The sequence below is a fragment of the Peromyscus maniculatus genome, chromosome 9 (assembly GCF_049852395.1).
Source record: "Peromyscus maniculatus bairdii isolate BWxNUB_F1_BW_parent chromosome 9, HU_Pman_BW_mat_3.1, whole genome shotgun sequence".
NCBI classification, from domain to species: Eukaryota; Metazoa; Chordata; class Mammalia; order Rodentia; family Cricetidae; genus Peromyscus; species Peromyscus maniculatus.
The window spans coordinates 31,017,646-31,160,911 of NC_134860.1; the positions used below are offsets into that span (position 1 = coordinate 31,017,646).

The window sequence follows — 143,266 nt, forward strand, 5'->3', positions numbered from 1 at the left end:
TTACCCCCACATAGACACAGACACATCCACTTAATTACAGTAAATATAAAATAATAGAAGTACATTTTAGGGTCCAGAGAGATGGCTCATTTGGTAAAAGGCTCAGCACACAAGCCTGAGCACCCGAGTTTGGATCCCCAGCACCCATGTGAAGAATGGCACAGCAACATGTGCCTGCAATCCCGTGATGCGAGGTGATGAGAGGAGGGTACCTGCAGCTTTGCTAGCTCCAAGTGCACTGAGAGATCCTGTCTTAAAAAATGAGGTGGAGACTAAGGACGATACCTGCCGTCAACCATCAACCTCTGGCCTCTTCACTTGTCCCCGGAAATAAATACACTTTTAAGTGAACAGAAAATCTATCAATATTGCACCCCATTAGGGGCTGAGAAATAGAAAGCGCCAGTGTGTTGCCAGCCCAGGCTTCTTAAGTTTATTTCACGTCATTGTAGTCACTTTTACAGCTGTTTGGACTTACTTTTTCAATCACATCATTGTTCACAGAATTCACAGAATTCATTAACAAACTAGTATTTTACATCCAAGGGTTATCAGTAGAACAGCAGAATAGAAAAGATGCCCATGAGCTGCTTGGTGTGGAACTCCAGTCTGATTAGATAGAAGCCTAGAACATTATTGCTTTATTAGTCCTATTTTTAAAAATTATAAATTATTTCTAGGAAACCCACCCTATCAGATGTTCTTCATTCTGGTTAGGTATGGTTTGTAGGTACCCAAACCCATCAGCCCATGTTCTGCTGCTTCAGCAGTTCTGAGGGCTGGCTAAGGCAGAACAATGCCCCTCCATGTATGTTTCTATATGTTTAAAAAAAAAAATAGAAACATTTTTTCTTTTCTTTGTAAATTTTTTTTTTGTCTTAGTGAGTAGCTCAGGCTGACCTTGAACTCACTCTGTACTTCAGGCAAGTCTTGAACTTGGATCCTCCTGCCTCAGCCTCCCAGGTGGCTGAGATTCCAGGTCTGTACAACAGGGCCTAGGGCAGAAACCTCTTCCACAGTTTACTGTTTCTTCCCTAGTCTTGTGGCTAATGGGCTACATTCACACATGGACCTCTATGCAAAACTTGACTTAGATCTAAACAAGAGTTCAATAAATGACTAAAGCTCCTCTATAGGAGCCACTGACCATGCAAGGGATATATCTGAAGCAACAAAAATTATCTCAAGTTTAATGTGTGAGGAATGTCCTAAAGAAAATGTCACTCATGATCATGGTAGAAGGTGGCTGCTTAGCATTAGCTTGTCAGTGACATGAACTTGAAGACTTCTAGTAGGCTTCATGGCTGGGTTTTTTTTTTTTTTTTTTTTTTTTATTTAGTTCCATTTAGGTTTCTATTTTGAAAAAAGATCTTGGAGATTTCCTTGTGGCCCCTGATGCTCTGTGGAACCAAGAATACTGGGGTAGGAGACCGACTTCCTCAGGGACATTGGTGCTCCAACTGCATTTGGGGCAGGATCCCTGAGAGTGGTGACTGTATCAAGTTTGCGGGATGGGAGTAGATGCTGTGTGAACAATGCAGGCTGTGGCAAGGACCTCAGTTCAGCTTCTTGTTGTTGTCTGTGTTATGCACAGAAGCTAAAAAATCAACAATGAGCTTGGCTGTCTTCCTGGGTCTCTCCATCACCACTGAGTGGCCACAATTTTCCAGAAGCTCTACCTGGCAGTTAGCGATGGACTTGGCCAATATATCTGCTCCAGACACATCAAGCACCTGCAGAAGAAGAGGAGGGAAGAAATAGTACACAAAGATTTAGATGTGCCACTGTGTTGTCGTGGACAATTTCTACCACTGAGGCCTGGCAGGGGTCAGGAAGATGGGGTAAATGGAAGCCATCAGCATGCCTCCTGCTTGACTCTGAAATATGGTACTAGAAGTACAACACTGCCAATGATAACCAGGTAGAAAAGACAGAGTTCCTGTCTGCAAGGAATTAAGCTGGAGGGGGAGCCAGAACTATCAAGAGATGAATGTATCATGATGTGAACAGGTGCTCCAGATAGGGGCTGAGAGGGCAGATAAGACAGAGAAAGGGAAGACACCACTCCTGAGTTCTCTTTCCCTTTCTGTAAAGATCCTCTACTTCCTCAGCTGTATCAGAACTCAGGTGTGCCGAGCTTGAAGGTGTCCTTTATAAGTTCATGCACTGGAAGCTTTATCCTTCTGCCCTCCTAAATGGATTAATAGATCATTGAGATCTCTGCCCTCAGGAATGGACTAATGTCACTATCATGCTGTCCTCAACCAAATATGAAACAGAAAGCTCCTCACTACATGCTGGCAGATGCTGGCACTCTACACATGGACTTCCCAGCCAACCAAACATTAATCTTTACATGTCTAGTCCTTTTAAATTACTTGGTCTCAGACATTTTGTTATAGCACCAGAAAACAATCAGAAAAAAGCATTTTTAATAGCTTTTTCTTACAATATTTCTTAATGAAAGATTCTTGTGTACCCTTTATAATACACTGTCATTCGTTTGCATTATACATTTCTTACTGTCTCCTCTTGCTTTAAACATTATGAAAAATCTTTGGTAGGCATGATTTCTCAGAGGCAATTACAAAGGTACTTCTGGGAAAAAACTTGGTGCGTCTTTGGAGAGCTGGTTATGAGCTGAATGGAATTCCCATATTCTTATGCTGAAGTCCTAATTCCAGTACTCAGTATTGGCCTGTTTTGGAATAGTGCATTGCAGGTGTAACTGGTTAAGATGATGTCATAAAAGAGCAGAGAAGCCCTAAGCCAATATGACGGGTGTGCTTTAAAAAGTGGATTGTGAATACAGTTAGATACACACACACACACACACACACACACACACACACACACACACACACACACACACAGAATGTCATGTGAAGATAAAAATAAAACCCAGGGAATACATCTATAAGACAAGGGATACCAAAGATGGTTGCAAGCAACAGAAGCTGGGGGAAAATGGGGAGAGTCTCCCTCAGAGTTTCCAGAGCAATCAGCCCTGTTGACTCCCAGATTCGAAGCCAGGAAGATTCAATGTACAAGGTCAGCTTGGGCTACCTATCTCAATAAAGAAACAAATACATTTCCTTTCATGTTAAAAGTCAAATGTCATTGTTCCCAGCTTAAAGAACTGTGGCAGCAGACATTGGCACCTGACACAATAAACCCAACAGGGAGGCCCACTTTAAAGATCACCACTTGCTTTTTTCCCACAGGGCCCTATGACATACCTGGTCCTGTTTTCCCCAAATGATCTGTGTTGGGACCTTGATCTTGTCCATGTTCTGATGCAGAGAGTATCTGGATTTCTCACTGACAATTTCCAAAAACACTTGTCAGAAAAGAAAAACACAGTGAGTATATGCAGGGTCTGCACATAGGTACCACAACAGTCAGCGCTTCAAGTCCAGGCCATTACTTCTTCTCTTCAGGGGACCAGAAAACATGACATGTACAGAGGTTTACAAACTATAAGGCAGCTGGCCCCTAAGCCACAAGCTAGAGCAGGGCTACTTACGTTTCCGGTAGAAGCTGTTATGAGGGATGCGAACATCAACAAGGCCTTGAAGGATCTGAGGATGAATAATCCAAAGTTAGAAAACAAGAGAAGTCCCACTTCCTCCAGCGTCTTATAGCTCTGGGGCAGCACTGCCTAGGGTTGGGCTTGTGAATCCCCAGAATGTAGAATATAATTGGGAGGCTTTAAAAAACAAAATGAGCTGGAGAAATAGCTCAGTAATAATACTTGCTGCTCTTACATAAGACCTGGTTTGATTCTCAGCATATACAAGGAAGCTCACAACCATCTGTAACTCTAGTTCCAAGGGCTCTGATGCCCTCCTCTAACCTCTGTAGGCACTTCATGAATGTGGTGCACAAAAATACAGGCAAAACACTTTTCACATTAAAAAATAATAATAATAAAAAATTAGGGAGGAACTTGGGAAATGCTGTGAAGCCAGAGGTCTGCATATTATGTTAAAGACATTATAAAGACATTAGCATGGCATCTTGAGAAACTCTTGGTTTAATTCAAGACAAAAATTTGGATAAACAAAATATCAGGCCATTATTCAATGATATCTAAATGCAGAACAAGATTGAACCATCAGGATTGATGATCCTATAAACAATGAAGGAGTTGGGGACACAGCTCAGTTGACAGAGCACTGGCTTAGCATACACCAAGCCTTGAGCACCACATAAACCTGGTGTGAACAGCATGCCTACACTCCTAATATTCTAGAGATAAAGGCAGAAAAATTGAGGGTTTAAATTTATTTTCAGTTATTCGGTGAGTTCCAGGCTAGTCTGTAATACATAAAAAGACCCTCTTGAAAGAGGAAGAGGAAAGAGGGAGGAAGAGGAGAAGAAATAAACTATTAAGAAAACTCTGGTGAGAACCCCATAGTTTCAGAGAGCCCAGATTACTGTCTGACATTGCCTTTGCTTTCCTTGCTGAGGGCTGTAGCAAATATAGATAGGCCAGATCTCCAAGCCCTGGCTACTAATCTAGATAGGTGGCTATGGCCATGTAAGGCAGTTCCTTGCCTCAGGACTCTAAGTCAAAGTAGAGGGTTCATGAAGATAGCTGTCACTCCTCTCATTCACCAGGGAACAGGTCTAGCCCCCTTCAACATACCTTCCTAGGAGTCTTATGCAGACCAAAGTTGGGAAGACTAGTGTTATGTTCCTCAAAAGGTCATGTACTGAATGCTTGGTCTTCAGCCTGTGGGGTGGGCTTTAGGAGGTGGGACCCACTTGGAGAGGTCATTGAGTGATATATTGGGACCCTGGCTCCATCCCTGTCTGCTTCCTGTCCACCATGAGATGAGCAGTTCTGCTCTACGGCATGCTTCCTGCCATGATGTTCTGCCTCACCATATGCTCAAAATGAAGGGGCCAAGTAACAATGGCCTGAAACCTCTGAACCCATGGCACTGTCAGGTATTTTCCCACACTGATAGAAAGCTCACTAATATATTGAATCATGGCTGCTTTTGACTAAACCAGCTCTCTAAAGCATGACTAGAATCCCAGAGGTTCTGAAAGTAGCAGCACAGAGGTGAGGGAAATGACTGTTTATTTAATAAACACTGTGCTCCATGACAGATGTTTTCTTCTTTCTACTATCCACCCAGTATCCATGCATCCATCTACCCTTTTCCAACTCTGCTTAATTCAGTGGTTCTCATACTTCCTAATGCTATAACCCTTTAGTACAGTTCTTCATATTGTAGTGACCTCCAACCATAAAATTATTTTCATTGCTACATCATAACTATAATTTTGCTACTGTTATGAATTGTAATGTAAATATCTGATTATTTCCTATGGTTTGAGGTGACCCCTGTGAAAGGGTTGTTCAACCCCCAAAAGGGTTGTGACCCACAGGTTGAGAACCACTGGCTTAATTGATTAATGGCTTAATCAGTTCATCCATTTATCTTATTTCCCTGAATCATTTTATTATGTCTGTATTTGCTAATCTATCCTTTCCCCACCCCTATATTATCCAGTCATCATCCCATCCCTCCAACCAACCAACCATCCACCCATGGTTCCATCTCATGGTGGACAGGAAGCAGACAGGGATGGAGCCAGGGTCCCAATATATCACTCAATGACCTCTCCAAGTGGGTCCCACCTCCTAAAGCTCACCCCACAGGCTGAAGACCAAGCATTCAGTACATGACCTTTTGAGGAACATAACACTAGTCTTCCCAACTTTGGTCTGCATAAGACTCCTGGGAAGGTATGTTGAAGGGGGCTAGACCTGTTCCCTGGTGAATGAGAGGAGTGACAGCTATCTTCGTGAACCCTCTACTTTTTTAATGTACAAGTCTAAGAGTCTTAATTTTTTTAAACTGAGAATGGATTTAGCCCCTGACTCCCTTTCCAGCTCCTTAATCCTTCACTCTCTAGGCTCCAGCCACTTGCTTTTTTCCATTGCCATCAATCTGTTGTATGTTTTTCCCACTCTACACATGACCCTTCAAATTACCTTATCAGAGCTATCCCTCCCTCCCCATTTTAAATATTTATACCATCTTCATTTTACCTCTAAAATTCATCTCAACTTGTAAATTTTTGTCTATTAGTTGTCTGCTTCCTGCATTGGATTGCATCTGCTCAGGGAAATTCCCTGTGTTATATATTTACCACAGTGTTCAGCACAGTGTCTAACATAATCACAGGCAACTGGTAAGCGACATGTTAAATAATGGAGCAGACAGAATGGAGTCAGAGAGTAGATACAAGAGGCCCTGCTGGGGGAGGCTGCATGGAGGGCAAGGGTGTGGCACTGAAACACTGTACCTGCTGGGGCACTTTGAATCGGACATAGGAGCAGAGCTGGAGCATCTCACTCATCTCCTCCGGGGTGGATGGGATCAAGGGAATTTTCTGAATGGCAGCTGAGTCCTGCAGCTCTTTGAGCCGTTGTACAAATTGATTGTCAGTTGAATACTGCAGGCCTGGGATGCAAAACAAAAGAGCCCAATGATATACCTATCAGGTGTATTGTGCCCCTATGTGCAGGAAATGTTCAATGAAAACCCAGGGACTCAGGTTAACATGTCAGGTTTCTTTCACCAGGAGACGATCCTTTTTTTTTTCCTCTTTGAGACAGGGTTTCTCTGTGTAGCTCCAGCCATCTTTGGAACTCACTCTGTAGACCAGGCTGGCCTCAAACTCAAAGATCTGCCTGCCTCTGCCTCCTGGGTGCTGGGATTAAAGTTGTGTACCACCACCACCTGGCTAAGAGATCACTTTTTAATTGGTACTGGAACCCTTGCTCAAAGTAAACATCGTATTCTGAGAATTACAGAAAAAAAATATATCATCTAAGATATTTTAGGGTTGGAGTTAAGCATGGTGGTACATACACGCCTCAAGAGGTGGAGACAAGAGAATCACAAGTTCAAGGCCAGCATGGGCTTACATAATAAATTCTAAACTAGTCCAGATTAAAACAACAGCATTATGTTTTAGGGCTGATTGCACATACCCTGGCCACAGACTAGCAAGATACGCAGAAACTGAGGCTGTCCCCAAGCCTCTTAAACCAGAATCTGCATTTCCACAAGCTGCAAGGGGGTGAGAATGGCGGAGTATGGGGAGTGCCAGATGGTGCCTCACTCGCACTGTTTTCATGCCTGTGTTATTTTGAGGAGATTGAAGAAGTGAGAGATAGAAAGAAAGCACAGAGCTGCCATGGCTGCAGCTCCCTCCCTTGATCTGGATGCCCTCCCCTCGGTGACCAATGCATAAGACACAAGAGAGTGTAAGTGCAGCACAAAGGCTCTCTTCCTCCAGAAGAAAATTAGGTGAGGGCTGAGACTCCTTTTGAGAATGCCCACTGTCTCACAACACAAGAGCCTCTGATAGCTAACACTATGCTAGGCATGGCCTATGATCCCAGAATTTGGGAGGTAGACGTGGAAAGATTATGAATTTAAGGCCAGTCTTGACTACATGAGACCTTGTCTTAAAAACAAACAGGCAGTTGCATCTTTAATACTGGCCATCCTATAGAAAACAACATGTTAGGGCCAGGGAAATGGCTCACTGGTAAAGCTCTTGCTGCATAGTATGAGGATGGAAGTTCAGAAGCCCAGAACCCATGCAGAAGCTGTAACAGCCACCTGTAATCTCAACCCTTGGAGACAAACAGGAAGCTCTGTGGCCAGCTTGCTAGCTAGACCAGCCATAACTGGCAAGTTCCGGGTTCAGCTAGAAACTCCACATCAACAAATAAAGTGGACAGTGACCAAGAAGACACCCAGCTTCAACTTTGTCTCTCACCCACAAAGAAAACCACATTATATATCTATGCCCTAAAAAGCCTGCTGAGATAGTATGCTCCTATAATCCTAGCCACACAAGAATCTGAAGCAAGAGGATTGCAAGTTCAAAGCCAGCCTAGGCTACATACACAGGGAATTAAAGCCAGCCATAGCAAGAACCTAACCTGTGGGATGGGGGGATTCATAGAACCTGCCCAGAATTGTCCATACCCAATACTGTTTCACAGTGACTTCTCTTTAATTTTAATCATAGACTATGTCCTTTTAGAGTACAGACAATTTCATGAGGTGGTCCTAAAAGCTTTCAAAAATGGCCTCATAACTTTCTGTAATAGCCTTTAGAAGTTGTGCTAAGATAACATCTATGTTATAAACAAACTAACTTAAGATGTGGGCGTGCAGCTCAGTAGCAGAGCCCTTGCTTAGCCTGTATGAGGTCCTGGTTTGACATTCAGCACCATAGAACAGGAAAAAAAAAGTCATTGTTTTTGCATTCACATGAAAGTTTTGATTAAAAAGTCACATCCTGACAGATGATCAAATAATGAAACTCATTTTTTTTTTAAAAAGATTTATTTATTTATTTTGTATACAGCATGTATGACTACAGGTCAGAAGAAGGCACCAGATCTCATTACAGATGGTTGTGAGCCACCATGTGGTTGCTGGGAATTGAACTCAGGACCTCTGGAAGAGCAGTCAGTGCTCTTAACCTCTGAGCCACCTCTCCAGCCCAAACTCGTTTTTTATCAGTTAGCCTTTACATCTTTTCTCTTTTAATTTATATTGTCACTGCCCCCCCCCAGTCATATATTTTTTTTAAGAAAAAAATTAATCTTAGGTTTAATATCTTGTGGTATCCTACACTGGATTCTGATACTCAAAAGCAACACGGGTGGAAAAATGAAATCAAATTCAAATGAAGCTTGGGATTCAGTTGATAGTAAGGCACCAAGCTCAACTCCTTAGTTGTGACAGGGTCATTGTGGGGATGTGATCTGTTCACACAGACAAAACTGGGTAAAGGTAATATGGGGATCTGCACTACCTTGGCAATGTTCCTATAAATTTAAAATTATTTCAAAGTTAAGACAAAGCTTATGTAGAAAAATGTAGGTAGGATGTGGTCCTAACTTGTTTCCACCTTTTCACATGCAAACAATCAATCTTAAATTTCCACTGCCTCCCTCCTTCTCTGTGGAGAAGGGCAGGTTCCACAGTTAAGTACAGGGCCACACAGCACCATGCACATGGCCACTGCCTCCCTCCTTCTCTGTGAACCAGGTCTGGCTCCAATTAAGTCAGTCTGGCTATGGTTCTCATCACACAATTGTTACCTGGTCAGAGTTATCACAAAGCATTGTCTATATCTGGGGTCTATATCAGAAGGATAACTTTTTAAAGGAGTCACAGCAGAAGCTGTGTGGATGCTTCTTGAAATTCAAGTTACTTGTGAGGTTGTTCTGGTAACGTAACTCACCAGCAGGGCACACAAGACACAGGCTGCCAACATCAGACGGGTAGTAAGCAGCGTATACTCCAGCCACGTGGCCACCCATGGAGGTGCCTATAAGGTGAAAGGGCTTTTTGTTCAGCTTAAGGCATTCTACAAACTAGGAAGAGAAATGAAAAGGAGGCATGATTACAGCTGAGATGTCAGCAATGACTGCAGAGCAGACCCCTCCCCTCAGTAAAACTGAACACTCGACTGGGTCTGACACTGATTATTACACCCAATATTTAGTTGAGCCCTGTGACATATGTGTACTTTACTTTATAAGGCACATGTGGCTGTAGGGTCATTTATAAATATAAATCAAACAACAATGATCCCCTTAAGTCAAAAACTGTTCTATAAAGGACCAAGGCATTGATGTTTTTTTTTCCCCCTCTCTCTATGGGTCGGCTGGTCTCTGTGGTAACTATTCAGCTAGGCTACTGCGTCACAAAAGCTGCCAGAGGCAATACATACCTAAGTAAGCTAAGTAAGCATGGATGTGTTCCAGTAAAATTGAGTTTACAAAAGTAGGTTGACAGCTCTGGGGCGATAGTTTGATGACTCCTGCTTCATTTGAAGCCCTATCTGGTTAGACATCTGTCCAATCAACCATCTACATATTTATCCCTCACTGGAAAAATATTAAATATTTATTAGGTACAAATAACTATGGTTAGCCCTTGAGGACACAGCAAAGAGCCAGACAATAAGCCCTCGTTCAAATATATAGTTTAATGATGGAGACAGAAATTATCAACTAAATATTCTTTTTTTTTTTTTTTGAAACAGGATTTCTCTGTGTAGCTTTGTGCCTTTCCTGAATCTCGCTCTGTAGCCCAGGCTGGCCTTGAACTCGCAAAGATCTGCCTGCCTCTGCCTCCCGAGTGCTGGGATTAAAGGCGTGCGTTGCCACCACTGCCCGGCTCCTAAATATTCTTATTTAGAAAAAACATCAATGTGAATGTGAAACTTACAAACTATCCTGTTAAGAAAAGGCTTTATCATAACCTTAGGAGAGAGCCAGAGATGGATACTAAAACACAACAACATGCAAAGAGTTCGCCCTAACCACACGGAGAAAAACAGACCTCCACAGGGGAACAATTTTGTAGCCTTTTTAAAGGGCTAAGAAACTGCCCAGATTACATTTCTTCATGTACAAATTGGCAGGGGATGTAACTCAGTGGGCAGAGTGCTTGGTTAGCATACACAAATTCCTTGATTTGTTCTTGATTCCCAGCATCACATAAAATAGTAGTACATTACTGTAATCATTGCACTTTGGAGGTAGAGACAGGAGGATCAGAAGTTTAAGGCAACTTCCACTACATGATACCCTATTTCAAAAAATAAAATAAAAAATACAATAGGCTTAAAGGAAAACTGACCAAAGATATCCCTAGGCTGCCATTCTGTTTGTAATCACTTAAAGACAGATGTCCTACGGACTGGCCATTAGCTAGTGTGCAACTCTTGCCTGCTTTCCATGTGCTGAGAAGATACAATCTGGGCAGTTTGGGTAAAGCCTCCTGCTTACCTGATGTACCCTCTTAACTTGCCCATCTATAGATAGGTCATCCAGGGACGAGCGGGTGGTGCCTTCATGACCAGGCATGTCCACGCAGACCAAGTGCAGGTTCTTCGGAAGGAACTGAAGACCCAGAGCCAAACAGTCAGTATGTGATCTAGAAAAACATGTCTACCCATTTCTCTGGGGAGGAAGCTGCCACCTACTCAATGATCCAGACAGCCACTGAGATTATGTTTCTGAGCCTCCATGTGCCTTATACATGTGAATAAGTATCAACAGAGCCTTATATGGAGGAGAGGACTCCAAGACTGATGCACAGATGAAAAGAGGCTCAGTGGGTGACAGGAGAGAGGATACAAAACTCAGGGTATCAGGCTTACATCTTGCACTTAATTTTTTAAAATATTTAACATTATGTTTTTAGGTATGCATTCTCTCTTTCCACTTTTATGTGGGTTCCAGGGATCAAACTCAGCTTATCAGGCTTGCATTGCAAATGCTTTTCCCTCCAAGGTAACATCGGAAAACTTCTTAATACTGTTTGCTCAGTACTACTTCCTTCCCTTCCACGCCACACTTCCTCCAGCCATGTGGCTGTTGTCTTGGAACTAGAAGAGATGGTTCCCACAGCCCTGGCTAGGTCCAGAGCCAAAAGGAGAAATGCCTTTCCCCAAAGCCATAAGGCTGGTTTCAACTTTCTTTTTTTCTTCATCAGGGTCTAATTATTGAGATGATGATTCTCCCAAATCACTATGTTTAAAAGATGCACCAACTTTAGCCATGAGTCTGAGAAACATTAGTTATCAAAGATGTTTACTGAAGAGGAGACAAAAAGGATTAAGGCTTGAAGATGGCTGTCCTCATGGTGGCATTTGGTAAGAACACAAATAACCCAATGACATATGCACTTTCTCTCCTAGTGACACTTATGATCTTTCAGATATTGTCCCATTTGAAGTACGAACCTGGGATGCTGTTCTCTCAAGACAAACACCAGCCTCAGTCCCACCCCCTATCCCTCATTAGCTGGCCACTCTCCCAAAGTACAGTGAGAGGCCACACAAGTCAACAGTACAAAAAGTGACTCGGAAAAGGATTCTAAAAAGCTGCCAAATCAAGACCATTTCTCTAAATGATTAAGGAAAAGAAAAAAAACAAATAGCAGAAGGAAGAGGATTTTGGGGGTAGGCAGGGAAAGGAAAAGAATGTTTAAGAACAAACACTTTTGGAAAAGACCCAGCCTTGACCACCATCATGGCAGTTCTGAGGTAGAGCTGTGTTGAAACACCCCAACCCTCCTCGTGCCTAAAAATATCTCCATGGTGAGAAGATTCCAGAGACACAGTTTTTAAAATACTACTCAATCAATTCTGTAATGCAAAAAAAAGAGTCTGAATAATATATTATATATTTCATTAATTTAAAGATGAATTTGAACTGTGTTCCCACCCTTTAAGACAGAAGAGTCTGGAAGTGTACCTTGACTACACTGAGCCACATATCCTTGTGTGCAGAGAATCCATGGAGCATGAGGATGGACGGTTTGTGTCCTGGCCTGCCCCGGAAGGAGTAGCAGAACTGATAGTCCTCATGGTGAACATAGCGGACTTGCATACCCAGTGTCCTCCGCCAGTACCTAGGGTGAAGAAAGGCAAGACACAAGCAGCATGTTCAGGGTACGTGGCTTTGGGAAGGGCACAGGTTCTCTCTAGAGACCCTACTTGGTGGCAATATGACTCCAAGTCATATCTCCCAGCTCTTGTCCTTTACTTCCCCCTCAAGGAGCACTAAGAAGAGAAGTATGTTACACATGTTTGGAAAACGGAAGGGGACCAGCACAGTGTGTATGTGTGTGTGTTGGGGGTGATGATGAGTGGATAGCAGAGAGTAACAAGATCAATATACATTACATACATGCGTGGAAATGTCATCATAAAACTCAATAAGCTGTGCAATTAATATATGGTAATAAAGAAATGAAAAAATTAAAAGTGATAAAGAACTAGCACCTGAATGAAAAACAAAACAACAGGACACCACACACAACACCTTTTATGAGACAGCTCTCAAGGCTCCAGAACTAACTCAGTGCTCAAGACCTACATGCACTGACTGTTCTCTGGCTTCGTTCCTCACAGCATATGGCAACGGTTGAAGGCTCAGCTTCTGTTAGTTATATAAGCCTTGGCAAGGCTGTGGTTTGGCCTCAAGTCCATTTCAATACAAAATTACCATTGATTCAAATTGAATTCTCAGTCTGCAAAAAAATCTCTTCAAAGATGAAATGTAATTAAATCATCCCAGTATCTTCTCTCTAATAGACTTTATACCACAGCAACAGCCAAGTCTTGCAAAATCAAGTGACCAAAACAGTGTTTGTTTTGTATGACCTAAAGGAGAAAAGAAGTCAAGCTATATAATCATGTTTACCTGTATCTACAAGGCACCGTCAAGGATCTGGAGTGGAAGCAGAGAATGAGGTGAAGAATAGGAAAGGGAAAAGAGGGGCCAGTGAGGGCTAGAACTACATTCCTTTTGATCCTTTTGCAATGACTGCATTGCCTACTCAAAACATTAAAGCAATAATAAAATTGGCCAGCCTAAGGCTCTTTATAGGAAAAAAGCAGGCAGGCCTATTTCAGTACTCTAAGTAATGGTTCCATACCATTAATTTGTAGCTATTGGCTATATGACCTTGAATGTATGTTTCTTCGTGGACAACAATGGGGAAACACTGTATTCCATCAAGGCTACGGCCAAGATTAAATGTGATAGTCCACATGTAAAGTTTTTTTTTTTTGAAAATTATTTTTAATCTGTGTGTGTGTGTGTGTGTGTGTGTGTGTGTGTGTGTGTGTGTGTGTGTAGTGCTCTCAATAGCCAGAAGAGGGCACTAGATCCCCAGAGCTGCAATAACAGGCCATTGTGAGCCACCCAAGATGGGTGCTGGGAACTGAGCTCCAGTCTTCTGGAAGAACGGAAAGCAGACTTAACCACTGAGCAATCTCTCCAGCCCCAATACACACAAAAACTTTTGTTCAAGACACAGCACATAGTAATATTTGACAAACAGTGGTTAGCATTATATTGAAAATATCTCTTTCCAAGTATGTCATTTGCTAAAATTCAAGGGAAAAATTAGAGGTAATATTTGCAACAAAATTGATAACCACAGATTGTCAGATTGTTTTCATCCCCATCTTAAGACAAACCTGGGGTCTAAAACATGCTAAGCAAGCATTCTACCACTGAGCTACACATACCCTCAGCCCAGGACTGATATCGTTAACATATAAAAGGCTTACAAACTGATATGAACCATGCCAAAAACTTAATTCAACACTGGGCAAAATAAATAAAAGGATAACTTCAAGTAGAAGAGATATTAATGTTGAATAAACAACATTTGAAGTTCACTAATAAAGATATAAACATGCAATAAAATACATCCTTTTACATTATTGGACTCTTAGGTCCCTTGTTAGCCATTCTAAAAAACTCAGGAAGCAGGAGCTGGTAAAAGAAAAGTGATTTATTTAGTTTGGGCCAGAACTGGGGAAAGGAAAAAGTCCCAGCCTCTCTCTATCTGCACATATACAATTTACAGGAATGATGAAGCAAAAGCCAGGAATAGCACACAGATTTAGCTATGAATTAAGATATCCAAACTGTGAGATAAGTCTTTCCTAGGAGTCAGTTCTTCCTTTGGTACCAGGATGTGGTCTACCCTCACTGGCAGCATGGTATTTCCTGATAAAATTCTAATTTTTTAAATTATTTATTTATTTATTTAGAGACAAGGTCTCTCTATGTAGTCCTGGCTGTCCCAGAACTCACTCTGTAGATGAGGCTGGCCTTGAACTCACAGAGCTCTTCCTGCCTCTGCCTCCCAAGTGCTGGAATTAAAGATGTGTATCACCATACCTAGACAAAATTCTAATTAAAAAAATTATGTGTATGGGTATTTTGCCTGCATGTATGTATGTCTGTGTACCACATGCATGACTGGTACCCACTGAGGCCAACAGAGGGCACTGAATCCCTTGGGAACTGGAGTTACATAAGGTTGTGAGCAATCATTTAGGTGTTAGTAATTAAACCTGGGTCCTCTGCCAGAGAAGCCAGTGCTCTTATCCATTGAGTCACTGTTCCAGCCCTGAAATTCTGGTTCCTTTTTAGTTTCTTTGAATGTAGACTTTCAAATTAGAAAAGAAGGATCTTTCCTTTTCTCTTTTAGACAGTTCTAATGTCCCACCTTTCTAGGAAGCAATCTGGCATTAGCTATCAGGATTTTTTTAATTTGTCCTATTATACTTTCAAGAATAATTTGTCCCAGGGAGATAAGAAGAAGCCTTAATGAAAAAGAAAACTTAAAAAAAAATTATGTTACAGAAACACAAACAGAAGAGCTGGGGATATGACGCGGCAGTAAGATACCATGACCGATGTGAACCTAGGCTTCTTCCCCAGCATTGGAAAACACATAAGGGAAGGATGTGTAAAAACAGAGGTTGAGATCAGCATAATGCAATCATATCTCAAGGAACAGCAGCCTTTACCAGAAACTCAGAAGAGGCAAAAAATGATTCTTCCTTAACCACTAAAGAGAACTAACCCCAATTCCATGTTTCTAGCCTCTAGAACCCTGCGACAGTTTAAGTTCTGTTCTTTTAGACATCCAGTTCACAGTCACTCATCGAAGGCCCCGCTGTGCTTCTGCCAACACTTAGAATTGCTCATCAAGTTTTTTTTCCGTTTTTGAAGAATATTTATTTTTGTGGATATGGATGTTTTGTATGCATCGATGTCTGTGCAACACATGCATGCCTGGTGCTCTCAGAGGCTAGAGAAGGGAGTGAGGAGTTACAGATGGTGTGAGCCACTATGTGGGGGCTGGAAAGTGAACTCTAGGTCTCTGGCTGAACAACCAGTACTCTTATTACTGTGCCATCTCTCTTGCCCCTTGTTTATAACTTTAGCCTTTCTGATAAGCAGGTAATAGTATTTCAATGTGTTTTGTTTTCAGTTCAGATTTGAACATTTAAGCTTAAGTACCTTCTTGCTCAGCCTCTCAAGTGTTTAGATTCATTGTGGTTTTGAGTGTCTCTTATAACCAATAGAACAGCAAATTGTTTCATTTCATGTTAATTGGCTACCAGATACCATCTGTGTCAAGTATCTGAATTTCTGTCCATTTTCTAGGTTATATGCTCTTTTTTTTAGATTTACAGGGGGACTTCTTTATATATGCTGGATGCAAGTTCTTTATGAACAGAATTACTGCAAATACACACTGCTACCTTTGATATGCATTTTGATTCCCTAAATAGTCTTCCTTTGGGGAGAAGCTGTGCTAAGGATTGAACATAGTACCTGGTGCATGCTGGGCATACATGTTGAGCCACACACCATCTTGGTCTTTTTGGTTAACACTATTTCTTCATTTAAGATGATACAATGAGACTAAACAATTTGTTGTTTTGTTTCTCGAGACAGGTTTTCTCTGTGTAGTCCTGGCTGTCCTAAATCTCCATCTGTAGACCAGGCTGGCCTTGAACTCACAGAGATCCACCTGCCTCTGCCTCCAAAATGCTGGGATTAAAGGCGTGTGCCACCACTGTTCAGCCTAAACTGAACAATTTTTATGGCTAGAAATTTTTATGTTATGATTCTGCCTATCTCCAATGTCAAGAAAAATACATGTCTATTTTTTCTTAAGAAAGATTTGCTGAATCTACAATCTACCAGGCTTTTATTTTTAGGCAGAGTATGAACTTGCAGATGGGTTGTGTTCATTTTTCTATAGCTGCAAAAAAACTCACCACCACCACCACAACAACAATAAAACAAACAAACAAACAAAAACTTCAGACTTGGAGGAGTTTAAAACCACCCTTCATTAGGTTACCTGTGCAGGTCTTAGCTAAGCACATTGCTCAGGGTTTCACAGTGTTGACATAAAGGCATCAGCCAAGCTGCCTTTCATTCAACTCTAAGCCCATTCAGCTTGTTGGCAAAACTCAGTTCTTTGTGGGTACAGGACTGAAGTTCTTGTGTCCTTGCTGACTGTCTGTTGAGAACTCTCTGCCTCCTCCAGCCCACCTGTGTTCCTTCCTGGATGGTCCTCTCAGATTCAAATAACTACAGCACCAATTCATGATGGATTTTCATCTCTTTTATGGGCTGAGGTGATTAGATTAGACCCCTGTGGATAATGTCCCTGTCCCAAAATCAGCTGCATATAACATATACCATGACTGTAATTTAGCATGACCATGACATAAATACACTGTCATAGTCACAGGACTCTGAGAAGAGGGAGGGCATCTTTGAGAAGCAGAATTTAATAATTCTGTCTACTAAGAGTCAAACTTACATTTCCCCAGCTAGATTTTTTTTGTTAACACAGTGCACTTTCCATATCTTCGCACATCTATTTCTGGACACCTCCAGCCCATTGTTCTATTTGTCCTCTGTGCCAGTTTCATACCGACTTGACTTTCATAATTTCATAATTAGTCTTGATAGCTGGAAATATAAATCACCTCGATTCATTCAAGACTGTCTTGATTAGTCAGACCTATCCTTTTCTTTATTAAGAATCCACTTAATTGGACTAGAGAGAAGATATAGCAGCTAAGTGCACATACTGCACTCACAAAGGACACAGGCTCAGTTTCCAGCACCGACATGGCAGATCATAACCATCTATAATTCGAGTTCCAGGGCATCTGATTCCTTCTTCTGCCCTCCATGGGCACCAGACAGACATATATAATATACATACATGCAGATAAATACTCAGACACATAAACGTAAGGGGCAGCAGCAGTGAGAGGAGATGAGAGAGGGTAGCAAGGAGTGAGCACAATCAAATCCATTATAAATATGTACGAAAATGTCAGAATGAAACTCACCCTAACTCTTATAGCTGATACATGCTAATAGAAACTTGGAAAAAAAAGAAATTAAAATTCTAGACAAAATATATTAATTGTAGCTCACTCTGCCCTTATGGAAAGGAGGTCGTTCTAATCGAGAGCTTCATTAGTCTTATCTGTAAAATAACACCAATACTATTTCCTGCCGACTTGAAGGATCATATAAAAATTAAACATCTCTAAACTAGTAAAAGAATCTACTTTTTCTAATTTGCTTTCTATTACTATGATAGAGATCCATGACCAAAAGGAACATGGGGAGGAAAGAGTTTATCTGGGTCACATGGCCTGGGTCAGTCCATAGAGAGAAGCCAAGGCAGGAACTCAAGGCAAGAGTCTGGATGTAGGAACTGATGCAGCAGCCATATGGCTTGTTCAGCCTGCTTTTTATACACCTGGGACCACTTGCCCAGGGGTGGCACCACCTACAGTGTGCTGAGCCTTCACGCATCAGTCATTAATCAAGAAAATGCCAACCTAATGGAAGCATTTTTTTTAGTTGAGGTTCCCTCTTCCCATATGATTCTAGCTTGTGTCAAGCTGACCAAAATATATGTAGCACATTGCTTATCAAATGCCATCAGAAAAACTTAATTTAGGGCCATTGTACAAAAATATGACATCTCTACAAGAAGAAAATCTTTCAACCCACAAATACAGTACATCCTTCCATGAATTTAGGTATATTATCAACGGTCTCTCATGGATACTTTTTTTTTTTTTTTATGTAGAGCCCTTTCATGTTTAAATTATTGTTGTTATTTGTGTACATGTGTGTGCACTACAAATGAGAACATGGAGGTCAGAGGATAACTTTTGGGAGGCGGTTCACTCCTTCCACCATGCGCGCGTGTGTGTGTGTGTGTGTGTGTGTGTGTGTGTGTGTGTGTGTGTGTGTGTGTGTGTGTGTTGTGATGCTTGTGTGAGTGCTACAACGTGTGTGTGAGTGCAGACACACCCGTGGAAGTTAGAAGATAACTTTTGGAGTCAGTTCTCTCCTTCCATCCTTGTTTCCAGGGGTCCAACTCAGTTCATCAGGTGCTACAAGCCACAGGAATGAAGTAGGAATTCAGCTGTATATTATAAAGTTATACCTGGAAGAATTAAGAAATTCTTCCAGAGGAAAAGCCAAATCTCAAGGAGTATTTGGTGTTAGTTGGCTTTTACTATATCAGCTGTTTCCGGCTATGAATTCCATGTGTGCTCTCATAGCTTCCCCAAGAACTCCTAAGGTGTTTGGATACAGTCACATAGGCAAGGTTTCCTGCCTCCAGGCCTTCTGCTCTTCTTTTTAACATTAAAACCAGATATCTCCTTTAGCTAACATCCAAGGACAAAGCATTTCAGACCAACTGCTGGTCTCCTGAAGGCCAGGTGGGCATTAGGTACGTAGCTTTGCTTCTTGTGCAAATTAAGCTCAGACCCCACTTCCTCTCACAGTGCCAAGTGGCAGCCTCAAGCAACTTACTTAGAACAAAAGGGCTCTTTGCATACCTGGTGCAGTGAAGCTGTGGGGCAGGTTTCCTAGCTCCAAGCAGAGCTACCCTGCCCAACCAGAAAGCAGCAAGGCAGAGTTTGCAGATTGTAGGTGTATAGAGTCTGGTTGGGGGAAGAACGAGGAGGAACGAAGATGGAGGGGACCAAAGATGAAGATGAGGATGAGACATGAAGAACCTAGTTAGAGCTATGAGGGGCAGGAGGAGAAGGGACAGAGAGGAGCTAAGTACGAGGGCAGAGTTGAAGCTATGTAAATAGAATTTTGTCTCAGAAAAATAAAGTAAATGGACTGTAGAGCTCGGTGTATTTAGATTCATTCCCTCAGATTACCCTGTTGCTGAGTCTTCCCCAGGACTCTGAGAGAATTGTCTTCAGGGCAGGCCCCCGGGGGGAAATTTTGATAATCAGGCTTGTGTGGCAAGCACCTTTACCCATGAGCCACTGCCTGAGCTCCCATGTTACTTACTCTTCAGAGTTATTACTAGGCCACTGCCTGAGCTCCCATGTTACTCTTCAGAGTTATTACTAGGTATTTGAGAGTTACTGGCACTAGAGTAAGTAGCAACATATAACTTTTCATTTTCTTTCTTTCTTTCTTTCTTTTTTTTTTTTTTGCTTACAAACTGTATGGCCGTGGCAGGCTTCTTGCTAACTGTTCTTATAGCTTAAATTAATCCATTCCCATAAATCTATACCTTGCCACGTGGCTCGTGACTTGCCAGTGTCTTCACATGCTTCTTATCATGGTGGTGGTTGGCAGTGACTCCTTCCGCCTTCCTGTTCTTTCTTTTTTCCTCTCTGTTAGTCCCGCCTATACTTCCTGCCTAGCCACTGGCCAATCAGTGTTTTATTTATTGACCGATCAGAGCAACAGATTTGACATACAGACCATCCTACAGCACTTCCTCTATTTTTTTTTTTTCCAAAAAGGAAGGTTTTAACTTTTACACATCTCCAAAGCCAGCTTGGTATATTTGGGAATTTGGGCGTAGCTTCTCTTACTACTTCCTGCTTAACTTTTCATCTTCATTTGTTTGTTTCTGGTATACAGGGATGCTACTGATTTCTGGTTATTGATTTTTTAAAGACTTATTTACTTTGTGTATATAAATATTTGCAAGAGCAACAAGTGCTCTTAACTGCTAAGCCATCTTTCCAATGCCAGCAATTTATCCAAATTCACTTCTGGTGTGTGTGTGTGCATGTGTACATGTATGTGGGTGCATGTCAAGGTCAGAATTGACACTCGGTTGTCTTCCTCAATTGTTTTTCCTCCTTATTTTTCAAAAGACAGGGTCTCTCATTGAATACGAAGCTCACTGATGTCCTAGAATGATACCAACACACCCCAGGATCCTCCCATCTCTGCTTCCCCAGAGCTGGGATTACGGATGTTGGATGCTTCACCCCGTTTGTTTTGTTTTGTTGTGGATGCTGGAGATCCAAACTTGGGTGTTTATTCAGTTGTGTGGTTTTATTGTATATATAGTACTATACTGTACTATATTTATTGTATTTATAGTGTGGTAAGAACTATATCAACTGAACCATCTCCCTAACCAGACCCCAAATTCACCTATAAATTCTAATTATCTATAGATTCAGATATTTACATTACGATTCATAACAGTAGTAAAATTACAGTTAGGAAGTAGCAATGAAATAATTTTATGGTTGGGGTCACTACAACATGAGGAACTGTCGCAGGGTTAGGAAGGTTGAGAACCACTGTTCTAGAGGCTGGGAAGTCAGAGTGACTTCTGGTTGGCTTTGAGTCAAGGCTTTCTGCTGCTTCAACTCATGGCAGAAAGCCAAAGGGCAAATGGCCATGCACCAAAAAAATGAAATACAAGGTGCTGCCTTGACTTACAGAGACGATTTCCCATGTAGTAATGCATCCAATCTCAGCAGAATAGCATTAACCTCTCGAAGATTCGTTAACACCATTCCATTGGGAATGAGTTCTCAACAAGGGTTTGGGAGGTACAGACCCTATTAAAACCTAGTAGGTATGATGAAATACCATTCCACTATAATAAAAAAGTACTGACACCCAGGACAGTGCACATGGAACTTGGAATCATGCTCAATGTTGGTGCCATGATGGCATAAGCCTGTAATCCCAGCACTGGGAAGGCTAAGGCAGGAGGATCACAAGTTTACATAGTGTGAACTTTGGGGAGATGGAAAAGATCTAGAATTATGGAGTGGTCATGACAGTACAGTACTATAAATACAATAAAACCACTCAACTGTACACTTTCATATAGTGAATTTTATGTCAACTAGAACTTGGTAAACAGTAAAATATTTGCTAAGAATGTCTTTATCCTCTTCGAAAAAGAAGAAAAAAAAATTAAAACTACTCTGATACTCTGACTCTGAAAATGTGCTCTTTCAGAGTCCAGGGAACTTGGGGGTCGGGAAACCGACATGGCACTGAGGCTGGTCCTGACCCACAGTGGGTGGAACCACACATCCGCCTGCAGCCATATCCATGGTTACAGTCCACATCTAAAAAACTGCACTCTCTGTTTCAACTTCATTTGTGTTTTGTTTTTTTGTGGATGCTGGAGATCTAAACTCGGGCTTTTATTCTTGTGTGGTAAGAACTTTATCAACTGAACCATCTCCCTACCCAGACCCCAAATTCACCTATAAATTCTAATTAACTATAGATTCAAGTATTTACATTAAGATTCATTAACAGTAGTAAAATTACAGTTAGGAAGTAGCAATGAAATAATTTTATGGTTGGGGTCACCACAACATGAGGAACACAAGGTCTTTGGCAGGGTCATGAGGTGGAGACACGGCTCTGACCTCTCCATGTCCAGGACTACCTAGGAGTCTTGGCGATGCAGCACTGACAGTGACATTTAGGTAGCTAGAGGTCTGATTTGTCAATACTGAGGTGGGCCCTGGGTGGCCCTCTGGAGGGGAGAGCCCCACCCACACAGAACAGGCAGGGAGAATGAAAGATTATAAACTGCTTTGTTTTATTTGCTGCTTTTCAAGGCTTGGAGCCTGAGCAGCCGGTGGAAAATTCCATGCACCAGTGAAACAAAAGGGAGCCAGAAGGGAGGGCAGAGAGAGGGCATCAGTCTCCCGGTGCTCTTCTCCACATGTAGAAGTTTTTTCTTACTACGAGAGACCCAGATAAACCTCTCGGGGCTTACCTACAGTAGTATGTTGAGGACCAAGTGTTCATTTCACCATGAAGGAAGTAGAAGGGGAAGGAAGCTACTTTATTTCCTAAGTGGGCAGTGGCACGAAAAAAATAAATCAATGAAGCATAACACTGTTCAAGTGCTAACCTTTTAAGAGTTAGGAATACAAGTCAGTGCTGGGTTCAATCATTTAATTTGCAACAACAGCTAGAGTAGAATTTACTAAGACTATTTAAGGTAATTTATTTTTACTTTTTCACATTAGTTACTTTTCATGGCAAATTTTCCTTGTAGTCCCAGCACTTGGGCAGGAGAAATAGGAGAATTCTGAGTTCAAGAACTGGCTCAGCCATGCAGGGAGTTCTAGACCAGCTGGGGCTACAATGAGACACTATTTCAAAACAATAACAACAGAACTCACAGTTCCACAAATTGTCCTCTGACCTCCACACATGAGCTGTGGCATAAAAGTCTTAATAATAATAAATAAAAAATAGAAAACAACAGCCAAAACATAGATTTAAGGTCTTAATTCTAAGGAAAATACAGATGATACCAAGACAGGGCAGGAATGAAGGTGTTAAGAATGACAGATATTTGGAAGTTTCATTTGTCTCTCTAGCCTCACTAATTAACAGTTCTAGAGTAAGGCTGGTGTGCTGGCACACTCTTATAATCCCAGGATTTGAGAGGTGGAGGAGGGAGGATCAGGAATCATCTTCATAAGTTTGAAGCAAGCCTTTGCTGCAGGGTCTCATCTCAAAACACCAAAACCAAATAGCTGTGGTGGTGCATGCCTTCAATCCTAGCTCTCCTAAAGCAGAGGCAGGAAGAGCTCTGTGAGTTCAAGGCCAGCCTGATCTACATAGAATTCTAGGCTAGCCACAGTTACTTAATGAGATTCTGTCTTTTTTTTTTTTTAATGTATAGTGTTCTGCCCGCATGTATGCTTGCATGCCAGAAGAGGGCGCCAGATCTTATTACAGATGGTGGTGAGCCACCATGTGGTTGCTTGGAATTGAACTCAGAAACTTTGGAAGAGCAGCCAATGCTAACTGCTGAGCCATCTCTCCAGCCCCAAGATCTTGTCTTAAAACCCAAACAAAATGGTAAAACTCCAAATAGTTCTAGGGCAAATCTTAAAAACATTCAGTGCCACATGCATCCTTGGCACTGAGTGTTCCTGACCTTCTGATTCACTCTCAGCGATATCACTGCCCCTGGTGGCTAGGAAATCACAGCCTTGGGAGACTGACTGGCCCCAAGAGCAAACATGCTGTCAGACACTTGAAACCAGCTACCTGCTTTGAAGTAGCTGCCAGTTCAAGAACACATCCAAAATTCAAAAGAGGAGCTTGAGAAATGGCTCAGTAGTTAAGAGCACTCACTGTTGTTTCAGAGGATCATGAACATGGCAACTTACAACTGTCTATAACTTTTATCTCAGGGCACCCAACACCCTTTTCTGGCCTCTGTGGGTACCAGGCATGCACATGGTGCATAGACATGCACACAGGCAAAACACCCATACACATAAAAATAATTTTTTTAAAAAACTTAAAAGATTTCTAAACAAGATGTATGTCCTTCAACTTTTCTTTGTTTAAAATATTTCATGACACAATAACAAGTAACAACGACCAGGACAAAGTGGGGATGACAACACTGTGATACTTTAAAAAACTCAATTAGCCAGGCATGGTAATGCCAGCACTCGGGAGGCAGAGGCAGGTAGATCTATAAAAGGAGTTCCAGGACAGCCAGGGCGGTTATACAGAGAAACCCTGTCTAAAAGAAACAAAACAAAAAACCCAAACCTCAATCATATAGCTGACTTACCAATAATAGATTCTTATCAGCGCTGAAGGCCACAGGAGAAAAGAGGCGACGAATGCCAGGATTGGAATGGCCAGAGTTCCACCCGCAATCACAAACATGTTAACTACATCTAGATCCATCCTGCTCTTCAAGACTGGTAGACACCTGCAGAGGCTGAAAACAGAGAACAGTACTGAAAAAATCTCAGGGGAAATAAGAAAGACTCAGAAAGGAAAAGGATCCCAGAGGGATCAGAAGACATACGCCAGAAGAAAAAAAACGTAGCAACTAGATATGATGAGATAGACTTGGGAGGACCATGGGCCTCAAAAAGTGAAAATCAAAACTACAAGGTACATTGTCAGGATGACTGGGAAAAAATCTGAGTACCCAATGGGTATCAGACAGTAGTAGAGTGCACAGTGCTATCATCTTAGAACATCCAACAAAACTGTGGCTGTGGACAATGTAGGATATCATGCCTAGGAGAAGCTTGTTCAAGCTTTGAGGGGGGCATGTATAGACTGGTATCCATTATTCAGTTTTAAAAGTTTAGGAAAGAAAAAGTAATGTATGTGAAATGTTAATTATGATGTATTATTCCCTCAAGTTTTGTGTAGATTTACAACATTTTATTTCCATTGATTGGTTGAGACAGGTCTCACTGTGTAACCTAGGCTGGCTTGAAACTCACTACATAGCCCAGGTTGGCCTGGATCTCACAATCCTCCTGCCTCAGTTGCTTGAATGCTGAAATTACAGGCAAGCATCTTACAATAACCAAATGAGGGGCTGGAGAGATGGCTCAGTAGTTAAGAGCAGGACCTGGGTTGGGTTCTCAGTACCCAATCTAGAGGGTCTGATGCTCTCTGCTGCCTTCCTCAGGCACCAGGCATGGACTTGATACACATACATACATGCATGCAAAACACTCATACACATAAAATTAAAAAAAAATATATAACCAAACGAGAGAGGAATTGCATTCATTTCATAGATAAGGGCACTGAGGCAGAGAGAGCTTAAACCTGTTCTGTTCATCCAACTGTCCTCTCAACTGCTTAGTCACTCGAAGCAGTTGTCTCAGCATGCTTCAATCACTGGCCTGTCTCTCTTCCAGAAGAAGTACACTTTGTTCAGGGCAAGAATAGTCACTTATGCTTTTTCTTAGTGCCTAGAATAGTACGTGGCACACACAAAGTACAAACGGATCAAAGAAAAGCAAAGCTACAAGATGGGATTAATCCTGTGTAACATGTTTTAGGGAAGGAAAATCATCACCTATAATGCTAAGAGAGACTGACATTTCCCCCTGAAAGTTAAGAAATTAAGAACCTCCCTGGAGAAGTTGCCTATTAAATTTAAGGTATAAAGGCTGGGGAAAGATGTGTGACTCAGTGATAGAACATGTGCCTAACATGCACAGGGCCCTGGGTTCCAGTCCAACACTGGGGGTAAAAAAAAAAAGAATTGCTGGCACAATCTACAATGCACAAAGAATAGATATGTATAAATCTGCAGGCTAGGGCTGTGGGTATCACATGAGCTGATGGATGCAAGAATTCAGTTTCAAGACAGGCGGTGGTGGCTCACGCCTTTAATCCCAGCACTCGGGAGGCAGAGGCAGGTGGATCTCTGTGAGTTCAAGGCCAGCCTGGGCTACAGAGTGAGTTCCAGGAAAGGCGCAAAGCTACACAGAGAAACCCTGTCTCGAAAAAACCAAAAGTAACAAAAAAAAAAAAAAAAAAGAGAGAGAGAGAGAGAGAGAGAGAGAGAAAATTCAGTTTCAGATGACAGATGACTCTTCTTTACCTCAGGATGTCCTTAAGAAGTGCAGAGAGCCAGTGATTCAGACTCCGGAACTGGGAAGTTAATTACCCAATGTCCCATCAGTCTAGGACTTAGAACACTTTGTGCCCAAGGTCATGTACATCACGAGTTCCAGCACTGGAGACAGTAGGCAAACATAAGAGAAAAAAACCTTTATTCTGCCTGTGTCTGCTGGGTATATCACACTTTGGAGGAAAGTTCTACCAGAATCTGTCTTCTGAGCAGAAGAAACTCTTGTGCAGTAGGACTATTTAACAAGGCTCAGCCTTCCCAGAGAACTGAGAAAGCTATGCTTTCTGACTGTCACGTTTTAGGCCAGTGGTCCTCAACCTGTGGGTCATGACCCCTTTAGTGGTCAAACAACCCTTCCACTGGGGTCAGTTATCAGATATCCTGCATATCAGATATTTATATTACAATTCATAACAGCAGCAAAATTACAGATATGAAGTGGCAATGGAATAATTTCATGGTTGGGGGTCATCACAACATGAACTATATTAAAGGGCTGACACATTAGGAAGGTGAGAACCACTGATTTAGACAAAGAGAGGACAATTGTTTACATCTCTGCAATATCCTTAACTACAGAGGACTCGCCTCACTTTCCTCTGGAAGGTGGTTTCCCTACCCTGCTGATGCACATTTGTTGTGCCTGAGGGTAGGCTAGAGACAGAAAAAACAAAACTTTGAGAATAAGGAACTACTAATTACCAAAAATCAGAAAACCACATAAAGGTGTTGCCTGGAATTTCCCAGACTATGGACCCATACAAAGGATAGTGCTTGGTGGCTTAGGAATGGGAGAACATTAAGTCAGGCTTCAGGGGCACAGGGCTTTGGTTAATGCCAACACTTACTAAGAAACTTATCTCTGCCATTCAAGTCCTGTCAAGGCTAAAGAGCATCTCCGAGGAAAGCCTATCTGCTCCTAGGAACTCCTGGAAGTATTTAGCGAGTCAGTAACACTGTTCTCATCATTTATTCTAACAGGTTGTATGTGTAAGTGCATGTGAGCGTGTCATGAGGCAGGGATATGCCACAACATACATGTGGAGGTGGAGGTCATCAGGTGTGGCAGTAAGTACCTTTACCCAATGAACCATTCAATGATACTTTTAATTGTTCTAGGGATGTATCTTAATTTTAAGAATAAATTTAAGTAAAAAGATACTAATTTAAGGAAACACACTAGAGTCAGGGATGTAGCCCAGTGGCAGTGTGGTAGTCTATCATGCATTGAGTCCTGGGGCTTGATCTTGGTGCCACAGGAAAACAAAAGGAAATGCTAAGTGGGTGATGTGTGACTGAGAATGTGGCATGTGAGGTGCTGTGTGGAAGGGCATAGTCACAGATTAAGGGGCACTTGACTTAGGAACATTCCATCCACTGGCTCCTCTACACATTTTGCTGTGAGACCCTACTCTCCTCATCTCTTCTGCCTTTTCCTAATGTGGCGACTTAACATTTCTAAAATTATGACAGGCAATCAACGAAAAGGATCTAGTTAGCCCTTCCATAAATCTCATCTCCTATTACAGTTCCCCAGAAGCTAAAATGGCACCTTGAGAAGCTCTTGATACCAAGTAATGCTTATTGTTTGACTTACTCTTTTTACTGATCTATGGTATAAAGTAGAGGCCCCAGGAGCCCTGCAACATACGGTGAAGGAGGTAACATCAGGACAGGAGCTGGTTGTGGCTCTGCCTCAATATATGCCTTTTTGTTTTTGTTTGACATTCAATATAATCAGCTAATCAGGAATTTATTCTCTGTATAAAACAAACAAAAAAACAACAAAATAGAGGAAGAGGTGGCCATTCTGTCAGCAAGGAGAGTCACTCAGTGTCACACCCCTAAATAAGGCCCATTATTCAGCCTCCGCTGCTGCATTAACTATATAGCCACTGAAGCTATATCAGTCAGGGTCTTTATCATTATAAACAAGAATGGAGAGGATTTGGACAGAGATAGGTCAGTAGATCCAGATAAACCCTGCATGAGGGAAATCAAGTGTAGTCTGGTGTTAGAAATCAGGCATGACATTTCAGAACTCTTTAATGCCCCTGATTTTGAATGCTGAGGATCACGAGTGATGATATATTACTCCTCAGGGTACAAAGCAAAATATAAGAGCAAACAGGATATAGAAACACTCTGACTCCTGCCTTCTAGGCATTTCCAACCTGTCCAGTGAATCCCAGGATATTTACTGCTACAGTCCACATATTTGTAGTAACAGTATCATCACAACGTCAAAAGTCCATCAAATTTGACAAACTAAAGTTTTGGTATGTCCAAAACAATAATGCCTTTTACAACAAAAAACAGTAACTGTGGCCACCACCAGCACAGTCAGATGTAAAACAGTATTCATGCACCAGTAACTCCCCTGTGCCAGCCTTGTACAGTGATTAACACCCATCTTCCCATTTTTCTCTCTCATAACATGATGAGAAACATGCCTCCCATAGAAACTTAAGGAAGCCAATAAAAACACCTCCCAAGGTCACCTGGTTGGTAAGTAGCATGACCTGAACTCTAACTCAACCCTGTAGGTCTCCCTACTTCCTATCTCTGCCTCTCCCATGTAGTGCTTTCTACAGCATGCAAGCACTGGGCATCAATTATGATAAAACTCCCAGTTCAGTGATTCCATAGATAATCCACTATATTTCTATAGAACTGCATCAACACATGCTAATACATTAACAACTTTTACAAGTTGCCAGTCTTGTTCAATCCTTATTTCTACTGGTATGTTTTTAAAATTATTCAGTGTTGCTTATGTTTCTTTGGTTATACAACATAAAAATTCTCCCCATAAAGTTTACCACTAAAAAAAAACTGTTATTTTTTATTTTGTGTGTATGGGTATTTTGCCTGCATGTATACTTGTATACTACATGGATATAGTGTTCACTGGAACTTGAGCTATAGATGGTTTTGAGTTACCATGTGGGTGCTGGGAACTGAACCTGAGTCTTCTGCAAGAGCAATAAGTGCTCTTAAGTGCTGAGCCATCTCTCTAGGCCTGAAAAACATTGATTCTGTCTAGGCCTCATGATACAGGCCTGTAATCCCAGCTCCTTGGGAAGCAAGACAAGAGGATCATTAGGTGAAGCCTTCCTGTGCTAAGTAGCAAGTTCCAGGCCAGCCTGGGCAACTTAACAAGATCTTTTCTCAAAATAAATTTGGTGGGTTTTGTTTTGTTGGACATGGGGACATGGCTCAGTGATAGAGTAGGTTTAATTCCAAGGGCTGAGTGCTGGTGGTTAAAACACTATAAAAGAAAGAAATATAGAAAAAGAAAAATGCTATGTTCTTGAAATTTGAGTGCAGTGTTCCCACTGGTCAACAGTGCTGCATCCAACAGACTTTGGAACTAGTTCCCAAAAAGAAACTGATTCTTCAAAACTATCAATGAAGATCAACAGCTAAAACAGCTGGTTGCACTCCTCTCCTCCTCAACTCTAGTTGAGCTCTGTAACTTGAGGCTCCAACAGCCTTGCTGTTGAAGTGAGCTACGGCTGAGCATGCCTGGCTGGGGTATCCCAGTGCTCTCTTCATTTTCTCCCTGGATAATCACAGAGGCTTTTTACCACCCCCACCCCCCATAACTCTTATAATGACTCTTCCTTCACCTCCATTCTTGGCCATTCTCTTCTACAGGGAATTATAAATATCAATGTACTTGACAGGATTTCCTTCTAGATTTTTCTAATGCCTGTTTGACCACCCATGACACTAAGGTTCTACAATGCCTCAGACATATTTCTTCCTGTTTCTTCTGAGTCACTGATTTTTGCTGACAGTTCCCCATCCATGTAGCCTCCTCAGTGCCAGTGTACCTTCCACTCTTCTCACTTGTTAATACACCAGGTATATAATGGATAGTATAAGATATGAGCACTCAGGTCAACTGTCTAAGTCTATGAAAACTGCTGTTTAAGTTTAAATAACTTCTGGAGATACATTTCCATGACAGAGTGTTTGCCTGGTCTGTATGAATTTCTAAGTTCAATGTTCAGTACCATAAATTTAAATAAGTTACTAATTTAGTAAAATTCAAAGTTCACTTCTTAATTACAACAGCTGCCTTTCAAGCACTCAATAGTCACACGTAGATAGGAGTACTGATACAGGACCATAGAGCATTGGGAGTCACACCCAGCAAGACCACACAGCACTGGGAATCACACCCATACAGGACCACACAGCATTGGGAGTCACACCCATACAGGACCACACAGCATTGGGAGTTATGTTGGAACGGCCCCTTGCAAGCAATCAATTAGGTCAGTTTGGTTCAGTATTTAGTGGGAATACTGAGTAGGAGGAGCAATCCATATCAGATATAGAACTGTCAATCAGTCAGACTCGCTCCCTTGGCTGTACACTGGAACCAGGCCCTTGTTTCTCCTGTTCACTTTCTGTAAATGCTATTCCAACACATCAACCATCCTTCTAACACCAGCTCCTGGAGGACTCATCTCAGTTCAAGGCAAGGATTGGGTTGAGCTGGTCAAACACCCACCAGACGAAATCAGAGCCACCCCACATGGTCCCAACTCTACTTCTCAGTGCTGACTCACCCTATGTCTTCTTACACCCCAACAAGCAAGCTTCCTGCCCCACCTGCCTACAATGCCTCCTGCTCTGTCCCCTTCTGGTCCTGCTATCCTATAACTAGCTGATAAATTCACTCATCCCTGCCTCTAATGGCTAGTTCCAGTGACATATTCCCCAGCAGAACACTGTCATTCCTCTGTGGCCTTGCCTTCTAGACACCCTTTATACGACAGCCCTGCTCCTAGATGGTCTTTGGAAAGGCTTTTAGACTGTATACTGGAGTTTTGAAGACCCTTGCCCCAAGTACCAATCCTTTCCCACCACACACAGTGACCTAGAGACTCACTCAGCATGGGTGGCCTGGGACAGGAACTCAGAATGGCCCAGTCTCAGGAAAGCCTGCTCCTGTTTTAGATAATCTAATATATTAAAAACTCACACTTACTCTTCAAGGAGCAGACTCTTTCCCAAAGTTACTGGCTTTGGCAGGAGCTGAAAATGAGATTCTGTAATCACAAGAAATAAAATGACAAAGCATTAAATCATATAAGGAATGTGTTGGCAGCCAACCAGATCTGGTTGTGGTGGAGCAGAGGATTCTCTCAGCACACGGAAAATGCGCATTTCCTGCGGATTTATAGTCCACCTCTAGCTCAGGCCACTTCCCCAACTAGGCTAAAGTGCACAGAGGGCAGGGCATCTAGATAATTAGTCAGGCCCTGGGAAGGCTAAAAGGTCTAAGGTGAACTGACTGCCATCAGTAGGAGAGGTCAAACAGAAGGAAGCAGACATGCTTGGGGCACAAAGCTGAACAGAGAACTTCAAATAAAGATCTAGATTCTTCTTCTTTATCTCTACTAGGGCTTACTTAAATGCTACATTTGGGAAGAAATAAAAAAAAGAAAAATAATTAATGGGTAAAGGCGGGCAATCCTGCTGCAGGAGTGGTCAGTGAACAGGGGCTAAATGTTCAAGAACAGGGCTAGAAGAACAGAAGGGGCTGGCAAAAACCCCATAGCAAAGTGTGAGGCGACCAGAGGGGAAAGTTAGGCTACTAGACCCAGAGGTATTCCAGGCAAGTTAGCGTTAAACATGAAAAAGAATCAGGAAAGGGCTAGAAGAAATCAAAACTCTGAAAATGTCTCCATGGGGAATGCCATTCTAAGGCACATAAACTACAGAGGCCATAACAAAACACTATGCTAGAGAAACCCTGTCTCGAAAAACCAAAAAAAAAAAAAAAACACTATGCTAAAAAACAATTTTATATCAGTATTACAAGAGTAATAAGTTGACTGCATAAAACTGCTTTTGAAGTCCACTTGGAAAGAGATCTCATAAACAAAATCAAAATTTGCCAACAGATACCACACAACAGACAGCTTCCTAATGAAAGACCCTAGGCCTTCAGGCTTACACCCCCAAGCCTCAGGAAAAGAGAAACTTCAAGCACCAGGAAATGAGAAACTAAAAATCTAGTTCCAAGGGCAACCTGACTTAGCCATTGTTCAATCTGCCCTGCAACCATATAACAACGTAAAAAGATTTCTGTTAAGAGATGTGCTCCACTGGGATAGTTGCGGGTGTTCCAGGAAGGACCACTGTGACCTTTGTGTAAACTCCACTCCTGCCCTGATACCCCCCTTGAGGTTTCAGGAAAAATGTACCTGTTGACGTAACTGTACCCCCTGTGATCACTCTGTACCCAGACCATGATCTTGTGAAACGAAATTGTATGGGAATTGTAATCTCATGGCTTTTGTGGGTTTTTCCTTTAAAAACCCCCATGTGGCTGCAGTAAGATGCGACTCTTGCTCTTAGGAGCAGAGTTTGCCCTTCTATATAGAAGCTTAAATAAAAAACTCTTGCTATTGCATCAACTGGACTGGAGTCTGGGTTCTTGGGGCGCCCACTTGAGACCCTAAACTTTGGGGTCCAACACTTAGAGCATTAAAAAGCCCCCACAGACCAAGAACAACAACTAGAAAAGTGAGTAAATTACCTGGATAACTTCCCAGGAAGAAAACAGAAACAGCCCTTAAACCCATGAAAAGATGCTCAATCTCATTTACAATAAGACACAGGTAAACTAAATCCATGAGTTGAGGCTCTCACTCATCATCAGCAAAAACAGTAAAAACCCAAGGATCCATAGACTATGTGATGAGGATGTGCTTTCACATCCTGGACCAGTTTACACACCCATCAACAAACTTCATGGACTTGTCAAAACCTGTGGCAATGTAAGCTGTGCCTTCCCTTGACATAATAATGTGCTTTCTCTTTTAGGAGTTCATCCTTGTTTTCTTTTCTTTTGTTGTTTTTTTCTTTTGTTTTGTTTTGTTTTGTTTTTCGAGACAGGGTTTCTCTGTGGTGTTTTGGTGCCTGTCCTGGATCTTGCTTTGTTGACCAGGCTGGCCTTGAACTCATAAGAGATCCCCTGGCTCTGCCTCTTGAGTGCTGGGATTAAAGGCGTGTGCCACTATCACCCGGCTCATCCTTATTTTCTATCAAATAATATATAAAATCTTGATACTAGGTTACTTATTACAACATACTATAATGAAAGACTGGAAGCAAATAATATGCCCACTTTCATGGGCTCTGGTGAATAAATGGCATAGCTTTTAAAAAGATTATAGCTGGGCGGTGGTGGTGCATGAATTTAATCTCAGCACTTGGGAGGTAGAGGCAGGTGGATCTCCAAGTTCAAGGCCAGCCTGGTCTACAGATGGAGTTTCAGGACAGCCAGGCCTACACAGAGAAACTCTGTCTTGAAGAACAAAACAAAACAACAACAAAAAAGGATTATATAAAGCCATTAAAATTAAAATAATAGGACATATAACCAAGCAAGATGGTGCATGCCTTTAATTCCAGCATTTGGGAAACAGAGGTAGGTGGATCTCTGTTAGTCAGAAGCCACCCTGATCTACACAGTGATTTCCAAACCAGCAGTGGTACTTAGATCTTATCTTTAAAAAATTACATTTATTTGGGACTGGAGAGATAGTTTGGTACTTAAGAGCACTTGCTGCTTTGCAGAGGACCAGGGTTCAGTTCCCAGAACCCACATGGGGGCTCACAACTGTAGCTCAAGTTCCACCAGATCAGATACCCTCTGCTGTCCTCCATGGGTACCATGCACACACATTGTTCATACACATACATGCAAGCAAAAGTCTCAAACACATAAAAATAAATACATTTTAAAATAATGAGGTAGTCCCATTTGTCCCAGTGGGTAATGAATAATAAGGTATATTGTTAATTTCTAAAAAAAAAAAGGAAATAGACAGTAGAGCAGCCAGGCATGGTATTACACATTTATAATTCCATCACTCCAAAGGCTGAAACAGATCCTGGCCATAGGATGACAAACGCCTTTAATCCCAGCACTCAGGAGGCAGAGGCTGGTAGACCTCTGAGTTCAAGGCCAACCTTGAACAAGGCTGCAAGTTCCAGGACAGTCAGGGCTACACAGAGAAACCCTATCTTGAAAAAAATAAAACTGAATTAAACTGAAAAAAGAAAGGAAGGAAGGAAGGAAGGAAGCTGAAGTGGAAGGGTTGGGAGTTCAAGGGTAGGATGAGCTATACAGCAACTCAGTCTGGGAAAAAAAAAAAAGTAAACAAGCAAAACCAAAACAGATGGCAGATAAAATAGACTTCTGAATTGAAAAGAGAATGGGAGAGAAAACATATATGATATGCTTGCATGTGTATAAAATGGCTCTGGAAATAAGGGTTGGCTCTGGGAAGGGAAACTGGGGGTTGGAAGCAGAGAAGAGAGTGAAAGAAAGCTTTCTTTCTTTCTTTCTTTCTTTCCTTCCTCCCTCCCTCCCTCCCTCCCTCCCTCCCTCCCTCCCTCCCTCCCTTCCTTCCTTCCTTCTTTCTTTCGTATATTTTTACTTCATGTGTATTGGTGTTTTGCCTGCAAGTAGTATGTAAGGGTGTCTGAATCCCTGTAGTTACAAACAGTTATGAGCTGCCATGTATGTGCTGGGAATTGAACCCGGGTCCTATGGAAGAGCAGTCAGTATTCATAACTGCTGAGCCATCTCTCCAGCCCCTAAAAGGAAGATTTCTAATGGATACTCTCTTGTGCCGTTTGAACTGCTACCATGTACCTGAATGAAGTCTTTCTCTCCGTTTCAGTACAAATACAATATAAACTCCTCAAATGAAAGGAGCTACCCTGTACTGCCTGCTCCCTAGCTACTAGTTATGTGTGGCTCTTTAAACAAGGAGCTATCCTGTACCACCGGTTCAATAGCTACTAGTTAGTTATGTGTAGCTCCTTAAACACAAATATGAACACCTGAATTTAGATCTCTAGCCCCTATGTGGAAAGCCAGGAGTAGGAGCAAACTCTTGCAAGCCTAGTGCTAGGTAGGCAGGTAGAAAGGATAGAGAAAGACGCCTGACATTGATCTACACACACACACACACACACACACACACACACACACACACACACATACACACACGGGGGTGGGGGGGTTGGGGGGAGTATTAAAATTTGGTTCCTTGATTGCACTAGCCATATACAATGGCCACATGCACATGTAGCTTGTGGCTACCATACTGACTGGATGGTGAAATACAGACTATTTACATTATCATTAAAAGTTCTATTGGCTTAATGACCAATGAGAGAGAGCAATCAAACCTTATGAGTGAAGAAATATAAATTTAATTCTATCTCCATATATTAGGCACATAAGCTGAATGCCTACATTAAGATAATATTCAGAGCGCGGGGGGGGGGGGGGGGGGGGGGGGCACACCTCCTGACCTATGTGACAGTACAGAGGTTAGGTACACACCAGCAAGAACTTCAGTCTTTAAGGTTCAAGATCCAGTACTCTAAGATAGACACTGATAAGGACTTTCCACCCTGAAACAATATATCCATGGTTAAGCTATGACTTCCTGTCTCCTTTATGGTTCAGAAGAAGCTGATGAGAAAGTTCATAAAGCACCACTGACTGATTTCCCTGGGGGTTCTTGTTCAAGAACCAGTCAAGACACAGCTGCTCCCCAATTCTGCCACTCTAGTGACACTGTGCACAAGGCAGCTCAGCCTGCTGGGCTGTGCCCATGAACAGAGGATCAGAGAGAAACAGAAAGTCTTGCCACCCAGCCCTGGAGATTCAACCAGCAGAGGCAGGAGCAATTAGACAGATCAACCAGGAACTTAGCTAAAAGAAGAGGGCTTGTGTATCTGTGGCAAAACTTTCAAAACTCTTACTAAGAAACAAGGCCACAAGACACACAGCTCATGTCCTGGCAAAGGCAAGCATGTGAAAAATATCTGACTCTTGAGCCAAATATGAGCTGTGATAGTCTAAGATAACCACCTTCTGGAAATCATGTTTGAAATAAGACAACACCACTGAAATCCAAACCAGTCTCTCCATCTGTTTAAAACAGAAACCCAAAGCCACTTGACCAGCTCCTCATGTGGTCCCTTAGCTCCAGGGTCTGGGGATCACACTATAAGCTTTCATCTTCCCTCAAGGTAAAATGCCAGAGAAAGCATCATATTGGCAAGTATTTTCCACTGGACTAAAAGGAAATCAAAATACCCCCATGTGTGCTATGGTAGAGGCCTAGAATGGAAACTGGGCACCCCAAAACATTCTCCAGTTGCCCAAACTTGCTCTCAAGGAGCTAGGAGTTTAAAGAGGTTTGTCTTCAGCAAAGGAGATACGGCTAGTCAAAAGTCTTTCTGATTATAGGAAGAAAGCCAGCTTCACACAGAAAAAGAGCCCTGTCAAAATAAACAGTGGTAAGGTTTGGAGGGCACAAAGTCTACCTGGACCTCGGTGAGCTGGTCCCTTCCCTCTTTCTAGGCAAAAGCTCCTCTCCAGAAGTCCCAGTAACCTAAAAACTATGAACACAAGAAAAGGGACATGAAAGCTAGACCTAGTGGTGCTTGCCTGGAACCCCACAGCATTCAAGAGGCTGAGGCAGGAGGATCATGTTTAAGGACAGTCTGAGCTACAAAAAGAGATCCTTGTCAGAGAGAGAGAGAGAAAGGAGAGAAAAATGGAGAGAGGAGAGAGAGAGGAGAGGAGAAAGAAAGGAGAGAAAAAGGGAGAGAGGAGAGAGGAGATACAGAGGAGAGAGAGAGGGGAGAGGAGAAAGAAAGGAGAGAAGAGGAGAGGAGAGAAAAGAGGGTAGGGGAGGTGGAGGGGAGAGATAGAACCACACTTAAAATTTCATAGTTGATAGATAGCACTGGAAAACACTACATTAAGAACTAGGTTCAGAAAGACAGATATCAAAGACCATAGTCTTCCTCATATGCAGATCCCAGTTTCTAGTTCTTACATATGTGTGTCTATTAGGGAATGAGTGTGGGGACAGGTTATGAAACTACAAAGGTGACCATGAGGGAGGAAAAAGAGGTATGAAGGAAAGGCATTAGGCAGAGTAACAGGACACATACAATACTGGAGGCAAAGAGTACAAGCCAGGAGGGAGAGAGGTGAGAGAGAAAGGGGAATCAACCAAAACAAAGGATGCTTGAAAATGCCAAAGAACCCTGTTACTTTGTATGCTAATTAAAAAAATTAAGATGCCATGAACAGGAGTTTGCCACTGGGAACCCATACACTCTTTCACTGTAAACTTAAATTTTTTGTATAAGTAAGGGGCGAGGTTGTAGCTCAGCATGCACAAAGCTCTGGGTTCCATCCCCAGCACTATATAAAGTGGGTAACATAGTAGCCACCTGTAATCACAGCCTGGAGGGTAGGAAAGGCAAGGTCATCTTCAGCTCCATTAGTGAGTTTGAGGCCAGCCTGGGATACCTGAGACCCTGTTTCAAACAAACAAACAAATGGAATAACAAACACTAAACAAAATTTGTGTTTTAATTACAACCCTGTGCTAATTCTTAGAACAAAGAATAAAGCATCATAGACTGTTAGTACCATGAAGAGTCCACCCAGTTAACTTCTGGTTACCATGGTGCTAATCAAGAGGCTATTTTTTTGCAAAGTATCTCAGTTTCATTTCTCAAGGGTCCCTCAAGCCTCTAATTTTCTAGTCTCTGTCCCCTGAAGGGGTGCTTATCCCCTGTCTTTAACTGTTGAAAAATCTAAAAATATCAGGTCCTATCAGTGCCTCAACATATCAGCCAGGAGTCTCTCAAACATCATTTGCTTTGATTTATGAATTCTTGCCTGTCCATTAAGAGTGGTGACTGTCCAACACTTACAAAAATCTGTGGCAAGGAAGACACAGAACAAACTATGGGTGCTCCTGGAGCTTGCCTGTCTACCAGAGTGGGAAACAGCAGAAGCTATGATAAAATGGGACATAGTATTACATGTCCATGAATCCATTAATGAGGATTTTCTCCCAGCTCCAAGCTGGATCCTTTGGCTGATTGAGATATGAGATCAATTAATGGCCTGGCCCTCTAGAGACTGCACAGCAGTGGCTTTCTCTTCTTCGCCACTGGTCCCTCTCTCCTATAGGACAGCTGTTACACATCTCATCTTCTTTGTGGTTCTTTCTGGTAGAACATGGAAGTTAGATCGATCCTCAGCTAGGGTTTCCTCTGCACCCTCAGTTCATCTCACTCATTCTTCCTCCCCCAAGACTTTTGAATGAACTAGATCATGACTTTGACTTGTCATAAACTCTTAAGATCCCTTGGTGGACACTTGGTGAATTCCAAACAGTATACCAGAAAGTCAAAATACAAGCAACTCTCTGAACGAGAAGAAAGAAGCCCCTGCAGCCACCATACCATCTCTCGTGGAGGAGTCATGAATCCATAGGGTCGCCTAGCCAGTATCAACACAGGCGATATTCTCACTCCATTCCTGTGACTACCAACACAATGAACATTCCTGTCAGAATAGTCTGCTAGAGGCTGCAGGTCACACTGCTTTATTTTCCTCTGCTCCTTGGTTCACAAGGGCCTTCAGCATCAGGTGCAAGGCTAACTAGGAGCTTGTGCCTGCCCAGCTCTCAGGAGTCATTTTCTTCTGTTACTCACCACCTGTTCAGGAACACTTTCACAGACTACTCCACAAGCCTTGAACACATCAGATCCTTTCACGCCTCCAGGACTTTGGCACACACGGTCCTTTTAAGCCCTGTACTCCCTGTCTGCATGTGCCCCGCCCCCCAGGGTTCCAGTTTACACTTCAGTAACGTGGGTTCAGATCTCTGCTCTGCTCCTGACCAGCCACTGAGCTTTGAACTTAACCTCTCAGAACCTTAGTGTGGGGATGACATGATGCAAGAGAAGGTTCACAGGAGTGACTGGCAGATACTGGAAGACCCAGCAAGGAAGACTAGCCTGCTGGCCCAGCAGTCAGGCAGTTCCCTACACACCACAACTTTACTCTACCATCCCCTACCCTGCTCAGGGACTATCCAACTGCTTAAGCTATATGAAGAGGGTCTGTGCTGCTGTCCTCATACTCAGGGTTAACTTACTGTTCAGTCCTCAAGTGTATAGCTCTTGACTGCTAAACTGTGTACATGACAAAGCAAACCTCTTTGGCCAACAGCCAAAGATTCTGAAAAACTCTGAGACAAAGGCTGCTGTTATTCTAGCTAATTACTTAACAAGAGGAGGATCCCAACCTGCAACAGTTAGGTACCTCAGCTCACCCCTTCCAGCACTGGCTGCTCCCTTTCGGTACCACAGAGGCCCAGCCAACCCCACCCAAGCAGCCACAGGAACAACTACCTGACACACAGGTACCTGCTCTTCTAGGAAGAGACAGCTATATCCAATGTCAAGAGGCACTTTCATGTCATGAAAAGCATGAACATGTCAGGATTCGTAGTAAGTGGCAATGGGTGCCACATGAGCAATGTTGACTGTTCTGCCTTCAGCATCCCTGGCCTTCACCTACTCAAGCTGCTCACAAACTATGACAAGCAGAAAAGTCTCAAAACAGAACAAAACAAAATTGACAACTGCTGGGGGACAAAGTTACTCTGGCTGAGACTTCTACTACTGTCTCATCACCATGGAAACTCAGTGAGAAAAATGCACAAAAGTTACCCAGAAATAATGTCTTCCATTGTCAAGGGTTCCAAACTCACAGTTTTCAGACTCTTAAAGCCTGATTCCACATCAGAATCTCTCTGATTCAGCTGGTTCAGGAGTAGAGCCTTCCAACAGTACTGTTTTTTTTTTTTAAAATCCTTGCTGCTTGGCTGTCATACAACTCAAAATGGTCTCAAGCTTGCTCTGTAGTCAAGGATGACCTTAATTGCTCATCCGCCTGCCTTCACCTCAGTACTGGGATTACAGGCATGCACCACCATGCCTAGTTTATGTGGTGCTGGGGATGGAGCCCAGGGTTTCATGCATGCCAAGCAAATGGAACGGAACCACACTTCCTGTCCCAAAAGGATATATGTGTCCCAGAGCCTTCCCCGCCAGGGTAGGTAGTCTAAATACTCAGGACTTTACAAGAGCTAAGCAAGAACTTCACCACTGAGCTACAGGGGAGCCTTCCCCACCAACAGCTCTAAGTGTGCATAGAATGCAGCAAAAAACTTCGGGAATTCCCACCCCCATAGCAGTGGACAAACCAGTGGTGCAGTCAAAACAAGTGTAAAAAAGATTTCTGATGCTCCTTCCACACAATGACACATCCTTTATGTACTCCATTTCTTGGCCTGTAGAGAATTTAGTAGAAAGAAAAATTATTTTGTGGTGGCGGTGGCGGTGGTGGCGGCGCATGCCTTTAATCCCAGCACTCGGGAGGCAGAGCCAGGCGGATCTCTGTGAGTTCAAGGCCAGCCTGGGCTACCAAGTGAGTTCCAGGAAAGGCGCAAAGCTACACAGAGAAACCCTGTCTCGAAAAACCAAAAAAAAAAAAAAAAAAAAAAAAAGGAAAAAATATTGCCACCAATAGGCAGCTTTCTTGAGGTTTCATTGAGTTATACATGGTGTTCATGAAGTCCTGCCTCACACAGTTGTTGACCATATTTAAAACATGAGGAACTGAATTTTAAATTTAATTTAAACCAATTTTTAAAATGGCAATATGTGACTAATTGTTACTATACTAGAAACCCAGAAAGTGTTTCTGTCCCTCCAGGGTCACAAAAATAAAGTTCTACAGTCTTCTTACATTTCCTAGAACATCAAAATTTACAAAGATTTACATCTTAAAATATCTAAACTCAACATCTTTGTCAATTTTGATTTCAACTAAATGCAATTTCAAAGAAATTAAAAAGTAACATTTTCCACTGGCCAGGTAGTACAAGCCTATAATTCTAGTTGCAAGAGAGACTGAGGCAGGAGAACACCAAGACCAAGCCTGCCAGCACTACAGGAATGTTCAAGGCCAGCCTCAGTCAGTCTGAGACCCTGTTTCAAAATTAAAAAGAAAAATTGATGGTGGTGGTGGTGTGTGTATGTGTGTGTGTGCTGGTGAGATGGTTCAGTATTGAAGCGCCTGATACCAAACTTTGACAACCTGAGCTCAATCCCTGGGACCTACAAGGTGGAAGAGAGCCAACTCTTCAAAGTTTTTTCTGATCTCACATGTGTGCTGTGGTATGCATGTACAGATATGCACAAATAAACATGCAATTAATTTTTAACATTTTTTAACAGGTGAACATGTAGCTCAGTGGTAGAGCACCTGCCTAACATGTATAAGGCCTTAGGTTCAGCACCCATACCAGTAAGTACCCCACCCCCTTTAAAAAAAAAAAAACAACTTGCAGACCTTGCTTGCTTCTTGGTATACTGCAAATTTAATTCTTTTGTTTGTTTTGTGTTTGTTCTTGTTTTTCGAGACAAGGTTTCTCTGTGTAACCCTAACTGTCCTGGAACTCACTCTGTAGACCAGGCTGGCCTCGAATTCAGAGATCTTCCTGCCTCTGCCTCTCCAGTGCTGGGATTAAAGGTATGTGCTGCCACACCCAGCTTACAAAGGATTTTAAAGGAGTCTCTGCCCTTCTTTTTGAAGACACAGCACAATAACTGATCTAGTCACCAAAATAACCAGGAACTGGTAAAGAATATTCTCTCAGCTGTTCATCAGTCTACTAGGATAAAACACTCACCATTTTTTTCCTCCCAAACCCAAAAATGATCCTTGGTTCTAACATATCCCCACAGGACAGGCTTGTATCAGCAACACAGTCTAGGAACCAAGACCATCTCTAAGACAGGTTTTTCTCCTTGCATGAAATTGAGTAAATACTTCCAGCTGCACAAACTGTGTGGCCACATTCACTCTCCCTATACAGATCCCTCACATAGCTCACAGCTCATCAGTTTTAAAAGCTCAAGAAAGGGAAGACCAATTTGCACTTTTAGTGCAAAGGCAGAAGATGGGTTAAACCTAACAAAAGCTTTAGAGGCCTTTCTGAGTTTAAAAAAAAAAAATGTTTATTCTGCTTGGCCCGAACTCACTTTCAAGTAGAGGGTGTAAACTGCTTATTTGTGATTAAATATAGCTTCTGTAATTCAAAGTAGTGGTCAACAATCACGGCTCTTCCTAATACTGGTGGCTCACACAATGGGCTCTGCATATTACTTTATCAATCAATACTTTCCTCTAAGGTAGGAACAGTCCCTAAAAGCTGAAGCTCAGAGAGTAGGTAACCTGTCCAGGGCTACACAGCAAGTGGAGTAGAGATGTAGGCCCAATCCTGCCACTGTGGGGAAAACCTTTTACATATGAATAAAAGCAAATATGCCACCCTGTAATGTGAGCCTTTCTCCCTGTGATCCAGCTGTGCCACAGTGAGGGAGTTTAGTGTTATATGGTTCAGAACCATGGGCCCACTACACAGAGAAGGGAGAGACAGAGAGAGAGAGAGAGAGAGAGAGAGACTGACTATCCTGTAGATCACTAAAGACTCCCTGATGATCAGAGCAACTTAATTTACATCCTATCACTTTCCTGACAAGTGCTCTAATACTCCATCTCCCCCACCCCTAGTCCACAAAGCCTAATTTTAGAAAAATAAATCAGTACCCAAAACCCAGGTACCACATTTCTATTCGCTATATTAAAAAACTGTCCTGCCTCCATGACTAACTATAAGAAGTTAGTCATGGAGGCAGGACAGACGGCTCAGCAGTTGAGAGCACTGCTGCTCTGGCAGAAGACCCAGGTTCAGTTCTCAGCACCCACATGGCAACTCACAAAGATCTGTAACTCCAGTCCCAGGAGATCTTACATCCTCTTCTGACCTCCACAGGTACGAGGCATGCACATAGTACACAGACATACATGCAGACGTAACATCCATATGCATAAATAAAAAAAAAATTTTTTTTAAAGTCATTAAAACTGGGTTAGAAAAAAAATCAGTGGCTCAGAGAACCTGAGGTCATACTTGGTGTATCTCAGGAAGAGCCCATTTCTGGACATCTCACATCACTCCCCTAAGAACTGCATCAACAGGACACCCACCTTATGGGGCTATCAAGGCAGTACTGCCAGTTATGTTCTTTAAGTGGCTTAGGACAGAATCAGGCACTCAGTACTTGCTTACTTTGGTTAGTTAGTATAATTACATTCAACATTTAACTACCAGCTGGGGGCAGCCAGCCATGAGGGATTTCTGAGCAGGGAGTGAAGTAAAGGTTGTCTCCTCTATTTCCTTTTCAGGACTCTCCTCTATTTCCTTTTCTTAACCACTAGAGCCTTAAAAACAAAACAAAACAAAAAAACCCTCAGCCAGTTTGATCACCACCCCACCCCCACCCCGGGCCCACTAGGTTGATCTGGCCTCCCCACAGGTCTGTGGGTGTGGGAGTAACTCACCCGTGCTCAGCCCAGCAGCTAGCATTATACAATCTGCATCTCTAAGGAGACCAGAAAGCCCATGTGAGCAGGGATGCTAAAGCCTGTTTTGGCTGTCAGAGTGGTTAGACCAGCTTCCTGACTCTGCCAAAGGGAAAGACAGTTGGGACATGCTAAGGTACCAGAAGCCCAAAAGGGGTTTGATGTCAGTGGAAGGAGAGAAGTCTGCTTGCTTATGGTAAGGGAGGTGACATGGGACTAGGATTGTTAGGTAGCCAGACAGGCTTAGAGAATGGACTCATGAGCTTTGGGCTCCACCTCTTGTCTCCCTGGCAAGGCATTCTTTTTTTTTTTTTTTTTTTTTTTTTTTAAAGAGGCAGGTAGATCTCTTGAGTTTGAGGCCAGGCTGATCACAGAGTTCTAGGACAGCCAGGGATACACGGAGAAACCCTATCTCGAAAAACAGAACAAAAAATTAAAATGAAAAGAAAAAGACAAAAAGAAAAGGAAGCATCATAATTTCCCTTCTTTAAGAGTTCAAGTACCATATGCAAGAGAGGAAACTAGAGGCTGATGGTCTTTCTTGAGGCCCCCCCAAAAGAAAGCATTTCCTCCTGGTAAAGCATGGTCTTTAAGAGTTGATCCAACTGGGCCTATCAATCACCTAGCCAGGAGACCACCTTTTAGCAAGGCTGATATACCTGAAGATGTGTTAAGGTAATGGTAAGAATAATTATCACTTAATGAGATAAGTACATATAGACCCCAGAAGCCCCTCCCCGGAGGCAGCTGCTTACATATCTTCACTGCTAAGACTGCCCACTCTTTTGAGCTCTCTTTCAAAAAGCTAATCATGCTTGCCACCGACATTCTGAACATTGTCACTCCCTGATACTCAAAGCCCTTCCACACAGTTGCTTGCAGAGTTTCCATTGCTGAGCCTGTGCTGACCCTAACTCAAAGGGCACGACTTTCCTCTCCATCTCCCTCCTTACAGCTCAGTTTTCTGCTCCAACTCCAACAGCATGGTTCCCGAGATTTAAAATGTTTCTATCAATAAGACTACGAATCCATAAAACAGTGCCGCAATTCCCTGGTACCAGGAAAGCGAGTTGTAGCCCTGCTTTTAGAGCGGTGAAGGCAGCAGGGTTGGAGTCGGGAGTGGGGGACCAAGTCCACCCTGGCACTAGGAGAAAGGCACCTCGGCTGGTGCAAGCGAGGTGGATCCGGAGGAGGAAGAGAAATAGGATGCATATTCCACTCAGTCCTCACTCCATCCCCGGGCTTAAGGAAGCTGGCAGTTAGCCAGCCAGTGGAGAGACCCGGCTTGGGAACACCAGGCCTCCCCTCCACCACCACCACCCCACCTCCTCACCCCACCCCCACCCCTCGCCCCCCGCCCCTTAAGAGAGAGAGCGGGAAAATAGAACAGGAAGGGAGGTTTGTATCTCGGACCCAGCTGCATTCACCCTTGCGATGCTGGGGTGGAGGGCTTGGCCTCGGAAAGTGGGGGCAAGTAGCCAGGTCGTGGGAGGCTGCCATCCCTCTCCTAAGAGCTCAGCTACCGTTGCCTTCCTTCCCGCCTCGCTCACCTGACCGACCACAGAAGCCGGGGTCCAGTTGCAGGATCACCGCCCTCCGTCCCCAGGTCCCCGCACCTGCGCACTCTCAGCTCTCGGCGAAAGGCTTGGCTTGAACTCCTTAAAGGCGCAACGCGCCCCTGCTCGCGTCCTCCGACAGAAAAACCAGCCCAGCTCGCAGCCGGCGTTGTGTCTCACTCAGCAACCGGGTTTTGTTTGGGGGGCGCTGGACCGCTACCCTGATCTAATTCGCGTTACTAGCTCAAAACATTAAGCCGGCAGTTCAGTCCCTCCCCAGCAGCCCGCCTCCAACAACCGGGAACCTAAGGCAGAAGCATCTAATGGGTTCCCAGAGGCCGAACCGAATCATCCCTCCCATAAAGAGTGTGCAGTGGCAGGCATTAGGGAGCAAATATTGTCACCTTGCCAGGCGAAGCCGCAGTTCACGGAGCCACTGTTTCGTTTACTGAGCATCTACTGTGTGCCTGGCACTACTGAGCCTTTCACCCACCAAAAAGATTCAAGTAGGATCTTAACTTTGAGAGTTTAGGGGCTCTTGGGAGAAGTAAGACTTGACTACTGAGATGGTAGGGATGGAGGGGTGAGATCCTAGTGTTTAGCATCTAGAAAGACTTTCCGAAAAGTATATTGTCGTTTTTTCCTTCCTAGGACCCAGTAAAGGACAGTGTGGCCTGGCTGCTCTTCCTGTTCCAAAGTTTCAGTTAAGATGTCATTCCAGGAAGCCCTCCCTAAATCCCTTTAGGCTCACACTGTGCTGCAAGCTTAAGTCCAGTCAAAACACCCAGTTGCTCTTTTAACAAATGTGTATTGAGCACCGAATGGCTGCACAGAGATGAGCAAAGGACCCGGCCCTATACTCACAGCACAGAATACTAGACCCTTTGTCTGCCTCTACCTCCAAACATGAGTGGAACCAGTGTCCCACAGGACTCTGGACCACTTACATCCTCTGTAAGTAAGGGCAGCCCCCAGCACGTCCCACCAGGTTCTGCAGCAAGTAGATCTGGACTAAGCTGAGCGTGTCTTAGTTTCTAAGAATGGACAAGAAGCCTCAGAGGTTCCAAGCAGAGGACTCTGAAACCACCGGTGCACACTCCTGTCTGAAAAAAGTTTTTCTGGATCAAGTTTCTGGAACTTATTCCAAAGTCTGGGAAAGGATTCCTGGCTCAGGCTGGGTCATCGTCATGCCAGATGTTGGCTACCTCATCACTCAGGACTCAAGGGCTGCATCTGACTCACTACAGGGAATTGTTTCCACAGCTTCCATGACAAATCACCCATCAAAAGCGGGTGGCCTTCTTTCTCCTCATTGAGTCACATTTGTGCTTTTCCAACCCACCTGCCCACAAGGGCCTCACAACAGACCCAGAATAGTAAAGAACACAAATGAGCTACACTGGCTTCCCCACGGGCCCCTTATTGTAGGACCTGCAACCTTGGAGTCTGGGAGCATTTACCAAACAGATGCTGAGGGGTGATTTCAGGATTTAATTAGTGAAGCAATGAGATCAATGAACAAAGAACATCCTAGAAGGTCTAGCCTGGAAGCCATCTGTAATCTCTACTGTGTGTATTTGAAAGCAATTGTTTTTTAACTATCTTAAATTTCCCTCCTCAGTAGTTTAAAAATGGGGTTGGGATACAGGTCAGTGATAGAGTATCCTGAGGCCTGACAAGTTTGATGGCACATTTCTCTAGTCTCAGCACTAGAAAGCCAGGGGCATGTGGATCTCTATGAGTTCTAGGCCATAGGGATACATAGTGAGTCTCAGTAGGGAGAAGAAAAAAAAAAAGCATGAGGCCTTGAGCTTGACCCCTAGCATGTCAAAAACTTAAAAATAGGTACATAATCCTCCTTTTTACTCCTTTAATTCATGCCCCATGGTCCCAGGCCTCCAAGGGCCTGAAGTGTCTGTAGCCAACGTCTCTTCCCCTCACAGTTTCATTATGTGGACATACTTAGTTAAACCTCAGGGGCAAGTCACATTCTTGGTGACTCTTCACAGGATGACTGACAAGAGAGAAGTCTTAAACCCCAGTCTTACATTGAAGCCAAGAATGTAGGAATAAATGAAAAAATCCCCCAACACCTTGCCTCCCCCACCACCAATCCCAATGAGTATGTGACACTCTCAGCGCTACCACTGAGGAGTCAGAAGCAGAATTACTAGAGCAGTCTTGGGAGTTTCCTTTTCTCCTGACTGAACAGAAACTTCCTATCAGCTGCCAGGTCTCACCCCAGCTTTATCAAAGAGTTTTGAAAGCTCCTGGCAGAGTGCCCCAGACTCTGTCCCATCACAAGTCTGTAGAGGTGTCCTAGACTCCACAGAACATCAGTCAGAGATGAATAGTACCTACAGTGGCTTCTGCTTAATGTGTGCTTGTTCTGCAGTCACTGGGCATCAAATAATGCAGTCCTCATGACCACACCATGCACCACGTTGCAGAGAGATTACAGAATAGATCTCAGAGCCAACTCACAGAAGAGCTAGGAGTCAAAGCATTCACTAACTTACTAATTCATCAAACATTTGCTGTGGGATGGTCTATATGTCAAATGCTCTGATTGGTCAATAAATAAAACACTGATTGGCCAGTGGCCAGGCAGGAAGTATAGGCGAGACTAACAGAGAGGAGAATTGAGAGAACAGGAAGGTGGGAGGAGTCACTGCCAGCGGCCGCCATGACAAGCACCATGTGAAGATTCCAGTAAGCCACAAGCCACATGGCAAGGTATAGATTTATAGAAATGAATTAATTTAAGCTATAAGAACAGTTAGCAAGAAGCCTGCCATGGCCATACAGTTTGTAAGCAATATAATTCTCTGTGTTTACTTGGTTGGGTCTGAGTGGCTGTGGGACTGGCAAGTGACAAAGATTTGTCCTGACTGTGGGCAAGGCAGGAAAACTCTAGCTACAAACATTACTTCAGATTTACCACATGCTAGGTACTTGATGAAAAGTCATGCTGTTTGTTTGGTTTAAGTTTTTAAAAGACACTAATTGAGTGTGTGTGTGTGTGTGTGTGTGTGTGTGTGTGTGTGTGTGTGTGTGTGTGTGTTTGTTTGTTTGTAAGCATGCACCACTATGGCATGTGTGTGGAAATCAGAGGACAACTTATAGGAGTTGGCTCTTTTGTTTTTCATTATATGAATCCTGAGATTAGAACTCAGATCATCAGACTTGGCAGCCAGCACTGTGAGTACTGAGCCATCTTATGGGCCCAAGATGCACTAGCTGTCCTCAAGGACTTAATGTCTATAAAGATTAATATTGTTCTCAATTTGACTGGATCTATAATCACATAGGAAACAAACCTCTGGGCATGTCTTTGAGGAATTTTCCAGATAAGATGGTGAAGTGGATATGGGTGACACCATTCCATGGTCTGGAGCTCCAGACAGAATATAAAGGAGAAAGTGAGCTGAACACTAGCATTCATCTCTGTGCTTCGTGGCTGCAGATGCAAGGTGACCAGCTGCGTCCATGCTTTCCCCTCTATGCAATCCCCTGTATCCTCTGTCATCCTCTGTAGCCCCTCTAATTGTAAGCCCAACGAAACTCTACGTCCCTTGAGTTGCCCCTGGTCATGTATTTGATCCCAGCAACAAGAAACTAACTAATACAGAGTGTGTTTATAAGAAGAAAATAATGGAGATTGCTTAATCAGAGAATCATACAAAGGCCATGTTCAACATGGAAGTGTTGCAAAAGAGAAACAAAACACAAAAGATTCCACATGTAACCAGATGCCAGCTGGATGAATTCCTAGTCTTATAAATCATTTGCATGATCCAGTCCCCAGTACATCTGCATCGCACCTCTAAGCCAGGCACCAAACTCTTCTCAATTGCAGTTCAGATGACACTGCAGTACCTTTCCTGTTCCTTCATTCACATGTGCATATGTTTCTCTCTCTCTCTCTCTCTCTCTCTCTCTCTCTCTCTCTCTCTCTCTCTCTCACACACACACACACACACACACACGAATTCACTATCGTATATGTATTCATTTAGGTGGCTCTCAACTCTCCCAGGCTGTGGGCTCCTTCATGTCTTCATGTCTCCAGGGATGAGTGGTACAGAACAGGCAAATTTTAATTAGATTTTTCTGCATGCCTCATCTTGTTCTCATGGCTTTGTCATGAGTTACCTCATTGAAGTTTCCAACAAGTCTATTAGGTGGGTACTATTACTAGCCCCACTGTTGTTGAAAGTTATTTTAAGGTGTGTTACTTTTGCTTATGCTTTGGAACATTTGTTTAATGATGCAAAGATGTGTTTGGTTGAATAAAATTCACCTGCAGTCAGGAGGCTGAGTCAGCAACTAGCTGACAGGAAGTGGTAGGGAGGAGCCAGGTGGAGAAGGGTCTTTAAGGAGGGGCAAGGAGAAGCAGGAGGGCCTTTTGGAGGACACAGCAAGGAGAGGAGGTGAGTTACTTGCTTCAGTCTCTCTGAGGAGCAGAGTTCCACCTTACCCTTTGAATCTTGAGTTCTTTAGAGGGAGAGAGTTAAGTTCCCTTCATAGCTTTGTAAGAGAGGGAGCCTAAGGGAACAGAATTCCCTCCGGCTGCAGCCCTTGCGACCTACCTGCTGCTTGTAGTGGCCGAGTTGCAGTTGCTGACGTGGACATCTGTGGTTTAAAAGGCCAGCAACAATTTAAAAAAAAAAAAGACAACCCCACTTCACAGATGAGGAAAATTTTGAAGTTCCAAGAGACTAAATAACCCACTGAAGTCACAAGGGCAGCCAGTAATATTGTCATAATGCACAGCTGTGCATGTCTGAGCACAAAGTTTGTGTGGAAACTACTAAGCTACCTACTTCTGAAACCAGTTACAGAATTAAATATAAAGGATGTGGAATATTCTCCCTAAATACTGAGCAATCTATGACACACTAGCATTTTTAAGACAAAAATAAATAAATAAATAAATAAAATAAATCCCACAAACAAAACAAAACAAAAACAAAACCTTCCCAATTGACCCAAAATATCAGTTATTCATTTATTTGTAAATCAAATATTACTAACTTTCCAATTCTATATAGAAGTCCAAGTATGAGAAATTTACTCTGATTCCTTCCTTCAAGGAGAATGTTCCTCTGAGTCTAAATTGCAGGGTTTGTGGAGGTATATAGCAAGACCCTTTCTCAAACAGAAAGAAAAAATTTAAAAAGCCCAAACCAGACAAGTTACTGTGCCAATCTGTAGCATATGAACCCAGAGAGACTAAATCAAGAAGTCCTAAATGTGTGCATGTCCATAGTCATGAGTGTGTGTACATGTGTGTTCCTGTGGGCACATGTGATGTGTGCCAAGTTGGCCATGTGGAGGCCAGAGGACTATTCACCTTGTTCTGACACACAGTCTCCTGCTGTTCCCTGCTGTGCAGACCAGTCTACTTGGCCCATGAGCTTCTGGGAAATTCTCCTGTCTTCCCCTCCCATTGTCACAGGAGCAATGGGATTATAGATTATATACCTGTTTTGGTTTCTTTCTTTCTTTCTTTTTTTTTTTTTGGTTTTTCGAGACAGGGTTTCTCTGTGTAGCTTTGCACCTTTCCTGGAACTCACTCTGTAGACCAGGCTGGCCTTGAACTCACAGAGATCCGCCTGGCTCTGCCTCCCGAGTGCTGGGATAAAAGGTGTGCGCCACCACCGCCCGGCCTTGGTTTGTTTCTTTTTAATGTGGGTCCTAGGGATCCAAACCCTGGTCCTTATGAGTGAACGGAGATTGCTTTATCCCCTGAGCATTTGCTCAGCACCCCTAAACTCATCATTCTTACTTTATTGAGTTCACTTGTGCAAAGTGCCAGTGGAGCCCAGCACTAGTCACGGAGTTTGACTTTGGGGAACCACAGAGAGAGCCCTCCCCAAAGCTTAAACTCTCCAAGCACTTTAGTGGGAGTTGGAAAGTGATGGAAGTTTTCCACAATATTAGTCTGGATCTTTAAGGAGTAGCAAACGAGACTAAACTCGCAAATTGCTGGGATTCAAATGCTAACAGTAAAAGATTGATTAAGCCCAGATTTGAATTAAATGGTGAATTTAAAAAAGGAAGTGAGCAGATGGGATGCCAGCAGATGGAGAGGGAAGACAAGAGGGCCAGTTTCCTAATTTATGTCTTTACCATGAAAAAGAGCTCTGGTTAAAACAGTCCCAGTAAGAACTGAGCTCGGTAGAGAATGAAATGTACCCAATAATACAACTTAATTCAAGTGACCAGATCAATAGAAATGACCACCCAGTTTACCAAACAGAAACATTTCCGTGGTCTTCAATAATCTATGCTAGCAGCCCTTCATGACTGAGGGTCCCACTTCAAATAGGGCAGAGAGAGACATAGATCTAGGAACCCCAAGATGTGTCACTAATTTCTAACAAAGGGCTGCACCTGGTTACTAAATGCAGCCAGGAGGAGCAGTGCTCAGGAAAGCTTTAAAATCAGACACGGGGTAAGATAATTGAAGTCACAGTTTCAACAGCACTTTTCAAGGGAGATAAGGAGATTGTTCTAAGATCCATAGGAATGAGCAGAGTCAAGAAAAGCCAAAACACTCCCACTTTAAAAAAGGCTTTAGGACTTAAACAGAAAAGCACAGTTGTTCACATAGTGTGGTATTACACAGAGGTGGATTAAAAACACTGATGGGCCAGGCGTTGGTGGCGCACGCCTTTTATCCCAGCACTGGGGAGGCAGAGCCAGGTGGATCTCTGTGAGTTCGAGGCCAGCCTGGGCTACCAAGTGAGTCCCAGGAAAGGCGCAAAGCTACACAGAGAAACCCTGTCTCAAAAAACAAAAAAACAAAAAAAAAAAAAAAAAAAAAAAAAAACCACACTGATGAAACATCATAGCTGTTACAGAGGTACCATGTACACAAAGAACATCTTCATCATAAAGAAATCATATCTAAAGAAGGAATAATTCAGCAAAAAAGTGCTGGGACAGCCAGCCCCAGTGACACAGGCCTAGGGAGCGTGAAGAAGAAACATTGCAAGTTTAATGGGCTATAGAACAAGTTGAATGCCAGTCTGAACAACTTGAGATACTGTCTCAAAATAAATAATGGAAAAGGGCTACAGATACAGTACAGCAGTAGAGCACTTGCCTAGCAAGCACATGCAAAGCCTTAGGTTAGGTCCACTTTCCGGTGGGGGTGGGGTGAGGGTAGTGCCAAGACATTGAGTATTTATATTGAAAACTAAAGAAAGCCAGGCGGATCTCTGTGAGTTCGAGGCTAGCCTGGTCTCCAAAGTGAGTTCCAGGAAAGGTGCAAAGCTACATAGAGAAACCCTGTCTCGAAGAACCAAAAAAAAAAAAAAAAAAAAAAAAGAAAATTAAAGAAATTTTAAATGGATGTGGTAGAATGCCCAACACCCAGAGGCAGGAAGCAGACTTGAAGCTAGCTTGAACTACTTAATGAGACTCTAAGAAAAAAAAAAAAAGAATTTAATAATCTTCCCACTCACACAAAACAAACAAACAAAAAGATGGGTTAAGGTCTTTAATTTAAACTTGTCCACACTTGGCATTTTCAGGCCTTTCTGATACAGTGGCTGCAAAATGGTCACTCAGCACATGTTTCCATGTCTGCCATTACTAAGAGGTTGAGCAGCTTTCCATGTTTTCATTTTTTTTTTTTTGTTTTGCCATTTGTGTTTCTATGTCTAGCTCACATGTCATTTCCCCAATAATTTTCTTTCTGGGGATAGGTATGCATGTATGCACACGAGTGTGAGGGTGTGTATGCCAGTTCAGGTCAGGGGCCAATGTGAAGTGTTCTCTTCAAGCTCTCTCCAGCTTAGTTTTTAAAACATGGTGGCTCACTGAACCTGGAATTCATAGAAGGGCTAGAGTGGCTGGCCAACATGACCTCAGGATCTCCTGTGCTGGGATAACAGGTACATGCTGTCATCTCCAGCTCTTTACATGGGTCCTGGGGATCTGAACTCGGGTCCTTGTGCTTTGTCCACTAAGCCATCTCCCCAGCTTCTCTCCAATGGTCTTAGTAGTCCATAATTATAGGTATATGGTCTTAGTAGTCCATAATTATAGGTATAGCAAATATACCTCTGTCTCCCATTTCTGACTTGCCTTTTCTAGTTCTCTAGTGGATTTGGTTAACATTCATTCAGTGTAGTCTGGTTGGCCTTATACTTGGCACTTTTCACTATTAGCATATAATTTTTGTACAAAATAATAGTCTTTATGATGACACTTTGCATGTGTGTACCATCTACTTTGATCATATTCTCCCCTTTCAGCCTCTTTAACTTCAGTCTCCCTCCCTGCTCCAGTTGGGATCCCTCCCACAAATAAGCTCTGGTTCACTTTATATGATAATCTTTACTTTGAGCCATTTTCCTGCAAATGTTTTTTTCCTATGGCTGAATAAAATGCCTTTGTGCACATCTAGCAAACTTTCTTTATCCATCCATCTGTAGGTGGTTTCACGGTGTATTTCAGTGAAACCCATGTGGTGCTTTTTATGTCTCATTTAAGAAATCCATGCCTACTTCACTCTCTCATGGATTGAGATTAGAGGAGGTATAGTGTACTAAGGAAACAGCATCAGGGTGCTGAATCAGGAAAAGTTGGTGTAAGCTGGCAAATAAGTAGATAGGTAAATAATAACTACTACCACAGCTGGCTGCCCAGGGAGTGGAAACAGCGCCAGAGCTTGAATCACTTTATCCCAAGTGGCAGAAAACAGGCTGAGCAGTGAGAATCGGGACAGATGTGGAAACACAGCTGAGGGGGTGTTTCAAGCCAAGCTAGAAGAGAGCAGCTTTGGTGAACAGAGTGACATGTTTCCTGCTCCTTTACCAGTTCCCAAGCAGGCTAGTCTCATTAAAAGGCAGGTGAGCAGTTAGCCACTGACAGTGGGGAACATTTCCTCCTTGCCTACTCTGGGCCTAACATTTGTGGGTTTGTGCATTGACCCATTTGTTTTCGTCTTCAGCCTCTGAATGTGTTATTACTTCTGCCATTTAACAATGAGGAGACCGAGCCTTAGGGTTGGGTAACTCGTCCAAAGTCACTCCAGCTGTGATGGGGCCAGGGAGCAGGATTGTTTGCTGAGTCTATGCTGTCAACCAACCTGGCACTCCTGAGAACCTCCTAAGCTCTGTGTGACACATGCTGCGGGCCACAATAAAGACTCCATAAATCACAAGTGGTGGGAGACATGTTGGAGAAGCTGGGGGAACTGCTAGAAATGCACTTCATTTTAGTGATGACGCCTCCTCAACATTGGGGCTACATTTGAACACAGCTTGGTTGGATGTGACTAGGTCTCCATGGAAACAGCTTCCACTGACTTCTTAAAGAGGAGCTAGCTCTCAGTCTCAGAATTAATTCTAAATACAGTTTCTGGACTTTATCTGCACCACATTTACCCAGGAGCACTTTAGGGCAATGCAAAATGATGAGTGGGAACACAAACTTGTTCTCTGGCATGTCTATTCTGCCATTCACTCAATGGATACTCTGACAATTCCCTACTTTCTCTCAGCCCCAGTTTATACTTGTTTACACAATAGGGTTAGTATAGCACCTACCCCTTACATTTGTACAGGTGTTAATAAATTCTTAAATAAAATAAATGTTAATTATGTCTATCCCCTTGCACTTACACATTCTCTTTCTTCTATCCTGATCCTAATACTAGAGTGATCAATTAATTAATATTTGCTTGTGACTTGTTTTGATTTAGTGTTGAAAACCTAGTAACCTAGGAACTGACCAGACTGCATGCAGGCTTGGACAAACTGGTAGCTCTCCTTCACAGCATTACAGTCAGAAGTCATTATAGCTCAGATCAAATAGTGGCCGATAGGACTCAAGGTGATTTGTGCTTAAGATTTAGGCTGGTAATTAAAAATTGTGATTGTTTAATGGCTGTTGGACATAGATATTTCAGAGACCCAGAAAACTCAGTGAAACTGAAGATGAGTCCCAATAGTTACTTAATTTTGAGTTCTTCATGGCAGAAGCTATTTTATTCATCCTTTTTCTTTGTTTTGTTTTCTTGTTTTTCAAGATGGTTTCTCTGTGTAGCCCTGGCTGTCTTGGACCTCACTCTGTAGACCAGGCTGGCCTGGAACTCACAGAGATTCTCTTGCCTCTGTCACCACCTTCCAACTTATTCATCCTTTTATACCTCTCTTAGTATGGGCTTTGCTGGTATGACAGCATATTAGAGATGGGGTAAATTATAAAGGAATGAGGAGCCAGGTGTGGTGGCACATACCTTTAATTCCAACATTCGGGGAGCAGAGGCAGGTGGATCTCTGAGTTTGAGACCAGCTTGGTCTACATAACAAGTTCCAGGGCAACCAAGGCAGAAAACCTGTCTAGAAACAAAACAAAACAAAACAAAATAAACCACCATCAACAACAACAAAAAAGACATGATGTTCATCTTGTCTCTGGGCTTAGGAGGTCTGAAAGTCCATGTCAAGCATCAGCACCAAGTAGGAGCCTCATGCTACTTCAACTCATGGTAGAAAACAGGAGGAGGAAGCAAGGATGAGGCAGAAACAAAGCACAGTGGGTGAATTTGGTTTGTAAAAACCTGGAATTTTGAAACAAGGTGGTATTATGTAACTTAGGCTGGTCTCACACAGACAACCTCCTGCCCACACCTCTCAAGTCCTGGGATTACAGGCATGTGGCACCACACTTGGTTTGATAAATCATTCTTCTAGAACAAGCCCATTCCTGTAGAAGAGGATTGTTCCCTCTTAGTAACCTAATCTTGTTTTAATGGCCTCACCACTTGTCAACACAGTTCTATCAAAGTGAATTTTGCAGAGGATGAAACATTCAGTCATGGCAAACTCCACCCTTACAAGGGCAAATTGTTAAATCTCTGAAAAATCCACTGTGTAAAATCATTCCAAGTCCTAGGTCAAGAACTATTTGTTTCAAAATCTCCAGGAAAGATGTCTTAAAGAAGAATGCTGTGAATGACAGTGATCTGCAGCTAAATTTGGTCTGGGGACTGCGTTGTAGGCTCTCCACTCCAAGGGAATTCCCATCCTGAGAATCACTTGTGAGTCACTGTTTAGTTGAGGTTTGACACCTGCTCAAACCTGCTTTCCTACTTTGCTTGGTGTGGCTTCCGATGGATATATCAAGGCCTAAAGAACAATGACTCAGAAGGGGATATGCTTCCAAAACACACCTTACAAACCACTAGGGACCCTACGACACAGCCAGTGTGTCCCAAAGCTCATGTGTTCCTACATATTTGAAAGTCATCGGAATCAAAATCAAAAGTCAAAAGTCAAAATCAAAATCAAAAGTCAAGCTTAACACAAAAGTAAAACCAGGAGCTTCTGAAGGGAGGGTTCCCCAACTCTATTTTTTTGGTAGCAGTTATAAAAAAGTCTGCCAGAACCACTACCTTACAAAAAGATCATCACAATGACACACAAAAGAACTTCTAGTCAAGCATGTTCGCATACATCTGTAATCCCAGCACAGAAAAGATTGAGGCAGAATGACAAGTTGAGATTAGCCTGGGCTGCCCCCAATGAGATTCTCTTGGAAAACAAAAATCTGAGGATATCTGTGTAGGAACTATCTTTAACCTCAGACTGATGCTGCAATTGTTACTCTAATCATTGTCACCAAGATTACTATTCAACATTATTTTGTGGGAGCCTCCTCACCTTTAAAAGCCCCCCCCCCCTCTGCCATTCTCTAATTAGCACTTTTTTTTTTTTTTTTTTTTTGGTTTTTCTAGACAGGGTTTCTCTGTGTAGCTTTACGCCTTTCCTGGAACTCACTTGGTAGCCCAGGCTGGCCTTGAACTCACAGAGATCCGCCTGGCTCTGCCTCCTGAGTGCTGGGATTAAAGGTGTGCGCCACACCGCCCGGCTTAATTAGCACATGTTTGACCACCTCAGTGCTCTGCTCTTTACAAATAAACAACTTTAATCTTCGGCAACTGTATTTCTGGCTGTTATTTGGGTTGAGATATTAGGCTAAGCCAGGAAGTTTCAAACTACAGAGCTTAATCTTTTGTTGCTGGTAGTCCAGGGATGGGGAGGCTGTGATTTGTCCTCAGTATTCTGAGCTGGAATGGTGGCAGACCTTGTTACCATTCCATGCAGAGAAGTGATGTAGGTGGCTGACAGTGCTTACATTTTAGAGCCAAATATTCCTGGATGTGCCTCACCTTGCTGTGAGATCTAGGTCAGGTGATTGCCCATTCTTAGGTATAACTTCCTCAACCATAAAATGAGGAGAGTAGTGTTCAGGAGGCTGTAAAATGTGGGGTCTACTACAGCTCAGTACCCACAGCCACTATAATTGTGTTCCCATAGAAATAGCCTGTCCTACACAGTTCAAGGAAACTGTCCTTTAATTGTCATGTATGGTATCAAATGGCAATAATTTAGTGTGAGTTATTAAGTACTTTTAATTCATAGTTGCTTCCTGTGTCTCACCAGCTGTTCTGGAATGCTAAGAGATACTTATCTAAGAAATCCCAAGATTAATCAATATACCTCAAGACCCAATGATACCACTCTTGGGCATATACCCAAGGGATGGTCAAGCATACCACAAGGACACTTGCTCAACTATGTTCATAGCAATGCTATCCGTAATAATGCCATGATCTGGAAACAACCTAGTTGCCCCTAAGCCAAAGAATGGATAAAGAAAATGTGGAACATATACACAATGGAGTACTACTCAGCAGTAAAACAAAACAAAACAATGATATCATGAAATTTGCAGGCAAATAGAAAATATCCTGAGTGAGGTAACCCACTCTCAAAAAGACAAACATGGTATGTACTCATAAGTGGATACTAGATGTAAAACAAAAGATAACCAGGCTACAACCCACAGACTACAACCCCTAGAAGCTGGGTAACAAGGAGGACCCTAAGAGGGATGCATGGATCACCCTGGGAAGGGGAAATAGATGAGATCTCCTGAGTAAACTAGGGGTAAGGGGGGCAATATAGGGGAGAGGATGGACAACATAGGGAATGGGGTAAAACAGGAATGGAGTGGAAGAACAATGAAAGAGATACCATCCATGATAGAGGGAGACTTCATGGGAATAGAGAGAAACCGGGTGCTAGGGAAGTTCCCAGGAATTCACAAGGATGACCCCAGCTTAGACTACCAGCAATAGTGGAGAAGGTGCCTGAGCTGGCCTACACTGGTAATCAGATTGGTAACTACCCTAACTGTCATCATAGAACCTTCACCTAATAACTAATAGAAACAGATACAGAGATCCATGGCCAAGCACCAGGCTGAGCTCCAGAAGTCCAGTTGAAGAGAGGGAAGAGGGAGTCTATAAGCAAGGGGCATCAAGATCATGATGGGGAAACCTATAGATACAACTGAACCAAGCTAGTGGGAATTCATGAACTTTCTAGACCAACAGCTGTGGAGCCTGCATACGACTGGACTAGGTTCTCTGCATAAGTGAGACAGTTCTGTAGCTTGGTCTCTTTAAGGGGCCCCTGGTAGTGGATCAGGATCCATCCCTGATGTATGAGTTGGCTTTTTGGAGCCCATTACCTAAGGTGGGACACCTTGCACAGCCTTGATGCAGGGGGAGGGGCTTGGACCTGCCTCAACTGAATGTACCAGGCTTTGCTGACTCCCCATGGGAGGCCTTACCTTTTCGGAGGAGGGAATGGGAGGTAGGCTTGAGGGAAAGGCTGGGGGAAACGGGAGGAGGGAGAGGGGGGCACCTGTGGCTGATATGTAAAATGAATAAAAAAAATTCTTAATAAAAAAAAAAAATCCCAAGATAGGTGAGGTAGTTCATGCCTCTTATCCCAGAATTTGGAAGGTAGAGGCAGGAAGTTGAGGAACTCTGGTTCACCCTCAGCTAAACAGTGAGTTTGGAGTCAGCCTGGACTACCCCAGATACAGAAAGAAAAGAAATGAAGGAAGGAAAAAAGAAAGAAGGTAGAAAGGAAGGAAGGAGTAAAAGAGAGACAGGGAGGGAGCAGAGAGAGAGAGAGAAAGGGAGAGAGTCCAAAAGGCATGAGTAGCAATCTCTGGCACCATTCAGGAGGAGAGGCAGACACACTCAGAGAACTTTAGTGTCACACAAACTGCAACTTTAAGTGACTGGACTGCACTTTTTTTTTTTTTTTTTGGTTTTTTTTTTTGTTTTTGTTTTTTCGAGACAGGGTTTCTCTGTGTAGCTTTGCACCTTTCCTGGAACTCACTTGGTAGACCAGGCTGGCCTTGAACTCACAGAGATCCGCCTGCCTCTGCCTCCCGAGTGCTGGGATTAAAGGCATGAACCACCACCGCCCGGCTTGGACTGCACTTTTAAAAGCTCAAGGTCATGACTGAGGAAGCAGTCATATAATGGTTCTGGTAAAAACAAAGATATTCTAAGGGTGCCCAGCTTCATGTCAGCCAGAGGGGAACTAATTCTGACAAAATTTGGGACCAACTTTCAGGACAGACAAGATGATGATGGGTCTGTGATGGGCAGCACCACACCTTGAGCAGCAGTGCTTAGCATACTTTTTGCATCCCATTTAAACCTAACCCTCCTGTCAAGATTCTGAGGACAGACTTGGCTGTCACTGGCCTGTTTGTCCCTCTTCCCAGTGTAACCAACTGAAGAGATCTCCTTTCTCTGCTTTTCACTTTCACTTGCCTTTTTAAGGTGGCAAGCTTGGCCTGTCAGGAATACCAGGGCTCCAGTTCTGACCTAATAACTCCAGTAGCAGATTAAAGGTGACCTGAGACAAGACTACTAAGCAAATGCATAATTTAGATTGGATCCAGGAAAAAATGCTATGAAGGGCATTATTAAAATGGCTGGCAAAACTGGAGTAATAGTATAGATTAGGTAACAATTCTGTATAATTCCTAAACCTGGTTTTGGTAATACTCACCTGGTTGTCAAGAAAACCTACTTGTACTTGGAAAATAAACCTGATGTTTAAGGGTAAAGAATCGGACTGTGTGGAGCCTACTTCTAAATGAAAAACGTGTGTCCATAGCAACTAGTGAAAAGGAAATGTTGGGTAATGTATGAGTTCTTCTCACTATTTTTGAGATTTGTATGTACATTTGAGATTATTTCAAAATAAAAATTAGTTAATAGTAAGTAAATAAACTGAATCTAAAAACCACAAAGCCCTTAAAACAATGAACTGCATAGTTATAGCCTCTGCTTCTTCTGATTCTTGGTCCAGTCCCTTACAGCAACCTCTTTATGGTCAGGCTGGAAAGTCAGCTTGATACCAACCAGCTGCTTTAGAATAGCCATAGAGGCCCTACCCTGCGTGTTTGCACAGAAAGTCGTGAGAACGAGGCAATGGACAGCGCTGCCACCGTTTGACTGACCGCACCTTTTGTCTTATGATGGAAACCTGAGGGACAGTGTTCTAGTACTGAGCTCTGCAGACGCAAAGGCAAGACTAGCTCCCCAGCAGAGAAACTGTGCTCACACATGCCAGAAGAGGGCGCTGCCTCTTCTGCTGTCCACCCTGAAGGGGTACCACGGAGTGGTTTTACACATCTGCAGATGCCAGCAGCAGAATTAAGGAGAATTAAGTGAAGAAGACAGAGTCAAGGCAAACGAAAGGTCCCATCTGTGTCCTTATTTAAGATATCGATACTCTGTTCATGATGGATTTTTTGCATAAATTTTACAAAATAAGGAATTAAATTGCCTTGATTATTAATTTGTTTGGCATTACCTTGAATTTTGTACCAAAGCCAGGGTCTCACTGGGCTCTCACTAATCCCACACTGGCATATCTAATACTCTATGCATTGCAACACCACCAGCTCAGAGTCTGTGGTTGGTCAGGCAAAGCCTGAAGTTATATGGGCCTTTCTGTATCTGTAAACAAAGAATTAGCCAAAGAGAATTAGTTTTGAGAAACCAAATGAATGCGTTTGATGTCACACCATGGCCAATGGCTGATGCTCCATGTCCTTATCTCACTTTCTGTCTCCTCATCTGCAAGATGGGAATTATAGTGCTTTCCCTATATTTTTAGAAGCTGTTTCTCTAATTCTCTGTATGTTGTGTATGAATGTGGTGCATATGGTGTATGGTCATGTATGTATAGGTGGATGCGGACACCAAAGGAGGGTGTCATATGTCTGCCTCTACACCTCTTCATCTTATGAACCTGAAGTGCTCACAGTTTTTGCCTAGACTGGCAGCCAACAAGTCCCTGTCTCCATCCCTCACAATCCTGAGGTTGTAGGTGTGCATGAGACCACACCCAAGTTCTTACATGGGTGCTGAGATTCAAACTCAGGTCCTTGTGGTTGTAGAGTGAATGTTTCTAACCACTGGGCAATCTCTCCAGTTCAGAGACAGCAATTATTTTTATCTACACAGATGAAGGGCCAGGTGCTGTGCTGAGTTAGCACTTCAGTTAAAAACTAAATTTTCACAGCTGTACTATATGGAAGCGGTTATCTTCTATTTTAAAAGTGAGGAAATGGGCACAGAGAGGTTTAGTTATTGTCTAAGGTTGACCAGCCAGTAACTGGAAGTACATTTACTCTAACCTCCACACCAACATTCTCAACTAAAGGGATTCCTAGGTTTGTCACAATGTGGAAGATACTAGCACCTAGCTGGAAGTAGCCAGGAGGCTGCTAGACACCCTAGAATGCACTGGACAGACCTATGACAAAGAGTTATCTGGCCTTGAGTTAGTTAGCTTCTCATCACTATAACAAACACCAAAGACAATCAACTTATATAGAGAAGTGGTTCATTCTGGATCAATCTTGGAGGTCAAGCCCATGATCCATAGGCTGTGTTTATTTGTAGCCCATGAAGGGTAAGTATTTTATAGCAGGAAAATATATTGAAGCAAGGTTTCTCCCTTCATGGTTGGGGCATGAAAGAAAAACAAAAGGAGACCATGGAAATGATTGCTGCTCCACAGTTCCCTTTAAGGCACACCTCTAATGACCTAAAACATTCCATTAGGTACCACCTTTTATAGTTTCCACCACTTAGCAGCCACATGCTTGGAACTAAACCTCTAACTCATGAATCTCTGCAGTGTGTGTGTGGGATACCTGAAATGCAAACTTCAGCAAGACCCCCAAAAGTCTGCCAGAGTTAGTCCCTAGTACTCCATGGAAGAATTTGTCATTCCAGTGGCTGTTGCTGTTGCTTTCTTTTGTCTGTGTGGCTAGGGAAGGGAGTAGCTGTGGTTGCCAGGGAAATTGAGTTTACTGGCTCAGCATCCATACTGTCATGGAGAACCTGGGCTTTGGAGAATCAGCTGGGCAACACATTTTTGCACTCAACAGTGGTTTATTGAGCACCTGTTACATGCCTATCCTTTCTTGACCAGTATACCCCCCCCCACACACACACATGATATCTGGGCTTAGGAAGAGCTGTCTAGTGAGAGGGCAGACATTAGATGAGGAAATACACATCTCATACATGATAGTACATTGTGGTACCTGGAACAAAGCACAAGACCTGGACCCCATGAAAGAGAAAACACATTTTCTGAGAGTGTGGAATTATATTTGAGACTGGAAGCAGGAGTAAGGAAGAACATTGTGCGTGCAAGCATTGATGCAAAGGCTCTGGGGTGAGAAGTGAAAACCAGAATCTGATGAGAGGCAGTAGGAGAGGAAGTGTGACTTTAAGCATGTAAGGAATAGAGGCCCTGTGGGAGCCCACAGAGGCTTCCTAGTGAGAAATTACTCAGGGTCAGATATTCTGAGCTTTCTTTACCCAGCAGGCCTGTGTAAGTTGATTTGACCACAGGAGTGTTCATCAGGTATTTGGAAGGATCTACACTTGGCTATATGGTGTGCTTTGATCTTGCAAGGGGGAGATCTTTTGCCTCTCCCCTTGGCATGTTATAGAAAGCCCTTTTCAATAAATGACAAGACTGTTGGGTATTGATCCAGGCCCTCCTGAAGCTATCCTGTGTTTTTGTCTTTCTTCTCATTGGCTGGATTTCTCTTTCTATCTGATATTTCCTCATTCCTCTCTCCTCTACCTAAGAACCCTTCAAAAAGTGGGAGCTGGTTTCCCACAGATGGTGCCAGAACTTGTGACTTGGGTTCAGAGGAAATAAATGAGAATAGGGTGCACCGTGGAAGTAGCTGGGCAAGTCAGGGTATGAATTAAGGTTAAGGCAGTGATATTTTATTCTTCGGGAGCAAAACCTGCATATAGATAAAGCAGAATGGCCAAAAGTTAAGCCAAAGCAAGTATTAAAAGTTAGGCTGCAGCATGTATCTCTCTCTGTCTCTGTTTCTCTCTTTCTCAATTTCTATCTATAAAATTAGGTAAAAATGTACGGTTAGGTATACAGATATTGTGTAGGCTTAGGTATATCAAGGGAGAATATAGGCTTTAAGTCTAGGAATATGATGAAGGTTTAAAATAAAGTAATTTAGGGCAGAGTAAATTTTCCCAGAGCACAGACAGGACCTGGGACACACAAAGCAGTGGACCTAGCAGTCACTGTGAACTTAGCAGTCCAAGTGGCTTCAGAAGCTTCAGAAAGTCACTACAGAGACTGCCAGTTTCAGAAATCAACAGAAGCAGCAGAGCATGAGCAGCGGCCCCAGTCAGGCGGCTGAGACTCCCGGGACATTATAACAGAGGTGGCAGATGCTGAGAAAGCAGTGTTAGCAGCGAGGTTCTGTGTGCTTTCTGCTGAGAATAGCTTGAAGCTACGTACAACCTTGACAAGCCAAGCAGAGATGCTGTGCAGCGAGAGAGGCCAACGACAGGCAGCAGCTTGAAGAGCAGCAGTAGAGACTTCGGATTCCCGCTGCCCAGAGCCCAGCGGAGATGCCACGGGGGAGGTTAAAGGAGAGCACCAGAGAGCAGCAGAAGCCCTGTGGAGAGATTGCTGCCCGGGGCAGAGAAGCAGCATCAGTGGCAAGAACAGAAGCAGCCAGCCAGATGTGCAGCTGAGACTGATGCAGCCCAAGCTCCGAGCAACAGAGATGCAGCTACCCTGAGGTGGCATTTGGCCATGCAAGCAGGACAGTGCTCTCAGAAGACTCCCAGCAAAGCAGGTAATGAAGCCAGGGTACAGCGGCTGCAACAGGCCATGGCCAAATTTCCTCCCATGCCGGAAGGGCTGCTTGAGAACTGAAGCCCATAGCAGCTGGGTAGCATTCAGCCATGAACTAAGAAGCACAAGAGAGGTCTAAGTCAGGGCCTCAGGATGTCAGGGTCTCTAGGTGGGCAGGCCTGGAGACAGGAGGTGCAGACAGACTGGGATGGTAAAAAAAAAAAAAAAAAAAGCTGTGCAGTTTGTTTGCTGGTGGTTCAGGCTGGCTGTGTGACGAGGTCCTCCTCAGCTTTTGCCCTGGAGTGGTTTTTAGCTAGGGGAAAGCTAACTGCAGGTGCCTCTGTGGCTGAGATTGGGGCTTCAGAGACGCTTGTTTGAACTGAGTTGAGTTGTTTCATTCAGGGCAGTTGCAATGAATTTTGGTAATGAGACTCCTCATATTTGGAACTGTTTGCCTAAGAGTTATTACAACTTGGACTGTTCTATAAAGACTTCAGGCTCTGATCTTGGGATGTCAGTTGAACTTTGGGACTGGTATTAGAACTGATTTTTTTAACTTTTGCAAATCTCAGAAATGGGACAATTTTGATTTCACCTATATACATTATTAACTATGATGACTTATGAATTCTTTTGTGTATGCATATATACTTTATTAACTGTGGTGACTCACAAACTGTTTGTATAGAAATGGAATTGGTATTGTGTAGAAATGGAGAAATTTGTTTTTTCTACCCAGGCTCAAGATGAAGCTTAAAAAATTATAAAGAAAAGGGGGAGTTAATATTCTTCAGTCACTTTAATCTTTTTGAAAAAATTTTTTCTTGTCCTTTGAGTGGATTAATGTTAACTTGTGTCAATGTACCTTATGTTTTGTTAACAAGAAATGCAAAGGGTTCTATTAAGAAATTGCTTTTGGATGTTTGCTAAAGTTTGTTAAGTGAAAATAGTTCTATTGAGTTCTTTGGATGTAAATTTATAGGAATTGTAATTGTGTACAGTACTATTCATTCATTGATGGACCATGGTATGGTGATGCTAAGGAGTTCTTTAGGTTTGATGTAGTTGCATCTGGAGTTTATTGATTTAAAAAAGGGCTTCATGCAGCTAAGACTGCTATAGACATCTTAGACCCATTTAAAAAGGCCACTCTATCTTTATCATCCTCTACTTTATTAGGAGGTATGACAGCCATGGGAAATGGGTATATTGCTATGATTATTCCAGTTACTTGCAAGCTCTTAGTGGAAAGCTGATTCAGAGCTGCATAGAGTTAGGCTCTGTGCCCTCATTTGAGATTTAAATTGTTAAGAGGGGGACCTGTGGAAGCTCAGAGTCAGAGAATCTGAGCTTGCTTGGCATATTTTATAAAGCCCTTTTCAATAAAGGATGAGGCTGTTGAATATTGATCTAGGCCCTCCTGAAGCTATCTGGTGTTTCTGTCTTTCTTCTTGTTGCCTAGATCTCTCTTTCTATCTGATATTTTCTCATTCCTCTCTCCTTCACCTAAGAACCCTTCAAAAACTGGGAGCTGGTTCCACAAGGCCCTACCAAAGAATATGGTCTTTCTGTCAAAGACAGAAAGGGCTGGAGAAGTTGTTCGGTTGGTTGGATGCTCACCTAGCACACATGAGGCCCTGGGTTTGACCTCCAAAAGTGCATAAATGGGGAGTGGTAGTTCTCAGGAGGTGGAGGCAGAAGGATCAGAAGTTCAAGGTTATTCTTGTCTACTTAGGAAGTTTGAGGTCAGCCTGAGCTAGAGACCCTATCTCAGAAAATGAGAAAGAATTTTGAAGGCATATCACTTGGGTTTTCCCTTCATATGGTAATTTTCTTCAAGTTCAAGCACAGCCCTGTGTTGAAGTTGTCATGTGGGATTGAAAGCCTGTTTCACCAGCTGGTACAAAGGTGCCTGCAAAAATATAGCTCTCATTGCAAAGGGAATATGAGAACCAAATATGAGTGACATGACCTAGAAGCACAGATTTGGGTTTCTCCAAACATTGTGTCCCAACATGATAACAAGTTTTAGGATTTTTTAAAGTTTTAACTAACTAACTAACTAACTAACTAACTAACTAACTAACTAATGTGTATGAGTGTTTTGTCTGCATGGACATGTGTACCATGTGCATGTCTGGTGTCTGTGGAGGTCAGAAGAGGGTGTTAGATCCCCTAGAACTGGAGTTACAGACCATGGTGAGTAGCCATGTGGGTGCTGGGAATTGAAACCGATGGTCCTCTGGAAAATCATCCAGTGCTCTTAACTGCTGGGCCATCTCTCTAGCTCCCAGTTTTAGGATTTTTTTTCTTCTTAAAAAATTTTAAGATTATTTATTTATTTTACGTATATGAATGCTCTATCAGTATTTATGGCTTTTTTTTTCTAGAAGAGAGCACCAGATCCCTCTATAGATGGTTGTAAACCACCATGTGGTTGCTGGGAATTGAACTCAGGACCTCTGGAAGAGTAGCCAGTGCTCTTAACTGCTGAGCCATCTCTCCAGCCTCATAGTATGTTTTTATAGGAACAAAACAAAAGAAATATTGGTGGGAATACAGGGTAGGTAGTTTCAACAAATCAGGAAAATCCATGTTATTGGCCTCAGCTGCTATCTGATGACATTCTTGGATTCTGGGTTAGTGGAGATAGGGTTGTGCTTATGTATTCCAAAAGGATTTTACCTAGTTGTCACAAGGATGATAAGCCACGCACAGAAGCTGGCAATAAATGGCCTTTAAAGAGCACTAAAGATGGCTGCAAGATAACTTGACTCCAGACACAGCAGGTCTATTAGTCAATCAGCTTTATAGAATCTGTAACGTGGGTGTGGCTTTCTTTCTGGGCACTTCAGTTTACACAGGTGAATTTTTTGAGAATTACACAATCTTAACTGGTGCTCCCTCCTCACCCCACACCCAAGGATGCTGGTGAACTGTGGTGACTAAGCTGTGCACATTACAAGATTATGCCACGCTGCTTACTCATTCCCACACAGCAGCAGCAGCAGCAGCAGCCACTGGAAACACCTGTTTGGGTGGTGCGGCCATCCCTGCCCATCATGGGGACTTTACTTCAGGCATCTTGTTTCTTTCTGCTGCTTCTGAGGGACTCAGCCTGTTCTTCATGGGATCTCCATCTTGCCTTCCTCAGATTTCAAGGTATCCTTTGCTTCATTTCATTCAAACTGAACCTGACCTTACACACCTGTGGAGATGGCTAAAGAGCCACTGCATAGATGTGTCCTGAAGCAGTTATTCAACAAATCTTTATTCCCTCAGCAGATGGCTTCTCCAGCCCAGTGCCCTCTGTGTGGACACTTCTAAGTTCATAAACTGTCAGAAAAAGGCCCATGGTAAGCTACCACAGGAGACATGTCCAGAGATCAGAACTGACCCCCCACTTACACCCCTACCCACTGAGATTATGACTGACTTTAAGGAGGCTGGTGCCTAAATTAAGCATGCCACTTTCCTTACAAAGACAATGAAAACAGGGGATTCTCTAAAGGCCAACACATTGTCTTCATTTCCTTGGGGATTGAAACCCACGATCACGAGTTCCTTAGAGAAGTGAAAGTGGCCTGAACTGATCCAGTAATTCCTGTTATCAGCAGGCTTTATAAGTCAGTGAGCCGGGAGCTGTCTCTTCATCCAGACGGAAGTCCCTGGAGTGCAAAGATGTCCTCACACCCAGCTTTCTTGAGCCTGGCCTCCTTGCTGCTCTTCTCCCTTGTCCTCCATGATGTCCTGGCCCTGAGGCTCTGCTCCTTCAATGTGAGATCCTTTGGAGAGAGCAAGAAGGAAAACCACAATGCCATGGATGTCATTGTGAAGGTGAGTTGTGCTCATGTCCTGATTACCCCTATACCTTCCCTCCAGCTTCAGACTCAAGGGACTTGAAATTTGCCCTCTGGGTGAGGTAGGGACAGCAGTAACCACCATTGCAATAACCACCTCAGTGTTGGTGCTTTCTGTCATGTCTTCAGACTGGGTGGTTCTATGTCTCCCACAAGGTTGTTGCAAGACTACTGAGCAGGTAAACATGACGGTTTTTCCAGAGTCTGCCTAGCAGTCAGTTCCAGGTATGAGCTGCTGTTCTGATGGTTTTAATTGAACATACTGAATGCCTGTGTCAGGCACTATAAATACATGATCTCATTTGCCAACTTTATGAGCAAGGACTATTGTTCCCCTTGTGGAGAAGATGAACTCAGAAGGGTGATGTGACACTGGGTAGCTCCAGGGAGGGGCATTGAGGGAACTGGTAAAGCCTTGTCCACTTTATCTTTATAATCATTGGCAAAACATGCTTTCTCTATCTTCTTGTCTTCTTCCTTCCCTCCCTATCTCTCTCCTTTCATCCCTTCATTCTTCTCCCAACTCTCAATTCTGCACTTTCTCTGCTTGTGGATATTGCTGTTCTTGGGTAATATGACCAATGTCTGGGGAAGCTGCTTATATTTCTCTGGAGCCAGTTGACTCTCTGTCCAATGGGCTGATTTATTTTTGATACTTGGACTCTGGTGGGGTGGCTATTACTTAAAAACAAACAAACAAACAAACAAACAAACAAACAAAAACTAGCAGGATTAGTGATGTACTTCAGTTGGTAGAGTGCTTGCTTAAGATTTTGAAGTCCAGAGTTCCATTCTCAGCATTGCATGAACCTGTAACTTTAGTACTAGGGATGTAAGATAAGAGGATCAAAAGTTCAAGATCATCCTTGGCTATATAGCAAATTAAAGGTCAGCCTGGTATACATGAGACCCTATCTTCACACACACACACACACACACACACACACACACACACACACACACACACACACCAACAAAAGAGGCCCCTGTGTGTAGTGAAAATGCCAGCAGCCCTGGGCTCAGATCCCATCTATCTATCACCTGAGGAGCTCAAGATCCCATCTCTTCCTGATGCTCTTCACATTAGAGTGGGCTCTCCCACGGAATGGCTGGTAAGGCTGGTGAGTGAAGCCCAGTGGAGCCAAGATGAGGACCACGTTACACTACTGTTGGGCAGGGGGGTATAAGCAGGAGACTTGCTCGCTCTTGCCAAGATAGCCGTGGGCTCTAGGTGACTCTGTTTTTTAGATGATACCCAAGTACCTTTAGATGTTGTAGTTTTACATGCCAAGCCTGTGGGAATCCTGACACTATGGCTTAATGGAGAAATCTCACATGCAAGAAAACTATTTCCCAACTTCTTCACATGTGGCCCAGTGGAGCCTGGGGACCAAAGTGTCTATCTACATTCCTAACTTATTCATCCCCGGAAATGTTGCCACACTCTTGAGGGCTGTATTTTTTGTACTCTGGTGATTCTGTTCCTCTATACAGCATCTCCCCTGAGCTGTGAATCCCACCAAGTATGACTAAAGCCTTTGTCAAGACTTTGTCCCATTATCATAAAGCCATTCTGCAAACAGAAGCCAATCCCCTAGAAACTATCAGAGCTGTCTCACAGAGCAGTGGTGGTTGACCCCAAAAACCTGGTGCTCAATCAGAATAGTTAGTAGGGCTTGTGTGGATCAAAGAGAAAGACACATTTGCCACTAAAAGAATGCAAACAACCCAAGTAGGAAAACATCCAGTTTAGTGATGTAAATGTACCATGAGAAGGGTATTGTGTAACACTACAAGTTGTGTTTCAGAAGACCATTACCATCATTTCTCATGAGGCCTGTGCTGTTCAAACTCCCTATGTAGCCAAGGATGACCTTGAATTTCTGATCCCCCTGCCTCTACTTCCTGAATGCTGGGATTAAAGGCATGTGCTATCATATATGGTTTATGAAGTCCTGGAGACTGAGCATAGGGCTTTGTGCATACTAGGCAAGAATTCTACCAACTGAGTCAAGTTCCATCTGCTGATTTGGTCTTCATAGCTCTTATAGGCCTCTGTATAGTTGGTTACTCCAAGGTTCAGTGAGTGTTAGTAAGTTGAACACCAAGGGAATGTGAGCAATAGGACATCTGTATTACAGACCCCCTTCTTGGCCACTACACTCAATAGCCAAGAAGATTAGCATGCCAAGAGCTTGTGTGACCCATTGGCATAGAGCAAGTGTAAGCCAGGGCTCAGATTCCCTTTCCTGAGAGCACAGCCAAATTTCCTGTTGACATCCCTTTTCCTTGTTTACCAAGGACTGCTGAGCCCTGAATCTCCACCTGATACTGGTTTCCAGTTTCCTTGCTATCTCTGGGAAGTTTTTCTCAGACAAGAATCTGCAAGTCTGAATCCTCAAAAGGGCAGAGGCTGAGGGAAAAAACATGTTTCTTCTGGTTTCTGTTCCTTGGGAAGAGACTCCCAGGTGGCCCTTTCAGAACCAAGTTCTGGACCCTTTAAGCTTTCATTAGTGCCAAATTCCCACCTACTCACAGAATGAAACCACAGTCTGGAGGGCAGGTATGCTATGCACTGTACTGCCAAAACTTCTGAGAGCAAGAGCCTATGAAGGACTGAGCATGGCTAGTGTGGACAGAATCCAGATAAGGGGTGTCATTGGTGCTCTGAGGGAGAGGGAAGGGACAGTCTGGAGAGGTCTAGAAAGATCTTGGATAGAGAGAGACTCACAAAACCCTACCTGATACAGGAAACAACATAACATGATGGGGAAGACCTAGGGTTCAATTCACTTCTCCACCACTTATGTGCTTCACCACACTGGCTTACTCTCTGAGCTCCAGTTGTCCCATCTGTAGAATGGATATGATAACAAGGACGATTATGAGGTTGAACTGAATTCCACCTGTTAAGGACTCAACACATAGCCCTGCAGAAAACAATGATTATCATGAACTCTAGAGCCTGAGAAGGGTGACAAGCTGCCCCCATCCACCATTCCATCCCCAGTGCCTTGGAGTGTCTGGCACAGGCTCTCCCTCCAAATGTTACAGCTCCAGAAGGAAAGATAATTCAGACTGTTGGAAGTCAGGCTCTCCCTGCAAGTGTTACAGCACTGGATAAAAAGGTATCCTGACTTGTTGAGAAGTCAGGCTATACGTGAAGCTGGGTTCCAGTGGGGGATAATCTCCCCACAGGATATGGCAATCATGTTCCTCTCTGAGAGAGCCATTGCAGTTGAGCTCTGCTCGGCTCCCCAAGGGAGTTTCCCAGGGGAGGTATCAGTTGCTTCTTCTGCTCCACGCCCCGTAAGGGAGTTTCCCAGCAGAGATTCTGCTCCATGCTGGTGAAAGAAGGTCTTCACCTAAAACTCTTTCAAAAGATATTTGGGAAGAAGGAGTCCAAGAGAGTGGCTACCGCATCCAGGGTGAAAAGGGACAGCTGCCAACTGAACAGGCACAGGGCTTACATTAGGGCTTCTTAGGGGCAGACTTTTTCCAGGGAGAAGATTTTCAGGGAGGGAATTGGTCAGATTTCGATCCCCTTGAGCTTGGACAAGCTCAGATAGGCTAGATTTCATGATCAGAGATTGGTTAGTTTTGGTTGGGGACAGATTTGGCAATGGTTTCAGAGCCAAAGTATGTTTCTTTCATTGGCCCTTTTTAGCCTTTTGGCTCTAGTTTCAGGGCCAGGGTATATTTCTTTGACTAGTGATGGTTTCAGGGCCAAGATGTGTTTCTTTCACCGGCTCTGGTTTTAGGGCCAGGGTGGGTTTCTTTGGCTGGCCCTTTTACCCTACACTCCCATTAGACTTGATGGATGAACAAACTCTGTTCAGGAGGCTGTAAAATGAGAAACACAGGAGACTCACCCAGGCCTGGCTTAGTGTCAGAAACTACAAATGATTGGAAAGGCAAACACAAGATGGGCAGGCGGCTTCCTTCATGCTCTACCTATGCTAGTGAAGGGCAGAGTGATGACAAAATGCTGACAACATTGTCGCTGATGTGGTCTGACTAGTGTAGAAGAGTGGGAGAGACACCTAGTTTACATAGTCAGGATTGACCCTTGCTCTTCCCAGCTACCTATGAAGACCAGCGAAGTCGCTCCAGCACTCAAAGCATTGGCTTTCTCAGTGATCAAGAAGGACAAGGCTAGGGAGATGTTTAAAGTAAGATGTTGGCTGACCAAGAAAGAGACTGACTTTGACTCCCCCATGTGAAAAGGCCAAGCGTGATGGTACACACTTGTCATCCTGGTGCTGAGGAGGCAGAGACTGGGATTGCTGGGGCTTATTTTTCAGCCAGTCTAGCCTAATTTTCAAGGCAGGTCCTAATGAGAAACTTGTCTCAAAAAAACAAAAACAAAAAACAAAAAACAAACAAACAAGATTGAAGGCTCCTAAGGTTGACCTCTGGTTTTCACATGTCCTCACATATATAGGTATATCCACACCCACAAACATATGTGCCCATCTCCCTATACACACACACACACACACACACACACACACACACACACACACACACTCACTCACACCCAGAATGCTGACTATGTGGTAATTTTTTTTTTTTCGAGACAGAGTTTCTCTGTGTAGCTTTGCGCCTTTTCTGGAACTCACTGGGTAGCCCAGGCTGGCCTCGAACTCACAGAGATCCACCTGGCTCTGCCTCCTGAGTGCTGGGATTAAAGGCGTGCGCCACTACCGCCTGGCAACTATGTGGTAATATTAAATACAAATGTGAAACTCCTGGTCTAGTGTAGTAGGTACTCAACCACTGGGCCTTAGAAATAATGATCTACTTCTGACCACCTACATAGCTGGCATTGCCCTAAACTCTCACCATCTTATTACCATTGTAAAGGATCACAGTGGGAAAATTGAAACAAAGAGTGTGTACATTTGTTTGTCTTTGTGTTTCGAGACAGAGTATCACTATGTAGTCCAGGCTGGCCTTGAACTCACACAGATCTGCCTGCCTTTGCCTCTCCATGCTGGGCTTAAATGTGTATGCCTTACACCCACTGAATGTGTGCATTTTAAAGTCACTTCTAGAAAGGTCTGGTAGTTTCCAGTGACTAACCAGCAGGCTGGCTTGAGCCACAGCACAAGGCTCCTGGTCCTGCGTGGCCAATGCTGTGGGTTTCACCTAGAATCCAGGCTTCCTGACTAGTCAGTCCTCAGTCCCCAGCTCCTTAAAGGCTGGTCCTGGGGAACCTGGACTCCACCCTGCAGCAACGGAACTGGAGATTCTCTGGAAATAGAGGCCCAGTGGCACTCCATGATGTTAATGCTGTGTTTGAGAACAAAACTAACCTTGGAGATGCTTCATTCTCAATGGACACATCCTATGGCACTGAGTCACCAGCATCCCACTATTCAGAGCCACATGGTCATCAAGGGGTGTGAGCTCTTTCTGCTCCCTGATTGCAGCTCACTCTGACAAAGTGTCTCTTGTATTTTTTTCTCCTACTGATTTATTTCTAACCTTTCAGGGACTAAAGGCTATCTCTTCCCAGGAGCCTTCCCTGATCTTCTGACAGAAGCAATTAATTATTCCCCAACACGTCCAGCATATCCATGGCTTGTGACTTTTACTTAGCACAAACTCTACTTTCCCTCCATTATACCTTCTTCTTCAATTAGACTCAGGGACTCTCAGTGACTGTATTTTAATGGCTGAACATAGTAAAACCTGCAGAACTTGAGCTAGGATCCTGGCTTCCCCACCTGTACTGACTGTGTGACTTTTGGATAATTGCTAAACTCCTCTGAGTTTAGTTACCATCTAGATTTAAGGGGTCAGCCATCATATCCCTCTCTTAGTGTTGTTGTGAAGTAGGTTCACAATAACAATAGCTCTTATGGTTATTATCACTGTAATTATGCCTCTTAATATCTCTAACACTCAGCCTAGTACCTTTACTCATTAAAGGGTTAACAGGTATTTATTGCTTTCACCACTATAATAATCACTCAAGCAAACCCAAGCTGTAGGATGTGTGGGAGCATCATGGTTAGGGCTCTGGTTGGTTGCTTATGTTCAGATGCCAATGTGGCTACTTTCTAGCTGCATGGTTGGGTAATATGCTTGACATTGTCTGATCTTCAGTCTCCTCATCCTTAAGATAGACATACCAACTGGGTATGGTGGTGCACACCTTTAATTCCAGCACTCTGGAGACAGAGGCAGGCAGATCTCTGAGTTCCAGGCCAGTCAGGGCTATATAGTGAGATCCTGCCTCAAATTAAAAAAAAAATCATTTAAAAAATTAAAATGGACAGAAAATAAATTAAAGAACAACAGCAACCAAACCACTGGGTACATGATGCACCCCTGAAATCCTAGTTACTTAGGACTGAGTCAGGAGGATTATTTCAGCCCTAGAGTTTGGCACCAGCCTAAGCAATGAGTCCCCATCTCAAAACAACAGCAAACATCAACAAAGGGCTGCCCTCAGGAAGTCCTCTTTTAGTTCAGGAAGAGATTTAGTTCTGTTAGCAAGCATCTGACAGTGGAGCCCAGCAAGTGCCTGATGAAAGGTTTTGTGATTTACAGTAAACAGCCTCAAGTCTTGGAAATTCTCTCTTTGCAGATCATCAAACGCTGTGACCTTATACTCCTGATGGAAATAAAGGACAGCAGCAACAACATCTGCCCCATGCTGATGGAGAAGCTGAATGGGTAAATAGGGAGAGGCATGGGGCCCAGAGAACTTAAGTCATGTGCAAGGGCACCCAACAAATCACAGGGCAGTAGAAACCAGTTGATGCTGGCATTTACTCTAACCACTAGGCCACGTGGCCAGGACCCAGTGGGCTCATACTGTGAATGTAAACTTGGCTGATTTTAATATGACAGAGTGAAAAGAGCAAAAAGGCGAAGGATTGGGACAGGAAAGAGAAAGGAGTAATGAGCTAATGTAAAGAAGGAACAGAGAGGACAGGAGAAGCCTTCAGGAAAGTCACAATGAACCCCAGGTTGTAATATTATACAGCTAAATATTCCAGCCTGGAAAGATGGCTACAATGTATCAGAAACAATGAGTTCAGGTCACCATGTTACTTTTCATATGAATACTGGGAGAGGGGTTGTCTGGATCATCACAGGAGAAATGTGGGAGGGTGAGCAAAGGATTGTTAACAGTTACTTCTGGGAGATAAGTTAAAAAGCCAATGTGGAGCTAGGTCAGTTAAAGAATAGGAGACCTTCTTTGTTTCAGTACTTCTATATAATTTGAGTGTTTTACCACCAGAACAAGTTGATTTTATAGTTTGAAAACTAATGGAAACAAAAAGCAGTATCTGGAGAACCAAAGCAACCCTATTTCAAGGAAGCCCCTCACCCCAGTTTGAAACAGGTCTGAATTTCAAAATTCTCAGAGCTGCTGACATAGGTCCCAGGACAAAGTCAGGATGTTTGAAGAGCCATCTGATAACAACTGATTAACCATAGAATGCCCCAGTGCCAGAGATGGTCAAAGTACAAAGTCAGGATGTTTGAAGGACTATCTGGTAACAATTGATTAACAACAGAATGCCCCAATGCCAGAGGTAGTCTATAAAGTTTGACAAACAACTGGTTAAAACTACAAAATAAGATAACAAGGAAATTCTAGAAAGCCGCTAAAACTTGAGCCAATCATAATTGTACCTGTATTAGCACCCCTAAATGATGCAACCTTGTGGGTTTTGCCTTTAAAACCTGAGCTTGCAAAAGGGCAGAGACCTTCTCTAGCCTCCCCTGTGTCGAGGTACTCGACCGAGGTTGCTGCCACAGTTTGAACTGCTCCAATAAACCTTGCTTTTGCATTTTGGTGAGTTTGTGTCTCTGGTGATCTCTTGGGGGGTCTTGGGCCCAGGTATCTTCCAATGGTTTTAAATGACACTGGCTAATACTCATGATTTATATTCCTTCTGAATGATCAGCAAGCTACCATGTTCATCAGCTTTCCATTGCCGTGATAAAATACCTGAGAGACACATCTAAAAAGAGGAAAGGTTGCATTTGCTCACTGTTTTGGGGGTTTCAGGTCATGGTCAGTTGGCCTGCTGCTTTGGGGTCTGTGTCAAGGCAGCACATCCTGGGAGGAGGCCTGCTCATCACACCTACCTTTGGACCTGGGCCCTATCTCAGCCCCTTCAGTCTTCAAGCAAGTTTTCAGGAGTGTAAGGGGCCAAGGGAGAAGTGGACTCCAGCCTTCTCCCCACAGCCAGTCTGGGGCCAGTCTGGAGATGATGCATCTCAATGCCCTCACCCACAACCTGCCTAGACTGAGCTGAGAACAAAAAACAAAAATGCCCCACCCCCACTGCTCTCTCAGTTGGATGAACTCACTGCCGCACACATGCTAAGATCATGCTGTACATATTTTGCAGCCTCAAGCACACCTTTGTCCTCTGTAAAGCAGGAGAGGATCTGAGTTTCTTCACAGTGAAGTTCTAAAGCAATATACCACCTCAAGACTCATCAAGCTAGAGTTAGCAGAGGGCCAGCCTTCCAACTGAACATCTAGCAAGGTCTGTCACTCACTCCTAGGCTCCCACGGTTGGGTCAGGCTTAGCGCACACATTGGAAACCCCAGAAATTTCTGTAGAATTTAAGTTGGTCCCTAAGTCAGCCCCTCTGTCTTTCCCAACTGACCACAATACAGACAAGTATTAATCAGGCCCCAGTCCTTATAGAGGCAGATGAAAGGAAAGAGTGCAGGGCTAGCTAGAGTAGGTTATTGGCAGACTTGACACATTCCCAGAGAGGGCCAGGTTTCCCTGACCAGGGATAGTCTGCTGCCCTCCTCCTCCCCACATCATGAAGCTCTACACCCCAGGAATAAATAGTTAATTGTATGAAATCAGCCCCAGAACATTTGAGCCTGTTCCCAGCGCGCGCGCGTGTGCGCGCGCGCGAGCGCATGTAGAGGTCAAAGAACAACTTGCAGGTGTCAGATCTCTCTTTCCTCTCTTTGGGTGCTGGAGACTAAACTCAAACTGTTAGGTTTGGCCGGGAGCACTTTTACCTGTTAGGCCATACTGAAGACTAAAACCAGGAATTTCTGATTCTGCCCAGGTCATTTCTGGTCTCTTTGATTCCCACAGAAGCAGGTTGAAGTTTGTGGGGTCTGAAGTGGAAAAGTCTGGCTTCAAATCCTAGCCTTGTGTTTATTAAATCACACAGTAAGTGGTAGTGCATTCCTTTAATCTCAGCACTCTAGAGGCAGAGGCAGGCAGATTTCTGTGAAGGCCAGTCTGGTCTACAGATCGAGTTCCAGGACAGCCAGGGCTATAAAGAGAAAGCCTGTCTTGGGGCTGGAGAAATAGTTCAGTGGTTAAAAGTATTGACTGCTCTTCCAGAGGACCTGAGTTCAATTCCTAGTAATTGTCTGTAATTCTAGCTCCAGGGAACTTAAAAAGAAAGGAAGGAAGAAGGAAGGAAGGAAGGAAGGAAGGAAGGAAGGAAGGAAGGAAGGAAGGAAGGAAGTAGGAAGGAAGGAAGTAGGAAGGAAGGAAGGAAGGAAGTAGGAAGGAAGGAAGGAAGTAGGAAGGAAGAAGGAAGGAAGGAAGGAAGGAAGGAAGGAAGGAAGGAAGGAAGGAAGGAAAGAAGGAAGGATGTGGTACTATATGCCAGCACTGGGGATGTGGAGGCAGGGGTGGGGATTGGGGTGGGGGCAGATGCAGCAGAGACATGTTTATTTTTCACAACACACTAAAATTTGTTTTCTAGAAATTCACGGAGAAGCACAACATACAACTACGTGATTAGTTCTCGACTTGGAAGAAACACATACAAAGAACAGTATGCCTTCCTCTACAAGTGAGTTTGATCTGTCTGAATTGAACCCAAATATGTGTATTGTATTTTCCTTAAAAATAGATCCTGGGCCTGGCATGGAAGAATATACCTTTAATGCCAGTACTTGGAAGGCAGAGGCAGGCAATTTCTGTGAGCCGTTGACCAGCCTGGTCTACATAGTTCTAGGCTAGTGAGAGTTACAAATTGAGACCCTGTCTCAAATAAAATAAAAACATTTGATTCTTGTCACTAAGCAGTTATCATCACCAGTCAGAATCTTTGCTGTCAAACTCCTGTCCTGGAGATGTAGCTCAGTTAGTGGAGCGCTTGCCTGCCTAGCATGTGCAAAGCCTGATTCACTTCCAGGCACTGTGGCAGCACAGGCCTTTCATCCCACCTGGAAGGTGAAGGTAAAAGGACCTGGACTTCAAGCACCATGGCAAGTACAAAGTCAGCCTGATCCATATGAGGTGAGACCCTGTCTCAAACATGTCATCTGAAACTGCCACAAAAAAATGATTCAGTCATTAACTAGAAAACACAGCAGCTTGTGACAACTAAGGACTGGCTAGGGCAGCAGTCCTTTATCCTTCTGGGAAGTCCTGGCCCAGCTCATCTGAGCACAAACAGAAGAATCCCACTGTCAATCTGTTTAAAGTCTGAACATTCACCAGATGTGCCCCCCATACAGCAAGTATAACTCAGACCCTCAACTCATTGACAAGAGCTGATTCTGCCTGTTCTTAGGGGAAACCCCCTCCAGAGCTTGAGCCTGCTCTGGAAGCTACAGAAGTCACAACTAAAGGACTCGTTGAGAGGAAATCCTTCTCTCTCTCTCTCTCTCTCTCTCTCTCTCTCTCTCTCTCTCTCTCTCTCTCTCTCTCTCTCTCTCCTAGAGAAAAGCTGGTATCTGTGAAGGCAAGATACCTCTACCATGACTATCAGGACGGAGACATCGATGTATTTTCCAGGGAGCCCTTTGTGGTTTGGTTCCAGGCGCCCTTCACTGGTAAGACCACGACCCTGTATTAGTTACTCCTGAGGTCACTATGACCTGTTGCCTCCTTAAATGGCAAATATGTCAGCAAAGAATCTGACCCAGAGTTTAAGGCAGCAGAGGAGGCAGATACCAAAAAAGAAAAAAAAATGCAGAGATGCCAAGTGTCCATCCTGCCTTTAGCCATGCCTTGGACATCTACAGTCCCAGAAGATGGCTGTAAACAAAAACAGCCACTAAGGCCCTGTAACAGTTGTTCATTTGCTCTAGGTTATGTTTTCATTTTTGAGTCATTCTCTTGTAGCTGAGGTGGGCCTCAAATGCCTGATTCCTCCATCTCAGCTACCCAAGTTTAGGATTACAGATATATGCCACCCCACCCGGCTGGATTTACTTTTAGAAAGAATAGCATAGCCATAAAACATGAACAATTTTTAGTGCTCCAAATAAACCAAGAGAAAATGAAGATTTGAAAAAGAAAGAGTAGGTGAGGTCCCTAGAACCCACATAATAAAATGAGAAAACCAACTCTGCAAGGAGAGAGAAGAAAGAGAGAACCCACAGTGCCAGGAGGGACCATCTTCACCAGCTTCCTTTTAGCTGGAAAGAGCACAGGTCGGAGAAAAAAATCTTTCTTGTCCTGAAAACAAGTGGCTTGTGACACTAAGAGCATTGAAATCTCAGCCCCTGGCTGGACCCTCTGTCTCCAGCTTCTACCATGCCCTCACAATGCAGCAATGTCTCTTAGAAGGGCCTTCTTCAGGCAGTGTTAGTTGCTGTGGATATTGCTCTGTATAAATAAAATGCTGATTGGCCAGTGGCCAGGCAGGAAGTATAGGTGGGACAAGCAGAGAAGAGAATTCTGGGAATAGGAAGGCTGAGTCAGGAGACACTGCCAGCCACCGCCATGAGTACCAACACATAAGATACCGGTAAGCCACAAGCCATGTGGCAACTTATAGATTAATAGAAATGGGTTCATTTAAGATATAAGAATAGTTAGCAAGAAGCCTGCCATGGCCATACAGTTTATAAGTAATATAAGTCTCTGTGTGTTTACTTGGTTGGGTCTGAGCAGCTGTGGGACTGGCAGGTGAGAGAGATTTGTCCTGACCGTGGGCCAGGCAGGACCAGGAAAACTCTAGCTACAGTTAGTGGCCTTTAATGGGAAGCATGCCATCTCCTATTTGTTCTTCTTCAGCTGTCAAAGACTTTGTGGTTGTCCCCTTGCATACAACTCCTGAGAGTTCTGTTAAAGAGATGGATGAGTTGGTTGATGTCTACATGGATGTGAAACGTCGATGGAAAGTGGAGGTGAGGACCTTTGTGCTTGTCCCATTCCTATCAAGCAGCACTCAATCATTTGAGTATGAGGGTGAGGGAACAGAGTACATGCAAGCCACTACTGATGCACAGCCTTATTTTAGGCTTTTCCTCAGCCCTGAACATCCTTGCTAAAGCTACCTGGGCCTGTCCCTGTGGGTCTTAGGAATTCATGCTCTGCTGCATTTTTAATGGATGCCAGTATTATTAACTGTTTGGTACTAAGTCTCAGTACCTAGGTACTGAGACTGCACATGAACAAGTGAATTTAATCATCCAACAAGGGGCTGGGGAGATGGTTGATTTGTTAAAGTGCTTGCCCTGCAAGCATTTGGACCTGAGTTCAATTCCCAGAAACTATAAAATGAAACAAACATATCAACACACAAAGACACAAACAGAAAGAGAGAGAGAGAGAGAGAGAGAGAGAGAGAGAGAGAGAGAGAGAGAGAGAGAGAGAGAGAGAGAGAGAGAGAGCTGGACATGCTGGTACAAATTTACAATCCCAGTGCTGAAGACAGGCAGGCAAATATCTGGGACTCAATGGCTAGGTAGTTTAGCCTCCTTGGCAAGTTCCAGGCCAGTGAGAGATCCAACCACAAAAAGAGAAAGCAGCAGTACCTAAGGACAGCACCCAAGGTTGTACTCTGGCTTCTACAAGCACACACATGTGTACTGCACCGTGCACACACTAAGTAATCCCACAAGCGCACACACATGTGTACCTGCAGTGTATACCAACCACACAAGGTCTTTAATCAGTCCCAATTTACAACTGAGAACAGTGAGGCCCAGCAGGTCAGGAATGTTTCAGAGGCAAGTGGCAAGATCATGAAAGGAGAAGCAATTATATGTTCACTCCTCAAGACAGTCATCTTGGAAGATAGGGATGCTGCCATCTGTGGCTCTGAGTGTTTGAGGAAGCACCTGGCAAATGTGGAAGTGCTCAGAGGGCTCTCCTACTAAATTCCTGTTTTTTCCTTTCGGAATGTGATGCTGAGAGTCCCTCTTTCTCCTCAGTTCCCCCATTCAAGGTGCAAAATGAGTAAGTATGGACACAGCTGGTCAGAATTGGCCATTGAGAAGGTGAGGGTTGCATTTTACTGCTTATTTCTAAGTTCCAAGATAAATGATGAAATCCACACATTTAGCAAGAATATATTGAGCATCTGGGGAAGAAACTTTGGATGGAGGGCAGACTGAGGTTGGGCCTTGGCTATATTGCTTAAGCCTCCCTATTGTGTGGCCTAGAGCAGCCACTTGATTCCCCCTTAACTGTTTCTGCTATGGTTAATGGTCCTTTCAAGTCATGTGAACTGAGCTTGGTAAATCACTTCATGCTGGCTGGGGCACATAGGTTAGGGATGGCATCCTTAATCTCAAGGGAAACTCTGATTGCAGAGATCAAAATGAAATATTCTCAAGAAAAACTCTCAGGTCAGCAATCATCCCAAACAAGGAAGTAAGATACTTCCTCTGTATTGTGGAAAGTTAAAATTCTCTTGCCATGGCCTGTGGGGGATGGTGCACTTCCAAATCTTGGTGGTATAGGGTAGAGAAAGGCAGGTCACTCTACAGCCTGCCTCCTTTAGGAATTTCCCCCTCTAAGGATTGCTTTTTCATAGGAATTAGTTTCTGACCTCAGTGCATACAATAGGACACAGAAAGATACCAAAGCAGCCATCACCACACTACTGGAGTTAATTTTGCCTCTTAGGAACTGAGATGGTTATTCATTCACATTTGCTGCAGTATTTTTGTGAGGGAATATCTTAGCTGGATTCCAGTGTTCTTGCCTACCTGTGCACAACAGATTTCAGAGATAGGGTGACTAAGAACAGGATGGCATTGTGGGGTGAACATCTTCTCTCCCACTTCTTGTTCTCACTGCCAGATCCTTGTCAAAAACTCTGACTCACTTGTAACCTGTTTTCTCCCCTCTTAAAAAGGAAATAAAGATGAAAACTCTGTGAGTTCACTAGTGACATAGCAGTGCACCAGAGTCAGGTGCATGAAGTAACTCTGGGCTCTTTCTCACTGCTCTGGAGGCTGTAGAGCCAAGGCCAGTGTATGGGAGCTGGGTCATTGGCTTGTAGATGCTCATCTTCTTCTGGTGTCTCTGCATTGTCTTTCCTCTGTGTCTAATGCCCATTTCACTTATTTAAATTCATTTATTTATTATTGTCATGATGAGGATCAAAGCCAAGACCTCTTACTTGCACACATGCTACCATTGAGCAAGTCCCCAGTCCTGCCCCTGCATAAGGGGCCACCCACCTGGCCTCATTTTTACCTTAATTATATTTTTAAAGTCCCATTCTCCAGCTGGATGTAGTAGTGCACAGAGATCAAGAGACCAATACAAGAGAATCAGGGGTCCAAGGCCATCCTGGGCTACATAGCTAGTTTGAGGCCAGCCGGGGTTACATGAGACTCTGTACATAGTCACATTCTAGTGTGTTGGGGCCAGGAGTTAAAATTGGAATGGATGGGTCAGTGACATGGTTCAGTAAGTAAAAGAATTTGCTATGCAAGCCTGATGCCCCAAGTTATGTCCCTGAAATCTACAGTAGGACAGAAGAGAACCCATGCCTGCAAGTTGTCCTCTAACCTACACACACACACACACACACACACACACACACACACACACACACACACACACACACACACACTAATAATAATGATAATAATAATAATAATAATAATAAATATAAAAGAAACAAGTAAAATGTATTGGGAGGGATCCAGCCCAGGTCATGAAAGACCTCTTTGTAGCTGAGTGGTGGTGGCTCATGCCTTCAATTTCAGCACTTGGGAGGCAGATTTCTGAGTTTGAGGCTAGCCTGGTCAACAGAGCAAGGTCTAGGACAGCTAGGGCTACACAGAGAAACTGTGTCTTGAAAACCCAATGAAACAAACAAACAACCCTCTTTTTTCACTGGGCATAGAAGGTGGGGTCATTGCCGGTGGTTGAGAATGAAGGCATGCATTCCAGTGCTTGCCAGGTGATGGTTCTAAAACATGCCTTTCAGAGTTTCATCTTCATGGGTGACTTCAACGCTGACTGCAGCTATGTCCCAAAGAAGGCCTGGAAGAACATCCGTTTGAGGATGGACCCCCACTTCGTTTGGCTGATTGGGGATCAAGAGGACACCACAGTCAAGAAGAGCACCAACTGTGCCTATGACAGGTAGAAACCTCTGCAGAGGCTGCTGGCCCCATTGGTACCATTGTACCCTTCAGGTGGAGAAAGAGTCAGTTCCATTTTAGGATTGTTACTAAAATTTCTTCCCTGGGAAAGATAAGCAATACCTTCACCCAGGTTCCAATAATAAACTAAGGTAGGCCAGACAGTAGTGGTGCATGCCTTTAATCCTAGTATGTGGAAGGCAGAGGCAGGCAGATCTCTGTGAGTTCGAGGCCAGCCTTGTCTACAGAGATAGTTTATAAGACAGCCAAGACTATTACACAGAAAAACCCTGTCTCAAAAACAAAAAACAAAAAACAAAAACAAAAACAATCAAACAAAAAAACAAGAAATAGTACCTCAGTTGGAGATATAATGAGGATTAAATGAAATAAGACATATAAGACTTTTTTTTTTTCCTGAGAAAAGGTTTCTCTGTGTAGTTTTGTTGCCTGTCCTGGATCTCACTCTGTAGACCAGGCTGACCTCAAACTCACAGAGATCCTCTTGGCTCTGCCCTCCTGAGTGCTTCAATTAAAGGCGTGTGCCACTGTCGCCCAGCTCACATAAAAAAAATTTTAACAGAGTGACTGGCACATGGCAAGTGCTAAATACATTTGTACTTTCTTAGATGACACCTAGAACATCCAAGTGAGAATGGCCACAGATAATTCCTGTGCTGTCACCAATTTTATCCCAAACATATACTACAGTTCGTCACCCTGCCTCCATCACTGGCCCCTCAGTGTTACCAAGGCCTTGCTGTTATAAACACTGCTGAAATGGACGCCTTAATGTATATCTGGAGCAAATGTTTATAATCCTCAGGTGCTATTTGATAAGCGAAAGTAAAGGGAGGTGGCTCAGCAGGTAAAGGCACTTGCCACACAAGCATGGTGAATTGAGTTTGATTCCCAGAACACACGTAAAGGTGGGAAGGAGAGATCCAGTTTCACAAAGCTGTCCTCTGATCTCACATGTTTGTAGTGTCCCCACCCTGGCCTTCATGGCTGCCATGTCTCTGTCCCCACACCTGGCCAACAGAGCAGCTGTCCCTTATCAGCCAGTAAATAAATAACTTTAAACTTTAAAATGAGAGTATTTCATGCAACAATATTTACACTTTGATTTTTTTTTTTTTGTTGTTGTTGTTGTTGTTGTTGTTGTTGTTGAGACAGATTTTCTCTGTGTAACAGCCCTGGCTGTCCGGGAACTTGCTCTATAGACCAGGCTCACCTTGAACTCACACAGATCTTCCTGCACTTGCCTCCTGAGTGCTAGGATTACAGGCATGCACCACCACCACCCAGCTTTTGATTTTATTTTTAATTTTAAGACAGGGTCTTGTTATATAGCCCAGGTTGGCTTCAGACTCATTATTCAGCCCAGGATGATCTTGAACTCTTGGTCTTCCTTTCTCAGCCTCCTGAGTGCTGGGATTACAGGCATTAGCTACCACTCCTGACTTGAATACTTTTTAAACTATTGCTATACATAAATGCAGATGCATGTGTTTAAATAATGACAGTCATTGTACACTTAAACTTACCCTGGGGTTTTTTCTTTTCTTCTCTTTTTTAATTTATTTATTTTTAGTTTATGTGCATCGATGTTTTGCCTGCATGTGTGTCTGTGAGAGGGTATCAGATCATGGAATTCCAGAAAGTTGTTAGCTGCCATGTCGGTGCTGGGTATTGAACCTGGGTCCTCTGGAAGAGCAGTCAGTGCTCTTAACTGCTGAGCCATCCTCCAGCCCCATGCCTGGGAGTTTTTTCAAGCACTGTCGCTTTGTTCTCTCAGTCAGGAGGGAAATGTGGGTGCCCGAAGTGTGTGACCATCAGGGACCATCCACAGCAGAAACCACGGAGACATTGAGAAACCTCAGTGTTTTCCCACGGTGCCTGCTGTTCCCATCTCTCAGCCTGCTGAGGAGGGAGCTCAAAAAGGCCAATGGGCCTGGTGTGTCTACTTTTCAGGCCTTGTGGTCTGGCTTTTATACCCATCTCCTGGTTGCCTTTGTTCCTCTTGGGGCTTCTGAGCCTGCAGTTTCCTTTTTAGCTGTTATTGTTCCAACCCTCAAAAGTGGAAGTCCAGGGTGAGAAGTTACAGCCTCCCAAGCACCCAGGTCTCTCTTCCCATTCTCAAATGACTTCAGCCAAACTGGGCAGATGGCACTCAACCATGCCAGCTATGGGGTCTCCAGCAGATAAAACCCAGAAACTAAACCACCACTCAGAACTGAAAAAGCTCAGGGCAGAGCCATGGGAGGGCAGTTTGTCTCACTTTCCTCCAATCTCCTCTTGTTAAAATGAGGAGTTAGGAAGGTGTCCAAGGAAGGTTAGCACCTATCTGAGATTTTTGCCAAAAAAGAATCAGGACTAAGTGAAAAAGGGCTGAGAGGAAAGCAACATTCTCATACTGCAAACCATTGCTGTATGGTGTGGCCCATATGTGAAGTGTGTTCTTGTACCACCTGCGTCTGCCATGCTGGGGCTATAGCCGTGATCACAGGACTACTCCAGGGACCGATTCTGCTTTGAAACTGTAGGTGCCATCCTCTAGGGAAGTTCCTGGTTTTCTTTTCTGTTGCTGTGATAAACACTGTAACCAAAAGGAATTTGTGGAGGAAAGGCTTTTTGTTGTTTTGTTTTGTTTTTAACTATTACATTCGTGTGTGTGTGTGTGTGTGTGTGTGTGTGTGTGTGTGTGTGTGTGTCTGTCTGTCTGTCTGTCTGTCTGTCTGTGTTGGTGAATGCAAGTAAGTATGCAGATGCATGCACCAGGAGATCAGAGATACATGTCTGTCTTATTGCCTTGAGATAGGGTTTATTATTGAATTTGTTTTGTTTTCTTTAGCTTAGCTTACTGGTTATAGTCTATTATCAAGGAAAACCAAGATAGGAACTTAAAGTAGAAACTGAAGCAGAGACCATGAAGAAATGCTGCTGACTAGATAGATCCCTCTAGCTACTCAGCTACTTTTCTTTTCTTTCCATTTATTTATTTTCTTTTATTGAAAATAGATTTTTTTTCACACAATGTATTCTGATTATGGTTTCCTCTCCCCCAACTCCTCCCCTCTTGTCCTCAAAAAGCAAACAGGCTTCTAAGGAACAATAATAAAATACAATAAGGTAAAACAAAAACAAACAAATTGGAATAGATCAAAACAATCAAACAAGGAAAAAGGCCAAAGAAAAAGCACAAGAAATGTACATAGATGCAGGGATGCATATGTTCAAATTCACAGGAATCCCATAAAATCCCCAAACCAGAAGCCAATATACATACATATATATATATGTACAAAGGAGCTGTAAGATAGAAGAAAAAAATGTTCTGACTTAATATTATGACACAAAGAACCTCCAAAGATGCTGTTGAGTTTGTTTTGTGTTGGCCATCTACTGCTGAGCATGGGGCCTTCCCTTAAGAATGTGATTCCTGAGCAAGACTCTTTGGAGAAAACTAAATTTTCATTTGCAACTGGCTCTCAAGTGGAGATAGCTTCTGGGTTAGGGATGGTGGGCGTGTTAACAAATCTCCTTTCAGCTCTAGGACCCCATCTGTTGCAGAGCCACATAAGCCCTGTGCATGCTGCCAGTCTCTGTGAGTTCATATGTGTGACATCCCTGTTGTATCTAGAAGGCTTTGTTTCCTTGCTGTCCTCCATCCACTTTGGCTCTTACACTCTTTCTACCTGCTCTTCTGTGGGGCTCCTTGAACCCTGAGAGCAGCAATTTGATGGAGACCTCCCTTTTAGGACTTTTCCAAGGTCTCTCATCCTCTGCATCTCTGACTGTGGGTCTCTGTATTTGTTCCCATCTGCTATAAGAGGAAGCTTCTCTGGTGATGGCCGAGCAAGGCACTGATCTATGAGTATAGCAGAATGTCATTAGGAGTCATTTTATTGCTACATTCCTTTAGCAGAACAGTAGTATTTGGTTTTCCCCTAGGTCCCTGGCCGATCCAGTCTCACATTCTTGGTCACCAAGGCAGTGTTGGTTACAGGTTCCATCTCATTGAGGGGGCCTTAACTCAGATATGATGTTGGTTGGTTATTCCCACAAGCTTTATGCCACTATTGACCAGCACATCTTGTAGGCAGGTCACACTTACAGATTGAAAGTTTATAGCTGGGTTGGTGTTCCCCTTTCTCTGCTGGCAGCATGCAGAGTACCTTCCAGTATCGTGAACACTAATCTGTAGAAGTGAAGGCTATAGGTGGGCACCAGTGACTTCTCTGTGTTCAATGAGTGTGTAGGTGTTGTCTTCAGCAATGGGCCTTACTGTTGATTTGTGGAGAGCCTTGACAAAAACTTGGGGGTTCCCTTGAGACCCTTTTGGCTAACAACTTGATCAGGTGTAACCCATCCCTGGTACTTGAAACTTCATTTGGTGATGAGAGATGTCTAGTTGGTTCTCCATCTCCCCCATTATTTGTCAATCTATTTTTCTTTCTTTTTTAAAAGATTTATTTATTTTCTGTGTACACAATGTTCTGCCTGCACATATGCCTGAACACCAGAAGAGGGCACCAGCTCTTATTATAGATGGTTGTGAGCCATCATGTGGTTGCTGAGTTCAATTGAACTCAGGACCTCTAGAAGATCAGCCAATGCTCTTAACCTCTGAGCCATCTCTCCAGCCCCTATTTGTCAATTTCATTTAGTACCTTCATATATGTATATATTATAGGAAGCTTTACTGTATTAGGTTTCCATAAGACCCCCTCAAATGGACCCTAGTTTTAGCTTTCCTGCATTCCCTCCTTCTTCCCTTTCTTCCCTCCTCCTGTTTGATCCTCTCATTTCAATCCCCCCACTTCATCCATCCACAACTATCTATTCTATTTCCCTTTCCTAGGGGCATCCATCTGTCCCTTCCTCCAGTCCCTTACTCTCTATCTAACCTCTGTGGTTATATAAATTATAGTTTGATTACCAGTGACTTAACAACTAACATCCACATATAAGTGAATTCATAATGTGTTTGCCTTTCTGGGTCTAAGTTACCCCATTTAGGCTGATTTTTTTCTATCCATTTACCTGCAAATTTCTCTTCCTTCCTTCCTTCCTTCCTTCCTTCCTTCCTTCCTTCCTTCCTTCCTTCCTTCCTTCCTTCCTTCCATCTTTCTTTTGCAGATAGGGTTCCTCTATGTATCCTTGGCTGTCCTGGAACTCACTCTGTAGACCAGGCTGGCCTCTAACTCACAGTGATTCACCTGACTCTGCCTCCCAAGTCCTGGAATTAAAGGTATGTGCCACCACCACCCATCAGCAAACTTCATTTTTAATAGCTGAGCAATATTCCATTGTGTAAATGTACTACATTTCCTTTATCCATTCAACCACTGATGGATATCTAGATTATTTCCAATTTCTGGCTATTATGAATAGAGCAGCAATGAATATGGTTGATGAATGAACTGCCCTTTGAGTATATGCTCAAAAGTGAAATAGCTGGAACTTGAGGTTCATCTTTCTGATGAACTGCCACACTGATTTACATAGTGGCTGTACAAGTTTGCACTCCCGCCAGCAATGGAGGAGTGTTTCCCTTACTCCACATCCTTGCCAGCATGAGCTGTCACTTGTTTTATGAACCTTAGCCATTCTGACAGGTGTAAGATGGAATCTCAAAGTAGTTTTGATTTGCATTTCCCTGATGGCTAAGGATGATGAACATTTCTTTAAATGTTTCTCAGTCATTTGTTTCCTCTTTTGAGAATTCTCTACTTAAATATGTACTCCACTTTATAGTTTGGTTATTTATTTTCTTGATGTCCACATTTTGAGTGCTTTATATATTTTGGATTAGGTCTTTATTGGGTATATAGTTGGTAGATAGCCCCTTTGTCTGAATGATGATGTCCTTTGCCTTGAAGAAGCTTCTCAGTTTCATGAGGTCTCATTTATTACTTGTTGATCTTAGTGCCTGTGCTAATGTTGTTCTGTTCAGAAAGTCTTTCCCTGTGCCAATGAGTTTAAGTCTATTCCCCATTTTCTCTTCTATTAGATTCAGCATACTTGATTTTACATTGAGGTCTTTGATCCATTTGGACATGGATTTTGTGCAGGGTGATAAGTATGGATCTATTGACATTTTCCTACATGCACACATCCAATTTGCCCAGCACCATTTGTTGAAGATGCTGCCAGGTGTTTTTTCTAGTGTTTATTTCTGGCTTCTCTATAAAAAATCAGGTACCCATGGATATGTGGACTTATTTGTGGGTCTTCATCTCTATTTTATTGATCAGCATGTCTGTTTTTGTGCCAATACCATGCTGGTTTTATATCTATAGCTCTGTAGAACAATTTGATAGTGGGTATGGTGGTACTTCTCACAGTTCTTTAATCATTCATGAGTGTTTTATCAACTGTTTTTGATAAACAAAACTGAACTACTGAACTACTAAAGCTCAGACTCATCTGCCTAGGGATGGTACCATCCACAGTGGCCTAGATCTTCCTACATCAATTAACAATTTAAAAAAATGCTCCCACAGACATGCCCACAGGCCAGCCTGATGGAGGAAATTCCTTAAGTGAGGCTCCCTTTTCCAAGATAGTTCTAGGTTGGTGAGAAGTTTACAAAACCTAATCAGTACAGGTAGCAAGCTAAACTTAATTGTAGACACGGAGCATCCACTACACAAAAGGGACAGGCTGCTCAATCAATTTCAGTGTCAAACCCAGACCTCCCTTTTATCTCAGAAGTCCATAGCTTGGATAATTAATGCATCTGTCTTCCTTGTACTCACTCCAGGATTGTGCTTCGAGGACAAGAGATAGTCAACTCAGTGGTTCCCCACTCAAATGGCACCTTTGACTTCCAGAAAGCTTATGAGTTGTCAGAAGAGGAGGTAAGATTACCACCGCATCTTTCTGACCCACCAGCCTGGAAATGTGGGAGGGCTGCTCTTGAGTCTTAAGATTTACAATTCTGTGATTTGAAGACCAGTCAAAATTTCCCAGGAGCAAGACCAAGAGCAACACTCATCACTTCCACCTGAGGACCTCAGACTTTCATCTTCCCTCTCTACTACTGAATTTGGTCATTGCTAAAGCCACAGTTTGTCCCAGGCATCCTCTAACCCCCAAATTTACTTCTATTTTCCACTTACAGGCCCTGGATGTCAGTGACCACTTTCCAGTTGAGTTTAAGCTACAATCTTCAAGGGCCTTCACCAACAACAGAAAATCTGTTGCTCTAAAGAAGAGAAAAAGAGGCAATCGTTCCTAGGTACCACAGTGCCATTATTTTAAAAGCCACTCCTTGCTTCCAAATAAAATTGTTCTCATGGGTCTAAACTATCTGCACACTCAAGAATTAAGAATGGCAGAGCTGCTTTCATTGTTCACTTGAATTCATTCCACCTAGAGCCAAGAGGAAGAAGAGTCTTTGACCCAACATCATCATTGTGACCTGCCACTAGTTAGGAAGCAGGACAAATGTCAGCTGTCAGTCCTAGCTGCCGGTGCTCAAAAGAAACTCCTGATTCCCAGATATGAGCAGAAATGTCAAGACTCAAATCAAGGCTCATGATGTAGGCAATCAGACTCCACTTCATCTTCCCAGGGTCAGACAGTTGTAACATCTTACAGGGATGAAGAATGAGGGTCACTCCCAATGTTGTCCTGCCTCCATTGCCCTAAGTCAACCAGTCTAAATACGTCCAGTGTCACCCCTTCTATTTCAAGAAATCATCCGACCCCTGCCACAGCCCAACAATACACATAACTCACCCTTAGCCACAGCACAACTCTACCCACAAGCCTAGCCCTAGCCACAGCAAAACCCGACCTACAGCAAACCCCTAATCATAGCACACCCTTACCTACAGCACAGTCAAAACCACAACTCACCCCTACCCACAGCCCACCCTTACCTACAGCTCACCCCTACCCACAGCTCACCCCTACCCACAGCCCACCCCTACCCACAGACCACCCCTACCCATAGACCACCCCTACCCATAGACCACCCCTACCCATAGACCACCCCTACCCACAGCCCACCCCTACCTACAGCCCACCCCTACCCACAGCCCACCCTTACCTATAGACCACCCCTACCCACAGCCCACCCCTACCCATAGACCACCCCTACCCATAGACCACCCCTACCCATAGACTACCCCTACCCACAGCCATGCCCATAAGCCATCTCATGTCCTGAGTTCAGTCTTTGGACACCATGAAGGTTTCCGTTATCTGACAGCCAGCCTCACTTTGCACTGCATGCTCCAATAGGTTCTTCCCTTTCTTTCTTTTTTTCCCTTTCTCCCTTTCCTTTCCCCCTTTCTCACTTTCCTCTTCCTCCTTCTCCCAACTCCCCAAAGAGGCTCTACCTTGCATTCCCCATCTTCTCCCAAGTGTCCTCTGTCTCACATCTCATGCTTCCCTTGCAATATTTGCCACACTGTATTGACAAAACAGTTGACAACCAGGGCCAGCTCTGGAACTCACTGAAAGTCCCATTGGCTGACTTGGACTTGAGGCTTTGTTGTCTTCCTGCCACTCTGGAATCCAGCAATGTGGCACCATGTCACTTGTATTCAGGGTGCCCATTTTTGTTCATTTTGCTTTGTTTTCCAGGATATCCTTTCTTTACTCTTGTACATGAACATGTACTCAGAAGCAGTGAAAATCAGTGGCACTTTTGGCCCTACTCCTAGTTTCTTGTCCCAGACAACCCTTCCACACAGCTTCTGTGGTCTTCCTAAAGGTGTCCATGCATAAATGAGTACCATGTGTAACCTTAAGAAATACAAAGTGTATCACATTGTAAACATGGATCTATGAGCTGCTTTTTTTCTTAATATACTGGTGACAGTGTGACTTCGATGTAAGAAAAAAAGACCATGAGTTTTTGTTTTAGTTAGCTCCATCGTCCTGAAGAGGCCTGTAATTACCCTTAAAGGAGGGCCTGTATTTTGACTTGTGCCTCCAGAAATTTCAGTCTATGGATCTTGTGTTGGTTTTTGCCGTGCTCTTACCCTGGGAGGAAGAGTCACAGAACAGGACAGAATCCACTAACAATTAAGATAAGGGAGAGGGACAGATGTGCACAGGCCTGCGGAAAGACACGTGAGTGAAGGGGCCTGGGAATCATGGCGCTGACTTATAAAGGCTGGGTGGCACCTGTGCACACAGGCCCACGTGGCTATTCTATGCATGCATATAGATCACACACATGGTTGCATTGTGCGCTTTACGCAACCACATAAAGCCACAGTCTTGGGTCACGTGAGACATTTGACCCGGAAATGACTAGGCGGAAGTGACTAGGTCCTGCCATGCATGTGCGACCATGCCCCATTGTAGGGGTGTGTTGTGAATTAATATCACCTTGGCTCTGGGTTGCTTCTGGAGCTGTGATACACACACACACACACACACACACACACACACACACACACACGAACAAATGAGGTGGGCTCTTCTGGTCTCCACAGACACATATACATCCAAAAAAAGGACCCATACATAAAACAAAGATTGGGGGTAGGAGGCATAATCTCAGTTTCCCTTCCAGGGCATGCTCTTTCATCATAACATTCAACCAAGCTCCAACTCTTACAGGTTTCCCATCTCCCAACAGCATCATGGGCTGGGGAACCAAATCTACATGAGACTTTGGGAGCCACTCCAGTTCCAAATGTTGGCAGTCTAATGGCTAGAATTATGTTCCATCTTGCTAAGAGAATAAAATCAAAAGGGCCCTGTTTAAGTTAGGAAAGACATCTTCCCCAAATGTCCACCTACCTCTGAGATTTTGTTGAGATTTCTATTGCCCAATTTATCTCTGAGACTTTAGGGGGAGATGATAAGGCTGTTGAGACGTTGGCACTCTTCTGAGGCAGAGTTCACGTACCCAGAGACCCTTCAGTGCCCAAATGGTAAAGTAAGATATTCACATGTGAGCCTGTTCTGGAGAGAGGAGTGTTCCTTTACCTCAAAGCACCAAAATTTTCCTGGTTGGTGTGGCTAGGACTATTGAATTCCCAGTGTTGTGCCCAGATCGTGACCCCCAGAGAGACCACCAAAGACGAGCATGCCGGAATGCAAAAGCAAGGTTTAATCGTGGATATCCAAATGCAATACAAGCCTAGGCAGGGACTTCGTCCAATACATCCAACACAGTGGAGGCTGGAGGAAGCGCCCACCTGTCTGCAAGCTCAGTTTTTAAAGGGAAAAGTCACATCATTTAGGGGTGCTAGTACAGGTACAATTCTGATTGGCTCGCTTCTAGGGACTTCTAGAAATTACTTCTAAGGGAGTGGTAGCCCACCACCATTTCTCATTGGCTGCCCTCAGGTGGGGGCATTTCTGTGGTCAGTTACCCTGGAAACCAGGGAGAGGACATTCCATAGTCTGGCAGGTATTACCTCGTGACTATCTTGTGGCTCTGTACTTTTACACTTCCTGGTTTCTGGAATCTGAACTGACTGGTCTCAGTAACTTCTGGCCTGTTCCAGTAACTTATGGCCTGTAGCTAAAAGGAGCAGTCTTAGGCCTTTAGTTTTGGGGTGAGAACATTTTGGTCTTATTTTGGTTCCACATTTCCCCCTTCTCATGTGCCTAATGGAACCCAATCATGGGTTTGGGACAGTTAGTTCCTAAGTATCCCTCTTTAATAATGGCCATGTATAGTTAGCCATCTTGTCTCTATGCCAGGGAGTTTTCTTTTGACCCAGCATTTCAGCCTTTTCTGAACAGGGAATATGGGTGATGTATTCTCTTCTGGAACTGCTTCGAGCTGGCATTGGGGCGCCGATGTCAGGGGGCCCCAAAAGGCTGAAAAGCTAGTCAAAGACTGGGCAAGGGGGCATTTGTCAGAAGCATGTAGCTGCCTGACCCCATAGGGACAGACAGGGAAGAACCATGTTAGCTGGGCTGGTCCACGTCAGCTTTTAGCAAGTTTGGAGCTCACAGTCATCTGGAGCAGTGGAGTCAGCAACTGAAACCTGGAGGTGACTGCCAGCTGAGTAGAAATCTGTTGAGACAAATTTAAACTAGGAACAGAAGTTAAAATTTATGAACTTATTTGGAACCCTTAGGTCCATACCCTTAGTAATGGGAAAATCAGTAGTCCCAAGACCAGGAGAGAGGAAAAATACCATCTTTAGGAATACTTATCTGGGGTCCTTTTGACCTCTGTGAAGTGGGTCTAGGTTTTTATGACTCTTTTGATCCTTTGAGGCCTACTTACAAAATGACATAAAAGTTTTAGATACATTAGTATTACCAATCTATACTGAAATCCATATTGTAGACAAAGCAGGTAACGGGTATCTTGTAAAACAGCAGAAGTGGACTCATACCTTTGAGTCCCAACAAGTTACATTTAAATATGACATCTAAAACAAATCCAAAATATTGAGCTTGTAACTGAACAGTAAGTAGTCATTGCTCTGCCAGCTCATCAGGACTCCTAAATGTTAAGCTCTGAACCATAGAACAGGAGAGTAATCTGAAACTTATCTCATTTTAGACTCATATCTGAACCTTTATGACTTAGAACATTTTCCTAAAAGTGAGCTAACAAGAAAGCTATAGCCTTGCATGAGGATCTGGTTGATGCTGCCATGCTGACAAAGTTAGAGCTAGCCTGGCCATCAGTACTGTCAGAGATCTGAGAAGGATAAACTATATCTGAGTGCAGACCAAGAAGCTTCCAATCCTATAAATTACAGGGACCAAACCCTACCCAGGTCTCCATAGCGTTGGAGGCACAAGTCAGAACAGCATCAGTTTTCTTCCACCATCAGGTCCATAAGGCAGAGTATTTTTCCTGTGGAATCGGGACATGGAAGACTGACCTTGATCACGCAAAAGGGTGCAATCAATTCCAGTGTCCTACTGCTTGTCCACAGTCTGGGCTGGGTCCTGGCGGCAGGCGTTGCATTGGGGCATCTTGCCCTGTGATCAGCGTTGTCATATTTCAGGCAGAGGCGTTGTGGTGCCTCGTACGTAATCTTCTTTGGAGACCTTGGGTCACTGCTAGGATCTGGAAGCCTGTCTGATATAGTAAGCTTTTAGATCAACATTTAAATGCCATATTCTGCAGATCTCTGAAGTATGAGGGCTGTCCAGGTATATCTGAATAGACAAACTTTGTTTCTAATTACTTGTTTCAAGTTCAGCCCTAAAAACATATGCAAGAGACTGAGTAAATGAGTAAACTTACATCAGTACTTACTTACCCTGACTACAATTAAAAAACTTGATTACTTATGACTGATTATTTATGTTCTCTAACAATCTACAAAAGTAGCCTAAAAACAATGCTTTTAAGTTGAAGCTCTTCTAGCATCAAATACAGGTTCAGTAAAGAAACCAAAACAAAATATCATTATACAACATTCTTAAGCCTGAACGTACCTTGGGTAAGAAGAAACATTTTTTAAGCCATTGGTTTTTAACTATAAAAACTGTTCTTAAAAGACTGATATCTCTCAAATGTCTTCCACCACTGCAGCTAGACTCTTTTTGGAACTCTAGTCCTGCCATACATTTGCAAACCTCAGCTGTTTCCTATGATTCCTATGATTCCTATGTTGCAAAGTTTAGCTGCCAGAGCAAGGTATATTCCTGTGTATAAAAGCATTGATGTGCAGCTTTAATATTATTTATTAAACATATGTTGCCATCTATTTAAATTCTCTAGAAACTTACTGTTGAACACTTGGTAAAGACATAAGTATTAGGTGTTAACCCGAGTAGATCTTTATAACCTTAGTAAAAGATGGCTGCCAGCCACATGGCTGCCCATGAGGTCACCAGCCAAGATGGAGGGAGCCACGTGGTTGCTGTTCAAAGCTCATTTTTCTAAACAATAATTACTTGCACACATACACACAGTTGGATCCAAGTTACACACATACATACATACAGTTAAAGCTTGCTTACATTTTCAAGTCACATGCCTGTATACATACACACATAAGCAGTTTGCAAAATCATTAGCCATTTTTAAGATGAAAACCAATAAGAATTAACTTTCAAATTCAGTATTTGCAGGTATAAGAAACCATAACAAACAGTTTACATCACATCCCCTCTGACCTTCTACGACCTTCCATGTACCCTCAGTCCGTTCCTTTGATCCCTCAGACATTTACTCTAGACAAATTGCGCTTTTTCTTTTCCTTTAAAACAGAAACTCTTACCAAAGTCTTTCTTGTGATTTCCCTCAGTACTCTAGAATATATTGTAAAGTTACAATATTTAAAACAAGAACAGAAATACATGCATACACCATAACAAGAAAACTCAATTTGCATCAGCACTGTACCGCAGACAAACTGTTGGTGACATTCCATTCTTGGAGCCAGACCTTGATCAGGTTTTAGCCCCAGGGCAGGTCTTGGGAGCCCCACCCAACAGTATGGAAGAGAACGGGGAAGGCATGCACCATGGAGACAAAAGATAACTCCACGCCCTGGCTGGGTCTGTAGGCCACTCCTCAGCTGTGACCCTGGAGGGGCAGTTAGTTCTCCACCAGCCCCCACACTAAGCTCCTTGAGGCTCCTGCTGGCTCCCGCCAGCTCTGCCCCATGTCCACACAGGAGCCCAGCTAGAACCTGCCCGCCATATCTGGGCCCCACAGTGCTCACAGCCCGCTCTAGCACAAAGCCATGCCTAGTTCCCATGCAGCCAAGCCTCTACTCCACAGCTTTTTGAGCGAACTGGGGCCCGAACCCGCTGCATCTAGGCCCCGTGATGCTCACGGGCCGCCTAGCCCTCTCAGCGGTGCCCTGGGTCCCCGAAGTAGCAGCTGTGCAGCCGCAAGCTTTCTGCTGCCTGCTGCCTGTGCTCTGGTCAGAGAGAGCAAGGAAACAATGTTAGGTTAGTCTGTGTCAGTTCAACCACCAAAGGGGTCTCCATCCCTTCGGCTGGCAATCGGCCCACAAGTCCCAATGCACACACAAGCTCAGGCATAAAACACTCACACACGTGGCCACAGTTCTCACACATTTATACATTTATGAAGGTATAACAAATAACACTGACAAGATAGGCAGACAAAAAGGAAGAACAAGGGCCCTACAGATGGTCCAGGCAGACAGACGAGAGTCCGGAGAGGGAGCCTCAATAATGCCAAAGACCTACGGATGGGACAGGGACAATTCTCCCGATCCCCAGATGGATCCAAACAGACGGACCCCTCACGGGCATCTCCCGATCCCCAGACGGATCCAAACAGACGGACCCCTCACGGTAATCCTAACAGACGGACCCCTCTCGGGCGTCCTATGACGGGGGGACCTGTGAGGACCCCCGCGTCCTGATGAGGGGTTGGAACGTCTTCCAACTCCTCCAGCGTCACCTTACAGGCGCGTCCGCCAAGGTGAGCCTGTCAGATTCAACCGCCGGCTTCGGATAAGAAAATGAAAGTAAAAGCAAAAAGCAAAGACAAGAAAATGGAGCGCTCTTACCGATCGGTGCAGATGGACCTCCGGAGCTCTTAGGTGTCCCGGCGGGGGGTCTCTGGGGATCCCGGAGAGCCCCCAAATGTTGTGCCCAGATCGTGACCCCCAGAGAGACCACCAAAGACGAGCATGCCGGAATGCAAAAGCAAGGTTTAATCGTGGATATCCAAATGCAATACAAGCCTAGGCAGGGACTTCGTCCAATACATCCAACACAGTGGAGGCTGGAGGAAGCGCCCACCTGTCTGCAAGCTCAGTTTTTAAAGGGAAAAGTCACATCATTTAGGGGTGCTAGTACAGGTACAATTCTGATTGGCTCGCTTCTAGGGACTTCTAGAAATTACTTCTAAGGGAGTGGTAGCCCACCACCATTTCTCATTGGCTGCCCTCAGGTGGGGGCATTTCTGTGGTCAGTTACCCTGGAAACCAGGGAGAGGACATTCCATAGTCTGGCAGGTATTACCTCGTGACTATCTTGTGGCTCTGTACTTTTACACTTCCTGGTTTCTGGAATCTGAACTGACTGGTCTCAGTAACTTCTGGCCTGTTCCAGTAACTTATGGCCTGTAGCTAAAAGGAGCAGTCTTAGGCCTTTAGTTTTGGGGTGAGAACATTTTGGTCTTATTTTGGTTCCACACCAGGGTGCGGGTATTGTGCTACATCCAGCGTGGGATATCTGAGGGAAAAAATCTACATACACTATGCTCTTATATGTGTTAACTTTATTCCTCTAAGACAAAATTCTATCAACACAGCTGTAGCTCCATCAGGCATTCAGGATGAGAATAAATATAGGTACACCAAGCTCTTTATCTGTCTAGTTTATTTCTCCAGGATGAAATCCTGTCTACATACCTTCAGTTTCATCCAATTCCCTAGCTCATAGTCCTGCTAATGACTAAACTCCTATGCTTCCAGCCTCATCTTTGTCTTCTGTTTCCTTATTCTCTATTTCCACTACTCTCTACTCTTGGCACTCAGAAAACTCTACCCAAGACCCTCCACAGAATCTCTATCTTCCTCTCTTTTCTCTCACCATGCCATTCTGTCTGCTCTACAGAAAAATGCCTGCCCTTTCTTTTGCTGGCCATGTGGTTCTCTGTCTCCTCAGGAATGTTCCTTCATCTGCATCTCCAGCCAGCTTGTCTCCTAGGCTGGGGGTGGGAGGAGTTAGTAACCTAGAATTTCAGTGGGTCTGGAATATTTGGGCACGCAAGAATTTCATAGTAGAAGACAGCTGAAATATTAAAGGCTGGATAGCACCAAATATTCATAATAAATGGCTTGCCTTTTGATAGACCCTTGGCCAGTCAAATTATAGCTTTAATACACAGCTGAATCTCTGTAATATATTCTTGTAGCCTGCAAGATAGGACAAGAATCCTGGGTGATGAGCTTGGGACTCACTGAGTATGGAGACAGGGAGGAAGTGGACTGGGCACCAAAAGGGCCTTTCCTATGCCTCTAACTTGAGGGTCAACCAGTCCAGACACCCTGAAGTTTCCTCCCAGACTACATGTTCTTCTGTCTCTGCCCACTAGCAGGTTAGAGTCACAAGCTGTCACTGTGCCATACTCAGCCAGTATAGCGATAATGTCCGCGCTACCACCACCTGTTCACCATGTCCAAGGGAGGGGCTGTGGACAAAATACAGCAGGTCATTCACCTCAGCAGAATGCTGAATGCTGTTTATTGAAAGAGGGAGGAAACTTTAAATACATTCTTATAGCACAATGGGAGAACCCCAGAGGGCAGAAGTTTGCTACTGATGTTTACAACTTGCATCTAAACTGTTAACGCCCAATATGCAGGACACACAAACAAGGAACTTCCCTTAAGCATTCAGGAGGGTGGAAACCGGCAGGGAATTAGCATAGGGAGGACACCTGGTCAAGGTCAGCAAGCAGGCAACAGCTACCCAAATTGGCAGGAGACCAGGGCCCTACAAGCCAGGCCAGAGGTTGCAGACTGGAACTATTTTTATTCTTTATGGTGGAATGTTGCATAAACCTTCTATATATCTTGATCACTAGGCCTGGATGGGAGATGGAATCTAGTGACTTTTTGGGGTATGTGTATGTGTTTGAATGTGTGTGTGTGCATGTGCTCAAAAATCATCTCTTCCTTCAGCTTTGTACAAAGTATCTGGAGCTTGAGTATCAGAGACCTAAGAAGTCAGTTTCCATGCTGATGTGTAGGCTCTAGATGTCCACAGTATCTCTCAAGAAGTGTGAGCCAAGCAAGGCCTGCCTATCATCTATCTATCTATCTATCTATCTATCTATCTATCTATCTATCTATCTAATCTCTCTGTCATCTATCATTTTTTGTTGAGACAGAGTCTCATGTGTTAGGCTTCTCAAACTTGCTTTGTAGCAGTAGATGATGGTGAAGTCCTTATCTTCCTGCCACTAGCTCCTGCATACTGGAGCTATATCTCACATGGTAGTTTGAATGAGAAATTCTTAACCACAGGTTTAGGCATTTGAACACTTGGTTCCCAGCTGGTGGCACTGTCTAGAGTGGCTTTGAAGGTGTGGCTTTGCTGGAGGATGTACGTCATTGGGGGTAGCTTTTGAAAGTATATAGTCGTGCCCTTCTAACTCTTTCTACTTCATGCTTGTGGTTGAGATGTGATCTCTCAGCCTCTTGTTCCAGCTGCCATGCCTACCTGCCAGGATGGATTCATATCCCTTTGGAACAATAAACCAAAATAAACAATTTCATAAGTTGCTTTTGGTCTTAGGGTTTTGTCACAGCAACAACAACAAAAAAATAACTAATATACCTGGTGTAGTGATTTGAGAGAAAATAGCCCCCAAAGGGAATAGCACTATTAAGAGGTGTGGCCTTGTTGAAGTAGGTGTGACCTTATTGGAGCAAGTGTGTCACCATGGGGGAGGGCTTTGGGGTCTCTTGCTCAAGCTTTGCTCAGTGTGACACAGACCACTTCCTATTGCCTGCAAGGTGTAGAACTCTCAGCTACTTCTCCAGCACCATGTCTGCTTACACACCGTCATTCTCCCCACCAAGATGATAATGAACTGAACCTCTAAACCATAAGCTGCCATCTCAATTAAATGTTTTTCTATATAAGAGTTGCAGTGGTTGAAAGGACCAAGCAGATGCCATAACAGGCTGCTCAGTCTTGTCTCAGAGATCAGGCCTCAATTTCAGTTTCCTGAGACTGAGCAAGCAGTCTCTGGGAGGGCTGTGAACAAAAGACATAGTCCTTGCAGTAGCTTCCTTTCTGCACGTACTCTGACTGCTAAAAGTTCAGCCAGATGTTTACTGTCTGGGGCCCCTCACCAACTTAAGAGTTATGTGCATGACGTGCTAGGCCAGCCAGCCCCCATGGCAGCTCAAGGACAAAGCCTGGGACTTGTGCTGGACAGCCCCCAAAGTGATAATTGTAACCACCAACCAGTAAATTCAAAGGTTACATACCCTCACCCAATTAAAAGAGAACAGAGATAAAAATAAACCAATCCGAGTTGCACCCATGCAAACCCCCCTAGCCCCCTGAAGGGCTTGTGGTTTTTGCCTTTAAATAGCTAGCCACACAAAGAAAGAGGAGCTCCTCCCTGCCTCACTGTATTGGGTGTAGGAATGAGTCCCCTGTCTAGACTTGTATCTGCAGAATAAACCTTACTGTTGCATTCTGGACATCCAAGGTCTTTGGTGGTCTCTTTGGGGGGCTCACAATCTGGGCATGGTGGTCATGGTATGTCTCCACAGCAATAGAAACCCTAAGACACCTAATTACCTACATTATGTGTATCTCTGTGTGTATGTGTCTTTTTATGTGTACAGGTGTATGTAGAAGCCAGAGATCAACCTTAAGTATTATTCCTCAGGCACCACCCCCTTTTTTGAGAAAAGGTCTTTCACTAGCTAGAATTTATCAAGTAGTCTAGGTTGACTGGCCAGGAAACCACAGAGCATGCCTCTGCCTCCCTAGCACTGGGATTGTAACTCCACACTACCATGTTCAGATTTTCATGTGGTCTCCAGGGACTGAATTCAGATTCTCATCCTTGTCTTCTACAAGCACCACTACCCCTTATATCCAGGTGTGTTCAAAGGTAGGAGATCTGAGGACCGGGTTTTGGATCACTCCCTTATCCTTTCTTAACAGAAGAGAGGTAGCACGGCCATTTTAAAGCCATATACTATACTGCCTACTGACCATGAGACCTGGAGAAGTCTCATCTCCCCTACTGTAAAGTGGACATAAGAGGATCAACCACAAAGGTAATGTTTAAATCATGTATGGGATGAACAGCATTGAATACGAGACTGATACTCCCTGCCAAGCCATTGATGAGTGGAAGCTATTTTTTTTTTATGTATATGAGTATTTTCTGTTTATATGAATTTCTATGCACAACATGCATGCAGTGTCTGCAGAGGCCAGAAGAGGGCATTGGATCTCTTGGAACTGGAGTTACAGATGGTTGCGAGCTACCATATAGGTGCTGAGAACCAAACCCAAGTGGTCTGCAAGGTCAGCAAGTGCTCTTAACCACTGAGCCATCTCTCCAGCCCCAGAAGCTTTATTAGCAGGACTCCCTTCATCATGGGTAGGGATCTCTGGGCCTCTGGGTACCCATTTTTTCCCTTTAGCTATTTAGAACCAACCATGCCAAGGCCCCCTTGCTTTGCCATTGCTACAGCATCAATATTTTTTTGCAAGTGAGCCTCAAGAAAAGTGGATGCCATTACTAAGTACTTGTAATAGCACCTTCCTCTTTCACACCCCTTTCCTGCCTCTGATACAGTGACCTTTACTGTGTTCCTTCTGGAAGTGCAGTATGAGGGGGCTTCTCACACACAGAGACCCTCAGATTTCTTCCTTGAGTTGAGGAAAGCAAGTGTAAAGGCTCCCCCAAGGGCTGGGGAGATGATTCTGTTGTAGAGTGCTTGCAATGCAAGCATGAGGATATGAGTTCAAGTCCCCAGGACCCCTGTAAGAAGCTGGGCATGATGGCATGTGCCTGTGAATCTAGTGCTGGGAGGATCCCTGGGTTTGCTGAATTGGTGAGCTCCAGGTTCAGTGAGAGACCCTGTCTCAGAAAAGAAGATGGAGTAATGAGAAGCATACCCAACATAGATCTCTGGCCTCTACACACATGTGCATGTACATGTATAAGTACACACACACACACAGTTGCCAAATTGGTGGCCATATTCCATATCCCTCCCAAATAAGGAAAAGGAAACAGGTCAAGGCAGGTGTATAGACAGAAATTAGAGCTGTTAACAGAAGCTCACAACTGAATCAGTGGCCAAATTGAATCTTCTATTCACTATTGTGAAGAAGCCAGCATTTCTAAGCCACTTACCTGTGGATCACATTCTGGAAAAGGCTTATGGGACACTGACAGCTATGGCTTCAATCTGTCGGATTCAGAGAAATTAAGGAACTACTGAAATTAAGGAACTATAAAAAAGGGCAGAAGGATGTGAGCAGCACACACACACACACACACACCTGTGTCCCAAGGACCCTTGCCTGGCACATATTCACCAGCTTGCTTGGCTGAATGGTATGAACCTGTGTCCCCAACAGGTTATAGTGTGAGTTTTTTATGGAAGGATTAACTAAGACAAGACTTCATATAAAATTCAAGTGTGTGTGTGTGTGTGTGTGTGTGTGTGTGTGTGTGTGTGTGTGTGTATGTGTATGAAATTCTCCAGGGTCAACACTTCTTGAAATCAAAACGTGAGTTCAAGGTTGCCCTTGCTGCTCAAAATTGTATTCTGCTTAGCAACGGTGTCACTTTAAGTCAGCCAATCATGTAAGAAGGTGAGGCCAAGCTCTGACCACTCAGAGTGAGGCACAGGACCCATTTGCATTAGGAATAAAAAACCCCAGGGTGTGCTTGCCTGCTTGATTTGTCTGTGCAGCCTTCTGCAGCAAACACTTTTTGTCTTGCCAAAGTACTTTGGATTGCGTGGTCATTTACTTGAGACCCCAGATCCATTCTTACAAGTTGAAAGTAGACTTCAAAACAAAACCACAAATAATACCTGTCTTTTGCAAAGCTTGATCCACTCCAGGCTGTGTCTCCCTCCCTCCCTCCCTCCCTCCCTCCCTCCCTCCCTCCCTCCCTCCCTCCCTCCCTCCCTCCCTCCCTCCCTCCCTCTTTTCTTTCTTTCTTTCTTTCTTTCTTTCTTTCTTTCTTTCTTTCTTTCTTTCTTTCTTTCTTTCTTTCTTTCTTCCTTCCTTCCTTCCTTCCTTCCTTCCTTCTTTCTTTCTTTCTTTCTTTCTTTCTTTCTTTCTTTCTTTCTTTCTTTCTTTCTTTCTTTCTTTTTCTTTCTTTCTTTCTTTCTCTTTCTTCCTTTCTTTTCCTTTCTTTCTTCCTTTCTTTTTCCTTCCTTCCTTCCTTCCTTCCTTCCTTCCTTCCTTCCTTCCTTCCTTCCTTCCTTCCTTCCTTCCTTTCTTTTCTTTCCACACTCTATAGTTGAGAAGTCAAACAACTTTCCCAAGGTCACACAGCTAGAGAATATAGAACCCAGGGCTTACTCATTTATTATGCAAGGGTAGACACAACTTCTTGGGTTGGGTTTGGGAACACAATAAATTTAGGGGTCACAGAAATAATAAATTTTCAGTTGAAGAAAATTTTAATATGTAATGTTAATGTTTTTCTTTGTAAACAACATAGATAAAAATACAATTTTTCAACTTTTTTAATAGAGGAATGGACCTAAAAATAGAATAATAGCTAGGGCCCAGCAGAGTCCTAACAGGACTCTTACTTCTCTGCTAGCAAAGCTAAATCAAATCCAGGTTTGTGTGCCTCCAAAGGGCATGTTCTACCGAGTGTCCTGTAACATAGAGAGGAAAACCCAAATTCAGGCTCAACAGTGAAAGGCTGGTCTTCTATCGCCACCTGGTGGCTTTTCTGGAAACTTTGGCTTAGTCACAAGGGAATTTAGGATGATGACCTGGCAAGTAGCCAAATGCTCTTTGCACCTGGACTCTGTGCTAGAGTGGGACACAGGCTAGGGAGCCCTCTCTAGGCTGTCATGGAAATTCACACTTCTCGCCTTGCTTGTACATGCGCACACACACCCGCATGTACTCTTCATCATGGACAACTCTGGGTTCTATGAGGTTCAGGGTTAGACTTGTTAATACAAGTATACTTTGAACCAATATACAATTTGAAATCATCCAGCAGCCATCCTTTTAAAAAATAAAAGTAAACAAATAAAATAACATATTTTATAAATTTAAACCCGAGGGTCAGTGTGTGGGGGTCACATCTGCCTCTGGTTTTGGTCTTCACTGTTTTATAGCATCACCACCACACCCAGGGCTTTTGAATGCTCTCTGGCTGCTTTTGCCTTACAGCAGTACAGTTGAATATCTGTGGGGGTGAGACTAGATGGCTCACAAGCTTGGAAACATTCACTCTAGGACTTCACAGGAAAACTGATTCAAACAGTCTTTTATATTAATCTTAGAATTATTGATGGACTTGTTCATATTTCTATTCAATCTTAACACACACACACACACACACACACACAGGTGCTTTTTATACTCAGAGAATATATCCATGTGTGTAAGGTATTTAAAGTGCTCAGTGACACGTGGCTCATGAATACCAAATTGGAGATGCAGGCTTAGAAAAATGCCTGCTAGTTCCATGTGTGTTTATTAACTACATAAATAGGCTATCTGCCTGCCTGCTTTTCCCTCTTTCTTTTTTCCTTCCTCTATCTCCCTTTCTTTGTGTGATTCTGCGTGAATGTATGTGTGCATGTGTCAATGGGTCTGCATGCCTAGAGCCAAAAGAGGTTTGAGCGTCAGCTTCTATCACTTCACATCTATTTCCTTGAGGCAGGCTCTCTCTGAACTTAACCCCAGTGATCCTCCTGACTGCCCTGCTGGGGCCACAGGTATGTGCAGGATGTTACGTAAATGCAGGGATCTAAACTCTAGTTCACATGATTACGCAGCAAGCATTCTTACCGGCTGAGGCATTTCTCCAGTCCTCCTTCCTCACCTTTCCTTTTCCATTTTGATACAGGGTCTCATGTTTTGCAGGTGGCCTTGGGTTTGCTGTGTGAACAAGGAGGGTGATTTTGGACTTCCAACCCTCCTGCTTCCACATCCAAATACTGGGATTATGGACATGTGTCACCAAGTCTCCTGTATGTGGTGCAGGGGGCCTGGGAGTTGAACCCAGTGCATGCCAGGCAATCAGGTCTTTTCTGTCTGGTTTTCCAGGGAGAATTTAGGCATAAAAATTTGAGACAGCTGCTGTTTATAATGAATCTACTTTTCAACTCACACCTTTAGCTTGGGCTAGCTATATAGCACTGCCCCTGGAATAACTGAGGAAACCACCCCTCAGATGACCATTTAGTAGGGCCTAGTGGATAGACAGGCCCTGTCTTGTCAAGAAAGCCTGTCTTCTTCTGAGAAACCTGTGTACTTGCTGCTGCTAGAGACAATCCCAATTCATCACACACAGTTAGAGCCAGGCACTGTGACAAAGGCTTGCTAGGTGTGACCTTTTTTAATGATAGACTGTCAATGACCTGCTGCAGGGAGCTTTCTCTGTGCTCCGAGGCTGTCCCCCTTCCTCACTCACCACAGCCCTTCTCACTCCATCTGTGATTTCCAAGATATGCCCTTTATATACCAGGAACCCAGCCAAAGAGTTGTGCTTTTAATCCAATGGCCTGAGAGAACCTAGCAAGTTATTGATGTTTGAGTAAATTCAGCAGGTGTTTGTTCAGCAACTCCGCCATATTAGGCTGCTGTGAGTTCCAAGATGGCACATTTCCACAGTGCTCCTTGGTTGCACTGTCTGTCTTTTGCTATCTCTCACTCAAGATCATTGTCAAGGTTGACTAGGGAAAACCAGGTAAGTTAGTTGTATTCAATATTTTAAGTAGTCTGGCTGTCTCTGAGATTTCAGGATAATGAGCAAACTAGTAACGGCCTGGAGAATCCCTCCAGAGCTGGCTCTTGAGAGACTCGTTTGTCCAGTTCACTCTGTTCAGACAGAGGGACTGACCTTTTGACTAGGATGGAGAGCACCGCAGTGCCCTGAGTTAAGGCAAACCTGTGAACAGCTTAGAGCAGTGCTGTCACAAGTCAAAGAGCACAAGCCTGCCCTCAAGCCACGAGAGGCATGAAGGTGGCAAGAAGGGGCCCCTCCGCCAGACAAGGGAGCATGGCCTCATGGATTCCTTGATTCTGGACCTCCAGCCTCTAGTGTGGTGATACAGTGAATTTCTGTTGTTTGAGGTCTCCTAGATTTTCATAGCTTAGGAAAACTATTACAGGAGGGCACACAGTTTAGATTGTAGGATAGCCCCAAGGACATGCCAGTTTGGAAGAGATGGGCTAGATGTTCAGAGGTTCTTTCTCTTTATTCCTTCCTAGGTTCATGATGATAGGACACAATCCAGCTGTCAACCACCTAGAAGTCACATGACTTGGTCTCACTAATAGAATGTAAGATGTAGTAATGCCTATAAACATCAGGCCAAGGCCAAGGTAGTTAAGAGTGGGTATGCTGTCAGGTCTGGCACCAAAGAGTTCCAGGTCAGCCTGAGGTCTACATGAACCCTTATCTCAGAAAAATCAAGTTAACGAAAACCCCATGTGGTTCCAGTGTCTCTACATTTCCTATCTCTCTTCCCTTTCCACTGGACACAGAGGACTCTAAAAAGGATTCTGAGGTTTGAGTAATTGACAGAGCCACCAGTTGAGGGCAGTGTCTCCCTAGATGAGTACCTAGGAAGCTGTCCACTTAACATTAGACTCTGGTAGGACAAATGCATCTTCAATGAGTAGGGGGTGGGGAGAGAAAAAAAAGAAATGTATCTTTATTTGTTTAAATAGTTGGAACTTAGGGACCGATTGTTGCAGTGTGTGAGGCAGGGCATCTCTGACTGATGCAGGAGTCAGGGAAGCAGCCAGAGGAGATGACAAGTCCTTCCCTGAACTGTAGGATACACTGGGACAGAGCAACTCTGCTATAGATCCCATCAGTCAATGTAGAGAAATAAACAATAGGAGATCGTTGCTCTCCTTAGCACCTTGTGGGCTAAGCGAATTCCTCCCCCGTCCAGGCCTGCTGATGCAGCCTTGCATCTCATTGTCTTCCCCAGGAAAAGGAGCAGCATTGCTAGTGACGGCAACATGGGGCAGCTGTGTAAGGAGTGGAGTTCTCGTGTGTAGACTGGAGCCCAGCATAGGCCAACAGTACACCCCAGAGGTGTATGCCTGTGATCACTTCTTCACGTCACTCTCAGCCAAGGAAGCGGGGCTCAGCAGAACACGGAGTGAGGTAGGCCTGGCCTACCTGGCTAGTCCAGATGGATCATAGGGAAAAGGAGCCACCGAGGCCCTTTCCAAGCCAAGTTCACATGAGGTCGTCTGATCGCCGTGGAATATGGAAAATGCCATTTTTGATGTAAAATGAATCTGTGATGGGATGAGTTTTGGCATGAGCTGGAGTCCTGTAGTTCTTCATGACATCTCCTGGAACAGAGCAGAGGCCTGGATGAAAAGGGGTCATCACCTGCTAGCCCTTCCCCACCTAAAGGGTTGGGGGTCAGCAGTGATGTGCTGTTATATGGGGGCAACTCTTATGTCACTCAGGAATAGCCTCTCAATGTCCCTGGTCCTTTCCTGAGGATGCTCAGAACTCAAGGCTAGTGTGTGCACCATGTGGAACCTTAAGACCTTGTACTGAACCCGATCAGGATCTCTTTTGACCAGCACTTAAGTCATTTCAACTGTTAATTCCAACTCTGAGCTCACTTACAATGCTTCATATTCCTGCCACTGTTAGGACTGTCCCACTATCCCACTGTATGGTAAGATCTCTAGGGGCTGCCTAAGACAAACTAGCTCCTCAGATGACCCCACTGCAAATCCTGCCTGTTGAACCAGTAATAACAATCATAATTTAATAATAATACTACTAATAAATACAGTGCTTGTTACCACTTTATTGAACACTTTACTACGTGTGAGTTGTCAGTCAGTTGTATATATATATATATTTATATACATATATAAACATATATATATATATATATATATATATATATATATATATATATAATGGACTTTTTGACTGACCCAGCTGGGCCCCAGACAATGTCCCAACTTTGCCTTCTTTGCACCCTGGGATGAACTGCCCCTCTCTATTTATAATTAGGGTAGGGGACAGTATCAGTTAGCAGAAGGTCTGTCATCTGTTCTCCAAGTGACACCTGAATTGGGTTCAGGCTGTGAGGCCAAAGGCTTATGAAATGTTCTAGAGATTCTGGGAGCAATTTTGGACTTAAGCAGATGATGTATGCTTCTGGCTACAATCCAACATCACCCTAGGGGCCAGTGAACATTCAGAACCAGGCTACCAGCATGGTTACTGACACTCTTAAGTCTGGGTTGCTGGGTAAAGCACAGGCTGCCCCATCACATTTGAACTGCAGATTGTCATGAATAATCTTCAGAGTATGTGCATACCATATTTACTGTATACTCACACAAAAAGTTGTTACCTAGAATTCAAATGAGCCTTTGTATCCTGTGTGTGTATTTGCAAAATCTACCAATACAGTGCCTTCACAGGCAGTGAGCATGGACCTGTGAGGCAGAGGAGAGGAGGTATTGGCCACTTAACTGAGATGCTCTCCATGAGTACAGGCCATCAGGTTCTTTTCAGAAGAGCACAGTGCAAAATGACTACCCAGGACAAGACTGTAGTGGGCCTTCCTGATTTCTGTCTGCCAGGGTAGCCCCCAGTCCTGATCCCCATATCCTGAGTTAACTCTTACTCTCACAGTTTTGACAGTCAGTGTAATTCACAGACAGGCAGCATCAGCAGCATCTGGGAGCTTGTTATATGTGCAGAAACAGGCCAAGGTTCAACATGGAGAATTTGCCTAGTATGTGTGCAAAGCCCTGTATCCCATTCCCAACCTTTGACAACTGACTCCTATGCCCAGTAAGAACACCCGCTAAAAAAAACAAAACAAAAACAACAAAACCCCGCAAACCCTCACAACATGGCTGCTGCCTGCATCTACAGTATGTATCTATGCCTTGTCTGCCTTCCATGCAGGCAGAAACAATGTCTGTTTTGCTCTCTGGTTCATCCCTGACATAAAAGGGCCTGGCGTGTATCAGTTGCTCCATAAAATCCATTGAATGAACAAAGAAACCAGACTTCCAGCTCGTGCTGAATCTGCCTTCTGAGCCTGATTGTTCCCATGCTCCTTTTAGGGGAGAGCTGAGATGCAGAACCCTGCTCTCCCCTATACGGGCTGTCCTGAGAGAAGGATTCCACAGGGTTTACATCTCACATGGCTTTTGTGAACAGAATACCTGTCCCAGGTATTTTTCCACACTACTTCCCAAAAATGCTGTGATGAAGGAAAACAGGTACCTGCTTATTCCAGTTTCAGACATAGAAACCAAGGCCCTGAGAAGTGATGTTTTCATGAGATCATGGCATCCAGAAGCAGAAGAACCAGGATTTGAGATGTTCCCATCCCCATTTCAAATAAAGGCCTTGCTTTCTTGCTCACATTTAGTTTAGGTTTTGATTTTTTTTTTTTGGACAGGGTCTCATGTAGCCCTGGCTCACATCGTCTCCTTACGGAGCTGAAGTTCACCATAAACTCCTGATTCTCCTGCCTCTGCCTTGTGAGTGCTTGGATTACAAGTGTGCACCACCATGTTTAGCATGTCCATATTCATTCATTTCATAGTCATTTCAGTTTCAGTTCCAAGAAGGCAGCTAGAGGCTGTGAAAAAAACTAACCAGGAAATCTTGGAACACAAAGGGCCTTCCAGGCCAAAGGAGCACGCAGACTACTGACTTAGTGGTTCTCATTCTTCTGTAGACTCACCAAGCTGCAGAAGTACCAAGTGGGTTCAGTGAATCTGCCTAGAAGACTCTGGGAAGGCTCCCTAGGGTAGGTACCATGTAGTCAGGCCTGGTAAAGGAAGGGGAGGTGGGGTGTGTTTCAGGGAACAGGCCAGGCACCATGTGCAGGTAAGAAGTCTCCTGGTCTACTTGTAGGGTGGTGAGCTAGTTTGGTTTTTGTATCAGGAGGGAGGTGGTGAAGAATGGGGCTGGGGAGGGTCAGTCCTGCCTGCCAAAAGCCTGGAATGGCAAGAATGTAATGGTCTTACCCACATGCCAGCCATACTCCCAGGAAGACACGATTGGGTACTTGTACTTCTCCTCTGGCATCAGTCGATTCCGCTCCTTGAGGTACAGGGTCCGGCCCTGGCCATCATGGGAGATGCCTTGGAAGAGCAGATTCAGAGTGGCTGGGCTAGGGTGCCTCATTTCTAAGTCCTCTGGCCTGCCTTGGGCTCCCCTGGCCTGCCTCACTACGTCTTCCTGGACACTGCCAGCCTTGAACAGCTGGTTCTGGACCCCCTTGGTCTCTAGCCATCCAGCTTGTGCCTCTTTTCTGACAGGGGAGCCAGTGGCAGGCACTGGGCCTGCTTTTAAGACTGACTCACAAGGGGCCTGCCGGGACTGCTTCCTGGTCCTGGACCCCTCTTTCAGGTACTTGTGGCCATAGCGGATATTCCAGGTGGTCCGAGCAACCACCTCCTTCTTTATTCGCTCCTCCCAGAAGGCCTGGTTTGAGGAGTTGAACAGTTCTTCCATGCTAGGGAGCCCAGGGGTGGGAAGGAAGATTCTTTTTCCTGAAGCTCAGAACTGTGTTTGGATGGCTGGTGTCTGTCTCCAAGGAAACGTGTAGCCAATGAGAGCCAAGTTGCCAGGGCTGCTGGAGAGGAGGGGGAGGGATGGCGAGGGGACTAGGGTCACCTACTGGCAGGCCAGGTCAAGCCAGGTCAAGTTGGAAAAGGAAGCAGAACCATGGGCCAGTAAGATGGCTCTACGGGTAAGGGTTCTGTCATGCAAGCCCAAAGGCCTGGGTTCCATCCCGGAACTCAGGGTGGAAGCAGAGAACTGACTCCCAAAAGCTGTCCTCTGATCTCCACAGGTGTGTCTGCACTCACACATATCATAGCACAACACACACACACACACACACACACACACACACACACACACACACACACACACACAAATTTAATTTTTATTCATAAAAAAGAAAGCAGAGCCTGGCCATGACCCTCCCAGGATGACAAGTGTGTGGGTGTGGAGGGTCCCACTCTTTTCAGGGGGTCAAATGCCAAGTATTTTCAGGGGGACACACAGGAACCATGTTTCTCTTCCACACAATGGATCCTGAACTTGCTATATACTAGGCACCCAGATGGACCAACAGAAGGTCTAGTCTCCACCCTCTGGAAGCCTGGGCATGTGGCAATTCTGTGGCCTCATCCTCAGAGGTTCAGTCTTGCCACCTGCTAGGTAGCTTTCTGTACACAGGATAATGGTGTGAGTATGCTTTAGTAATAGGAGAACAGTGTTTCACAGTGTGTAAAGCACTTGAGACAGAGTGGTTTATGGGGCAATCTCCATTAATGTCAGCTGAAATTTAGTATGTACCTGCCTGGAACTAGGTACTATGCCATGCTCTGAGGCCTTAAGCCATCTCTTTGTGCATGACCTCTTTTCCAGATGCAGAAATGAAGTATAGGGAAATGCTTATGCCTGTTAGGACCAGACCACTGCTGTTATATGGAGGTTCACACCTGTTTCGCACAGGCCCCAGGCTGGACCTTTTACTGTGTTAGCACGCTCCTTATAGGTGTTCAAAATTCTTTCATATGTGGAAAATGGGGGAGGGCAGTGACATTAAATGCTTGTGCTGGGATAGCACCCTGTATCTGTCAGACGTTTAGTGCTGTTTCCAAAATACTTAAGAACAAAAAAAAAAAAAAAAGGAAAATCTTAAAAGATAAGAAACAATTTATTGTGGCTCAGTTTGGTCTGGTCCACAGTCACTAGCCCATGTGCTTGGGCGGAAAGAACAGTGTGGTAGCTGTAACAAGTAGATGAGGACCCATCACCTCATGGTGGCCAACAGGAAGGGGCCAGGGTAAGATCCAGTTCCTGACAGCACAACCCAGAAACAGCCTTCTTCCAGCCAGGCTCCACCTCCTCTCTCCAGCTCTCATTAATGTCATCGTATGAACCTACCATGGGTTTATCCATTCCTTAGGTCAGAGCCCACATCAACCACCCCACAAAAGCCCTTTGGGTAACAACCTAGTCCCCAGTACTTGAGCCTTTATAGGGGATCTCAGATTCAATCCATAACAACTCTAAAACCTCTGTCCAAGTTATGGACACAAAACTCTCCTGGTGAATGTACTATCAGAGAGGAGATGGGACATAAACAGGCAGGGGAAGCCTCAGCACCAACATAGGCAGCCAATGGAACTCTCGCAGCCTCTGCCTTTCTCCTGGAAAGGGCCAGAGAGGAAAGGGCTATGCTCCAGGGCCACCTGTCTTTCCACTGCTGTATGCACACTCATTTCATTCAACAAACTCTAGACCCCATGTTAGGTGCCAATGAAGATACATAATGTAGGTAGATGAGGAAGGATTCAGCTTTTACGTTTCCACATTTCAGCCTACGAGATAGAGTTACAACAAGGTGTTGGGGTGTTAGGGAGTTAGGGGAGGCTTCTTGGCGGAGTGCTCTTGGACTCAGCTCACAACTAGGAACATGTTAGCCAGGCAGAGCTGGGGAGACTGAAAGACAGGGATGCTCATCTGAAAAGCGAGCACGCTCACAGTTGTAAAACAGTCACAAGCCATCCCTGGGATAAGATGAAGCTAGAGGGAGTCTGGGGACTTAAGATATTAAATGTAAACCGAGCACAAAAGCCTGGGCCTGCTGTACCTTCTTTTAAGTGCTTTGGGTAGTCCCCAAGTAACTTCTTGGCCCTTGGGTCAGGTTGCAAACCCTGATTGTTCTACTATGTGCCTGAAATTGCATCTGAACAGAAGTCCCATGCCCACAGAATAAGAGCTTCCTGGCTCTACCTGGCAGAGCACTAATCTCCACCTCCATTTTCCCATTTTACAGATGTGGGCACTGAGGTTCAGAGGCCATTCCCTGAGGTGTCTTGGCTGGTAAGCTGCAGGGCTGGGATTGTTAAACTTGAACCCTTTGCCGAGTTCTTTACTAGTTTCCACTGATGATGCCCAGATCCAGTCCCCAGCAGGCTCTGGCTCCACGGCCCCATGGCTTCTCCTAAGCCCCACATGAGACATCTGTTATGTAAGGGTGAGTGGTTTGGGGTAAGTCAAGGCAGAGTAGGATGTAAACCTCCTAGTCTGTGCTTAGAACCATCACATTACTGTCTTCTCCCACAGACCAGCTTTCCCCCAATGGGATACCCATTCCTCTCCACTTTAGGGAACCAAGTCACCTCAACATCCTTCCAGGTATCCTGGAAGCCCTGGCTTACCCAGGTTGGTTGGAGGGTAAATGGGCTGAGCATAGAGGTGTCCGGTTTAGCTTAGAATGTAAGGTCTTAACTCTCTCCGTTTTACAGATGAGAGCACAGAGGCCTGTGATGACTGAGGTGGCAATCCACAGGGCTGGGACTGAAATCCAGACCTGAAATTGCTGCATCTGACACACTGCTTGCAGATCCTCACACATTGGGTCATTCTACTGCTATCCAGTAGTGGGTCGCAGAGGCCAGAGCCTCTGTCAAACTGTTCTGAGAACACCCTGCCCAGGTTTAGCTGGATCCAAAGAATGTGCCCCACCTCAATGGTGACTGGGCAAGGCAAGGCATCCTGGTGCTGTGGAAGGGCGGGTGGTCAGACAGGGGAAACACGGGCAATAAAGGACCAGTAGATTCTTTGTCCTGGGGAGATAAACAAGTCCAAAGCTCAAAGTACCCTGGGATACGTGCCACAAGTCAGGCTTGTAAATTCCAGGCTCCTGGCTGCCTTTGAGAATGCTGAGGAAGAAAAAAAGGGTGTGAGGGGTGGGTCCTCTAAATTCCATGCATATGAGCTGGTCCCCATGGGTTTGGGGGCCCACACAAAGCAGAGAAGGATCTTTTGTTTGCAAGGATCCCTCCCACCATGCATTTGGCCAAATCTTTAGGGAAAGGCCAAAGAGAAAAACTGAATCCAGATTGCTTAGGGCCTTCTCTGCCTCCACGTTTGACATTTGTAAAAAAGAAATATTAAATTTTACTAGGTGATGCCCACCTTGTTTTTTTGAGCTAGGTCTTTCATGTAGTTTGGAACTTGCCAAGTTAGGTTGGGCTGGCTGGCCAGGGAGCCCAGCATGGGGGACTTCTGGTGGATGCTATCATGCACAGGTCCTTCATGTGGGTGCTGGTGCTGGAGCTCATGTGTTCTGCACTGAGCTGTATTATATTCCCAGCCCTCTCATTCTCCCACTTAAAGACTGACTTCAGGGGTTGACCTGGGAGAATGGCTCAGTGGTAGAGAACTTGTATTAGATCTGCTCACCAATTAAAACAAACGGAAAAAAACAAAAAACAAAACAACAACAACAACAAAAAAAAAACAACAAAAAAAAACATTACAACAAAACCCAGAAAAATCCACCTTCCCAGTGATGGCTTTGCAAACTGTAAGAAACAAGCAAACTGAAGGGTACAAGGCTAAAAACACCATGTTTTTGAGTCTGTTGATTTTTAAGGCTGAACAATTTTCAAAGGAAATCAAATCCCCATGTACTGAGTTGTATAACAAGTGCATCAAAATGTGGCTCTCAAGGCCCCTTTGAAGTCTAAAACCAAGTGGCCTAGGGCTAATATGTGTAAGTGCGCTGTTAACGGACATTTGCTTCTCACAGCCACCTTGGTAAGCACTTTCCTGGGCTGCAGGGGACAATTTGGGAAGCAGGGTGGGCACTGGCTGCAATTCCATTGGCCATTGGAGTGACATAAGCTTCGGCTGGGAACAGGCAAACAGCAAGTCAGGAAGCACCTGGCACCAGGCCCACCCAGTTTCAAAGTTTTCAGGATATTGACACAAACAATAGCCTGTTTCTATAGTAACCAAACCCACATGCAGATAAGAGCTGCCCTCTGGTTCTAGGCAGGGAGGGCAACAGAGTCTCCACCCTGTAGGACCTGATGTCACAGGCAGCAATGGCAGGGTAAAACTATTACCACTCACTAGGTGTCTACAACTGGCTATCTCACACACACCCGTGGATGAGGCACATCACTGTCAGCATGGGTTGTCCACTCAAATAACAAGCAAATAAGTGTTCCTACAGATCCCCATGGGAATTCATGGGAGCCTTACCCCTAGCCAAAGGAGGCAGTGTTTAGATTCTGGGACATCTTACACCAAAGTCAATGCTGTTATTGTACAAATTCTGCCTCCCCCAGCAAACCTAGACAGGATAGAGGGGAACAAATGGATGGTGGCATCCCTGGGCTTCTCTGGCAAAGCCAGCATCACACTAGACAGTATCTTGCATGGACACCTCAGGGCCTACAGCCTTACAGAGGCTAGGAGTCTAGGGCAGGCTTTCAAGGCACAGAGAAGAAAGGGTGCATCTGTCTCACCTCCTCTAAGCTCAGAGGAAAACAAATCATTCCAATATGTAGCCAGGTATAGCAGGAAAAACAACAACACAGAAAGCAGAGTAGGAGATGTAGCTTAGTTGGTAGAGTGCTCGTCTAGCACACACAAAGTCCAGGGTTTGCTCCTGGCATAGCATACATAAAAAAGTTCAAGGTCCTTGCTGGCTACATAGGGAGTTTCACAAGACCATGCCACATACACATACATACCACCACTAAAAATTATCCAGATTCTCTGCCTGAATCCCTGATACCCTCATTCCCAGACTGGAGGCTTTGCGGCCTACTATGGCCTTGCCTTCACCATGGGTACTGTCAAGGGCTTTTGTAGGGCTCCTGCAATCCTTTCTCTTTGAGCTGCTTCCCTGCAGTGACTTGTGGGTAGAGCTCCCATTCTGGGGGCAAAAGTTATAGGCCCAATCTGTCTCCATATGAACTCTGGGTCTGTAAATGCAGGGTATAAGTTGAACCCATGTTAGTTTTGTCATCTGTAAAATGTCAACTGACCACTGTAATGATTAGTAGATGGAAGGTTAAGCACATCTTGAATCATCAGCAATAATTTTTTTCTGGCAGGGACAGAGATGAGGGAGGGGCAGGTGGTGGCACTGTGTCTGAGGCAGTGGAGACAAGTGACAGGTTGTGGGAGCCCACAGAGGTTGGCTAGTGAGATCTGAGTTTGCTTTACCCAGCAAACTGCGTAAGAGGATGACTGGACCAAGGGCCTAGGTACCAGGTGTTTGAAAGGGTCTACACTTGGCTGTATCTAGCAAGGGGGAGGTCTTTTGCCTCACCTCTTGGCATTGTTATAAAAAGCCCTTTTGAATGAATCTCTGGGCCTTTGGGTATTGATCTAGGACCTCCTGAAACTATCCTGTGTTTCTTTCTTCTCGTAGTCTAGGCCTATCTTTCTATCTGATATTTTCTTATCCCTCTCTCCTCAAGAGTACCCTGGAAAAAGTGGGGGAAGATCTCCCACAACAGGTTGAGAACATTCCCGAGATTTCAGATTCCTGATATTAAGCAAGAGGCTTTCTTAAAATCGATACTTTCTACCTGGGTTTTATATCTAAGACGCCAAAGAAGTCATGTTGGTATCATGGCCCACATGCCCTCATGAGTCATCTTGCCTCTGAGGCTGGCCATGTCTTGCCACCTGGCTTCTTAGGAAAAGACAGCTCTTTGCTTGCAAGAAAAACTCATGCCCATTGACAAACCACACTGATGCACTTGCAAGGAGATGGAAGGGGCCGATCAGAGGCTCAAACTACTGATAGTGAAGATTCCAAGAATGACAGGGAGCTACATATGGAGCAAACATTTTATTTAATAAGTTATAAGATACACTTTCCAGTTGGCATTTGATTCCAGTTGTCTCCCTGTCTATTATGCCTGTAGTCTTTCACATCTGGCTTCAACTGCTCCAGTTCCTGATAGGTGGCTTTTACCACTCACACCTCTCCAGCTGCTGTGCCTTGGTGCAGGATGCTCACTTCACCCCTGCCACATCTATGACAACATCCACAACACCTTGTTTTTGTTGTTGTTAACATTTGCTTCAGCCATTTGACAGCCTGGTGATGCTTACCAAAGCCTTTAGAGAGACCTCAGGTGCGACTGCATGTTAGTGTCTTGGCCATTAAGGCCTCTCATGGGTCATAACAGTGGCACCTAGCGCTTCCAGCTTTTGCAGAGGGGGTCCTGCAGTAGCTCATCAGTGGTCTCTGCCATTTAGCAGAAGCCATGGACTCTTGGGGTGTCAGTGGCCCTGCATTTGGCTATGGCTACCTGTCATCAAGACTGTTTATAAAGCATTAGGCAGGTGCAGAATTCCAAAATGGGGTATTAGAGTGTTCTGTATGCCTCTTGCACCTGAGCTGGCATTGGGATGAAGTCAAAGTAATCAGGGCCCATGACAGAGCTTAGAGATGGAATGTGATCTGGGTTAGATGTTCTTATTTGTCATCTAGTTTTGAGGGAAGTGGGTTGCAAGGGTCTTTGGCAAGTGAGGTGCAGGGCCCCCTTCCTCAATGATATTCTTGTTTGGTAAATACTTAAGTAGACCAGGAGCTTAGGGGAGCCCGTCAGGCTTGCCCAGTTCTTAGTCTGCAGTGACCTTTGAACTCAAGAGCCTTGATTTGGACAGAGTACTCTGCACTTTCTTGGCCCCAGTTTGCTTTCTTACGATGTCCTCAGGAGTCAAGTCTAGGGCACTAAAGGCACTTGGAATGGATGGGATGGTTTTGGGATGGGGTTTTGGGCCCAGCAGCAGGCTGATGACATTGTAAAAAATGAATTGCAAACTAGCAACAAAAGCAACTGGAAGGACTTCTCCATGATTGGATGCAAGTTGTTTTAAGGCACAGTGACCTGAAAAGGGCTACCAGGGATGTGTTCTTCCCCCCACTTCACAGCCAGGACGTAATCTCCCCTCTCCTTGACGACATATGTGACATTGTACTGTTGGTTGCCCACATGCTTCATGGAGACCTCTTCACAGGGGGTGGTGGGCCCATGGACCCCGATCAACAGCATGTTGGACCCTGGGGGAGGAGAAGGTTGTTACTGACCAATGAGTCAGGCCAATCAGAGAGAGGGAGGGAGGGATGTGACTAACAAAGGTAGAGAGACTAGGGATTACTGGCTGAGCTTGGATGATGATACCATAGTCCTTTGACAGTTGGCAAAGCATGGCCATTACCAGTGGAGACAGCCTGATTTGGGTTCAAATACCAGCTCTGATGACAACCCCCACCTGCTTTGGTGACCTGAGACATGAGACATCTCTCTACCTAAGCTACAAACCATGAAGGCCACTAGTTGCCTCTTTTTATTGGGTGTGGGGGTTCGAGACAGGATTTTTCTCTGTTGCCCTGGCTGTCTTAGAATTCGCTCTGTAGACCAGGGTGGACTCAAACTCAGATCTGCCTGTGTGTGCCACCATACCCAGCTTCAATAGCTGCCTCTTAAAGCTTCTGTATGTCACAGAAGTGACTGATCAAACCCTTAGCACACAGGGCTACAGAACTGCCAGCTGTTGGGTTCTTCTGAACAAACCTTAAGGACAGTACTATGATTCTCACTTGGGAAAAGAAACTGACTTCCAGGGAATTCAGTTAACCCACCCAAGGCAACTGGCTACAAAGCTTTGTGAATGAATGAAGTGGCAGCTAGATTTCCAGTCCAGGTGTGTTGAGTGCTAGAGCCAGGCAATTGACTACCAAAACCTAAGAAAATACTCAGTTTTAAAGATTTACTTATTCATGCTGGGTGGTGGTGGCGCATGCCTTTAATCCCAGCACTAGGGAGGCAGAGCCAGGTGGATCTCTGTGAGTTCGAGGCCAGCCTGGACCTTATTCTATGTGCATTGGTGTTCTCTCTGCCTGTGTGTCTGTGTGCAGGTGTCAGACCCCCTGGAACTGGAGTTACAGAGACTTGTAAGCTGCCATGTGGGTGCTGGGAATTGAACCTGGGTCTTCTGGAAGAGTCATCTCTCCAGCCTAAATCAATTTTAAGCTATGGTTAAAGCAATTGTTGTCAGAGAAAGGGGCTAGGTAGTCAATTCAGTTTTCTCATCTGAAATGGGGACACTACCATCTTCCATTTATCTTGTGAAAGAATCAAGAGGCACAGAAAAGGAAATCAGTTAAGAATATTAAGTACAGAATGACAGAGGAAGACACATGGTTATTTGTAAGTGCGGGAGAGAGGTGGACATTACAGAAGCTCCTACCGGGGGACACTGAAATAGATGAGGATGTCTAGTCTACACTATCCCATGCTAACCCTTCCCAGTAGACCCGTGCTGCTTACCAGCTTTGCTGCAGTCCACCAGGAAAGAACTCTTCTGGCCCACAAAAGCCTTTGAGAGCCCTGCCCCCTTGGAGGTCACCTTGCTGGCATCTGAGGATGACTTGGGGATGGCACTATAGCAGGTTTCCGTTGAGGACCTGGTCACTGACTCCACCAAGATGGATGAGGTCTCATTGGTTGAGCCTGGGCTGACAAGACGCTGGCCTAGAACATGGGAAAGAGGGAAGTATGAATGGCTGGACCAATGGGTGTTAAGCCAGGAGACAAGTGTATCCCTTGCAAAAGCCCTAGAAAAGCTCCAATATATATTTATGGTACAAGGGTTCAAATCTAGAACATTATGCATGCCAGGTGAGCAATCTACCACCAAATATATCCCCAGTTCTTTTTGGGGTTTGTTACCTTTTTTCCCCCTTTTTGACAGGCTCTCAATTAGCCAAGGCTGTTCTTGAATTCCTGATCTTCCAATGGGCTGGGATTCCAGGAGTACACTACTATGTCTGGCTCCCAGCCCTTGTATTATTACTTTTTAAAAGACAGGGTCTAACTATGTAGCACAGGCTGGCCTCAAACTTACAATCTGCCTGCCTCAGCTTTCTGTGGTAGATCTCAGGTATTTATCACCAAGCTATATCCTCTAAATTCTTGGGGTCTCACCAGACAACCAGGTTAAGAAAAGGCTGACAGGATAAAGACCCAGTAGAATCCACATATTCTTGTTTCTGTGAAATACTTTATATAATGCCGTATAAATGGCTGGGAGAACAGAAGTTGATTCTAAGCACAAGAGAGGATGGACTTCCTACCTGAGCTTTGTAATCCTTCTATAATGAGGCCACACCACTTGTGTAACAGAGAATCATGTTGCTCAGAAGGACTTAGCACAACATGTACAGTAGTTACCCAAAGTTTTATTGGTTGGTATTTATTTCAGTGTTTTGAAGAAGGTAGGCTTTATAGAATTCTTTTATTATTACTATTTGTAATAATTAGAAATGTACTATTAGAAATGAGGCTCCAATTATGCAAGTGTATGCCATTCAAATGTGTAAATATTTCTTCTTTTCTGCCAGAGACAGAAAACCACCTAGCAGCATTCCTTTACTTCTTTACTTCCTCACTCAAAGGATATTTTTCCAAGTCTGGAACACACTGGATTCAGACATAATATTTTTTATTTAAAAAAAAGATTTATTGATTTAATGTGTATGTGCAAGTGACTGTGTGAGCTTACGTGCACCATGAGCAAGTACCTATGGAGGTCAGAGGACAGTGTTAGAATTTCTGGACTAGACAGTTGTTGTCAGCTGACATGGGTGCTGGGATCCCAGCCCAGGTCCTAGACAGGAGCAATATATGCTTTTAAACACCGAGTCACTTCTCTAGGCCCACACTATTTCCTTCCTTCCTTCCTTCCTTCCTTGAATTTTAAAACAAGTTCATTGAAGAGTATTCTTAAGAAGGCTCTCACTTTTGATTTGTCATAAAAAAGGTTACATTTCTTTATGCTGCATACTAAATAAAGAACAGAGTTACTTGTTTCCCTCTGCAGAACCCCTGGGTAATATAGCACAGGGTTGTTATTTATACATTGTGAGAACAAATTTAAAAAATTCTCTTCCATGTGTCTCTTCAAAAAGCAATGAAAATAGCAGAAGATGGCATACTACACACACACACACACACACACACACACACACACACACACACACACACTCATACTATACTCTACTGCATCTCTACTCATTCCACAGTATTGGAGCTGGTATTCTTGCTCTCTTTTTACCATGACAAGTTACTATTTTCAATTTATCTGCTTTAATAAGTTCTGTCACCTCTCTAAATTCAACACCATTTAATACAAAAGTCCACACATTATCTATATGTATTTAGAATCTATATGTATTTAGAGAACACTTGAAATCAACTGTTCCTGACCCTCTGAGACAATGCTGAATTCATAGCTCAATCAAACTGAAGAAGGCCTTGAAGGGCAGGGTCTGCTGAGTTGGAGAACCTCACAGCTCTCGTGAAGTCTGTTCCCCAAAGTGAATTTCTCTAATGTCCTGGCTTAAGAGGAAGCAATTCCTTTTTTCTTCAAGGCTCTTATTGATATCCAGAGGAAGAGTGCTTCTGCCCCAGTGCTCACAGAGCTGGGCAGTGTACCTGCTGCCCATGTACCATTTTTTTACATTCAGGATGTGGACTCAACTTTACATTCAGGATGTGGACTCAACATATCTAAAAAATCACCTGCAGTTGCTCTGGTAATTTGACAAGACCTGCTCTGCAGGGCAGAAGGATAAAACCAAAAGTGGCTCATCATTACCTGTCACCTTGGCCTTGAATGGACTGCGCACGATGTGGTTGGGCCCACCATATTTGACACCAATCAGGTAGTTTCCAGGGGCCATGGGAGTGTACATGACTTTGTACCCTTCTGGGGTTTCCTGGCAATCCATTTTGACCTTGGATGGTCCTTCAATGGTGACAGATAATGTCCCTGGGCCTGCCTGAGTGGTGTTGATGAAGAATTCTGACTGGATACCTGGGAGAGAGGAAGTGTGATATATGGATGGTTTGTAGGGATGAGGGGTATTTCCTGGAGAGTGACGCATGGTGAGACACACACACTTGCCCACATTAAGTGCTTGCCATGGTAGCACGGAAAACAAGTGGCACTACTCTGAGTTCCTGGCACAGAGAAGCACAGGCTATGGAGGTGCAGTTCCCTTGCCCAGGCTAGGTCAAAAGTGTGGCTGAAATTTTGCCCACTAGCACCAATTGCCTGGATAGTACTATTGTCTCTGGAAATGTGGCTGAGAGTGAGGAATCTGAGTTGTCACTGTGAGGCTCAAGTCCTGCCCCAGGCAACAGAGCCCAGCTTTTGTTTCTAGCCCAGCTTTTGTTTCCTTCTGGGTGGATAAGGCTGAGGAAATCCAGTCTCTCCTCCCTTTCTCCTCATCCTAGACATTGTGCTGAATCCTAGGGCTAGTGTCTAGAGTTGTCAGTCCACTTATTTTGCCATGAATACTAGTAATAAGAGAAGGAACTAAGCATAAACAGCAACTCTACTGACTGAACACAACACGCAGTCATAGTGTTTCTTTTTCCACATGGTGTTCAGGCCAAGGTGCATTACCAGAAAGTGGTGTGCTGCATCCAAAGCCATCTGTGCATAACTGTGTGTCTAGGCCCAAGAAGTCACTATATAGTGGTGGGGAGAGGCAGATGGGAGGGTAGATGAGAAGACTGACACACACAGATCAGCAGTCACATACACCCTACTTGCAGCCTTGAGACACCTGACCATTCAGACATTCTATCTTGCAACAAAAGAGAAGGCAAAGAGAACATCAACTATTGAACCAGCTTGGGTCCCGTTTTATCCCCTGTGCCTGTAGCCTCCTTCCAGTCCAGAGGGGCACTAGGTAGTCAAGTGGGAGCAGCTGGGGTGTCAGAGACCAGCTTCTGTGCACTAGAAGCCCTTTAGGGGGTGCTCTAGTGCAACATTCTCTAGCAGCATTTACCTTCTGCCAGAGCCCCAGACGCCAACCCAGCTGGGAAATATTTTGGTTTAACTGCAGTTCCTGGGCCAGAGAAAGAATTATTGTTCTGGTTATCAATAAGACAAAGGAAATGTTATGGTGTGACCCCCAAACATAAGCCAGCTGTTTCTGGAAGTTCCTGTGGTTGCTGTCCCAAAGTCTTCCTACTATCCCACCTTAACTCTGAGAAGCCCCTCCCCCATCTCCAGCAGCTGCTGTGGAGGCTGGAGGTTGTGTGGAGAAGCAGGCTATGAGCCACAAATGGGCAGTGTGTCCAGGAAGTGACTGCAAGACGGTGAGAACAATGTATTGAAGGTGAAGTTGAAAAGACTTGGCTGTCCTTTTAATCACTCAAGAGCCTGAATATGCAGTGTTGAAGTGGAGAAAGGGGAAATTAGGAATTAAAAATCAAGAACTAAACTGGGTGGTGGCAGTGCAGGCCTTTACTTCCAGTACTTGGGAGGCAGAGTCAGGCAGGCCAGCCTGGTCTACGGAGCAAGTTCCAGGACAGACTCCAAAGTATACAGAGAAAACCTGTCTCAAAAAAACAAAAAGAAAAAGTCAAGAACTACCTGGTGTTCACTTCCTCTAACAGTTGGAACAAGCCTATGAGGTAGGCAAGTGACCCACCCACCACCACTTTGCTCACCCACAGCTGGGGCTTATCAGAAGAACGACTTAGATGTGATATCTAACCATTTTCTTGCTAAGGACTGGCCTAAGAGAAGACAGGAGGAGAGAGAAAAACTCACATGCAGACATACAATATGTGATGTGATATTTGTGCATGGTGATGGTCCTCATTCCCATGCTGACTCTCACGGCTGCTGCAAAGAGCACCAAACTCTGTGGTCCAAATCCAGGCCTTTGTCTGAAGCCTGGCCACAGACACAGGACTTCTTGCTTTCCTCTAGTCTAGACATGGCGTCCTTTACCAGCCACACAGATCCTTTGTTTATATTTGTTTTTGTTTTTTTTCGAGACAGGGTTTCTTTGTGTAGCCTAGGCTGTCCTGAAACTTACTCTGTAGACCAGTCTGGCCTTGAACTCTTGGATATCAACCTGCCTCTGCCTCCTGAGTGCTGGGATTAAAAGCGTGAGCCATCACCGCCTGGCCTTGCAGAACCTTTTTTGAAAGTTCTTTTCATGCTGCATCATCTCTGGATGGATATTTGGGGAAAGCCTGGGGCAGGCAGGCCAGAAAACAAACAAGATGCCCTCTTTGTGCACAGAGCAATATTTATGAAGGGTGGAAGTGGGTGACCTCTGGGCCTTTTCTCTGGCTGGGAGCGTCTCTGTAAGACCAGCTCCTTGGCAGCCACACTGCCAGAGCACAGCCTGATATCTGAGCTCCAAAAGGGTGAGAAATACCAAGAGGAAGTAGTGGAAAGTGGTGAAAGCAGCAGCCAGCAGGGGATCGGATGGCTCCTGGCTGGAATGGCAGGCTCTGAGGCCGCTGTGGGCAAGGCCAAGGCCAAGGCCTGCTGTCTGCTCTATATCGGCGGGGGGGGGGGGGGGGGGGGCTCTCAGACTTCAAGACCACAGACCTGGGGCTGACCCCCTGGGTTCTATGACCTCCTAGCTGAGTGGCTCTGGAGAGAGCAGGATCACTTTGTCTCACTCTCCAATCTGCAAAGTAGATCTTATCCAAGGGCAAGGTACTGGCTCAGAGTGAAGTAGGGAGTCAGGCTGGGAGTGCCAAGGGCATCTGGCAGCAGGCCAATCTACTGGCCACTCCTAACTTGGGCAGGGCTCCTCTACCACTTAGGCGACACTCACTCCAGGGCTGGGTTTGCTGTCACTGTAGCAAACCATCCTCAGTGCATGGGGAATATAATCTATTCTGTCCCAACCTGCAGCATGGCAAGGGGGCTGGAAGACCAAGGGGGCACTGAGAAACCAGGATTTTCCCAAGAAGCTCCAAGTAACAGCAAATAGAAGTGGTATCCTGTTGAGTCCACACTGTGGACTTCCTCTACAGATGCTTACAAGGACAGAGTCCTTATTATCCCTAGTGCTGATATGATAGACCGAGCTGAGGCCTATCTCAAGCTGACCACATAAGTGGCCTTTGGTTCAAATTATTTCAATCAGCAAGTAGAAAAGATCATGCAGAAAGATCTTTCTGATGTTCAGTGAAAAGGTGAGTTACCCTTTCAGTGAGGTAACTTCCACAAAATTAAAGTTGAGTTAGGAATTTGTCTGTTAAGGAATCAACTATGTGGTCGAACTGGCCACTCAGCACCATGTCAGCCCAGGAACAGGCAGCAAGTGGGAAAGCCTCCGCAACTCGGCGACTGGCTAGTGACGATCACACCTATAGAAGGGGGCAGAACAGATCTATAAAGTGAGGACTCCTGCACCATCAGCCTTTTCACCTCAGGAGACAGGCTGTGGGAGAGCTCAGGCTGCTTCAGTGCTGGGAGCAGGCTGCTGTAAGCCCAGGAGCTGCACCACAATTCTGTGCAAAAAACCCCCTCAAAGTTAAGGACACTGGGCTGTCACCATCCTGCCCTTAAGGCTGAGGAACTTGTTGAAGAAAGATATCTGGGCTACAATAAACAGTAACGAGGTGTAACAATACAGGCCTTGCTCTGGATTTATCCTGGTTTAAATAATGGGTTTCCAAAGCCCACCTAAGTGCACACCGGCATTTTCCCAAGGAGAGAGCACAGAAGGCCACCAGGGGCTGAAGGTGTCTACCCCAGCTTTGCTCTAGGGCTTCTCCAGTAACAAGCAGAGCAGTGTTCCTTACCTGTCGTGCCCCCCTCGAGCCCAGCACCATAGGCTGACACTAGAGCAGGATTCCCAGCTTGGCCAGGCTCTCCAACACGCACTTTGAAAGGGCTCCCAACCACGTGGCTCCCATTGAACTTAACATCGATTGTGTGGATGCCGTTCTCATGCGGGATGAAGCGAACAGCATACTTATCTGGAAGGAGAAGAGACACAAGGTAAATGTGGGTGGTAAGCAGCCTGGAGTTAAGTGAGGACACAGAATTGCAAGTCAACCTGAGCTGGCCAGTGTTGAATCATTTAAAGACTCTGTTCTGCTGGGTGCCTGGAAGCCAACATACAGATTTCAAGGCCAGTTAGACTTACTTGTGTCTCCCTAATCAGTCCTTTGGGAAATGTTTTGAATCTCCAATTCACAACATTCATCAGAACACTGAGGCCCCTGCTTCACAATCTGCTCTTTATGAAAAGCTCACTTCTCACCACGTTTCCCTATTTGGCTCCTTGAAGGGAAAAATACAGTTCCAACTGGCATTAAGGCTCTGTAATTAAGCTCGAGACAAGCAACTGTCAGCAACAGAAACCGTCAGGCTGTTCTGTTTTGGGTCACCACATGTGTCAAGATCATCTGTCAACAGATGAGTGCCTAGACTGGCCTTGCATGCCATAGCATGTGGCTTCTTCGAACCAGTTAGTCTCTGCTTCCATGAACTCCTTAAGAACCCATGGCCATCAATGCTCTACCCAGACTCACTTTTGTTTCTCTGGTACTCTCCACAAAGGAATGTTCTAGACAGACCTACCTACCCATATCTTTCAGCACTGCACTTCCCCAAGCATTTCCCAACTGAGTGCCCACCCTCCTTCCTTAAAGCCAAAATGTTTCAGGGGAAGTGAACCCCACCCCAATGTCCAGATGTGGTCTTTAACAGGATGGGGAAAATTCTTTCCCCAAGGTAAATCAATTCATTTCTTTAGTCATAGGAAGTGACTCAGGAATGGGCATGTGTCCAGTACACTGAGACAGGAGAAGAGGCCTGCTGGAGACTTATAGATTTCTTGCCTCTTGAGACTTCTGAAAATGAATCCTGAGAAGATGTCTCTTGACTGATATGGTATAAAAATGAAACAGCAGGTGCTGCTGTAACCATCTTGCCACAAAAAGGTCAAGAAGCCTTGAAATGAAGGAAGAGTAAGGGAGGCTCTGATTTCAAAAAAGGAAAACAAAGCAAAGCAAACAAGGCACAACAAAAATCTTTGGAAACCTTGAGAACGCCCACTAGTGACTGTTAAAATCTACCAGACCCTGAACTCGGCAGTTATATGAATCAATGGGCCTCATTACTACATGTGTTGAGTTGGGTATTCTATAATTGTAATGAATAACTCCCCAACGATGGCATGCCAGTAATGATCTTAGATATCACTAGGACTACAGAGGCTGCCTGGGCCAAGGAAAATTTCAATTTCTGCTGAGCTCAATGCCATGGACATCTAATTGATAAGTATTGGATTCCTGGTTACTGAGTCTTTCTCAGGTGCGGGGTTAGGAGAGGGCAGCTCCGGGAAAGATCCTCAACACTAATAAACACCACCACCTGATTATCTGACACTCCAAGTAAGAAAGAGACCCTGATCAACTCCTGTGCACCCTCTAGCCAGGTATCCTCAGTTCTGCTAACTGTATGGGCACCTTTGTACCCACGCACCCAGAACACCACATTTGTGTGTGTGGTCTGGAGGCTGGAGGTTGACACTGGGTATCTTCTTCAGTGACTCTTCATCTCATTTTTTTGAGATAGGTTCTTTTACTGAACCTGGAGCTCACTAATGTTGTTAGACTGGCTGGCTAGCAAAAGCCTCTTGTCTCTGCTCCCCACCCCCATCCCATCACAGCTGTATGCCTGGTGGAATCAAACTCAGGTCCCTATGCTTGTACTTTACTAAGTGAACCATCTCCCTCATCCTTACATGCTGCCTTTCAAAATTCACTCTCAAACCCTAGGGCCAAGTGGTCACCAAGTGCTAAGGATCTGTACCTTTGGGGCTGCTGTTTCATTCTGCTTTCTCAAGGGCAGTATGGGAGCCCATTTTTGGGTTCCTCATGGCTTTACCCAGCATGTCCACATAGAGGATGATTAGGACCACAGGCCTGAGTGCAGGTGTCTGAAATGGTCTGCACTTGGCTGTGCTGGGGGTGAGGTCTTTTGCTCCACCCCTTGGCGTCTATAAATACCCTGGGGCAGAAACAGTTGGGGCCCGTTGGAAAAGGTTCCAGGCCCTCTCGAGGCTATCCTTTATTTTCTATCTGTTTATCTCTGCAAGATTCACCAAAATAAATCCTTCTATCTAAATTTCATGCTGCTCACACTCAAGAAAACTCTGGGGAGCTGTGGGGTTGGTGGGTAAATGCCCCACAGGGCAGCAGCTCAATTTGCCAGCCAGATGTTCTAACACATTCTCTATGATGCAGCCTAATGTTAGCCAAGACATGGTCAAGGTACCCCTCTCCCAACATTTGTTTCAGAGGGAGAGAAACGTATAGCTGTTAAAGGGCCCTAGCAGGCCTGGCCCTTCCTCCTTCCCTCTCCCTTGTAAATCATAGATTACATCCCTAAAGCTAGCTATCAAGATCTACTACCTTATTGGGACACTTTATGTCAGACTCATTCGTGAGGATGAGTACCAAAGTCCAGCAATCAAAAGCCTGCTTTTGCTCACCTAATTAACATGCACAATCAAAATATACCACCATATCTTACCCCATTCTAACATAGATCTTCCCTTTTTTTCTTTTCTTAAAAATTATACCTACAAGGTCATTTGCTATAGTTTTTCTGCCTAAGTCAGAAAGCAGCCACTTGATCTTTTCTTCCCCACTTAATAAAGGATCTCTCTGTGAAAACGGGTGTGTGGGTGTGGTTTGTGTGTGATCCAGGAGGGAGCCCTGTGTGGGGTGGGGTCCTTCAGCTGTTCACTTATGCTCTAGATTTCCATCCTCATTGGATGCAGGTGAGCACACAGCAAATGCCCAACAGCAGTAGCTGTCATCAAAGACCATGTTGAATGAAGCCCTCCTGACCTTGTGAAAGCAAAGAGCGTCTCGTGTCTACTCACATCCCTACCATCTGCTTCTTGGTTTTCCTATGGTATCACTTAGGGGTGTCTCCAATCTGCAGGTTTTTACCTCATTATGACTAATTTTGGCTAGAACTAATTCCCCTCCCCCCCCCTTTTTTTTTGTTTTAACCATTTATTTATTATGTATACAGTGCTCTGCCTGCATGTATGCCTGCAGGCCAGAAGAGGGCACCAGATCTCATTGAAGATGGTTGTGAGTCACCAAGTGGTTACTGGGAATTGAACTCAGGATCTCCAGAAGAGCAGCCAGTGCTCTTAACCTCTGAGCCATCTCTCCAACCACTAGTTGCTTTTTTTTTTTTTTAACTGCTTTTTGTTTGTTTTTATTTTTGTTTTGAGATAGAGCCTTACTATGTAGCCCTGGCTGGCCTTGAACTTGAAGTTTTCTTGCTTCAGATTTTCAAATATTAAGAATATAGGTACATACTAACATGAGTAGTATTTTGAGGGTAGAATTGTATATTAACTAGCTTTACCTTCCTGCCAAATCTCTAACATATAATAAATGTTCATTGACAAAATAGCCTCTTTAAAGTTGATTGACATCAGAGAGCCCCATAAATCTGAGGTATCAAGCCCTAGGGACCTATATTCTCTTGGAGTAAGACAAAATATCCTTTCTTATGCCATAAAGTCAACAATACAATAAAACTGTATGGTTTTGCTAAAATACAATTGAAAATTGTTATTGTCATGTAAAGGGAATCTGATAAAAGTAACAGAAAATAAAGGAGAACTTGTTTAAAGAAAGGAGAGAAGAAGGGCACTAATGTCACAAGACAAGAGTCTGTATTCCTGGCAATGTGTCCACCCTATTTTATGAATGAGGTCTAGCAGCAGCAGAAAGGATCTGAAGGCTCTGGCAGTTTGATGGCTGGAGAGTCCTGCCCTAGGAGGCACAGTGGTAGGAAGTTCTGCCGGAAACACTGATGTTGAGACCCCCATGCCAGCCCTGATGCTTACCTGGCTCTAGTTCAGACACGTGGCATTCTTCCACCGCTCCTGAGGGACTATGCACCTTTGCATCAATCTTTCCTTTTGCACCATTCAACCTTATAGCAAAGGATGCTGGCTGGTTAACTTTTAATCCTGATTCCTGAGAATTTAATAAATAAATTAATAAATGGCAACTGGTTCCTGCTCAGAAGCACACACACTGACCCAAAGTAGGGCTCCAGGTGGGAATTCTCATGTTGTAGGCTCAGAATACTCTCCCAAACACTTGGCAATGAAACTGGGCTGCTGATGCTTCTACATTTCTACTAGTAAACAGAAACACACACTGCATGCTTATATTAAAAACATTCAGGGTGGGAGAGATGGTTCTGAGATTGGAGACTTGAGACACTCCAGTCCAAAACACTCAGGTCTTTCCTGCTAAGTCGTCACCCCCCCCCCCAACATCATCAGATTCCTTTTTAGGAGGAGTCTGGGAACAGGTTTCATGACATGAGCCAAACAAATACTATGTTTGCTTTTTTTGTTATTATTTTTTAAGTCAAGGGCAGGAATGGGCAGCACTTTTGATACATGTATAAAGGGCTACATGTATAAATTAGGCTGCACTTGGAGTAACTACTTTTTCTTAGTAATAAAACAAAGTTGTTAAATCTGAGTCTCAATTTCCTTGCTTGTAAAATGCACAAACTAACTGGTCCTATTTCAGGGAACTATTATGAAGAGCACATGAAATTATGATAAAGACTCAGCCCAGGGCCTGGCCCATACATGAGAAGACTCCAAAAATGTCAGCACATTGTTAAATATGTATTTAGAAGTTGCCTCTGCTCCACAAAAATGCAAATCCAAAATGTGTGGCCTTTGTTCTTTCCTGGGTCGGCTTCACTTTCATCCTGTCTTAGAAAGTATACATTCTTGGAAGAATGGCTTAAGCACTAGGTACTTAAAACAAAGCAACATTTTTTTTATTATGATTGGCCCATGCTATCCAGGAAAGGTTTTTATATGCTCCAGTTTTGGCTTGAACTTGCTAGAACAGCCAGTCATTCCTCAGATGCAGTAGGACTCACACTTAGTATGTAAAGGAGTCATCCAGAACACAATTAAACGAAGATTCTGACAATGTTTCAAGAAATACCATGAGGAGGTTGAACACTGGTCCGAGCAGGCCCTAACAACACTATGTCCCATGGGTTAGTCCCTACCCTCAGGCCAAAACACATCAACTTAAAGCACTTTAAATTATATGACAAAAATTCAGTTTCTCTAGCATCTTAATTCAGCAGCCACATGTGGCAAGTGACTATTAAACTACACTGTGGAGATGTGGAGTATGCAGAGTGTTCTATGAACTCTGCTGTCTGGAGGTTATAGCCTAGGGAGAGCAGACATAATACAAACTTAAGGATTCTTTAATTTCCAGATCACCCCTACACTCTCTCCTTCCCAGCCAACTCCACTTTTCTACAAAGTCTAAAACGCCAGATAAAACAAAACATGTTTCTCACGTCTAACCAGTACCAGATGTTGTTCAGGCCTCCGCTGAGGCCCTGATAAATAATTTACATATCCCTCGGCATGGAGTGACTACATACTTACTGAAATACTTTGAGCAAACTGTGACAGGAAGGCTTAGAAGAAGTTTGCAGGAGAGGACTGCTCAGAACCAGCTTTTGAGAAGTCGTCTTTGTTACCTGAGTCTGTTGCCACTTAATCCTCAAGAGGGAGATAAATGCCTCTGAAGCTCTGAAAAGAGATCTTCAGATGCAGCGGGGCAGCTCTCTGCCCTCAACAAATGCTGTGTTTATCTCCCTCTATAGGTTTTAGTTAAGTCGGCCACAAAAGAAACTCCTGTTAAGAAGCCTTTAAATGAAACACAAGAAAGACATCTACACCACAGCGACCAGTTAGGACCTCTGGGGCTCTCCAGTTGAGACCTCATTCATCAATCTGTAGACTGGGATTCTGGTGTGGCTTCTATCTGGGTCTCTAACTAGCAGTAGTCCAAGTTTCTCAGCCAGCATAAGATTGGAATCTCTCTTGAATGTAAACCAAAAGTGCAACTAGTTGCTCTATGACACATTCCAAATGCAAGATTGGATTTTAACCAATTCTAAAAATACTTATTTTTAAGAACTGGGATAACTAAAGCTATTTAGAAACACCATTAACTAAAACTAAATTTGGGTATTCTGGTGTTACTCTACAACCTACTTGCTTCTCTTAATTCAAACAAGTTCAGTGTCTTGAGCTCCAGTGATTCTCAATTTGGCCCTGGTAATAATGTAACCCTGTGTGTGTGTGTGTGTGTCTGTTAGCATGTACACCTGCTGCCATTGTAGTAGACTGGACACTCAGGTATCTCCACATTAGTGGTGGTGAGACTGAAGCGAAGTGCAGTCACAATCACAGGGGAGCAGGATTTTGGGGACAGAGATCTCACTCTGCCACCTCATACTAGGTGGTTCCTCACTAGAATCACTCTGTACCATCTTTAAAATTAGGTCAAAGCCGGGCGGTGGTGGCGCACGCCTTTAATCCCAGCACTCGGGAGGCAGAGCCAGGCGGATCTCTGTGAGTTTGAGGCCAGCCTGGGCTACCAAGTGAGCTCCAGGAAAGGCGCAAAGCTGCGCAGAGAAACCCTGTCTTGAAAAACCAAAAACCAAAAACCAAAAACCAAAAAAAAAAAAAAAAAAAAAATAGGTCAAGAGAAGCTGCCTATCAGGGTGCTGCAAGGCTTTACTGAAGTAACACTGAGAAAGTTCTCAGCATAGTTCCTCATACACTTATCATAAACAAAGCACCCTAATTAAAAAAAAATGCAGTTAACTTTAGGAAAGGAAGCCAACAATCATTATAGCTAAAAATCACTAGACTGTGAACATTATCTGTTCTGTTCTGAAAGCCCTCCTGCTCCCTTAACCAATGATTCACAGGCTTCCTTTGTTTCTCTTGAATACATATTTATAAGCAAACTTGTCCCTGAGTGGTAAGGTGTATTGTTCACCAAGTCTGTGCTTGCTCAAACTGTCTTTTGTCCTGAGGGCATAAGGAGGTGACCCTGCCACAGGACTACTACCATATGACTGGCAACATCTGGTGCCAACTGTCAATAAGGGTTTAGACCCCAACAGAGGGTTAAAGTGGCCTCAGGAGTCCCGGAGCCTCACTGGTCGGCCTGTGGCCAAGGAGATGGATGCTTCCTTGCGTCTCACCTGAAGGCTCATAACAGTGAGGCATCGGGCGTCGTCTGAGGGTGCGATGATGGGTACCAGGTAGGGGCTGTCGGGGATGTGCTCATCGTTGAACTTGATAGACACCTCGTAGTTACCTGTTGGGATAGGAAAGCCCCACCATTTCAGAAAGGTATTTCCATAGTGGCCACTGGCTTAAGCTGGGCTCAAATGTCTTCAGAGACTAGCACTCCTGAGGCTACAGTTGACTGGCTGATAGAGGGTCACCTGGCTAACACTGAGGCAGTAGGATTTTTTTAGTTGGGTAAGGTCAGAGATTCTTGACCGGAGTCCACAGGGTCGGCTGTGTATAAGATCTCAGAGACCCAGGAGCTTGAATAGGAAAAGCAGCAGCATCCATATTTTCACTAATCTCTAACTGAAAGGATTTGTCATCAGAAATAAAAACTAGAAAACACAGTACACGAGAAGTACCTGTGCCTTTTATCGCCAATATTATACATTATATATCAAGATGTTTTCATTCCATTTTAATCATTATAGCTATCTTGACATTATCACTTACACTCATCACTACTTTGCAGTTAAGATCAATGTACCTTCACCAAATTTTATAGTTTAGCATATTTATTAAGTCATGTAGATTTCACTACTATGTATTTGATAACTATATTTTAATATAGTTTTATTTATTTGAGACAAGGTTCACTTTGCAGCCCAAGTCAGCCTAGAGCTCACTATATAAGATTCTGGTTGGTTTCACAGTCCTGGCAATCATTTTACCTCAGTCTTCCAGGTGGCACAGGCTGCCACACCTGGGTCCCACAACAGTTAAATAGAATTGATTTCTTTTATGATTTGATGTACTTTATGTTGTGTATGCCAAAAAACTATCTTGAGGACAGGTTTTATCAGATGTCCAAAGGGTCTCAGGCACACAAAAGGTGACAAAGCCTGGGTTCTCAGATGTCAAGGCCACTCTCTTAGAGTAGCCAGGTCCCCTGCAGGCAGAATGGCTGGCTGACTGGTAGACAGAATGAATCATTTGAAAGAAGCAAGCATGGGCGGTGGTGGCGCATGCCTTTAATCCCAGCACTTGGGAGGCAGAGCCAGGCGGATCTCTGTGAGTTCGAAGCCAGCCTGGGCTACCAAGTGAGTTCCAGGAAAGGTACAAAGCTACACAGAGAAACCCTGTCTCGAAAAACCAAAAAACCAAAAATAAATAAATAAAAATAAACAAACAAACAAACAAATAAATAAATAAAAATTAGGGAATGAAAGAAGCAAGCAGAGACCACCAGTAAGACAAGAGATGATGAGAAAGAACAAGGATCCTCCTCTCTTGGAGTCCTGTTTTCTACATTTGAAGTTCTAGAAGGCTCTCCCATGTGCCCCCACATGCAAATGCCTGTTGACCTAACTTGATAAATTTATGATCCTGGCAACTAAACCATCTCCAAGCAAGAAAAACATCCTAAGTCAACCCTTGAGTACATACCAGGTTCTTGGGCAATATAAGACACACCACATGACCCATTTTTATGGTCATCAAATGTAATCTCGGCCTTGCTAGGGCCCTCCACAGCAATGGAGAGGCCTCCAGCACCTGCTTCCCGGGTCCAGATGCTGAACTCGGCTGAGAGCAAAGAAACACCCGGTTAGTGAGAGAGCCTGATAGCCCCTGCCCCTCTTCTAGCTCAGCCAGCAGCACAGGTCCAGACTCCTGCCAGCACTTTCCTTCTGCCCTAGCCCCAAGCAGGTCCAAGGCAAAGGCCACCATTGCAGTTTCTGAAGCACCCCCGACAATCATGAAGTTCATGTGGAATGTGGCAGCAGGGAATACACTCAAACCCAACCAAACCAGAAGAGGATGAGTGTTCAGATTCCCCCATACTTCTTCCCACAGCAGCCATAGCAGGAGGGGACCCCTCAATTAGTTTTGCAGCATTCTACTGTGTTGCACAGAACACCAGTTCTTAAGAAATGCACTGGAAATAGTTACTGCTCTCCTCTTCAGAGACTTAATGTACACTAACGTTAGACTCAGGAAAATCTGTCTAAGCCCATCTGGCTTTGTGTAGGTGAGCAATTCCTAATCTTAGCTTTAAAAGCTAAGGAATGTCCCTTATAGCCACCCACTAGCATTAATCTCTTTAGAGCAATGGATACAGTGTAAACTTACTTGTTGCTAGTTAAGACCTTTCTCAAATTCTTACCTGGGATGCCTGCTTCTCCCCTCTCCAGGCCAGGGCCTCCTGCTCGAACCTTGTGGGCACCCCCTTCACCAAGGGGCCCCACGGTGAACTGGAAGGGGCTTCCTGTTACATGCTGTCCATGGTACTTCACACTGACTGTGTGAACACCCATCTCCTGGGGCACAAATCGGACACAGTGGGAGTTCTTCCCCACAGGCACAATCTCTGCCTCGGTGACATGGCCAGAGGGGCTGGTGACGTGGGCAGACATGTCACTGCTGTTGATTTCTGAGAGTAGAAATTTGGGAGAAGAGAGTTAGGGCAATGGCCTGGGGCCAGGCAGAGCACAGAGGGCAAGCAGAGAAGGGTGAGGCAGGTACAGCCCAGAGGTGTGAGGTGCTTGGACTCCCTTTTGGGCTAGAGGCCTGCCTTCCTGTGGCCAGCATGAAGGGCAGGCCCTACCAGCACTGATAGCCTTCTAGGGACATTAAAGCTTCCTGTCCCATTTAGATATGTCAACAGCTTTCCTGGCTGGAGCCCAGTTACCTCTACATGGCAACTTCAAACTAGGACCTATGCTGGAAGGTACAGTATATAATAAAACCCATGTGTTTCTATGAAAAAGTGATGTGCCATCTGTCATGCATAGACAAGTTCTTCTCTATAGAGAGAAGGTAGAAAACACAACAGCCTTCCTAACTCTCTCTCTTACAGTTTAAAGAATGTATGTATTGTGTATATATGTATGTATATGAGCACATGTGCTATAGTATACATGTAGAAGTCAGAGGACAACTTGGAGTTGTTTCTTTCCTTCCAACATGTGGGTCCAGGGAATCCAACTTAGGTCATCAGGCTTAGTAGCAGGTACCCTTGGCCACTGGGCCATCTGACTGGCCCAAAGAGCCTTCATCTCTTATTGTCAAGCTTTGGTGCTTCTTCCAGGCAGCAAGGTCATATGCATCCAGAGACAAAGTGAACACATGCCAGTCTCAATGGCAAAGGAAGAACCATGCTTGAGCAAAGCTGTCAGCAAACAGAGGTCAAGAGGCCACACTCTCAGAAAAGCAATGCCTTGGGTTACAAGCACCAGGAAGCAATCATGTCTGTTATAAGCTGCTCACATCACATAGACAACTGTGCCTGCACTGGCACGGAGGAGACAAGCGGGTGGCACTGGATGTTGCCATCACCTACAGCCCAAATAAAACTGCACCGTGTAGCAGTTCATGATTCTGTATCCTATGGACAGAGAAAGGAAGAGAGGTTGAGGAGTGGTCATGCCATGCTATGGACCCAATATCCATGCCTCTGCCAAATTCCTCTGGCAAACTCTACCCCACAGAATAATGGCTCTAGAGAGGCACATGGGAGAAAACCCAGATACAATGGGCTAAGTGGAGTCCTCATGATGACTTAGTGCCATTAGGTGGGTCCCCAGCAAGCTCTTCTCCCTCCTTTCACCACATGAGCATACAAGTTGGCCATCTGCAACCCAGAAAAAGGAATCTACTCATGCTAGTTCAATTTGAGGCACAGCTTCTAGAGCTGGGAGAAGTGAATGTCTATTAGTTGTCAAGATATGCTACTTTGTGACTAAGATACCCAGTGTGGCCTGGGTCCCCAGGAACAAATGAACTCTCTCCACTCTAACAGATGAGAGAGGACTGAGTGGATAATGAGGGAGAGTGTCTCCTGCAGACTCCTCTGCTATCAAGTAACTGAAAAGAATGACCAAGAGCCAGAAGAGGCTTAACACAGATGTCCACACTACTCAGAAACCAGTATTCAAGTGAAAGCCCACAAAAAGAAGACAACGGGTAATTTGCAAAATGAAAAGTGGAGAGCAAAGCAAAGTCCACATCATAAGTAATCTTAAGAGACAAGACTAAAATGGTGATACCAGAGTTTCCCAGCAGAATGAAATGAAAGTGCCTCCTGCTGGTGGATGATGGGGAGAAACAGGATCCGATACATTTCTGGAGGACAGTTTACCAAAGCATGGCCATGTCCAAATGCACTGGCCAGCAACCCCTGTCCTGGCCACCCATCTTCCTCCATCTTGAAGCACATGAACTGTGTGCCATCACATTCAAATACCAGTTTAAAAAAGTGATCTTGACTATAGTAAAGAGATGTTAACTATATTTACACTGGACTATGATGTTGTACATGTATAAGAACCCACTGACTACAGCTAAGAAGGGAGGGAAAAGAGAATGTGAAGTGCTGGGAAAGAGCCTCCTTCCTCCTAAGATCAGACATGTGCATCTTGTGCATGTGTATATGTTTTCAGGTGCATATGAGTGGATGCATACATCTGTGTGTGTGTGTGTGTGTGAGAGCACATAGGCCAGAGGATAGTCTTGTTCTGTAGGAGCCATCCACCTTTTTTTTTAAGACCTTCTGTCTCTACATCCCCAGTGCTGGGATTACATACACAGGCACCATCACACCTGGTGTTTCTTTTTTTTCAAATGTAAGTTCTGGAGATAGAACTCAAGTCCTCATACTTGTGCAGCAAAGACTTTACCAATGTAGCTATCTCCCCTACCTTTCCCTTCGCCATAGTTTGTGCAACTCCACAGGCCCTGCCAGTTTGTGGGTAGAGGAGTCTTGATGCTTTCACTGACACAGGGATTCTCTGTACACAAAGACCCCAGCCACATTTTAGCTAGGCTGTTGGCCTGCTTACAGTGCATGCAGCCTCTGAGAAAAACAATTTACCACGAAGCAGTTCAATGGGGCCCACCCAGCTTTGTAGCAAAGGTCTAGTTCTCATGTTAAGGATAAAAAAGATGAATTGCAGCTAGGTTCCACCTCCTAAATACTTCCAATATTGGCATCAGTAGGATCATGTTTCTCACTGACATTATTTTCATTGGCAAAGAGTAAATCTAAAAGCAGATCTATGCTCGTTCCCCTTAGGCAATGCAACAAAACTATTTTCATTTGGAAGGAAAAAGGTAAGAGGTAAGCACATTTTTCCTAAATGAGCCTTTATGAAAAATAAAATGCCCATTATGGTGTCCTTAGCTTGTAGCCCTAGTATGGGAGAGGCTGAAGCAGGACAACCACAAGTTTGAAGCCACTCTGTGCTACATATTGAGACTTTTTTTTTAAACTAAGAAAAATTGTAAAATGAAAATGTTCCTAGTGCAAAGGTGGACAGTGTGCTCTAGGCCATGCCCATATTTGGTCCCAAGGTGCTGGCTGCTGCCCTGTCCCACAAGCTCCCCACACTCACCCGGGATCTTCAGGTTCAGGTCACAGATACTGCCAACTGTGGCCACAGATGGAGCCCGGCTGGTCCGAGTGATGCTCTCTTTGACTCTTCCCTCACCACTGATCTTCACAGTGAATGGACTTCCTGCAAGACCAAGAAGGCCCCTGTGAGCAGCCTTGACAGAGGCATGGATGGCATTTACTAAAAACCTAAGTATTACAGAGGGAAGGCAGAGGGGTCTCATACCAGGCACATGTTCATCAGCAAATTTGGTGGAGACGATATAGACCCCAGGCACAGTGGGGAAGTAGGACACCTTGCAGGTACCATCCTCTAGGTCCTCTGTCTGGATGTCCACTTTGCTGGGTCCTTCTACTGCCAAGGATATGCCACCATAACCTGCAACACAGCAGCTTATTCTAAAACAACTCCTGAGAGAGGAGTGTGATGAATGCAGAAGGGATACCCAACCCTTGATATTGGAATAATTTCCAAACAGCAGAAAGTATCCGGCTTGGTGAGCTGGAGGCAAGGGGGCAAGCTAAAGGCTCTAGCAGGATAATCTGCTGACCATGGCTTTAAGACAACTCCTTCCTTGAAGGTATCTACCAATGTCTCATTTGAACATGTGTCCTGAGCAACTATACGTTCCTCAATAAATGCCTGTACTGTCTCAAGGGGTTATCTGAGTTTTCAAACCACAAACAGCTCCATCAACCATGTCAGCAGACCCCAAAAGTTCAATAGCATGAAATCTCAACAGTGAGCACTGAGTAGCACAGAGATTTTTCAATCTCTGTTCTGGGATTCTAACTTTGTCTAGAGCTCATCAATGTGGCTGCGACTGCCTCTGCCACTCAAGAAGACAGAGGAAGACACTGGGATGTGTAGGGCTTGAGAGGCAAATCTAACTCAAAGCAGCTCCAAGAGAGATGAGGGGAGTGGTATGCCTTATTTTGCCCAAAGCACTGCTCAACTAATCCAACATACTCTGCTTAGGAGGAGACCAGGAGACCCTGGGAACTGAGAAAATGATATAGTACACATAATAGAACAGGGACCTATGAGACCTTTTGGATCTGGGTTTGGATCTTAGAAGCAGATGGGGTTATAATCCCCAGTGTCTCAGTTTTTTTCTTGTGATTCAGGTAGAATCACTCAAATCTCAGAGGCTGAAGGTTTAGAGATAAAGAGTTGGCAGTACAGAAAGATGAACCAGTTGTCACAAGCTCCAGGCATTTCCCATGAAACTAATTCACAGACCTGCATCTCTTGTGTCCACGATGAAGTCAGACATCTCAAAAGTTCGGCCTTCTGACAGGCCTCGGCCATAGACTTTGGCACGGCGCGCATCACCAATTTCAGACTGGACCACCATAATGGATACAGGGCTGTTGGCCACGTGGTTGCCATTCTTCTTGATGCTGACTAGATGTTCACCTACCTCTCGTGGGATGAAAGAAATACCTGAACCAGAACACAGGTGGAGGTTTGTAAGTGGAGGTGGAGAAAGGATGAAGGAGAAGTTGGGGAGGAGAACGGTTACAACAGAATGTATTCATGGTTAACTGGACTGGATATAGAATAATCCAGGAGAAAGACCCTACGTGTGTCTGTTGAGGACATTTCTTGATTAGGTTAACTCAGGTGGGAAGAGCCAACCTCAAAGTTGGCAGCAGACCCATGGGCTGGGTTCTGGATTGTATAAAGTAAGTCAAACCGAGAACCAGTGTTCATCTGTCTCTGCTTCCTGACTGCAGATGCCACTCATGGAGGTCTGAAATAAAATGGCCTCCAAAGGGAGTGGCACTATTAGGAGGTGTGGCCTTGGAGTAGGTATGGTCTTGGAGAAAGTGTGTCGCTGTGGAGGCAGGCTTTGAGGTTCTCATATATGCTCAAGCCACACCCAGTATCTCAGACCAATTCCTGTTCCCTGTGAATCAAGATGTAAGAACTCTTAGCTCCTTCTCCAGCACCATGTCTGCCTGCATGCTGTCTTGCTTCCTGCCATGTTGATAATGGACTAAACTTCTGAACTGTAAGTGAGCCACCACAATTAAATGTTTTCCTTTATAAGAGTTGCTGTGGTCATGGTGTCTCTTTATAGTAATAGAGACCCTAACAAAGATACCATGTGACAAGCTGTTTTGCTCTGTCACCTTTCATAACCCTACCATGATGGACTGTACCATTGAACCCTAAGTCCAAACAAACCTTTCCTTTCTTCAGCTGCTTTTGTTGGGTATTTTGTCACATTAGTGAGAAAAGTAGCTAATATGATGGTATATTCTCAAAATTAGAAATAGGAGTCCCTTACTTTGCAACAACCCAGTATCCAGGGAGGTTAACACAAATGCAGAGGCATACACATGTGATACAGGTTTACTGTAGCATACTGCAATGTACTACCCACTTCCTAAGGGAAGAGTGAGGAGTCCCTGATTCCCCCCACCATGCAGGCAGTCCAAAGCGCACCAATGTGGTTGTTGGGCAGCCTCTTCAGTAGACAGGGCTCGTCACGTCCAGATGGGGCCTTAATACTGGCTGTCAGTGTGCTGAGGTCAGTCTCACTGATATCCAGAAGGAAGTCGGCAGCTGATCCTAGCTTCACTTGTGAGCAGCGTCTGCTATCATCTGAAAAAAAGCCAACACAGCTCCTATCACATGTGCTAGCTTAGTTCCAGCTGTCCAGAGCACATAGTACACACGGCACTTAGAGATGAGCAGTCAAGAATCTATTTTCCACAGGTATACAATAAGCATGTGCCTCTGACAATAAGTGTTTTATGATCAATGTAGGAGGATGATGGGTGGTTATGACTGATTCAAAGGAAGACAAGAAGCTGGAAGGAACCTGAGCTGCAAATATTCATGAACTAACTTTCAAAGGAATCTTTGACATATAGAAGAATGAAACTAAATATCATTTTCTCACTCTGCTCAAAACTCAATTCAAAAGGGACCAAAGACCTCAAGGTGAAACTAGAAACTTGGAAACTGCAGGAGGAAACAGGAAAAAAAAGTTTTATAAAGGGTTCCAATAGCATGGGAGATAATCCCCAAATTGACAAATGGGATTACATGAAATTAAACAGTTTCTGCACAGCAAACAAAATGTCAGAGTGCTATAGAACTGGGAAAAAAACTTAGTCTAAATACACATCAAATAGGGCATTAATATGCATAATATATAAAGAACTGCAAGAAATTAAACAGTAAAAATAAAAATAAATATATTGCTTAATAACAGTTCTCAAAAGAAATACAAGTGGTTAATAAATATTTTTAAAAAGTGCTCAATATCCTTAGGTAGTAGGAAAATGCAAATTAAACCTGTTTTGAGATCCCCCACCTTGGCTTTTTTATTTTTTATTTTTTATTTTTTTTGAGACAGGGTTTTTCTGTGAAGCCCTCACTGTCTTGGAACTTGCTCTGTAGAGACCAGGCTGGCCTCGACTCAGCGATCTGCCTGCCTCCTGAGTGCTGGGATTAAAGGTGTGTGTTACCATCACCTGGTCTGTTTTGAGATTCCATCTTACACCAATCAGAATGGCTATCATCAATAACTCAAAGGACGAGTAATGCTAGCAAGAGGAACCCTTATTCACTGCTGATGAGAATGTAAACTGATACAGCCCATTATGAAAATCAGTGCATAAGGTTCTCAAAAAATTGAAATCTTCGAGATCTTTGGCAGCAGTTAACTCTGCAGCTCACACACGATTGAGCCTGTATGATAATGAGTATTCAGAGACGGTAATACTTGGAGGGTGCTCACCAACCTAAGACAGAGTGCCTGTGTGGCCTGGGCAGTCATCTCCATGACAGGTAAGGTGACCTGCTGATGTCCCATGCAACCTAAGTCAGAAGCTCATTTATTAGTAAAAGGGGGACCTGCAGGACCCTGGCCCCTGTTTTGGATGACTGTTGCCTTGCTTGCTGACCTTGACCTTGATATCCTCCCAATGCTAATTCCCTTCCGGGTTTCACCCTCCTGAATGCTTAAGGGAAGTTCCTTGTCTATGTATGCTGCATAATGGGCATTAACAGCTTAGATGCAAGATTGTAAAACATCTGTAGCGAACTTCTGCCCTCCAGGGTTCTCCCATTGTACTGTAAGCCTGTATTTAAGACCTCCTCCCTCCTTCAATAAACGGCATTTCGGTATTTAAAAAAAAAAAAAGAATAATGCTTGTCAAAAAAAAAAAATGAAGTAGATTTACCAACTGACCCATTTATATCACTCC

The 143,266-nt window shown here is 44.2% G+C and overlaps 4 protein-coding genes and 1 long non-coding RNA gene across 11 annotated transcripts in view; 2 read left to right on the forward strand and 3 right to left on the reverse strand.

Moving 5' to 3' along the window:
• Window positions 1-406: 406 nt before the first annotated feature.
• On the reverse strand, window positions 407-45,185 carry Abhd6 (abhydrolase domain containing 6, acylglycerol lipase). Of its 4 annotated transcripts, XM_042284413.2 has the most exons (11): window positions 45,030-45,157; window positions 31,120-31,180; window positions 26,085-26,219; window positions 24,294-24,446; window positions 12,326-12,482; window positions 10,853-10,966; window positions 9,298-9,430; window positions 6,328-6,485; window positions 3,527-3,581; window positions 3,240-3,340; window positions 407-1,733 (listed from the first exon to the last, which is right to left on the reverse strand). In XM_042284413.2, the coding sequence occupies exons 4-11, from the start codon at window positions 24,410-24,412 to the stop codon at window positions 1,557-1,559; spliced, it is 1,014 nt and encodes a 337-aa protein (XP_042140347.1). In that variant the 5' UTR covers window positions 24,413-24,446; window positions 26,085-26,219; window positions 31,120-31,180; window positions 45,030-45,157; the 3' UTR covers window positions 407-1,556. The 4 variants fall into 4 exon arrangements, with proteins under 4 accessions (XP_042140347.1, XP_006994811.1, XP_076400682.1 ...); XM_006994749.4 differs by lacking the exon at window positions 26,085-26,219; XM_076544567.1 differs by lacking the exons at window positions 26,085-26,219; window positions 45,030-45,157 and adding an exon at window positions 44,907-44,925.
• A 4,267-nt stretch (window positions 45,186-49,452) lies between these two features.
• Dnase1l3 (deoxyribonuclease 1L3) lies at window positions 49,453-92,040 on the forward strand. 2 transcript variants are annotated; one of them, XM_076544568.1, is made up of 9 exons: window positions 49,453-49,468; window positions 67,696-67,918; window positions 74,540-74,628; window positions 77,665-77,754; window positions 78,630-78,742; window positions 79,932-80,044; window positions 83,089-83,246; window positions 90,015-90,111; window positions 90,375-92,040. In XM_076544568.1, exons 2-9 carry the CDS (start codon window positions 67,763-67,765, stop codon window positions 90,489-90,491), a joined length of 933 nt encoding a protein of 310 aa, XP_076400683.1. In that variant the 5' UTR covers window positions 49,453-49,468; window positions 67,696-67,762; the 3' UTR covers window positions 90,492-92,040. The 2 variants fall into 2 exon arrangements, with proteins under 2 accessions (XP_076400683.1, XP_076400684.1); XM_076544569.1 differs by lacking the exon at window positions 49,453-49,468 and adding an exon at window positions 67,372-67,437.
• A 15,910-nt stretch (window positions 92,041-107,950) lies between these two features.
• On the reverse strand, window positions 107,951-111,475 carry LOC121832210 (protein SPMIP1). The gene is made up of 2 exons (XM_042284415.2): window positions 110,873-111,475; window positions 107,951-108,202 (listed from the first exon to the last, which is right to left on the reverse strand). Exons 1-2 carry the CDS (start codon window positions 111,360-111,362, stop codon window positions 108,084-108,086), a joined length of 609 nt encoding a protein of 202 aa, XP_042140349.1. The 5' UTR covers window positions 111,363-111,475; the 3' UTR covers window positions 107,951-108,083.
• A 35-nt stretch (window positions 111,476-111,510) lies between these two features.
• LOC143267279 (uncharacterized) overlaps window positions 111,511-143,266 on the forward strand; it is a 67,446-nt gene continuing 35,690 nt past the window's right edge. The window contains exons 1-2 of the long non-coding RNA XR_013042259.1: window positions 111,511-111,600; window positions 113,704-113,750. This is a non-coding gene — a long non-coding RNA (uncharacterized LOC143267279). The remainder of the gene's footprint in view (window positions 111,601-113,703; window positions 113,751-143,266) is intronic.
• The window catches only part of Flnb (filamin B), a 153,106-nt gene continuing 127,353 nt past the window's right edge, over window positions 117,514-143,266 (reverse strand). For all 3 annotated transcript variants that reach the window (XM_006994755.4, XM_076544551.1, XM_006994754.4), the window contains 12 exons: window positions 141,495-141,653; window positions 140,283-140,486; window positions 139,266-139,418; window positions 139,041-139,163; window positions 135,815-136,081; window positions 135,097-135,234; window positions 133,620-133,735; window positions 130,408-130,540; window positions 126,323-126,499; window positions 122,349-122,567; window positions 120,020-120,223; window positions 117,514-118,749 (listed from right to left, as the gene is read on the reverse strand). In XM_006994755.4, coding sequence (XP_006994817.1) covers window positions 118,562-118,749; window positions 120,020-120,223; window positions 122,349-122,567; window positions 126,323-126,499; window positions 130,408-130,540; window positions 133,620-133,735; window positions 135,097-135,234; window positions 135,815-136,081; window positions 139,041-139,163; window positions 139,266-139,418; window positions 140,283-140,486; window positions 141,495-141,653 — 2,081 coding nt within the window. In that variant the 3' untranslated portion in view covers window positions 117,514-118,561. The remainder of the gene's footprint in view (window positions 118,750-120,019; window positions 120,224-122,348; window positions 122,568-126,322; window positions 126,500-130,407; window positions 130,541-133,619; window positions 133,736-135,096; window positions 135,235-135,814; window positions 136,082-139,040; window positions 139,164-139,265; window positions 139,419-140,282; window positions 140,487-141,494; window positions 141,654-143,266) is intronic.

Bases quoted from the DNA above. Each gene is read 5' to 3' on its own strand.
- Abhd6 (XM_006994750.4), bottom strand. From the start codon at position 24,412: ATGGATCTAGATGTAGTTAACATGTTTGTGATTGCGGGTGGAACTCTG. The intron at 9,431-10,852 runs GTAAGCAGGAGG...TTCTCTTCCTAG, and splicing joins AAGTTAAGAGGGTACATCAG to TTTGTAGAATGCCTTAAGCT. The intron at 6,486-9,297 runs GTGAGTTACGTT...TTTGCATCCCAG, and splicing joins GTGTCTTGTGTGCCCTGCTG to GCCTGCAGTATTCAACTGAC.
- Dnase1l3 (XM_076544568.1), top strand. From the start codon at position 67,763: ATGTCCTCACACCCAGCTTTCTTGAGCCTGGCCTCCTTGCTGCTCTTC. The intron at 80,045-83,088 runs GTGAGGACCTTT...CATGCCTTTCAG, and splicing joins AACGTCGATGGAAAGTGGAG to AGTTTCATCTTCATGGGTGA. The intron at 83,247-90,014 runs GTAGAAACCTCT...TACTCACTCCAG, and splicing joins ACCAACTGTGCCTATGACAG to GATTGTGCTTCGAGGACAAG.
- LOC121832210 (XM_042284415.2), bottom strand. From the start codon at position 111,362: ATGGAAGAACTGTTCAACTCCTCAAACCAGGCCTTCTGGGAGGAGCGA. The intron at 108,203-110,872 runs GTAAGACCATTA...GCTCTGTTCCAG, and splicing joins GGAGTATGGCTGGCATGTGG to GAGATGTCATGAAGAACTAC.